The 144,179-nt window shown below is 42.9% G+C and overlaps 2 protein-coding genes across 4 annotated transcripts; both read left to right on the top strand.

The window, feature by feature from the left end:
* The first annotated feature begins 65,654 nt into the window (after window positions 1-65,654).
* Window positions 65,655-141,182, top strand: LOC131898843 (protein FAM156A/FAM156B-like). Its single transcript, XM_059250073.1, has 4 exons — window positions 65,655-65,756; window positions 70,927-71,064; window positions 117,127-117,226; window positions 138,735-141,182. Exon 4 carries the CDS (start codon window positions 138,841-138,843, stop codon window positions 139,453-139,455), a length of 615 nt encoding a protein of 204 aa, XP_059106056.1. The 5' UTR covers window positions 65,655-65,756; window positions 70,927-71,064; window positions 117,127-117,226; window positions 138,735-138,840; the 3' UTR covers window positions 139,456-141,182.
* On the top strand, window positions 102,483-129,170 carry LOC131898845 (protein FAM104A-like). Of its 3 annotated transcripts, none has more exons than XM_059250076.1 (3): window positions 102,483-102,657; window positions 117,127-117,226; window positions 128,150-129,170. In XM_059250076.1, the coding sequence occupies exons 1-3, from the start codon at window positions 102,653-102,655 to the stop codon at window positions 128,381-128,383; spliced, it is 339 nt and encodes a 112-aa protein (XP_059106059.1). In that variant the 5' UTR covers window positions 102,483-102,652; the 3' UTR covers window positions 128,384-129,170. The 3 variants fall into 3 exon arrangements, with proteins under 3 accessions (XP_059106059.1, XP_059106058.1, XP_059106057.1); XM_059250075.1 differs by lacking the exon at window positions 102,483-102,657 and adding an exon at window positions 107,987-108,116; XM_059250074.1 differs by lacking the exon at window positions 102,483-102,657 and adding an exon at window positions 116,654-116,820.
* Window positions 141,183-144,179: the final 2,997 nt, after the last annotated feature.

Below are 144,179 nucleotides of genomic sequence, written 5' to 3'. Positions count from 1 at the left end.
ACAATTTTTATACATTTATTTATGTGTGTACATGCACACGTGCATGCACATGTATGTTATGATACATGTGCGTGGAGGTTCAAGAGGACCTTTTGGAAGTTGGTTTTCTCCTTCAACCACATGGATGCCAGGAATAGAATGCAGGTTTTCAGGCTTGAGGTCATGTGCCTTCGCCCATTGACCCATCTCACTGGCCCTCGCTGTATTGCTACACAATTTTTAAAATACAGTTTATTTTTACTTTTTCTTATTTAAAAATAAAATAAAATTCCTGAAGATGTAAATTAAGCAGAGTATATACTTGGATGCTTCACTTAATTCTGGGGTGTTGTTTTTTTTTTCCCATGATTCAAATTAGTACATAGAGAAAAGTGACTCCTGCAATTTGTCCTACACACACACGCACACACACACACACACACACACACACATACACACACACACACACCAGCTGCCATGCACACGTGAAGTAAATTTAAATGTAGTATTAAAAAGCTTTTCATGTTTATCCCAGGATAATTTAAGGAAAGTTAGTTGTTAGTATCTGTGGGTATGGATGGAGGTTGTTGATGTGGCGTACACTCTGGGGTCTCAGCACCAGAACAGGAATGTGGACGTTGGGGTCTCTGAAAAGCAAAGGAGGGATAGGTTTGCATGAATAGAGGTGCCTGGCTCATTTGGAATTTGGGGGTGGGGAGGAAATTGGGGACACATTGTCAAGCTTTACCCCTAGCCAAGCTTTCTCCTCTCCCCTGCCTCTTCCCTGAGGCCTTATGGATGGTGGAACCAGGAGAACTTGGGGAGCAGAGTACGTAAGAGAGAGGTGACAAAAGATGTGGGAATTCTGAAATCCGGGTCCCCCCAGGAATGAGACGAGAGAGACAGGTTTTCTTTACAGGTGTGGTCTCAGGCTACACGGGAGAAAAGGAGCCTTTTTGTAGTAGTAATTTAGACCAATAAAGAGAGGGCCTGAGGGTTTCCTATGGCAGCTGAGGATTAGATCCCAGAAACGTAGAGCCATGATAACAACACATTTGGGGCTTGCTAGCATTGAGGCATATCCTAATAAGTTAGATTTGTTTTGTGTGTTTTGCTGAGACAAAAGCTTGCTGTGTATCCCAAGTAGACCTGAAGTCATAATCCTCCTTCTACCTTGCAAGTGCTGGCATGAAAGTTATGTACCATCACACCAAGGTTTTAATTTTGTGGTGGTGGGGGGCGCAGTGAGTGGGTGTGGCAAGGTCTCACTGTGTAGTCCAGGATGGTCTTGAACCTGGAATCCCCATGCTTCCATCTCTCCAGTGCTGGGGTTACAGTGGTACACCACTATACCCAGCTAGAAAGTTGGGTTTCTGTGAAAGCCTCAATGGATATCATAAACACCGCAGAGAGGACACTTGTGGGAGGGTGGTGATGGGTCTAGAGGAGTGGAAGGGTAGGGTGGGATGATTTCAAGTGAGAACACATGCTGGGCTGGAGCAGATGGGGGCAGCACTCCAGCAAGAAGGTTCTCTTCAAAGAACAAGGTTGCGGCCGGGCAGCGGTGGCACATGCCTTTAATCCCAGCACTCACGAGGCAGAGGCAGGCGGTTCTCTGTGAGTTCGAGGCCAGCATGGTCTACAGAGCAAGATCCAGGACAGGCACCAAAACTACACAGAGAAACCCTGTCTTGAAAAACAAAACAAAAAGAGAGAGAGAGGAAAAAAAAAAAAAAACAAGGTTGCCTCATAAGATTCTATAATTATGTAAAAATTATGCAGAAGAGTGTGTGTGTGTGTGTGTGTGTGTGTGTGTGTGTGTGTGTGTGTGTGTATTAAAGAAAGTTAAGCCACTTTGCTCTCCACAAGAAGCACGGACTAATAAATATCCCAGTACCAAGTAAGAGAAACCTCCTTTCAAATAGTTAGCCAAAATAGGCCAAGTGACTCCCAAAACAATACAGAATATAGATGTAGCCCTTGATTGCCTCTCGGGGGTTAGAGGGTGCACCCCTGTTGCCAAAGACAGCACACACTTAGGACACAAGACTCAGATGACTTGGGCTGGATGTGACCTGAGAGCCTCTTTCCTGCATCTAGCTGCTGCTGTTCCAGAAATTACTATGCAAGCTGCCAAGGGAGGGAAACAATTAAACAAACCTACCCAGCTGCCCCACCTATGAACCAGGGCAATTCCCAGCATATGAAGGTGTAGTAAGTGGCACTCACATGTCGGTGGCAACCAGTAGCTGTCTAATTGGACTTAAGGTCCACTGAGCAGTAGAGAAACCATGTCTGGTACTGGAAATCTACCCTGCTCCTCCAAGCTAATGAGGTCATGAACCTTAGAAAAGAATCCACTACCACCACTTTGCTAGACCAGCGTAATTCCTTCTACATTGTAAATCTTACCCTTACATCCACAGATTAGTGTAGCTACCACCCCTCACCAAGGAAGCCTCTCTCTACAGCAAATGGAGACCATCACAGCAAACCACAACTGGACACAGTGCAGAGATCAGTGGATTGTGGGGAACCCAGCCCCAATGGATAGATCTGTATCACAGCTCCTGCATTTATGACTCAGGGAGCATCAAGGAAGAGGGGCTGTAAAGAGCCAGGATACTGGTAAGTCTGCTGTAACCTCTCCTAGAAATGACCACATAACCAGAACAATGGCATTATCGGTGGACATGTTAACATGGAAGGGGGAAATTTCGCAGACAATCTTACTCAGATTGATTAGACACCGTGCATGTGTGTATACCCTTCAGCGTTCAATGAGGATGTAGTAGTGGGAGTCCCCAAAGCATGGGTTTTCGAAAGCCACCGCCCAGGGATCCCATGAGTAGTGGCTGCCTCTGTCTCTTCTATGGCTCACGTCTCTTCTCTCCCTCACTTATTTCATTAAGACAGAAAAGGAAGAGGCAGGAGAGGAAACAAAGGTGGAGGATCATGCTTGTGACTAATCATGAGACTAATATATTCCAGAAATAAAGAGAGGCGAGGTGGAGTACAAAGAAAGACACCTGTTTTGTTGAGGATTTGACTAGCTAGGACCAAACTATGAAGGCAAAAATACATACAGGTGGATGTCATCTCACTGGACCCCACCAACAGGCTTTGCTGATTTTTTTTTTTTTTTTGGTGGTGGGGGTGGGGGAGATGACAAAGGCAGAGGAATAGACTGCAGTAAGAAGTGGAGGGCGGGGGTAGAAGAGATGACATTTTCTAGCCTGCTCGCTATAGTCCTGTATTTTTCCTTTTTCTCTCTTATGACCAGAAGTCTAGACAGGAAGCAGAGGTCGGTTACCAAGGAAACTGAAGCTGAGTGTGTTTGATTGGTTAACTTTGAGATAAAGACAAAATTGCTATTCAGAATGCAAGCTCTTGTGGAGGATGGGCATTAAGCATCTAGACATCTATTAATCCTTACAATTATTTTTCACGAGTGAGCGCGCACGCACACACAGACACAGTCACAAATACATAAACGATAAAACCAGATTTTCCTTCGGGGTTAGTTGGGACTCTTCAGAAAGGTCTTGAATTCTACTCCTGGTGTTTTCTATTCTTCCTTCTGGCCCCACACTATTACTCTCTCATTGTGTCCCACGCCTGAGTCTGATGAAATCCTAATAAGACTGTCTCATCATGGAGTCAGCTAGAGGGGAAGGAGCTAAGGGAGGGAGAATTATTTCTTTTAGCTTTAAAAACAACAAAGATATGAATCCCGGCACCAAAACATTTCCAAAAAAATTCCTCTTAAAATGAGGAAATAAAACCAAATTATTGATCTTTCATATGTCTAATTAATAGATCAGCTAGCAGAGTTCTATGCAAACATAATTGAAATGCTTACTTTGCCATTCCTTATACACTGCTGCCCCTAGTGGAACAAATAGTTACTGCAGCCTTGGACTGCTGAAGGCCATTAAAGCTGTTTTTTTCCCCATTTGAATGTTATATACAGAGCTTTAGACTTGTATCTGTGTTTTTCGACGTGGTTGAATATCTCTGTTTATAGTTTTTATTATGAAAGACCAAATAGAGGTATTCATCCAGGGTCTTACAATTCTTCTGATGGGAAAATAATATATGGCAACTACTTTCTGTATGAGAAACAAAGTTCAATTTTGTCAAGCCATCCTTTGTATACTCTGAAATGACATCATACTGATGTCAAATGTGTTCTAATATTGTGATTCCCAGGGAATTTGGAAGTTAATGTGAAGACTGCTTTAAAGTTTTAGGCAAACAAGGTCTGTTCATATCTGACTACAGTGTCTTCTAAGATTGGGAGACTTGCCCTAGTAAACAAAAAGCTTAGATTTAAGTAGGCGTGCGTGCAGGTGCATGTGTGCGTGTGTGTAGAGGATTAGCTTATAGTGATAAGAATGTATTGTGTACCACTAGCTTTGCTAGAACTTGCATTATTTTATGTGAATATTATAATCAGGAAATAAGTTGGGTATCTTAACTAAGTTGGCTCTTACAAAGAAAATTACTTGCTTGTCTGAGGCTAACTTCTTGTGAATGGCAAGGTGAACAGAATTGTTACTGATGCTAAGACCTCTCGGATACTTTTAGTTACCAAAGCCCTTTGTAGTTTGGGGGAAATTCTTGTAGGGAAATTGGTTTTCATGGGTCAAGGTGAATTACTATGCAGTAATTTCCCTACCAATTATCTAATTTAGACATTTATCTTCCTCAATTTGCAGATGAGGTACCACCTGAAAATAGGAGCCCAGCCCAGGTCTTCCCATCTCTGAAGTGTGTGCTTTGAAAGCACACCTTACTGTGTCTGCCCGTCCAGTTCCTCCACTTGCCTCTTGTAATAAGACCTGGAGTGTTAATCTTAAAATATTTTATCGATACTTTTTACAAGGTTTACCTAAAACACTAGGGAGGCCTTCACATGTCTCAGTCCTTTATCAAAAAGACCATTATATAGTGATGGTTAACAATAGGAATATGTTTTGAAAAGTGTGCTGTTTGGTGATTTCATCACTATGGAAACACCCGAGAGTGGACTCTGACATTACCAGATGTTGTACTCTTAAGGAACTACCATCACACATGTGGTCTGTTGTTGAAAGAGATGTCCTTATGCACGGCATGAAACACATATGTAAATTAACGGACCTGGACCCAGCAGTAGCAGGCTCACTTCTTCATTCAACCCTTTCATCACTGGGAGTGGTTATTGAATGCCTATAGGATTCAGAAGTTAATCCGGATGAAAATCTAGGATACTGGTGTAGTTAGTATATTCCTGCTAAGGATGCTGTAACAAAATAGCACACAACAGATGTATGTTAGACTTTTCATCACTGAGAAGTACCAGACAGAAACAGTTCAAAGAGGGATTTAGTTTGGCTCATGATAAGACATAGCACTCAGGGACATTTCCCTTATAGCATACTTTGGATGGAGATATATATATATATATATCTATATATGCATTGAACTTAAGGCCTCACATGTTAGGCAGATGTTCAGCCTGGAGCTATGTCCTCAGACCATTTTGTTGTTTTTGAGACAGTGTCTCACTAAATTATCCAGGCTGGCCGTGAACTTGTGATCTTTCTGCCTTAGCCTCTGAGTATTTAGGATGACAGGCCTGGACTATGGAGTCCAGCTACTTCAAAACTTTTGAGGAAGCCCCACATTGTTTTCCATAATAGCTCTGCTAATTGACATTCCCAGAACTGCTGTGCAAGAGTTCACTTTTTCTAATCCTTCTCAACACTTTTTCTGTCTTTTTGACCATGGCCTTTCTTTTTTGTTTGTTTGTTTTTTGTTTTTGTTTTTGTTTTTTTGTTTTTTTGTTTTTTTGTTTTTTTTTGGTTTTTTGAGACAGGGTTTCTCTGTGTAGCTTTGCGCCTTTCCTGGAACTCACTTGGTAGCCCAGGCTGGCCTCGAACTCACAGAGATCCGCCTGGCTCTGCCTCCCGAGTGCTGGGATTAAAGGCGTGCGCCACCACCGCCCGGCTGACCATGGCCTTTCTAACAAATATGAATCTCTATGTCATGGTGGCTTGAATTTGCATTTCCCCCTCCTGATGAATGATGTTAAGCACATTTTCATACACGTTGACAATGTGGAGGTCTTCGTTTTACTTTTCTCATCGCTGTCAGCAAATCCCTGAGAAGATGAAGAGGCATCTGTCTGCTTTGGCTCACAGTTTGAGAATGTAGTGCGTTACTCAGTGGAAGACATGACCGCCGGAGTGGTGGTGTGGCTGTGGTAGCAAGGGTGCCAGACTGTTTGTCTGCAGCCCAGTGCACCAGGAAGGAAGGGGGACAGGAGAGAGACAGACAGACACACAGACAGAGACAGACAGATGCATAGGGTTGGGCTTATAACCCTCAAGACCTGATCCCCAGTGAACCACTTCCTCCAGCCAGGCTCTGCCTTCTAAAGGTTCCACAACTTTAGTATGAGCACCAGCTGCAGATTCAGTGTGCAAACACGTGAGTCTATGGGCTGTATTTCACATTCAGCCCTAACAGTCTTCTCAGGGAAAATATTGATTCAAATCCGTTGCTTCCGGTTTTTTTTTTTCTGCACTGGGGATTGAACCTAGGCTTCACCCACATGCTAAGTAGGTGAGCTATCACTGAGCTATTAATGTGCCCTTGGGCCCCTCTGCTCACTTTTAATCAGGTTCTTTTATCACTATTGAGTTGTCTAAATCCCTTACATATTTAGGATATTGATGCTGTATGCGTTATATGGTATATGACAGATGTTCTCTAAGAACATTTCTGATGGCCTCTGGGGCAGTGATCAGGTACTGAATGTTCTAAAAACCTAGTCAATAAATAACTGCTGGTTTTATAGTATGGTGGTATTATTAGGAGATGGGCATATTTGGAGGAAGTAGGGTTTTGAGGGATACCCTTCTTCACTGCCCCTGCCCTGCCCCTGCCACCCACCCCTACTCCTGGCTGCTAGGAAGTGAGCAGCTTTGCTCTGCCCCATGTTCTCTTGTAGTGTGGACTGTTCTCACACTGCGTTGATTGTTCATCATTTAGAAACTCTTTGGTTTGGTGCAATTCAGTTTGTATAGTTTTGCTTCTGTTGCCAGTGACTTGGGGGGCGCATCAAAATAATCTGCCAAACCCAATGTCCAAAGGCTTTTCTATAGGTTTTCTTCTATTAGTTCCATGTCCTAAGTCTGAGTCTTTAATCGATTTGAATTGGGTTTTGTATATGGGGTAGGAAGATACTTTAGTTTCATTCTTCTGCATGCTTTCCCAATTTATGGTAGAGATTCTCCCTTTTCTAATCTGTTCTTGGCATCTAGGATGTGCAGATTTATTTCTGTGATTTTTTTATAATGCTGCATTAGTCTGTATGCATGTTTGTACCATGCTGAGACCTTTGAGGGGGAATATTTGGGATTGAACCCAGGACCTTGTGCAGCACTCTCCCACTAAGCTAGATCCTCGGCCCTCCTTGTGATTTATTTTATTTTTTTACTGTGTGTGCCTGTGTGGTAGCTGCCATTTTGCTTTCCACACAGAATTTTAAACTGGTGCTGGACTGTATTCCATACAGGAGGTGCCACTTTGCTATGCAATAAAGGCAGAGCTACCGAAAAGCATCATAGGTTCCTGGGGCTCAGCTATGTCCCAGTGTGAATTATTAATAAACAAAAAGGAAAGAAGCTGTATTTTCTTTCAGGTAAGGCTTGCTTGATAATCCTATATAAATGTGGATTAAAGTAGAACATGGATGTCAAAATGAGTCTTAAAAGGAAATACATGATCTTTTTAAAATTATATTTCTCCCATTTACTGTCTGGTTTCTCTGCTTTTCCTGTGTCACTCTCTCTGACCTTCATTATGTCCTTGTGGTTATGTGTACAGAAAGAATCACTTGTATGTGCACAACAAAACTCTTCAAATGAACACAGAAGAGTCTCAATCTATAATTGTAAGAGGATGAAAATGGACCTACCATCCATTTTGTATTATACTTGACATTTTCTCCCTCATGGCCTTGATAGATTCTGCTTTGGTTTCCCTGGCAACATTCATTATCTTTTTGTTTCAGCCTCTTAGCACTGAACAACAAAGAGGAAGGTAGGCTATTACCTGCTCCTGGATGCCGAACACAATGTCCCTGCCTGGGCTGAATCACTCACTAGAGACGGAAAGCAGAGCTGTTACTAAGACAACAGATCACGGATCCATCTCCTCTGTGAGGCCCCTTTTCTTCCTCTTCTCTCATATCAAGTAAGAAAGGGAGAACTCTGGGATAAAAATACTGGCAGTGAACAATGAAACAATGAAATGATGCTTTTCTACATTTCAGTAATGGAGGGATAACTTTAGAATAACATTTAAATAGAAAAAAACTTTAAAATGAAATTTTCTTTATAAAACATATGATAATTGATGTATACTTGCATGATAACGAATATAATATAAAATCAGACTATGTCAAAAATAATGACAATATAAATGGTGAGAATGCTTTGATCTATCAAGATCTCCAATAGGGCATCATGGAAAAGTGATGTCTGAGCCCCATCCTCTGAGATACCCATTAAGTGCATATGGGATGTGCAGTAAGCACCAGTTTAAAATTCTGTGTGTGGAAAGCCAAAATGGCAGCTAGCATCTAGAAGAAAAACCAGCCTTTAAGAATGTTGTGGGGTATCCACCAGAGAAGCTGCTCGGACATGGGTTTAAGTCAATAGAAAGTCTATTATCCGGTCTGTGACTACACTGAGGTTCAGGATCCCAGTGCACCCCAAACCTTTTTCAGGGGGAGCTTTTAAGCACAAAAACCATGTTCTAGGTTGACATACTTCAGTTAACAAGAACAGTTAGCCAGAAACAGAACTACAGAAGCTAAAAAGCAAGGTTAGTACATTTAGAGACATTGATGGATTAGGTCTTTGTTTTAGTTTGGCAGGTGGTGCTGTCTATGTGCTGAGTTTTAAAGCCTGAAGAGCACTTCCATCATGGAGTCAGTTTTGCTAAAGTCTGGGGGCCTGTTATAAAGAAGATGAATTATATCTGACTTATATTAAGTGTCAGGTTAGGTAGGGCATAGTGGTACACACCTTTAATCCCAGCATTCACAAGGCAGAGAAGCAGGTGAATATCTGTTGAGTTCAAGTCCAGCCTGGTCAATGTGGTGAGTTCCATGTCACCCAGGGCTGGATAGTGAGATTCTATCTCAAATAAATAAATACATATTAGGTTAGGCACACTTGAGAACAATTCCCAGTCTGTTCCCCCTCCCCCAATTATATTGAACTTGATGACCTCTAAGTCCCTAAAACCCAAGATCTGGAAAATACAAATTCATTAGGAATGAAATGTGACACTTTCTTATGTAGGCCTCTTGTACCTGGGTAATTTCAAGGTTTGTCACACGTTGAATAGATAGTTGTGTTCAACCTAAAACACCAATTAGCCTGGAAATTAATGCTCCAAATTATATTACATGATTAAGATGAATTACTATTTATGCTAATGCTTATTAATTCTCTTTTTTGTCTTGAGATGGAGATCTGGCTGTGTAGCCCAAGTGGCCTGTATTAGTCAGGGTTCTCTAGAATAACAGAACTAATATATGTGTGTGTGTGTGTGTGTGTGTGTGTGTGTGTGTGTGTGTGTTTGTGTATGTATACACACACATATATTCATTGTGTATGTGATTTCTTATAGTGGTTTACAATCTATGGTCTGATTATTCCACTAATGGCTGTCTCCTGGTAGAAAGTCCGAGAATGAATATCTTAGCTGGTCTTTGTTGGGGGTAGCCATCAGAGAAGACTGCTTGGACGTGGGTTTAAGCCAATAGAAAATCTCTTAGCCAGCCTGCGACTACATGGAGTGTTTGGGATCCCAACCCCAACCCTATCTCAGGGTGAAATTTTAAGCAAAAAGGCCATGTCCTGGATTGACATACTTCAGGTAATAAGAACAGCTAGCCAGAAGCAGAACCACAGAAGCTAAAAAGTAAAGTTAGTACATTTAGAGACTTTCCTAGAACTATGGACTTTGATGGATTAGGTCTTTGTTTTAGTTTTGGCAGGTGGTGCTGTCTATGTGCTGAGTTTTATCATGGAGTCAGTTGTGCTAAGGTTGGGGGCGGGGGCTTATCAAGGTCTGGGGCCCTGTTAATTCCCTACTGGTCTTAGTGAATGAGTCAAATTGTGGACTCATCCTGCTCTGAAGAGGTGGAATTGGTACTAAGAGCAATTAATTTTATTTAATATATAATTGCCCATATAGTTTAAGATGCAGGACCCACTCTTAATCCAATCAGAATGAGAATTAAAGGCCTCGCCAGTGCTGATAGCAAAGTAGTTAGTCAGGGGACCAAGAGAACACAGACTGGTACCAGTTACATAATTAATTTCTGTGGTAGTTTGAAAGATGGCCCCCAAAGGGAATGGCACTGTTAGGATGTGTGGCCTTGTATGAGAACGTGTGTCTTTGTGAGAGTGGGAGTGGGCTTTGAGGTCTCCTATGCTTAAGCTACACCCAGTATTACAATTCACTTCCTGTTGCGAGCCAATCAAGATGTAGAACTCTCAGCTCCTTCTCCAGCATCGTGTCTGCCTGCATGCCACCCACTATGATGATAATGGGCTAAACCTCTGAACTGTAAGGTAGCCTCAGTTAAATGTTTTCATTTATAAGAGTTGCTGTCATCATAGTGTCTCTTCACAGTAATAGAAAGATACCCTAACTAAGGCAATGTCTTTTTTAGTTTTTTCCAACCATGGCAAGATTTTTCTAATTACTCCTGATTGATTGGCATAGAAACAACAGGTTTTCCCCAAAGCCATGTATAGTCCCCCTTCTCTCATGAGAAGTACGTTTAAACCTCTCTTATTTGTAGGACCATTCTGTAATTAAATCTAATTGTTAGTTTAGAAATGATAACTTTTAGTATTTCTATATATGATCAACCTGTCTGCTTAGTTTAGAAAGTATCAGAAGAGGCACATTTCGTCAAACCATTGGTACATGTAGACACCAAGTAGTCTCAGGGGCTCGGTGATATTGCTGTTGTCCAGATGAGTTAACCCATAAGTCAGAATAGGAGGCATCAGAATAAGGGGAAGTGCCCAGGTTAGAGATTTTGGAGATTAGACAAGTTTCAGCACCTTGTAAGTCCTCTCACATGAATTTGGGCTGCCCCCAGTCACAATGAGTTTTGTCAATCAATGGGCTGACAGTCTGGTTAGTTCCTATCATGTGTAGTACGGGAGGGCTAGGTCCTGGTTGAAGTCAGTTTTCCCAGAGTTCACCAGGGTGTTAGTCTCTCATTTGTATCCCTTCCTGGGTAAGGTCTCTGTTTTGGATTCACTTGAGCACAAACCTGGCATCTGGCTGAGACATCCCACAATAGCCTGTCCGATCGAGGTATAACATACCTTGCTCTGATCAACTCACAAAGTTTTGTGGACTCCAGATGAGTAGCCTGGTGAAGGTCAGTTACCAGAGTCCTGCCACTTGTTTCTGAGGGAGTAATCTTTCCCTCTGGTGTTGTCCATCATCTTGTGGGTTTGAGCTGTCTGTTTTGTCTTTAACATAGAGTCTCAGGCAGCACCGAGTCAGGGGTATGTCACCAGAATATCAGTAGTTTACTGGACAACCAGGTTAGTAGCGGGCATGGAGGACAGCAATTTGGGGAAAGCCAAATAGCCTCTAGGAGGGCCAAGATTTTCTAGTGTTCTTTTTCCCAGCAGTGAGAAACCTTCCTTCTCTACAGATCATATGGACATGCATGGTAGTAAAAGCATAGTGACTGTCCATGTATATGGTGATGGACTTTCCTTTTCCCCAACTGAAAGCCTGGATCAGATCAATCAATTCTCTTTGCACTGTGGTACCTGGCTTGGGCCCAATCAATTCAGTTAAAGTAACTGCTGCAGCTTCTACGTACCTTGTTTCATCTTTCACCTCATGACAGTTAGTGATGAGCACCTGCAGGTTGTCATCAGGCAAGAGGGCAACAGGATTGATGGAGGTGGGTTTCTCAAACCAGACTCGAGGGTGGTGCAGGAGTAGGGCCTGGTACTGCGTCACAGTCATTAGACAGACAGACAGCATTGGTGCTCCTCAGAGGAGGGCCTCAATTGCATGGGGTGCTGCGTGTATAGGATCTTGACTCAGAGTTAGCTTGTTTTTGTTTGCTTGCTTGCTTTTTCATCAGACTAGCAGTAGCTTCCACATCTCTTAGGCAGGTGGGCCATCTGGTGGCTACAGGGTCCAATTGTTTGAACAGGTATATCAGGGCATTTCCATGGCCCCAAAGTTTGGGTTAAAATTCCTTTTGTAATGTCTTTTGTTTCATGGGCAAACCAGTGCAAAAGTTTTGATTCATCTGGAAATTCTAGGACGGGTGCAGAAGTCAGAGCTTCTTTTAAAGCCTCAAATGCCTTTGTTTAGTCTCAGTCCAGATCAAGGGCTTAGTGTCTCCCTCTGTGCTGGTGTATAGAGGCCTTGCTGTTTCCACAAACTCTGGTACCCAGAGGCAGCAATATCCAGCTGCACCTAGGAACTCTGGAACCTGTCTCTTAGTCTTTGGAGTTGGGATCTGAGGATGGCAGCAGTCCTACTTTGAGACAGGCTCCTTTTGCCTCCTTTCAGCTGGTAGCCAAGATAGGTAGCTGCCTACAAAGTTGGGCCTTATTTAGCCGATGTTCTGTAACCCAAGGTCTTTAACTCTTGCAGCAGTCCCTCCGTGGTCCTTTTATAATCTAGTTTCCCAGGAAACCTCTGACAGAAGGGCAGGAAGTCTACATTTAGTGTCTTTAAATCCTGGGGCAACCTGGTCAAGGTATGTTGTCCACTGTAACCTCCCTCTGGGTCTGTCCATTTAAAATCAAAGATGGGTTGAGTCACCTCTGCCAATGGGAGGCTGAAGAACGCATCTTTCAGGTCCAAGACAGTGTACACCTGTTTCTCTGGAAGAATCAGACTCATGGGAATCATGGATCCCAGGTCTTTCCACAGGAGGGAGAGGTGTATACCCGTGAGACTGACAGGACACCAGGCTGCCTGTCTCTTCAAGCCAGGCAACATGGACTGCAATTTCCCTTTTGTGTCCAGGGCCATTGGGTACTGTGTAATCTGGACGGGGTAGCTGGACTGATTAGTTGAACAATTAGAAGAACTTGGTATTGGGCCAGTCCTGGAGTTGGTTTTTGCCCACACCCCAGCAATCTTTATTGTCAATCTGAGAGACAGTCCAACTGTATCGTTTTATTGGAGGCAGAACTTTTCCTCTAGGTGATACCTGTAGCGAGTCTTTCTCTGTCCCGCCAGCCAGCTCCCAAATCACTACATCGAGACTTATTATTAAATATGAAAGCTCGGCTGAGCCAGGTGGTGGTGGTGCACACCATTAATCCCAGCACTCGGGAGGCAGAGTCAGGCAGATCTCTGTGAGTTCAAGGCCAGCTTGGTCTACAGAGCGAGATCCAGGACAGGCACAAAAAAGCTACACAGAGAAACCCTGTCTCAAAAAAAAAAAACCAAAAAACAAAAAAAAGGAAAGCTCAGTTGATAGATTAAGCTTGTTTCTAACTAGTTATTGAAACTTAAATTAACCCACTTCTGTTAATTTACTTTCTGCCCCATAGCTTTATTACCTCATCTCTGTAGTGCCTGTCCTGCTTTTTCTGCATCTCCTGGTGTCTTCTGTTCTTCTTCTCAGCCTCCTCTCTTCCCCAAAAGTCCTGCCTAGCTATTGACCCTTCAGCTTTTTATTAAACCAATCCAAGTGACACATCTTGACAGTGTACAGAAAGAATATGCCACAACAGATATTCGTCTGACAGAAGGAATTTTGTCACCAAAATTTTGCTGGAAATCTGTAAGTCTAACTGCAGCTCTTCATCAGAATGTGAAGTGGTTTCAGTTAGGCAAAATGCCTTGTCCCAATCAGTTCTCACACTCTGTTGTTAAGCAACTGGGATCTACATACACATTTAAAATTTTAAATGTTGTAACTGTTCTAATATCTGGGGCCCAACTGGGTGACAAAGGAAATCTTTTTAGCAGCTGTCTTTAATCATTCTTAAAAGGACCTAGCAAAAGTTGTCTCCTTGGTCTGTATTGGACAGAAGACAAATCTGTTCTGTCCAGGCTGCATTGTCTGGCAGTGATCCCCCTGCTTGGCCTGGGGGTAGTTTCTCTTTTTTTTCTTTTTTCAGAGAATGATGGGTTTTGAATTTTTCAATTATCCAAATTACTGGTTGAAATGGAGATATAAAACATGAAAGAGGAAGGAGTGAAACTTCCTTTTTTCCTTTGAGCTCAGCCCAGGGGAACTGTTACCCTACCTTGGGGCTTCTTAGGAGGGTATGTGTATCTTAGGGATCTATTTCCCCCTCCCTGTGTGCATTCTGCTTAGATGTCAGGGTACTCTCAGAATGACCCTTCTTCACTTTCATCTGGGGACCAAGACCAACCCTGACTATGAGCAAGAGTCAAGTGATGAAACTAGTGAGCACTCTGCAAATGGAGCAAGCAGAGCCTTTTTCCCTTTCTGGGCAACTTGGCAGAGCCAAAAGGATTTGAGTCCCCAACAGGAGGGAGCACAGGTCTTATGCTGGTTGAATGGAGGAGTTTCTCACACTACAGAAAGCCACTGGATACAGGGAAACAGAACTGACAGAAACACATAGAAAGATGTGTAGTGGGGGGTAGCTGTTCCAGCTTTGACCTTGAAACACTGCCCCTAGTGAGGCATCAGGTAACTCCCACACCTGCCTATGACCTGCCCCTGAGGCGTGGCCAAGATGGGACCCCTTAAGACCCGAGATGCATATGTACCAGCTCTCTTGGCTCCTTGTGATCCTGGATGCTTGATTGCAGACTAAGTCAGAGTTCTCCAGAGAACCACGCTGGACTGCACCTCACCTCTCCCAGATCCTGTAACTGGCCCCTTTACTAGTTGTAAGTTATCCTGAAATAAAAGTCTTAACTACCAGATAAACTACGTGGAATTGTCTCATTAATTGCCACTTTATCTGGTGCCCAACGTGGGCGGGAGGTGACAGACCAAGTGACTTCCTAATTTATTTTGGGGTGGAGGTGTCAGACTCCTCCAAAGCATTAGACACCAATTGATCAAAGGGAATCTTAGGGATGTGGAACTCAGGTTGTGCTCCCCCTAGGAGTCCCTAGACCACCATATTCTTCCCTGCTCCAAAGGGCTCTGAGACTCCCTCCCCAGTGTCTCAAGGTTTGGTCTCTGGAGATCTCAGTGGAACCTCTAGAAATGTTGTGGGGTATCCTCCAGGGTAGACTGCTTGGACATGGGTTTAAGCTAACAGAAAGTCTTTATTAGCGGGTCAGTGACAAAACTTCATATTTGGGATCCCAGTGTAGCACTGAGCCTTTCTCAAGGTGAGCTTTTAAGCACAAAAACCATGTTCTGGGTTGACATACTTTAGATAACAAGAACAGTTTTAGCCAGAAGTGAAATTACAGAAGCTAAAAAGGAAGGTTAGTACATTTAGGGATTTTCCCAGAACTATGGATTTTGATGGATTAGGCCTTTGTTTTAGTTTTGGCAGCTAGTGCTGTCCATTTACTTAGTTTTACAGCTTGAATCGCACTTCCATCATGGAGTCAGTTTTGCTAAGGTCTGGGGGCTTACTAAGGTCTGGGGCCAGTAAAGATACTGGTAAGCCACAAGCCGTGTGGCAAGGTATAGATTTATAGAAATGGGTTAATTTAAGATATAAGAACTAGACAGCAAGAAGCCTGCCATGGCCATGCAGTTTATAAGTAATATAAGTCTCTGCGTGTTTACTTGGATCTGAGTGGCTACAGGAGCCGGGTGGACACAGGAAAACTCTAGCTACAAATGGTGCCAGAACATGGGGCAAGAGATTCCACCTAAAACCTGAGAAAACTTAATTTTAAAAAAAGGTTCTAAAATGGAGCTAAAAACAGCTTCCTAGTTGTCTCTTTCAAGTTAGCCACAGCCTGCGGGCTTCAGCTACTCTGTGGTGGGTTCGTGGCATGTGAGCTTGGCCTACAGTATGGTGAGAATGAGGCGTCTGCAAGCCGCACATTACACTGCATGGTGGATTTAGCCTTTTCTAGTACAGACAAAAAAAGAGGTTTCTGGGCTACACTCTGCTTTGACAGAAGCATAGACCCACTGCTTCTGAGAGTTGATGGTACACATGGCTCCAGATCCAGAACTGATGGTAAATGTACCACTGCCATGTTGGGAAACTGAGGTGGGCGGAAAATGCTGCAGTTTAAAGCAATAGATTCACAGTAAGACAGAGTCAGATGGAATAAACCTCTAAACGGTTTACAATGTGTGTAAAAATGTACATAGGCTTGGACGAGAGAAAAAAAGTAATATGTGCAGTTATATAAAAAAATAGTTTTAAAAAATAAAGTCTTTAAAGAGAAAGTAAAAATAGTATAAAGAAGCCAAATAAAGATGGATATCACACAGAGAATCTGGATTGTGTTGTCTTTGGCATTTTTAACTGCAGAGAGACGTTTGATTGTAAAGGCTGCTCAGTTAAATCAATATATGTATTTTGAAGGTACCTTGACTTCAAAATTTGGATCTAAGGATATGTTGCTTTGGAAAGGAGGCTCTGCTTTTGTTCCCACAGAAAGGCAAAGGCTATGGATTTGTTCCAGATTAAGATACATCAGGTTTGACCAGCCAAGACCACCTGAAAGGTCTCCGATGACACCATGGCCCAGATGATCCAACATCCAGAATGGTTTCAAGGCAACTGGCTCAGACAATACAGCCTCACAGACTACCCCATAATCCTAAAATTTTCTTTATGTCCCCATAAGAATACAGCACCCTCATCCAGCAGGAAGTAGTATGAGAAGCTATGCCCAAATTCCCAAATATACCAAGCTGGCTTTGGAGATGGAATTGGCTCACCACTTCTCTAAACCCAAGCATATTTCTAAAAGAAAAGGTTGAGGGATTCTTCTGTCCCATATCAGAAGAGCCCTCTGGTGTGGGACACAGAAAAACCAATATTTTTATTTAAAACAGGTTTATTATAAATACAATCTCTTTCAAAGAAGAAAAGAGGATAGTATAGATTTGATAGGATGAAAGGGTAGATAATGAGCCTACTTTTATAGAACAACTTGTTTAGAAATGTTTTACATTGCTATGGATTTGAGTTTATTGATACAAATTTAAACTTAATTTTGTTATACTGTGTATATATATGTGTGTGTGTGTGTATGTGTATGTGTGTGTGTGTATGTATATACATACACACACACTTTGGTTTGAGGTATTATGTTTATGTAACTCATTTAGATTGTAATGGATAATTAAAAATACAGATTAATAATTAGTCTTCTATGATAGTCAAACTTATAGTCATGTTAGGTTTTCTAGGTATACATAGATATAATTCAATTAGGTAGGTAGTTTTCAAACACTTCAAAGACCTACAGAATATGGCATTTAAAATGTTTTAAAAATTTAGACTTTCTGGACAGTGAGACATGTCTGCTCCTGGCAGCACTGATTTACTTCAGAGAGGAGGATGGGCATTTAAGATACTCTATATGGAGTTAATCATCTTCTTGGCAAAAATAGCCATTTGGGCAAGAAACTGTTCTTGCCTGGACTGCTTTCCAAAATCATGTGTCAACTGGACATGCAGGACCCATAGGAAGGTAACCACTGAACTTTGCTTGGCGAAATGGTCCTTCAGGTTCCTGCTTCACAGAGGAAACTGCCAGACATTCTACAATACACAGAGAGAAGTGACTGAGAGATTCTAGGCCTGTGGGCTGAACACAGATGCCCCAACTTTACAGAGGAACTTGGGATGACTGTCTAGGCTGCCAGCTGTCTCTGTCTACTCTCGCAAGACTCCAGAAAGTTGCTTGTGTCCTTCTCCTATTTCTCAGGTAATATTATATCCTTCTGAGGTCTTTGATGTACTTGAAGACTAGATAGTTATAATTTCCTTAGTTATGATAAAAGATGAGTTAGATATGAAACCTTAGACTCACAAATATAGGATAGATAGTATATCTTCTTTAATTTTGCCAAATACAAATAGACTAGATATTGTAACTGTAACTGTTGCTTGATAATTGTTTTGTTATATGTAATTTTACTATGTTAAAGTTAAAACCTTCCTTTTTGAAAACAAAGAAAGGGGGAAGTGCTGGGGATGTCTTTCTGTATGCTGTGAATGTGTTGCTCTGATTGATAAATAAAATGCTGATTGGCCAGTAGCCAGGCAGGAAGTATAGTATAAGCGGGATAAGCAGAGAGGAGAATTCTGGGAAGTGGAAGGCTGAGTCAGGAGATGCTGCCAGCCACTGCTGCCATGAGAAGTAAGATGTAAAGATACCGGTAAGCCATGAGCCACGTGGCAAGGTATAAATTTATAGAAATGGGTTAATTTAAGATATGAGAACTAGATAGCAAGAAGCCTGTCACAGCCATACAGTTTATAAGTACTATAAGTCTCTGTGTGTTTACTTGGGTCTGAGTGGCTGCAGGAGCTGTTTAGACACAGGAAAACTCCAGCTGCAGGGACCCTGTTACAGTCTTCAGTATATGTCAGAATCCTAAAGAAGTAGGCTCTAATACAAGTGGAGAATTGAGCTTGCCAGTGAGAATGAGGACAAGCAGGCAAAGAGCAAAAGCTTATTTCTTCTATGTCATTTATATAGGCTACCACCTGAAGGTGTGGCCCAGATTTAAGATGGGTCTTCCAACCTCAAATGATCCAATCAAGAAAAACTCCTTACAGTTATACCCAGCAGCTTAGGCTTTAGTTTATTCCAAATATAGTCAAGTTGACAGCCAAGAATAGCCATCACAAATTCACCCCTTGTCAGCTTGACACACAATTATATCTACTTATGTTATGTTTATTTTCTAAGTAAAAATAATAACTAGGTTATAATTATGCCTGATTTGATATAACTGTTCCATGTACAACTGCAAACACATTTTATATTTTAGAATGTTCCTTGAGGGACATTCTTTTAGTATCTCAAAGCTTAAATATGAATATGAACCACTGATATTCTCTTCATTGATGTTATATTATATAATAAACAAAAACACAACTTCACATATATATTCTTAACAAAATATGACAGAAACACTTGTGTCATTTATAATCCTTGTTTCTGCAACTTGTCTCATTGCCTTAGCTGATATTTATAACTGTCTTCCTCTACTACCCATTCTGTATTTCCTCCACCCTTGGCAAGCAAGTACCTCAGCAGCTCTTGGCTCTTTTCCTGGAGTGACCTATACCTTCATTCCTGAGGGGTCTGTATTCTTTGTCATCCTGCCTGGATTAGGCTGTTGTAGTTTCCCATTGACTTTAATCACAGGGCATGGTAGCACCAAGAGACTCCCTAAAAGATCTGCTTACTCCAGACATAGTCCTTCTTACCTCCATTGTGAAGAGGTAGTCCTTTCTTAGCAGGTTGACTTAAGGGCACCAGAAGCCCAAAGTGTCCAAGAGGAAGTCTGAGCATCCAGTTCAATGGAATGTTTGTTGTGGCTCCTGGTAAGAGTGTGCCCCTCTCTGGATACAAAACTTCTAGGCCAGCAGAACTTAAGGTCATGGGAACAGGGAGCAAAAATATTCCTAGTGGGTCACTATGGGTGATAGTGAGTAGAACTATTCCCTTTTTCACCCCTTGGTTCCTAGATCCTGGCTATGGGAGAAAACGTATCATGTATTAGATTCTGATTCAAAGCATATACTGCCATATGGAGAAGCCTGCCCCAGCCCTCCAGGCAGCTGCTACTTAATTGGCACTGTAACTGTGTCTTCAAAGGGTCATTCCATCTTTCTTTCTATCAGGCCAGCTGCTTCAGGACTACATAGTAAACTCCAGGTCAGCCAGGGCTACATAGTGAGATCCTATCTCAAGTAAATAAATACATAAATATATGTCATGTTAGACACATTTGGGATTTGGGAAATGTCTCAGGTTGATAGATTCCCCCCCCCCCAATTATATTGAACTTAATGTCTGCTAAGTCCCTAAAACCTAAAGTCTGGAAAATAAAATTTTTTAACTTTTGGAATGAAAGTGACATTTTCATTTCTTATGTAGACTCCTAGTACCTGCGTAGCTGTCAGGATTTGTTACACATTGAATACACAGTTGCATTTGACCTAAAACATCAATTACCCTGTAAGTTGAAGACTAAAGATGGATTATGTGGTAAAGATGAATTAGTGTTTATGCTAGTTCTTACTAATTCTCTTCTGTTTTGTTTTGTTTTGTTTTGTTTTGTTTTGTTTTGTGGGGGTCTGGCCTGAGTTTCTTGAGTGACTGAGATTCTAGGTATGTGCCATCACACCTGGCTTAATTCTTCTCACTAATCTTACGTTATGTTGTGGAATATTAGTTGAAGATGTATTACATTTGTTTATGCTGTGGAACATTTGTTTAACAATGCAAAAATGTGTTGCATTCTTTTATGTTGCATTTGTTTAACTCAGTGAGGCTGTTACTGTGCCTGTCTAAAATACCTAATGGTCTAATAAAGAGCTGGATGGCCAATAGCAAGGCAGGAGAAGGGATAGGTGGGGCTGGCAGGCAGAGAGAATAAAATAGGAGGAGAAATCTGGGAGAAAAAGATCAAGGAATGAGAAAAGGAGAAGAGGATGCAAGGGACCAGCCACCCAGCTGTACAGCCAGCCATGGAGTGAGAGGGAAAGGTATACAGAAGTAGAGAAAAGTAAAAGCCCAGAAACAAAAGATAGACAGCATAATTTAAGTTAAGAAAAACTGGCTAGAAATAAGCTAAGCTAAGGCCAGGTATTCCTGAGGAAGAATAAGACTCCATGTGGATTTATTTGGGAGCTGGGTGGCAGGTCCCCAAAGAGTAAAAAGAGAAGGGGAAAAAAAAACGAATAACTACACATAACTGATAGGATTAGTAGAGTGAAAACTACCATCCAAACAAAAGCAATCTACAGATTCAATGGAATCTCCATCAAAATTCCCACAAAATTCTTCACAGAAATCTAAACTCACTGGGTAGACCAGGCTGGCGTTGAACTCACAAGGCCCAGCTGCCTTTCAAGTGCTGATATTGAATGTGTGGACCAACATGTTCAGTATGTCCAGCCCACTGTATGTCTTTAGAGTGATTTAGTATGATTGCCTTCCTAGCGGTGGTCCCTCTGTCCTGGTCCCTTGGCCAGATGATTGACATGCTCAGCTGGAATGTAAGTCTACCCAAGCCTGAGATTCTGTTCTCTTGACCAGAACTTTTCCTTTAATGGGCCTTTATTTCTGTTCTAATATTCCTTTTCAGAAGAGATAACCCTAACATCATTTAGGAAGTAGATCAGGGACCAGAGTGACCAAATACTAACTTACATTTTTTACTATTTAAAACAATTTATAAGTTTAAATTTATTTTGATGGCTGGGTGGTGGTGGTGGCACACATCTTTTTTTTTATAAATATTTTTATTTTATAATTAATTTAGTTTCACATATCAGCCACAGATTCCCCTGTCCTCCCTCCTCCCACCCTCCCACCTTCCCCCTCACTCCACCCCCCATTCCCACCTCCTCCAAGGTAAGATCTTCCATGGGGAGTCAGCCCAGCCTGGTAGATTCAGTTGAGACAGGTCCAGTCCCCTCCTCCCTACACCAAGGCTGAGCAAAGTGTCTCAGCATAGGCCCTAGGTTCCAAAAAGCCAGCTCTGCACTAAGGGCAGGTCCCAGTCCCACTGCCTGGGGGCCTCCTAAACAGTTAAAGCTAATCGACTCTCACTTATCCAGAGGGCCTGGTCCAGTTCCATGGAGGCTCCTCAGCTATTGGTTCACAGTTCATGTGTTTCCACTAGTTTGGCTAGTTGTCTCTGTGCTTTTTCCAATCATGGTCTCGATATCTCTTGCTCATAGAATCCCTCCTCTCTCTCGCTGATTGGACTCCTGGAGCTCCACCTGTGGTTTGGCTGTGGATCTCTGCATCTGCTTCCACCAGTCACTGGATGAGAGTTCTATCATAACAGTTAGGGTGTTTGGCCATTCAATCACCAGGGTAGGTCAGCTCAGGCACTCTCTCGACCATTGCCAGTAGTCTATAATGGAGGTATCTTTGTGGATTTCTTGGGACCTCTCTAGCACTCTGCTTCTTCCTATTCCCATACGGTCTTCATTTATCATGGGGTCTCTTTACTTGTTTTCCCACTCTGTTCCTGATCCAGCTGGGACTTCCTGCTCCCCTAAGCTCACTTTCCCCCGACCCTTGCCCTCCTTTACCCCACCCTCACCCCCAGTTTGCTCATGTAGATCTCATTTATTTCTCTGTCATTGGGCCATCCCTATGTCTTTTTTAGGGGCCTCTTTACTAGGTAGCCTCCCAGCATTTAGGAGGCAGAGGCAGGCAGATCTCTGTAAGTACAAGGCCAGCCTGGGCTACAGAGTGAGTTCCAGGACAGCTAGGGCTGTTACACAGAGAAACCCTGTCTTGAAAAACCCAAAAAAGATGTATTTTGATCATATTCTTACCCTCCCCCAAGTCCTTCCAGATCCTCTCTGCCTCCCTAACCACCCAACTTTAAGTTCTTTCTCAGAAAACAAACAAAACCCCCAAACCAAGAAGACAAAATAAAACAACATTCAAAAAGAAAAAAAGCAGACACCTAACTGTAACCAAATATAAGTACACACACACACACACACACACACACACACACACACACACACACACACAATGTGCAGTCCATTATATGTTAATCAACTTCTCCTGAACGTGAATGAACATGAGGCCTGCCCTGGAGTGGTTGCTATACCCAGGTCACTCCATTTGGGAAAATTAATTTTTCCTCTCACAGAAGGTATAAATGACAGTTTGGTTGTTAACTTTTATCCTAGGGGCTAGATTTTCATTCATTTTTTAAAATATGACAAAATAAAATATAATAAGTTAAAGCAAAAGCTCTCACATTAAAGTTGGACAAAAGAAACCAACAGAAGGAACAGAGCCCATGAAAAGGCACAAGGATCAGAGACCCACTCATTTACAGACTCAACAGTCCCATGAAAACACTAAACTGGAAGCCATAATATACACACAGGGGACCTGGTGCCGAACTGTGCAGGCCCTGTGTACACTGCTTCAGTCTCGGTGAGTTCACATGAGCTTTGCTTGTGTTGATTTAGAGGGTCTTGTTTTTTTATTGTCCTCCATCCCCTCTGGCTTTTTCCACTTCCTCTTCCTTGGAGTTCCCTGAACTCTGAGGGAAGGGATATGATGGAGCCATCCCTGCTGTGGGATGTTCTATATGGCAAATGTGTTGCTAATTAGTCAATAAATAAAACACTGATTGGCCATTGGCTAGGCAGGAAGTGTAGGCGGGACAAGGAGGAGAATAAAGCTGGGAAGTGGAAGGCTGAGTCGGAGAGACTGCCAGCCGCCACCATGACAAACAGCATATGAAGATGCTGGTAAGCCACGAGCCATGTGGCAGGGTATAGATTAATGGAAATGGATTAATTTAAGCTGTAAGAACAGTTAGCAAGAAGCCTGCCATGGCCATACAGTTTGTAAGCAATATAAGTCTCTGTGTTTACTTGGTTGGGTCTGAGGCTGTGGGACTGGCGGGTGAGAGAGATTTGTCCTGACTGTGGGCCAGGCAGGAAAACTCTAGCTACACATCCCATTTAGGGCTGAGTGTTCCAAGGCCACTCAGTCTCTGCATAACGACTGGCTGTGTGTCTCTGTATATGTTCCCATCTGCTGCAGGAGGAAGCTTCCCTGATGATGGCTGAACAAGGCACTGACCTATGAGTATAGCAGAATGTCATTAGGAGTCATTTCATTGTTTTTTTAAGAACAGTAGTGTTTGGTTTGACCCTAGGTCCCTGGGCTACATAGTCTCATGTTCTTGGTCACCCAAGCAGTGTAGGGTATGGGTTCCATCTCATGTATTGGGCCTTAAGTCAAATGGGACATTGGCTGGGTAGTCCCATAAGCTTTGTGCCACCATTACACTAGCATATCTTGCAGGTGGTATACCATCATAGATAGAGGGTTTGTGGCTGGCTTGGAGTTTACATTTCTCTTTTGATATCATGCAGAGTACATTCCTGTACCACAGATGCTGGAAAATAGGGGTGATGGCTCTATGTAGGGACCAGCTTGACATCTCCATGTTCAATGAGTTGTGTAGGTGTTGTCTTCAGCAATGGGCCTTGCTGTCAGTTTGTAGAGAGCAATCTATAGTCTTGGCAACAGCCTGGGTTGTTTGGGGAATCCCCATGGGGCCCCTTTGGCCAAGAACTCAATTAGATGTAATCCAATCCCTGTACTGACAAGAGATGTCCAGTTAGGACTCTGTCTTCCCCATTATTTGGCAATTTCATTTAGATCACCTTTGTATAGGTATATATTTTAGTAAGTTTCTTCTGTATTACATTTTTATACTACCCTTTCAAGATGTTCCATGATTATAACTCTCTCTCCCTGTATTTCCCCCCACTCCTCCTTTCCCCTTTTTCACTTGATCCTCCCATTCCAGACCCCCCCCCCCATCCATCTATCCATAGCTATCTATTCTATTTCTCTTTCCTAGCAAGGTCTATTTGTTCCTTCTAATGCCTTACTCTATACTTAAGCTCTGTGGCTGTATGGATTGTAGCTTATTTACCATTGACTTCACAGCTAATATCCACATATAAGTGAGTGTAGCATGAATCTTAAAAGTTCTTATTAATAAGATCAAACCTGAGGCCAGTTATTGGGGTGAATGCTGGAAGATCAGAGAAGCAGAACAAGCAACAGCTACCTCACCTCACCAGTTCCTCAGCTGATCCTGATTCCTCAGACTGGAAGCTTCTGTGTCCTCATCCCAATGGCTCTCAGCTGGTTAAGCCTGAATGCTTAACCAGCCAAAAGCTTCTAGTTTCTGGTCCTCATGCCTTATATACCTTTCTGCTTTCTGCCATCACTGTCTGGGATTAAAGGCTCACTTTCTGGGATTAAAGGCGTGAGTCACCATGCCTGGCTGTTTCCAATGTGGCCTTGAACTCACAGAGATCCAGAGGGATTTCTGTCTCTGGAATACTAGGATTAAAGGCGTGTGCTACCACCTCTATGTTTAATATCATGACTGTTCTCTTCTCTGACCCCAGATAAGTTTATTAGCATGCACAATATTTTGGAGAACACAGTACCACCACATTTCCCCCCATTTTTGTCTAAAATTTAAAAAAGTTTATAACTAATACAAGAAAAATTATATCCAATAAGTATATACAATATACAGTCAAGATTACATTAACAATGTCTAGTCCATTAACATTTGACAGATTCAGACAAAAAACTCCACTAATATATAACAATGTCCATTCCAGTAATATTTGATAAACTCAGACAAAAAAAATTTCATTACTTATCCTATTTAAAACAAGTGGTTCCCTTTTAAAAGTAGATTCCATAATCTCCCTTTTTATCTTGTCATATCCATATTCTCTCTTTTTTCTTTTCATAATAGATTCAATAATCTACCTTTTGTCATTTTTATATCTTCCCCATTTTTCTTTTTAGAGTAGATTCAGTGATCTACCCATTTATCCTATTATTTCTTTATCTTTTTTCTCAGATTAGACTCAATGATCTACCTCATATCTATATTCTCTTTTTCTTTTTTTTAAACAAAACCTCTGAATCTAATCTCCATGTTTAGCTTTTTTCCTGACCATTAACAATTAACAACTTGTAATCAACCATCATAAACAATGACAATATCCAAAACTCATTAAACGACCAAAAACCTCCCATCCCACCTCTTGGGAATGTGGGCGTCGTTTTCTTAAAATTAATTCCTGCTCTCTGGGGGTGAAGACACCTTTAGGGGATCCTGAAAAGAAAATTTTGGGGTTAATTGTCAAGTCCTGTATCATTTGTCCAGTCGCTGCATAATGAGAAAGTGCAGGGCTTGTTTCAAGTCCTTGTTCAAATAGTCTGTCAGGCTGGATCATCTCAGCTAGCCATTTTGAAATTGTCCTGAGTAGTTTGTAGTCCAGACTCGATCTTTCCATGGTGTTAATCAGCTTAATGGCTTTATCATAGTGCATGTGGAATCATCGTTGTGGGATCCTGTCATCTTTTTGAAGATTTCAAAGTCACTGTTAGGTGTGGTCATGATTCCCTGCAGACTTTGTGTGTGTGTGTGTGGGGGGGGTTGGAGCAATCACAGTCTGTCTCTTGGAACCATGAATGTCCTTCCCTAGAAGAGAGTATCTTCACAGCAGTTTCTCCCCACCATTTGTCTTGCCAAACTTTTCCAAACTGACCTTTGCCGATGCTTTCTTGTAACACGATGGTCCTGGCAATTCTTCTCTGAACAAGCAGCAGTAAACCCTTTGTCCCAGGTAGCAGCATCACTGCAGTCACCAACATGATGAGAAGGAGCCGGCAACTCGGAGCAGCAGCCGCTGCCTCCATGGTCTCAATGCCACCCTTTGCAGCTAGTCCCCAGCCGATGCTTCTCATTAGCAAGCCTCCTAGGCCTGCCTTAAGCTCGGGATCCTCCTGCCTCTGCCCCCTTTAATAAATACAACCAGTGTGTGCCACCACAACCGGCCGAGTGTAGCTTGGGTCTGAGCTGGGGCCTGTAAGGCCACAGGCAAGTAGCTTTTTCTTGAATTTGTACCACGAACCTTGGGCACCAGATGTAGCATGAATCTTTTTTTTTTTTTCTTGGTTTTTCGAGACAGGGTTTCTCTGTGTAGCTTTGCGCCTTTCCTGGAACTCACTTGGTAGCCCAGGCTGGCCTTGAACTCACAGAGATCCGCTGGCCTCTGCCTCCCGAGTGCTGGGATTAAAGGCGTGCGCCACCACCGCCCGGCAGCATGAATCTTAAAAGTTCTTATTAATAAGATCAAACCTGAGGCCAGTTATTGGGGTGAATGCTGAAAGATCAGAGAAGCAGAACAAGCAACAGCTACCTCACCTCACCAAGAGTTCCTCAGCTGATCCTGTTTCCTCAGACTGGAAACTCATCTCAATGGATCTCAGCTGAACTGCTGCACCAAAGCCTGAAAGCTTAACTAGCTAAAAGCTTCTAGTTTCTGGTCTTCACGCCTTATATACCTTTCTGTTTTCTGCCATCACTCCCTGGGATTAAAGGCTAAAGGCTCACTTTCTGGGATTAAAGGCGTGAGTCACCATGCCTGGCTGTTTCCAATATGGCCTTGAACATAATACCACCACAAGTGAGTGCATACTGCTCAGGATGATACTTTTTTCTAGTTCCATCCATTTGCCAGCAAATTTCATGAAGTCATTTTTTTAAGGACTGAGTAATACTCAGTTGTGGAAATGTACCACACCACATTTTTATTACCCATTCTTCTATTGATGGACATCTAGGTTGTTTCCAATTTCTGGCTGTTATGAGGAGAGCTGCAATGATCGTGATTGAGCAAGTTTCTTTGGGGAAGGATGAAATGTCCTTTGGATATTTTCCCAAGAGTGGTATAGCTATGTCTTGAGGTAGATTGATTCCTATCTTACTGAGGAACTGCCACACTGATTTCCATAGTAGCTGTACAAGTTTGCACTCCCACCAGGAATGAATGAATGCTCCCCTTACTCCACATCCTTGGCAGCATGAACAGTCACATGTTGTGTTGATCTTAGCCATTCTGACACATGAAATCTCAGAGTATTTTTGACTTGCATTTCCCTGTTGAACATTTCTTAAGTGCTTCTTAGCATTTTGAGATTCCTCTATTAAAATTCTGTTTAGATCTATACCCCATTTTTAACTTGGGTTATTTGTTTTCATGATATCTAGTTTCTTGAATTCTTTATATATTATTGGATGTGACGTTGGTGAAAATCTTTTTCCATTCTATAGGATGCTACTTTGGCCAAATGACAGTGTCCTTTGCCATACAGAAGCTTCTCAGTTTCATAAGGTCCCATGTACTAATCATTGATCTTAGTGCCTGGGCTAATGGTGTTCCTTTCAGAAAGTCTTTTCCTGTGTGACTGAGTTCGAGGCTATCCCCCACTTTCTGTTCTGTCAGGTTCACCATATGTGGTTTTATTTTTATGTTGAGGTCTTTGCAAACTCTTAGACTTGAGTTTTGTGCAGGGTGTTAAGTATGGATCTCTTTGGATTCTTTTACATTCAGACATGCAGGTTGACTAGCACCATTTGTTGAGGAAGCTGTTTTTTGAGTGTGTATTTCTGGATTGATTATAAAAAAAATCAGGTATACATATACTTGTGTGTGTGTGTGTGTGTGTGTGTGTGTGTGTGTGTGTGTGTATTTATGCCTGGGTCTTCAATTTGAATTCCTGTTGGTCTTTGTGCCAATAGCATGCTGTTTTTATTACTATAGCTCTCTAGTACAACTTGAAATCAGGGATGGTGAAACCTCCAGCAGTTCTTTTGCTTGTTTGTTTGTTTGTTTGTTTGTTTGTTTGTTTGTTTTTTGAGACAAGGTTTCTCTGTAGTCTTGGCTGTCCTGGATCTCGCTCTGTAGACCAGGCTAGCCTCAATCTCACAGAGATCCGCCTGGCTCTGCCTCCTGAGTGCTGGGATTAAAGGCATGTGCTACCACCACCCGGCTTCCAGCAGTTCTTTTATTGTTCAGGATTGTTTTAGCTATACTGGGTTTTTGTGTTTCCATATGAAGCTGAAATTTTTCTTTCAAGATCTGTGAATAATTGTGTTGTAACTTTGATGTGAATTTCCCTGAATCTATAGATGGCCATTTTCACTATTAATTCTACCACTCCATGAGCTTTGGAGATCTTTCCATGTTATGATACCTTCAATTTCTTCAGTGACTTGAAGTTTTTATCATACAAGGGTTTCACTTGCTAGGATAGAGATACCCCAAGATATTTTATATTATCTGAGGCTATTGTGAAAGGTAATGTTTCCCTGATACCATTCTCAGTCTGTTTGTCATGTGTATATTTCAGAGAGTTAATCATTTTTTAATTAATTTTTTGTCCAGCTACTTTGCTGAAAGTGATTATCAACTGTGTTTCCTGATGGAATTTAAAGTCACTTATGTATACTATCATATCATCTGCAAATAAAGATACTTTGACTTCTTCCTTTCCAGTTTGTACCCCCTTGATCTCCTTCAGGTGTCTTACAGCTCTAGCTAAGACTTTAGGTACTCTATTGGATAGATATGGAGAGAGTGGACAGCCTGTTTTGTTCCTGATTTTAGTGGAATTGCTTTGAGTTTCTTACCGTTTAATTTGATGTGGGCAGTAGGCTTGCTGTAAATTGCCTTTATTATGTTGAGGATTGTTCCCTGTATCCCTAATCTCTCCATGACTTTTATCATGAAGGGGTGTTTGATTTTGTCAAAGGCCCTTTCTGAATATTTTTGCATCTATGGTCATAAGTGAAATTGTTCTGTAATTTTGTTTTTTGGGGTCTTTATGTGATTTGGGTATCTGGGTAACCATGGCCTTGTAAAATTAATGAATTACCACCGTGGTGGAACATGGCTGTTTGCAGGCAGACATGGTGCTGGAGAAGTAGCTGAGAGTCCTACATCTTGCAAGCAACAGGAGGTGGTCTATAGATTACTCGGAGTGAAGTTAAGCAAAGGAGATCTCAAAGCCCACCCCCACAGTGACACACTTTCTCCAACAAGACCACATCTCCTAATAGTGCCACTCCCTTTTGTAGTTGGATTTTCTTTTTACCACCAGTCCCCAAATAATGACACTGAGACTTATTATTAATTATGAAAGCTTGGCCTTAGTTTAGACTTGTTCCCAACAAGCTCTTATACCTTAAATTAATCCATTTCTATTAATCTATGTTCTGCCATGTGGCTCTTTATCTCATCTTCATTCTCTACATCCAACTCCCTCCGTGTCTGGCTGGTGAAATCCACGCACCTCAGATTATTCCCCAAGTTGCTGTCTCTGCCTGGAAGTCCCGCCTATTCTCTCCTGCCTAGCTATTGGCAATTTAGCTCTTTATTAAACCAATCAGAAGGTACCTTGGCAAAGACACATCTTCACAATGTACAAAAGGATTATCCCACAACACCCTTTGGGGGCCATTTTCTTTCAAAATATGGGATGCAGGGTTTTATTTTGATTTTCTTGTATCTCTTGAGACTTGCTTTGGGTTGGAATATGTGGTCAATTTGGAGATAGTTCCATGAGGTCTGAAGAAGAAGTATATTCTTTTGTGTTTGGGTAAAATGTCCTGTAAATATCTGTTAGATCCATTTGGTTTATAAGTCTGTTAGCTTCAGTATATCTCCGTTTAGTTTTTGTCTGAATATCTTGTCTGTTGATGAGAGTTGCGTTTTGAAGTCTCCCACTTTCACTGTGTAAGGGTCAATGTGTACTCTAGGCTGTAGTAGTGTTTCTTTTACAAACTTGAGTGCCCTTGTGTTTGTCGCATATTTGGTAAGAATTGCAGTGTCCTCTTGGTGGATTTTTCCTTTGATGAATATGTAGAGTCTTTCCCTAACTCTTCTGATTAGTTTTTGTTTGAAGCCTATTTTGTTAGATATTAAAATGGCTATACCAGCTTGCTTCTTAGGTCTTTTTGCTTGGAATATCGTTTTCTCACCCTTTACCCTGAGATGATGTCTATCTTTGATGTTAAGGTGTGTTTCTTGGATATAGCAGAATGATGGTTCCTGTTTTAAAATCCATTCTGGCAGTCTGTCTTTTTATTGGGGAATTGAGACCACTGATTCTGACATATCAATGACCAATGATTTTTTATTTCTGTTCTTTGTTGTTGTTGTTGTTGTTGGTGGTGGTGGTGGTGGTGGTGGTGTGTGTGTGTGTACTTCTTTTCTTTTGATTTTGCTGGTCTGGGATTATTTATTTCCTGTGTTTTCTTAGATGTAGTTAACCGCTTTAGGCTGGAGTTTTCCTTCTACCACCTTCTGTAGGGTTGAATTTGTAGACAGAAGTTGCTTCAATTTGGTTTTGTCATGGAGTGTTATTTTCTCTGTGTATGGTTGTTGAAGGTTTCTCTGGATATAGTAGTCTGGGCTGGCATCTGTGGTCTCTTAGAGTCTGCAGCACATCCGGCCAGGTCCTTCTGGCTTTTAGAGTCCCAATTGGGAAGTCAGGTATAATTCTAGTAGGTCTGCCAAATATGTTATTTGGTCTTTTTCTCTTGCAGTTTTTAATAATCTTTCTTTTCTATACATTTAGTGTTTTGAGTATTATGTGTTACGGGCACTTTCTTTTCTGGTCCAGTGCATTTGGTATTCTCTAAGCTTCTTGAACTTTGATAGGCATCTCCTTCGTTAGGTTAGGGAAGTTTTCTTCCATGATTTTGTTGAAAATATTTTCTGTGCCTTTGACCTGGCTTTCTTTTCTTTTCTCTTTTCCTATTATTTTTAGATTTATTTTCATAGTGTCCCAGATTTCCTGTATATCTTGTTTCAGGAGTTTTTTACATTCAACACTTTCTTTGACTCATGTATCCATTTCTTCTATTGTATCTTCAATGCCTGAGATTCTTTCTTCCATCTCTTGTATTGTGTTGGTGAGTCTTGCCTATGTAGTTCCTGTTTGAATTCCTAAATTTTGAGTTTCAAATTTCCCTCAGGTTTAATTTTCTTGCTAGGTAAGTAGGGTTGCTGGGCTCGAGTGGAGACAGATACATTGTCCTAGCTGTTACTGATTGTGTTTTTATGCTGGTGTCTTGGCATCTGTGTTTGGGAAAATTGTAATTCTAGGTGCTGATATCTGGTCTTGTCTTTGTTGGGTGGGTGTTTTGTTCCTTGGTTTCTGTTTCCTCTCTGGTTTTTAGGAGTATGTGGTGTCTCTGTGTTGGCTGCTAGGAAAATCTTCTGGGGTCCTGATAGGTGTGGGCACCGAGGGTTCCATGTAAAACGTGTTCCTGGGTATTGGTACCTAAGACTTAGGAATGGGGATGGGCTGGGGGTGGGTGAGAGGGTTCACAGGAGTGAGGGAAAGCAGGGTGTTCCACCAGGATCTTGCTGTGGGATGGTCTGTATGTCAAATGTGTTGCTGATTGGTCAATAAATAAATCACTGATTGGCCAGTGGCCAGGCAGGAAGTATAGGCGGGACAAGGAGGAGAATAAAGCTGGGAAGTGGAAGGCTGAGTCAGAGACACTGCCAGCTGCCACGATGACAAACAGCATGTGAAGATGCCGGTAAGCCACGAGCCACGTGGCAAGGTATAGATTTACAGAAATGGATTAATTTAAGATATAAGAACAGTTAGCAAGAAGCCTGGTATGGCCATACAGTTTGTAACCAATATAAGTCTCTGTGTTTACTTGATTGGGTCTGAGCGACTGTGGGACTGGCAGGTGAGAGAGATTTGTCCTGACTGTGGGCCAGGCAGGAAAACTCTAGCTACAAAGAAAAGGGGAAGTGCTGTGGGATGGTCTGTATGTCAAGTGTGTTGCTGATTGGTCAGTAAATAAATCACTGATTGGCCAGTGGCCAGACAGGAAGTATAGGCAGGACAAGGAGGAGAATAAAGCTGGGAAGTGGAAGGCTGAGTCAGAGACACTGCTGGCCGCCGCCATGACAAACAGCATGTGAAGATGCTGGTAAGCCACGAGCCACGTGGCAACTTATAGATTAATAGAAATGGGTTAATTCAAGATAGAAGAAGTAGATAACAAGAAGCCTGCCATGGCCATACAGTTTGTAAGCAATGTAAGTCTCTGTGTTTACTTGGTTGGGTCTGAGCGGCTGTGGGACTGGCAGGTGACTAAGAGGTGAGTCTTTGTCCTCATAGCCAAATACCCCAGCCTCAAGGCTTTGGGCCCACACCACCACCCATTGCTGTCCCAGTTTCAGGCCAGTAGGCAGGTCTCCTGCAGACAGATCGGACTACAACCATCTCCGACTAGATCCTGTAACCCTCAAGCCCTACCTCCTCCAAACCCCACCTTCCCTCAGAGACTGCAACTGCTCCCTGAGACAGAGCCTGCCAGTGCCAGTTGGACTAAGCTGCTCCCTGAGACACAGAGTCCATCAGCACTGATTGGACCAAGAGCCCTAATTAGACCAAGAGCTCCCATTGGACCAAGAGTATCGATTGAACCAAGAGAGCCTCCCCCAGACACAGACACTGCTTGTACCAACTGGAGGAAGAGATGGGTAGACACCAGTGCAAAAATACAGTTAACAACATAAAAACCAATATGGCTCCATCAGAACCTAGTGGTTCTACGTCACCAAGACCTGAACATCCCAATGCAGAAGAAACAGAAGAAATCAACCTTAAAAATTACTTTAAGAACATGATAGAGGTCTTTAAAGAGGAAATGAAAAACTCCCTTAAATCAAAGAAAAGACAATCAAAAAATTGGAAGAAATCAATAAAGAAATTGAGGAAAAGACAAACAAAAATTGGAAGAAATCAATAAACCTCTTAAAGAAAACCAAGAAAAAGCTATTAAACAGGTGAAGGAAACAGTCAAAGATTTGAAAACTGAGATAGAGGCAATAAAGAAGACACAAATTGAGGGAATGCTGGAAACGGAAAATCTGAGTAAATGAAGAGGAACTACAGGTGCAAGTATAACCAACAGAATACAAGAGATAGTAGAGACAAGCTCTGGCATTGAAGATATGATAGAGGAAATAGATTCATCAGTCAAAGAAAACACTAAAGCCTCTAAAGCCACAAAACATTCAGGAAATTTGGGACACCATGAAAAGACCAAACCTAAGAATAATAGGGATAGAAGAAGGAGAATAATACCAACTCAAAAGTACAGAACATATATTCAACAAAATCATAGAAGAAAACTTTCCCAACCTAAAGAAGGAAATGCCTATGAAGATACAAGAAGCTTACAGAACACCAAATAGACTGGATGCAAAAAATAAAGTCCCCTCGCCACATAATAATCAAACCACTAAACATACAGAACAAAGAAAAATATTAAGAGCTGCAAAGGAAAAAGGCCAGGTAAATAAAGGCAGATCCATCAGAATAACACCTGATTTCTCAATGGAGAGTCTGAAGGTCCTGGACAGACATTATATAGACACTAAGAGACCATGGATGCCAACCCAGACTATTATATCCAGCAAAACTCTCAGTCGCCATAGACGGAGTAAACAAAATATTCCATGATAAAACCAGATTTAAACAATACCTATCCACAAATCCAGCCCTACAGAAAGCTCTAGAAGGAAAAATCCAACCTAAGGAACTTAGATGTACCCTTGAAAACACAGGCAATAGATAGTCCCACACCAACAAATACCAGAGAAGAGAAACACACAACACTACCAACAAAAAAAATAATAGGAATTAACAATCACTGGTCATTAATATCCATTAATATCAATGGTCTCAATTTGCCTATAAAAAGACACAGGCTGACAGAATGGATACAAAAACAGGATCCATCCTTCTGCTGCATATAAGAAACACACCTCAACTTTAAAGACAGACACTACCTCAGAGAAAAAAGGCTGGGAAAACACTTTCCAATCAAATGGATTTAAGAAGCAAGCTGGTGTAGCTATATCCTAATACCTAATAAAATAGACTTCAAACTAAAATCAATCGAAAGAGATCAGGAAGGACATTAGATACTTATCACATGGAAAACCCACCAAGATGAAGTCTCAATTCTGAACATTTGTGCCCCAAGTACAGGGGCACCCACATATGTAAAAGAAACATTACTAAAGCTTAAATCACACATCAAACCCCACACACTAGTAGTGGGAGACTTCAACACCCCTCTCTCACCACTGGACAGGTCTGCCAGACAGAAACTTAACAGAGAAATAAGGGATCTAACAGAGGTTATGACTCAAGTGGACTTAATAGATACCTACAGAACATTCCACCCTAACACAAAAGAATACACCTTCTTCTCAGCACCCCATGGAACCTTCTCTAAAATTGACAACATGCTCGGTCAGAAAGCAAATCTCAACAGATACAAAAAAATTGGAATAACCCCAAGGTACTGGACTAGGCCCTCTGGATAGGAGAGACAGTTGTTTAGCTTGAACTGTTTAAGGGGGGGGGGCAGGCAGGCAGTGGGATCAGGACCCATCCCTGGTGCATGAACGGGCTTTTTGGAGCCCAGTGCCTATGGTGAGACACTTTTGCGCAGCCCTGTTGCAGGGAAGAGGGGCTTGGACCTGCCTCAACTGAATGTACCAGGCTCTGCTGACTCCCCATGGGAGACCTTGACTTGGAGGAAGTGGGAATTGGGGGGTGGGTTTGGGAGAAAGGCTGGAGGACAGGAGCAGGGAGGAGAGGGGAATCTGTGGTTGGTATGTAAAATGAATAGAAAATTTCTTAATAATATATAAAAAAGAAAAAGCTTTTTAAAAAATGTCTCCCAGCCAAAGAAAGCCGAGGGCCAGGCAGATTGAATGCAAAATTCTAGTAGAATTTCAAAGAAGAGCTAATAACAATACTTCTCAAATTATTCCACAAAATAGAAACAGAAGGAACATTGCCAATTTTTTATTTTATTGATTGATTGATTGATTGATTGATTGGTTTTTCGAGACAGAGTTTCTCTGTGTTGTTTTGGTGCCTTTCCTGGAACTCGCTCTTGTAGACCAGGCTGGCCTCGAACTCACAGAGATCTGCCTGGTCTGCCTACTGAGTGTTGGGATTAAAGGCGTGCGCCGCCGCTGCCGCCACCGCCGCCACCACCACCACCCCAGGCTTAAACCACACAGATTCAACAAAGAAAGATAATTACAGATCAATTTCCCTCATGAACATTGCTGTAAAAGTACTCAATAAAATACAAACTGAATCCAATAACACATCAAAAAATCATCCACCATGATCAAGAAGGCTTCACCCTAGAGATACAGGGATGGTTCTACATATGAAAATCTGATAGAGCAACTAAAGGAGATCAAATATATACAAATAGTAACAGGAAAAGACAAAAGTATCACTATTTGCAGATGATATGATAGTATACACAAGCAACCCAAAAAATTCTATCAAGGAACTCCTACAGTTGCTAAACACCTTCAGTGAAGTGGCTGGATATAAGATTAACTCAAAACAATCAGTAGCCCTGCTGTATACAAACAATGAATGAAATGGGCTGAGAAAGAAATCAGGAAAACAACACCCTGCACAATAGCCACAGATAATATAAAATAACATAGGGTAACTCTAACAAAGCAAATGAAAGACCTGTATGACAAGAACTTCAAGTCTTTGAAGAAAGAAGTTGGAGAAGATATCAGAAATTGGAGAGATCTCTCATGCTCACCTATGGATGGGATTAACATAGTAAAAATGGTCACCCTACCAAAAGCAATCTACAGATTAAAATAATCCTCATCAAAATTCGAATTCTTTACAGACCTTGAAAGAACAATATTTAACTTTATATGAAAAAATAAAAACCCCAGCTAACACAATCCTGTACAATAAAAGAACTTCCAGAAGTATCACCATCCCTGATGTCAAGATGTACTACAGAGATGTAGTAATAAAAACTGTTTGGTATTGGCGTAAAAGCAGGCAGATTAACCAATAGAATTGAATCAAAGACCCTCAGGTAAATCCAGACACCTATCGACATTTGATTTTTTTTTTTATAAAGAAGCCAGAAATATACAATGGAAAAAAGAATGTGTCTTCAACAAATCATCCTGATCTAACTGGATGTCAGCATGTAGAAGAATTCAAATAGATCCTTATCCATCACCATGCACAAAACTCAAGTACAAGTGGATCAAAGATCTCAACATAAAGCACTGAACCCGATAGAAGAGAAAGTGGGGAATAGCCTTGAATGCATTGGTACAGGAGAAAACTTCCTGAACAGAACAGCAGTAGCATAGGCACTTAGATAAATAAATGGAATCCCACATCTAACAGAGGGCTAACATCTAAAATACATAAGGAACTTAAGAAACTAGACATCAACAAACTAAATTATTCAATTAAAAATGAGGTACAGATCTAAACAACAAGTTAGCAACAGAGGAAACAAATGGCTGAGAAACACTTAAAGAAATGCTCAACATCCTTAGCCATCAGGGAAATGCATACCAAAATGACACTGAGATATCATCTTACACGTGTCAGAATGGCTAAGATCAAAAATGTAAGTGACAGCTCATGCTGGCAAGGATGTGGAGCAAGAGGACCACCACTCCATTGCTAGTGGGAGTGCAAACGTGTTCATCCACTTTGGAAATCAATATAGTGGTTTCTCAGAAAATTGGGAATCAGTCTACCTCAAGACCCAGTTACACCCTCTTGAGCACATACCCAAAGGATGCTACATCATACCACAGGGATACATGCTCAACCATGTTCATAGCAGCAGCATTTGTAATAGCCAGAATCTGGAAACAACTTAGATGCCCCTCAACTGAAGAATGGATAAAGAAAATGTGGTACTTTTACACAATGGAGTATTACTTAGCTATTAAAAAAAAATAACATCATGAAAGTTGCAGGCAAATGAATCGAACTTGAAAAAAAATCATCCTGAGTAAGGTAACCCAGACCCAAAAAGACAAACATGATATGTATTCACTCATAAGTGAATATTAGCTGTAAAGCAAAGGATAACCATGCTACAACCCACAGACCCAGAGAAGCTAAGAAACAAGGAGGGTTCAAGTAGGAATGTATGGATCTCCCTAGGAAGAAAATCTATAAAGATATTGCTGATGAACAGGGGGCAGGTGGGGTTGGGAACAGGAGATATCAACTGGAGGTGGGTGTGGGAGTAAATACTGGGAGAAACTAAAGGAAATGGATGGCATTTTGGGGGTGAGGTAGAAACCCAGTCCAACAAAAACTCTGTGGAATCCGTGAGAGTAACCCTAGCAAAGACTCCTAGTAGTGGGGGACACAGAGCCTGAACCAGCCACCTTCTGTAGCCAGGCAAGGCCTCAAACAAAGGGACTGGGACATCAACCCAGCTACAAAATCTTTGACCTGCAGTCTGTCCTGCCTGCAGAGTGTTCTGTGATCAGAGCCTAGCAGAAGCATCATCAAAGAGATGATAGGGACTTCATCCAACAACTGATGGGAGCAGATGCAGAGTCCCACAGCCAAACATTAGGCAGAGCTCCAAGAGTCCTGTGGAGGAGGAGGAGGAGGAGGAGGAGGAGGCGGAGGCGGAGGAGGAGGAGGAGGAGGAGGAGGAGGAGGAGGAGGAGGAGGAGGGATCAGAGGAACCAGAGGCATAGGGACACCAAGAGAATATGGTCCACAGAATCAATTGGCTGGGACTCATGGGGGTCTGAAGGGGTCTGACCTAGGTCCTCTGCATATATGCTATGGCTGAATAGCTTGGTATTCTTGTGGGACTCCTTGCAGTGTGTGTGGGGTTGTCTCTGACTCTTTTGCCTACTTATGGGACCCTTTTCCTTCTACTGGGTTGCCCGATCTAGCCTTGATGTAATGGTGTGTTCCTGGTCTTATGGTAGCATATTATACCATGTTTGGTTATGTCCCTAAGTGTATGAGCCAGAGGCGCAGGAAGTCAGCTGTGAGACTGCCTTCTATATATGACTGGGAAGCTGCACCCATGGACTCTCAACAATGTGATCACCTATACAAGACCCGAACAAGGACAACACCACGGACATGCCAATGCAGAAGGGGAAAATCTCACAAGGCCCCACATTTTGATGGAGAGCTGCAAGCTATTTGCTGACTGCTGAGAGAAGAATCAGCCTTTCCCAGGGATGAGCTCTCCACCCCAGTTCCTTACCCACTCACTATCAAATGGACATTCTTAAAAATGTACATTTGAGCAGCACTACGTGAACTCACTGATTGTATTTGTGTATGCGTGTGGTGATATATATATATATATATATATATATATATATATATATATATATATATATATATAGTGTGTGTGTGTGTGTATAAAACATGAAAGAAAATAAATAAAATAAAAAAATTAAATCTCTCAGGTCACTGGTATCTCCACCCTAAACTTTTAGATATTTCTTACTTGCCTCTTCCACTGCCCTCCCTTATCCCATCCTCCTCTTGCTGGTCCTCTTTCTCTCTCTAAATAGTGTTCTTTCTGCTCTCGTGTGTGTGTGTGTGTGTGTGTGTGTGTGTGTGTGTGTGTGTATTCCATTATCCACTCCTTCCCTCTCCCCCACCCTTTACACCTGTTCCTCCACTTTCATAGACCCGCATTATACTTTTGTGTCATATACACATGTATGTATGTGTGTACATACGTGTGTATATGTATGTATATTTAAATCAAGTTTCCACATAGGAGAGAAAATGTGGTATTTGTTTTTCTGTGTCTGACTTATTTTGCTTAACATTTATTATCTCCAGTCTGATCCACTTTCCTGAAAATGTCATAATTTCACTTTTCTTCACAGCTGAAATTCCATTTTGTGTATATGTGTGTACCACATTTTCATTGTCTGCTCATTGGTTGGTGAACAGCTAGGCTGATTCCATTTTCTCAGCTCCTGTGAATAGCACAGTGGTAGACGTGGCCAGGCTAGTGTCTCTGTTGCATCCTGACTTGGGTGTGTAAGTATCTCTGTTCGCTGCCTTTGATCCCTTTAGAGTATACAGTTTTCTGTGGTATATCTGGGTCGTGTTGTAGTTGTAGGGTTCTGAGGAACATCCACACTGGTGTCTATGGTGATTAGACTAATTTACATTCTTACAATCAATGCATAAGGCTGCCTTTTCCCCACAGACTTGCCGGCATTGGTGTTCTTTGTCATTCTGGTGGGACAGCCATGATTTACATTTTCCTGCATTTTTTCTCGAAGCTTTGAATGTTGTCCCTTTTGTGTTTTCGACATGTTGACCATAGTAAGTCTTGGAGAGGCTCTTCTCTGTCCGTGCCCGTGTTTCGGTTCCTAACTCTTTCTGTACATTTCATTGAGCATTGAGCGTACTTCAGTCTTTATCTCTGCTGCTTCTGTCTCTTGGGTTCTTAGGCTTCTTCTGTTGATCATATTTTGATGTTTTTAGATGACGTAGTCATGCTTATTCATAGATTGATTGTTATTTTACAGTTCTTGAGAGTGAACCTAGGGCCCCATACATACATACTAGGCAAGCAATTTACTACTGAGCTACGTAGATCCTCCTCATTTCTTTGTTTGGTTTGCGACCCAGTCACACTCTGTAGTCTAAAGTGGCCTGTAACTGTAATAATCCTACCACAGCCACCAGAGTGCTAGGATTACAGGTATGAGCAACCTACCAGACATTTTTTCTACTTCTATCTCTGGACGACTTTCTTGATCAGTGTTGCTTTCCCCTGTAGATTATTTGATTCACTGATTTTTTTTTTCATTTCCATTCACTTTTCATTTTTCAAATTTCAGTTTCCTTGCTGAATTTCTGCTTCATGTTGCTGGCTTTTTTTGTCCATATTACTGACTTTCTCATTCATTCAGTAGGTTTTCTTGTCGGTGTTGATGGCTTCCCTCCTCGAGAGACTTGTCCTCAGCCCTGGTGGGATTCCAGGAGTGCACCATGAAGCCCTCAGCGACGCCTTCTGTGAACACACTCTTGGGTTAAATGACATTCACACTGCAGTAACATTAGCCACAAACCCATATCCATAAACCATAAGCCCATAAATTCAGGACAAGTTTGAAAAAAATAGTACTTACAGAGACATGGAAATAAATGTAGCTGGGGTGCTTAGGTGGGCCCATAAGAAAAATTGCCAATATGAAAAGCAAAGAAGTTTGTATGGAGGCAAATGAGCAGAATGTGCTTTATTCTATCCTCAGTTAGAGGCTGGGCCACACAGAACAGTGGCGGAGAGGGAAAAAAATACTCCAGAGTTTTTTTCAAACACAAAGGGCGGGGGAAGAGGCCGCCGTAGTCGCTGCCTTGTGCAACACTGCCACCTAATGGCCAGAGAAACTGAAAATCGCTTACATCCTAATAAAACTGCCTCTGGCTTTTACAGACAAAGCCCAGGAGAAAAGCTGCAGCAGCAAAGTGGGATGAAAGTTCGGAGCCTAGAAAAGGGTGTCTAGCTCGGAAAGAAAGCGAGAATCGCGCCGCACTCCCACTATCCATTAGTAATGTTTTGTAGTGATTTTCCCATGGGCTTTTTAAATCGATAACGTGCCCCCCCCCCCAAAAAAAAATACAACTCTTCCCTCAAAGCAAATAAAAGAGTTTGTTCTTAAGCAAAATGTAAGCAACTGTTTTATGGGGATGTGGTATTCAGGACATCCTGACTCCAACGTGGAAACACTTCATGAAGTTTCTATAGTTATGAAACAAAAGAAAACCATAAAGCATTTTAGAAATAAGTAGGTGGATTGCAACCGCTTTGGTTTAAGTAAGTGAAACTTTGGGGAAGATGGGGGTCCTGTCCTATTCAGATAAGTCTGGCAACTGTCCACTACTAGACTTCACAGAAAGGTATCTGTGCTGCCCAGGGCGTGACCGCGGGTAGGGAGACCTTTCAGAGAAAGAGCACAAGACCCCTGAGAAGGAAAGGTGAGGTGGCAGCCTTCTCAGCCCCGTGGGCACGGAGTTGGGCTGTTAGGGTCAGTGGACGTGGTGGGGGTGGGGGCTTCGAGGAACGCAGTGATCATGAGCCTGCAGAAGATTGGGTGCACGAATCGAAAGTGGGGCGACGCGGGCGTTAGGTCAGCATGTCACCTGCCCTACCCCCTAGGCTACAAGTAAAAACTCAAAGAGAGGACAATGGCACAAGCAAAAGGCAGGAAAATGCCCAGGATCTCACTGCGGACCTATGCGCCGACCCACCGCCTGCCAATCCAAGGGCTTGCTAACTGTGTCTGTCCTTTGTGTCCCGGCTTCTGGCTGCTATTGTTATAACTCCGAGGGCGGGACTAAGGTAGGCAGCCTGGCCCGGGCTTGTTCCCCGGGCGCACTTAGTGCCTACAAGGCTGTGTTCTGTGTTCACTCTATTTATCCTGTTTAGCTACCTGAGTCCTAGCCTTTCTGGCGGTGACCGGAAGAACTGAAGTAAATGTCGGCTTTCTTTGGGTGTCGGTAAATTTAGGTTTCTCTGACCAGTAGATGGCAGTGTTGCGCCGAACCATTGCCGTGTTCTCGGTGCTCCCCCGCCCTTCCTGTTTGAAAAAAATTGGAAATTGGCTGGAATTTTTTTTTTTTATCCTCTTTCCTCCTCCCTGCCTAGGTAAGGCCTGCTAGACTTAGACAATAAGGTTTTCTCTTTGTGAACTGTTTCCCGCCTAAAATCCAAAGCCTGTACTTTTGAATGTTTTTTTCCACTAGTTGGGTGGTCTAGGCACCCCACCTCCTCGGGTTTAGGCTTCTCTTAAAGGCCTTTGCCAATCTTTCCACAGCTTGGCCTTTGTTCTAGGGTCAGTTATTAATAAATAATTTCATTGTAGGCTTCACTTAATCTCTTCACGTTTCTACAGAAGCATATTGATGAAAATTCTTACAGTCCCATTACTGCATGGTCGTCATTAATTATATCTTATTATAATTGTTTCCCTCTTTTTTTTACTTATACAAGTATATTGAAAATACATAGACGTCAGTATTTGCCCGATTGCTTAATCATATTTTTGAAATCATTACACTGAATCCCATTGATATGTGTAATTGCTATGTGTAACTTTAAATTTTTCACACATATTTTATGTGTTTCCTTGTCTTAGTAATCATTTTGAAAGAGTGGACATTTTTTTCTTCTAATACGACAAAATTGTTTAATAACTGATATGAAAAACAGAGAGAAACCTTAACTCCCTATCTCAATGACAGGTATCTTAAAGTGTTGCTTTGCTTTCTCGCTCATATTTAAAAAAAATTTTTTTCTGCCACACCAACAGAACAGTGCCTAACAATTCTCTCTCCCAATTTCTGTCTCTCTCTCTCCTTAAGAAGCATTGGTGCGGCAGAGATGGCCCATTTGATAAAATTCTTTGTGGGAGCATGAGGACCTGAGCCCAGATTTCCAGCACATAGTCATGTAAAAGACCGGCATTGTAGCATGTGGATAAACTGAGGCCATGACTTTCCACCAAGGTCTGGTTGAAGGGAAGGCTTTCAGTGTGTATATGAGGAAGAAGACAGCCAGAGAAGATTCCAGAGCAAAGAGAGAAAGTCCAAGACTAAACATGGCCAGCAGAATGGACAGGGCCATGAGGGGTTGGGGGAGCAGAGAGGAGGACCCAAAGAGGAGACAAAAAAGACCAAGAGAGAGGGGACCAAGAGAATGGTGGCTAAAATGGCGGGTTATATAGGAATGAGAAGTGGGGGAAGGGAAGCCCTTGAGCTGGAGAAGTTTAGGTAGGAGTCAAGATGTGAAATGCGGAGAAGAGTCATGGTCCCTAGTGAGACTGAGAGTCTGGGGACCAGCAGGCTCTTTGGTATGCTATTGGACACCACAGATAGCCATTTCTGAGTTTCCTTTGGACCTGACAGCATGAATCTGTGGCCCTAGTCCTGGGTGAGTGGAGACAAAACACCCCTGGGTTTTTCTGGCCAGTGACTTCTAGATTCAGTTAGAGACCCTGGGGACTAACCAATCGAAGTAGCCAGTGGTGTGTGCAGGATCTGGCGGCCAGGCAAATGGACAGTGGGCTGTTATGGATGGAGCAGACTCTCCCACGGCCCTCACCCCCACCCCCACCGCCCTCACCCCCACCCCCACCGCCCTCACCCCCACCCCCACCGCCCTCACCCCCAGTATAGCGCGGGGAGGGCCGGCTGTGCACGGTACCAATGATGGTTTTTAGCAGTGCTCTTACCCTGCGAGGAAAAGTCACGGAACATGACAAACCCACTAACAAGAGTTTTATTAAGGGGAGAAGGGATAGATGTGTTCAGGCCTGCTGAAAGGACACACGAGGAAGGGGCGGGGCAGGGGAAACATGGGATTCGACAGTTAAGGTCCACTCCACACATGACCACATGACCACACGTGACCACACAGACTCCACACAAGCCCTTAAATCACATAGTCACGCTGCACGCGATTTACATGACCACTCAGCCCATAGGTTACATAGGATGTATGACCCAGAAGTGTCCAGCCAGGGCATGCACGGACATGGGGGCGTGGCTGGAATTCCTATCATCCTGGACGCTTTGTTTTTATAAAAGATGGAGGATGAGTGGGTATGGGGCATCATTTCGCCCGAAAACTGCTTCCAGCCTACTTGGTAGGCGTTGGTTGGCTCTTGGGAGGATAAGGAAGGGGGCTTCTAAGGTACACAGGGGTCCGGGGATGGTGGGCATCATCTGCTGCACTGGAGGTGCCCATCTTTTCTGTCTTGGAACTCTTTGGCTGCTCATGTCTGACAGGATGCTGGTGGGACACAGAAAAGCTTAGGAAAAAAATCATTATTTTTTTATTTTTTCCTTTGGAGGGTTCCCAGGGTGATAGAAGGGGCCCCAAGACCAGGAAGGTTTGGATTTGGCACTTATCTTGAAGTAGATCTGACCTATCCAGATGGAGTTAAGCCGGTTTCTGGAGCTTGGGAAAAAATTTGAACATATTAAGAAGCAGCCATGAGAAAATTAAAGTCTTGGGCTGGTGACCTTTGTGGTGTTTAGTACTCTGCTTAATTTTTACCTGAGACGAGCTTTATTAGAGACAGTTTATTTTAAGGCAGCTGTTTCCTTTATTAGTTTAGCATTCAGTAAACACAGGTGATCAGTTTCTGAGAGCATTCAACAGTGATAGACTGTTTAATATATTAGAGTCTGGTTTTTTGCAGAGCCCACACACTTTTGGGTCTGGGGGTGTAAATACCTTTTGATTGTTACTGTTTTTTTTTTTTTCCTTACCGTCTGGATATGTCTGATGGTCCTTGGCCTCCAGCTCTGTGGTGGTCCAATAACAATTAGCTGAGTAATTAATTAGGAAAGGAAGAGCTTATGGGGTGATACCTCGTTCCTCTGGAATTGGTGACAAGGCAGTGGATCATTGTGTCCTCTGGAACTTGAGAGAGCAGGGCCCTGTCTCTGTCACTGTGTATGAAGAGACATTTTTCTGGGATGGAGGTGAGATAAAAGGATTCAGATGAGACAGGTGGACCCAGTGAGGAAAGCCCTCGAGCTTAGCAGCTGTGGGGGTTACAAGAATTACCTTGAAGGGTCCCTGCCGTTTAGGGGAAAGGGGTGAGGGGTGCTGGCCTGGAGGGGAAAGAAGAACCTGATCCCCAATGTGGATTGGGGGTGGGCAAGGACTGTCACATGGCTGAGGTAAAGAATGGTCTGTGAAGTTCCACAGGATAGACCTGAGATGACAGAGCAGGGGAGTTAACAGGCTGTCTGGAATTGTTGGAGGATTGGATAGAAGACTTGGATTTGAGCCAGTCTCCCATACATACAGGTTCAAACGGAAAAATTGAAAGAGGCTTTTTAGGAAGAGCCCTGAGCCTGAAAAGAGCTAGAGGCAATAATCTTACCCAGTTGAGGTGAAGTTCCTGTGACATCTTAGTAAGAATAGATTTTAAAGACCGGTTGGTACACTCCACCTTTCCTGAGGGCTGAGGATGTTGTGGGATATGAAAACGCCAAGGAATGTTAAGAGCCTTAGCTAGTGTCTGGGAAACCTGGGAGGTGAACTCTGGACAGTTGTCAGACTGAAGAGAAGCAGAAACCAAAGAATAATTTCTCAGAGAAGGAGGTCTGCAACTGTCTGAGCCCGCTTATTAGAAACCAGATATGCCTCCACCCAAAATGAAAATGAGTCCACCATCACAAGGAGATATTTAATTCTCCTGACAGTGGGCATATGGGTAAAATTGAGCTGCCAGTCAGTCCCTGGAAGGGAACCTCTAGCCTGGTGGGTGGGAAAAGGCTGACTCCTGTACTTGGTATTGGGATCTGTTTTTTGGCAGATCTCACAAGAGGCAGTAATAGTTCTTAAGAACTGTAAGTCCTCAGAGGTGGGCTGCAGGTGGGCTTTTACGAATTGATACAGAGCAAGACTATTAGGGTGAAAGAGCTGCTGTAGATAGGACAGAATTTGCCTAGTGTCAGGAGTTCCCTGTGAGGGTGTGAGCTGCACTGTATGGATTCCCTGAGGTGGGTGGGGTGAGACTTGGCCCTGGAAGGTCACTGTCCTGGCTGCCTGGTCAGCCTGGTTGTTTCCCTTAGAGATGATGGAGCTATTGGTCTGATGAGACCAGCAGTGGACAATTCCTATAGTCTTGGGGAGGTGCAAGCCTCCAGCACGGCCATTATTTGGCCTGAGTTAGATATGGATCCTCCTTTTGCTGTGAGGAGGCCACACTCTCTCCAAATAGCAACATGGGACAGGAAGATATGAAAAGCATATTTGGAGTCTGTGTAAACATTTAGAGATTGCCCCTGTGCCAATTAGAAGGCACGGGTGAGAGCTAACAGCTCAGCCTGTTGGTGAGTGGTGTGTGTGGGTAATGCCTGTGCTTCTATTACCTTAGTATCTATCACTATGGCATAACCCGCTTTACGGGTCCCTTCATATAAAAAGGAACTGCCATCTGTGTACCAGGTACAAGTAGCCTGAGGCAATGTGCCCTCCTGTATGTGTGAAGGGTGAGGTAGCAGTTCCTCTAAGGTTTCAGTGCAGGAGTGAGAAAGAGAATAGTTAGCATTAGGTTGAGGGAGGAGGCTTGAAATATTAAGAGCTGGACAGGTCCAGAAAGTAAGTGTGGCATCCTCTAGTAATGCCACCTGGAGAGAAAGAACCTGGGAAGGAGGTGAAGTTGTAAGCCTTTATAAGCTAAGACATGGGACAGGTTGTGGTGAGAGAAGACAGTAGTAGGTGACCCAAAGCTTAGCTTCTTTGATTCCCAAATAAGGAGCTCTGCAGCTGCTAAGGCACTGATGCAAGGTGCCCAGCCCTGACTGGTAAGGTCTAGCTTCTTTGATAGATATGCTACAGTGCAAAGGAGGGTCCCAGCTGATGCCCTAGGGTTCCCAGGGCAAATCCCTCCTTCTCTGCTACATAGAGGGAGAAGGGACGGGTTTGGTCTGGGAGGTGAAGCACTGGGGCCTGGAGGAGAGCCTGTTGGAGCTTCTGGAAAGGTTTAGTGATAGAGTGAAGGAGGGGATTGTGTGGGGAGTCCTGAGCTGCCTAATATAAGGGGCAAACAAGGAGAGAAAAAGATAGAACCCAAGACCATAGGAAGCCAGCTCTTCCTAGGAAAGACAGGATCTCCTGTTTAGTAGAAGGGATTGCAAGAGACTAGATTAGACACTTTCTACCTACAGTAATAGCCTTGTAGGTTAGACTAATGGTTAGAGCCAAGTAGGTGACCTGGGGAGTGGACAGCTGAACTTTAGAAGGGGATACCCTGTAACTTCGGCTGGATAAGAAATTTAGGAGAGCAGAACAGTTAGCGTGGCTAACCTGTAAGGACAGGCTGCAGAGTGGAATGTCATCTACATACTGTATTAGTTTAGAGCCAGGGAGAGACAGAGAGAGCAGGTCAGAGGCCAAATAGGTGTGGACTGTCCCTGAAACCTTGTGGCAGAACAGTCCAGGTCAGCTGTGTGGACAGGTGAGAGTCAGGGTCAGTCCAGGTGAAAGCAAAGATATTTTGAGACTGAGGGCTGAGACAAATAGAAAAGAAGGCATCTTTGAGATCTAGAAGTGAGAAGTGAGAGGTTCCTGAGGGGATAGTGGACAGGAGAGTATAAGGGTTAGGCACTACAGGACGGAGGGGGACCACTGCAGAGTTAATGAGCCAGAGGTCTTGAACCAGGCGGTAGGTTCCATTAGACTTTTTAACTGCAAGTATGGAGGTGTTAAAAGGTGAAGAGATTGGTCGGAGCGGCTTTTTCCTGAGAAGGTCAGAAATGATAGGCTTAAGTCCTCTTAGGCTCTGGAGTGAGAGAAGGTACTGAGCTTGGGTGATATATTTGGTAGGGTCCTGTACTGGACAGTAATAGGCAGATGGTGCCTAGCAATAGAAGGGTTCTGGGTGTCCCAGACTTTTGGGTCTACCTGAGAGGCTGGCAAGGGATATGAACTGTTAGAGTTAGTAGGGTGGGTGGCTAGGAGAAGAAAGAGAGGAGCTGCTGGCGAGTCTGTGGTGAGGTAAATGTGGGGAGCAAATGAAGTAGTTCCTCCTACCTTAGCTAGAAGATCCCTTCCCATTAGAGGCACAGGGCAGGTTGGCACCACTAAGAATGTGTGTGTAAGAGGAACACCACTGAAAATACAATTAAGTGGTGGTGTCTGGTGAGATACGTAAGGCTGTCCCCCTACCCTGACAATAGAGAGACAAGAAGGAGAGGTAGGGCTCCAGTACTCTCTCAGGACAGAGTAGGTAGCTCCAGTCCAGAAGGAAGGAGATCGGTCACACAGATATTATCTCTAGCCTGGGTTCCCTGTGTGAGATGGGAGTGGCCAGGACATAATCCGGTCAGCGTCAGTCATCATTGAAAGCCAAGCCTAGAATGTCAGCTGGAGGGTGGTCCTTATCTGGCATTCCTATGCTGCTAGTGTATTAGGACAGTCAGCTGACCAGTGGCCCTTTTGGCAGCATTTTGGGCAAGGCCCTGTGGGTGCCACCTGTGGGGCAGTGGTGCAAGCCCAGGCCCAATGGCTGTCTTTCCCACACTTGAAACAGGGACCCGGCGGCTTTCCAGGAACCGGTCAGACAGCATGTGCCAGCATCTGGCAGTTTCTTTTTTGGGTTTTTTTCATCTCTTCCATGGTACACCTTAAATGCCACAGCTAACACTTCTGCCTGTGGGGTCAGAGGTCCTTTCTTCAAGCATTTAAGTTTTGCCCTTATGTCGGGGAAGCTCTATGAGACAAAGTCGGTCATAAGAAGCTGCCTGCCCTCTGGGCTTTCAGGATCTAGGCTAGTATATATAAGGAGGGCGTTAGTGAGCTGTTCTAAGAAATGAGATGGATTTTCATCCTTATCTTGAATTATCATTTTCAGTTTTTCATAGTTTGCTGGCTGCCATACGGAGGCCTGCCAGGAGGCAGGTAATAAACCTATCCCTGGCTAGAGACCCACCCTGAGTGTTATAATCCCAGTGTGGATCCTGATCAGGAACCGCCTCAGCCCCTGGAGGGTGTGCAGGGTTAGTTTGGTAAACCTCATCTGCATGCATCCTAGCCTGCTCCCAAACCCACCTGTGTTCCTCAGAAAGTAGATTATTAGCAAGTATCATATATGTGTCATGAAAGGTGAGACTATAAGATTGGGTAATATATTGCAATTATTTAATAAAGGAAGCAGAATTAGAGGTATAAGAACCCAGTTTCTTTTCTATGTGAAAGAGTTCTTCAAGAGAAAATGGGACATGGAACTTAACCAGTCCATCCACTCCAGCCACCTCTTGCAAAAGCAGAATTGCTGGCGGGTTTGAATGGCTGAGGTCAGACCCTTTAGCTGTCTGAGAGTAGATAGTAGGAGGTGTGAAGGTTGGAGCCAGAGCTGGGCCTTTGGAAATGCCTTCTGTTGAAGAGGAGGAGGAAGCCAGAGAAGGAGCCAAAGGGACAGGTGCCCTGAGAGCAGGAGTGGGTGCAGAAAGTCGGATTGGTGGAGGTTCATTTCCAGGATCTAGAGGTTCCAGAGTCAGAGATTCATCCAGTTCAGGCATAGCTAAGAGCATATGGGCAGGAGAGAAAGAATCCAGAATAGAAGGTTTAGAAATTAAATAGAAAAAAGCTATAATATAGGGCAACTCTTTCCATTTGCCTGTTCGCTGGCAGAAGTTAGACAATTCCCATAAAATATCGGGGTCTAAGGAACTGCTCAGCGGCCATTTTTTGTTGTTTTCTAAGGCATATTTGGGCCATCTCTTAGTACAGAGATGGCCAAGCTTAGGAATTTTTAAGCAAGGCATTTAGCTGAGAGGTTTTAAAGCTTCCAGAAGGCATCCTAAGGGAGAGATGGGACTGACGGAATTGGAAGCCTTATTTCCCATGTCTGCAGCAGAGAGGCAAAAAATAAAAAAACAAACGTGATAGCAAGCCAAGGCCCCAGGCGTCCCTAAGGCCAAGGATGGATCTGTACCAGGCACAGGCCACCAGGCATCTCATTAGATGTAAGGTGTGTGCCTAAGGCGTGTGAAGGCAAGGACTCCTGGGGAGTCCAACATCATTTACTGCTTCTTCAAGCCAGAAAAATGTGTCGGCCTTACACAGCCTGAAGATGCACCCGAAGACGGGGATCTGACTGTGAGAATTATATCTCAAACTGCAGACGTGGGAGATGACTAGAAATTTTAGCCTGCAATAAGGACCAACCGTAGCCAGTGAAGACCGTGGCCAAGGGTACCCCCAGTCTCAGGGACACCAGAAGGGTACTCGACACTCGACAGTCATTCCCATGGGTCCAGGAGACTGTTTACTCTGGCAGAAAAGTAGGGGACTCACCAACCGAAGTAGCCAGTGGTGTGTGCAGGATCCGGCGGCCAGGCAAATGGACAGTGGGCTGTTGTGGATGGAGCAGACTCCCCCCCCCCCCCACACACACCCATTATAGGTTCCTGGGCACAAAGTGCCAGGAGGGCCTGCTGTGCACAGTACCAATAATGGTTTTTAGTGGTGCTCTTACCCTGCCAGGAAAAGTCATGGAACATGACAAACCTACTAACAAGAGTTTTATTAAGGAAAGGAGAAAGGGATAGATGTGATCAGGCTTGCTGAAGGACATGTGTGGGAGAAGGGGGCAGGGGGACATGGGGCCTGCCTTTTTAAGGGTCAGCTTGCACCTGTGCACACAGGCCCACGTGGCTACTCCTCACATGCACATAGATCATGTGGTCATGCTGCGTGATTACGTGACCACGCAGCACATGGGGCATGGGTTACACAGGACATATGACCTGGAAATGACTTGGTGGAAATGACTAAGTGTCCTGCCTGGGCATGCGCAACCATGGGGCGTGGTTGGAATTCCTATCAGAGATAGCCTAGTGTAATGTGCTTTATCTCTAGTATTAGCTATTACATGGATAGTATACGTGTATGGGGATGGTGAGGGTGGTATGTGTGGTCATGTCCATAACTGTGTGTGCATGTGAAGGTTAGAAGAGAACACTGGGTATCCTACTCTATCTCCCTCTACCTTATTCCCTTGAAAGAGCGTCTCTCACTGGACCAGCAGCCAGGTGGGCAGCCGAAAACCCCAGCAATTCTCCTCCCTCTGTGCTCGCCCTTAGAGCTGCGGTTACTGGTGTTCTTTGTAGGGCTGGGGAATTTTTTTTATAAAAAAGATTTATTTATTTATTATATATACAGAAGAGGGTGCCAGATCCCATTACAGATGGTTGTGAGCCACCATGTGGGTGCTGGGAATTGAACTCAGGACCTCTGGAAGAGCAGTTGGTGCTCTTAACCTCTGAGCCATCTCTCCAGCCCTTTTATTTATTTATTTATTTATTTATTTATTTATTTATTTATTTATTTATTTATTTATTTATTTTCCTGGAGCTGGGGACCAAACCCAGGGCCTTGCACTTGCTAGGCAAGCGCTCTACCACTGAGCTAAATCCCCAACCCTTTTTTTTTAAATGCCGAATGCCATTTATTGAAGGAGAGAGGAGGTCTTACATACAGTCTTACAGCACAATGGGAGAACCCCGGAGGGCAGAAGTTCGCTACTGATGTTTTACAATCTTGCATCTAAGCTGTTAACGCCCATTATGCAGGATACACAGACAAGGAACTTCCCTTAAATATTCAGGAGGATGGAATCTGGCAGGGAATTTGCATAGGGAGAATATCAAGGTCAAGGTCAGCAAGCAAGGCAACAGTTACCCAAAATGGGGGCCAGGGTCCTACAGGTCCCCTTTTACTAAAACATGAGCTTCTGACTTAGGTTGCATGGGACATCAGCAGGTCACCCTACCCGTCATGGAGACACCTGCCCAGGCCACACAGGCGCTCTGTCTTAGGTTGGTGAGCGCCCCCCAGGCGTTACCCATCTCTGAATACTCATTATCATACAGGCTCAATCATGTGTGAGCTGCAGAGTTAACTGCTGCCAAAGATCTCAAAGTGGCACTGGGCTTGCAATCTGTGTGTTTAACACAGAAAAGACCAACAGAAGTCCTAACCCACCCATAGCCAGTAGGCTAAAGGTAACGGAGCCATTCCCTTCCTTAACGAGCCTTACTGCAAATTGGAGTCCTTGTAAGATGGTATCCCAAAAACAAATGGAACTTGAGTTTATAAATTTATAATTTCAAAGCCAATCGAAATATATATAACTATTGAATTAAATTTATCATGCCCAATAGAATGAAAGATTAACTAACTGTGGTAGCTACTTTTGCTGCCAGGGTCTCCACTGTGCTAATTGTAGTAACCAATTATGAAATGGTAATCCCAGAAACAGTAGCCGCGGTGGCTGTCACTGCTATAACAGCAACAATGGCAGCAGCAATGTCAAATTCTCTTCTGGAGCGTGTGGACATCCACTGGCACAGATACAACTCCAGGAACACAAACCGCCAAGGCCCATTTTTCTTGATCCCAGCATGACTTAAGCTGGCAGCTCTGCAAAAGAACAACTAAGAACCATAAAGAAAAAACAGGCAGCTCACAAGGAGCAGAACTAATGGTCTCATAATGGCTACATTCAGGCTCATGAATTTTAAGGTATCTTCAAAAGAGGCTAGATGAATTTCAGGAGGCCAATAAATGTTGCATAGAGCCACTCCTGAAAAGTAGGTACTACACCAGCTTGAAGAGGATTGTGAAAATGAAAAGGCTAAGCTCGCATGCTACTGTTAACAAATGGAGGTCAGTGACCTTCAGGGTTAATCTTAATCTCCAAGGTGTCTGGGTGACACGTTCTCAAACATACTTGAAAAAGCAGTTACCATACATTACCTTCTGGAGAATCCAACCTCATGGCTACAGTTCCTAGGCTTATGTTAATGCTTGCCAAAGCTGGCCATATTGGGCTCTCAATCCCCATTGGCATCAGAAGGGGAGAGTTTTTCACAAAGGCCCAATAGGTCTCTGCCATGTTGGGCTTCAGCAGCAGCCACAGGGCACACACAGTGCTCAGGAACCCAAAGAGGAACCTTATTGTCCTGAGGAAAGACATAAACAGAACCCCAGGCCCACACCAACACCAGATCGGGTCTCCTCCAAGTGCCAGTAGAAATATCCTTCCATCACTCCAGAGGGTGATTTGCAACAGGAGCCCTCCAGTGCTTATCTGCAGCGGATACTCCAGCAGAATCCACCGATAAAAAATTTAAAATATATAAAAGAAGGGATGCTGGGGATTTTATCTCAGTTCCTTGTACTTGCACAGAAAGCTCTCTTGCCCTCTGAATGTAAAGATTTGTAAGCCTGTTTTGTTTTAGAGTGAATGTTGATGCAATTTATTCTTTAAAAACAGTCACAGCAGAAGGGGAAGAAGAGATAACTCAATGTTTAAGAGCACTGGCTGCTCTTCCAGAGGACCCAGGTTCAATTCCCAGCACACATGTGGTGGCTCATAGCCATCTATAAGACCAACCAGTCCCAGGAGACCCAATGTCTTCTTCTGGACTCCATGGGCACCACTATGCACATGGTACACAGATATATATGCAGACAAAGCCCTCAACAGAAAATTAAAAATAAAATAAATTTAACAAATAGTCACAACAGATATGCCCTCGCTTCCAGTTTCCGTCTTCCTTCTAGAAAGGCATCACTCCACTTCTAGTGAGATTAGTCAAGAAACTGTGAAAAACTGCTCAAAGACAACTCCTCTTTAAAATGAAAAGAACATGTATTTAAAAATCAAAACCACAAACAACAAACAGACATCCTCCAGTTACTCAGATTTCTAGAAACAGAGATACTGGATTCAAATGCCAAATACTTTTCACTGTGGATGGACACTCGAAAATACAAAACACATTAGTGTTGCAGTGATGTCCTATGTGTTTTCTTGTTTTCACAGCCTCACCATTATTGAATGTCATGGAATACTTACGTTATTTTTTTATGTTTTAAAATATTTTACTTATTTTTATTTAATCTGCATTGGTGGTTTTGTCTGCATGAATGTCTGTGTGAGCATGTGGGATCCTCCGGAACTGGAATTACAGACAATTGTGAGTTGTCATGTGGGTGCTGAGAATTGAACCTAGGTCCTCTGGGAAGAGCAGCCCATGCTCTTAACCACTGAGTCACCTCTCTGGCCCCTTTGTTGTTTAGTTTGTTGTTTTTGTTTTTGTTTGAGACAGGAGTTTTCTGTGTCCTCTTGGCTGTCCTGGAACTGGCTCTGTAGACCAGGCTGGCCTTGAACTCACAGAGATCCACCTGCCTCTGCCTCCAAAGTGCTGGGACTAAAGGCCTGCACCACCGCCACCTGCAACACTTATATTGTTAATGACAGCAGTTGTATATGTCAAAATTAACCATGTGCTGCCAGAAATTGCAAATACTTTTTTTTTTTTTTTTTTTTTTTTTGGTTTTTCGAGACAGGGTTTCTCTGTGTAGCTTCGTGCCTTTCCTGGAACTCGCTTGGTAGCCCAGGCTGGCCTCGAACTCACAGAGATCCTCCTGGCTCTGCTTCCTGAGTGCTGGGATTAAAGGTGGGCGCCACCGCCACTCAGCAGAAGTTATCTATTTATAGCCACATATTGCTTGCAAATTTATAGGAAACTTGTTTTTTCTTTTCTTTTCTTTTCTTTTCTTTTCTTTCTTTCTTTCTTTCTTTCTTTCTTTTTTTCTTTTTTCTTTTTTTTTTTTTTTTGAGACAGGGTTTCTCTGTGTAGCCCTGGCTGTCCTGGAACTGACTCTGTCCTGGAACTCAGGCTGGCCTCGAATTCAGAGATCTGCCTGCCTCTGCCTCCCAAGTGCTGGGATTAAAGGCGTGGGCCACCACCGCCCGGTTGATACTTGCTTTCTTTAAGGTTGCTTTCAACTTGTTAGCTGTTTTCAGCAAATGGTTACCATCATTACCACCACCACCACCACCACCACCACCACCACCACGACCACCACCCCTCACCCCTCACCCCCACACACACACACAAACACACTCTGAGTCTGGAACACATAAGAGTATATGGTTTAAGGTTAGATCTGTGCATTGAACATAGATGTTTAAAAGCTGATGACATAGGAAGACCAAGGCACAGTAGGGTTGCTTACATTGTTCTCTTAAAGGCTGGCTAAACTTAAGTGAGCACATAGTAGGACAGCAGACGGAGTACCTAGTTTTAAATGACCTAAAGACATATTAGTCACTTGGTTGCAAGGTGTGGGAGGAGCCCAGTTTCTGAAAGCTGTCTGCATACTGCCTTACTGTGGATTTTCATCTGATGTCCCCACAGCAGTTTGGTGAGGAGGTTAACGGACACAGGAAACACAAGGGAAGATTAGGATAAACATGAATGATGAGAGGAGGTAGCTCAGGAGAAAGCATTTCAAATGCATGGCGACTGTGAAACCATAGAAACAAGGATGTATGGCTCAGTGGTAGAGGGCTCACTTGGCCTGCGCCGTGTCCAGGGCTTCCTCCCAAGTGCATAGAAAATGAAAAGGGCCATCGACTTGAGTACAGAAAAATAAAATCATATGAACATTGGACAACCCAAAACCCAAAACCCAAACCATTTAAAAAGTATTTGCGCCGGGTGGTGGAGCATGCCTTTAATCCCAGCACTCAGGAGGCAGAGCCAGGGGGATCTCTGTGAGTTCGAGGCCAGCCTGGTCTACAGAGTGAGATCCAGGACAGGCACCAAAACTACACAGAGAAACCCTGTCTCGAAAAACAAACAAACAAACAAACAAATAAATAACTGATAATTTCTGACTAAGATTTTGAATGCCATTCTGGGTCCGTTGGAGTCAATAAAGTAACCGCTAACCTTGGGAAACTGTAAAGTTTTCTGTAAGGTATTCCTCATCTCTTTCCCACACCATGTCTTCTGTGCCATTCAATAAATACAGAGAAAAGCCCTTTGTTCCAGAGAGATAAACAACAGGACAGACATCAGATACACACCACAGACAGACAACAGACAGACAGAAGACACAGAAAGAGAAGTGGAGAATTCAGTTTTGGACTTACTCTTGGTTTAAACTACTCCAGGAGGAAGACTCTGGATTCTTCTTTTTTTAAATTTAACATAATTTCTTTATTGATTCTTTGGGAATTTCACACCATGCACAGGCAGTTAGAAAGTGCTTTTCTCGCCGGGCGGTGGTGGCGCATGCCTTTAATCCCAGCACTCGGGAGGCAGAGCCAGGCGGATCTCTGTGAGTTCGAGGCCAGCCTAGGCTACCAAGTGAGTTCCAGGAAAGGCGCAAAGCTACACAGAGAAACCCTGTCTCGAAAAACCAAAAAAAAAAAAAAAAAAAAAAAAGAAAGAAAGAAAGAAAGAAAGTGCTTTTCTCACCGACTACTTGGGAAAAATCTGAGGGCTTCCCATTACTTCCAAGGCTTTCTAACTTTCCAGGATTCTAATATATGTTTCTTTATGTCCATGCACGTGTACTAATTTAGAACACTTAAACGTTCCTCTGTTACTCTCACTCCATTTTGGCCTTAGCCTTCTCATCTAAAACATATGAGACCCCACACATGCTGATTTAGTAAGCCACCCAGACAAGAACATTCTTTCAGTCTTCGGTTATGAGATGAGTGGGACAGCAGCTGTGAGAACAGACCTCTTCTTCAGAAGAGATGGAGGGACCAAGAGTTGCTGGTGGTGGTACGGCAGACATGGCATGGTAGAGGCAAGCAAGGGATGGTGTTGCTCTTGAAGGAAGAGATGAGATGTGGGTGGGGGGAGTGGGGATGCTAGGCTGGAAGAAAGGGCAATGAAAAGGACCATTCTGCTCTCAGCTGCTTCCCAGATGCCATTTGGGACACATGAATATCTTTGTCATCATCGCCGTCTGTTGCACACGACACAATCCATGGCCGATACCATCAGACTGTAGACAGGTGGGTGCCCTTCCTGGTCAGGCTCTTTTCCTTTTAATATTTTAATTTTTTATTTTATGTACATTGGTATTTTGCCTGCAGGTACATCTGTGTGAGGGCATCGGATCCCCTGGAACTGGAACAGTTGTGAGTTCTCATGTGGGTACTGAGAATTGAACCCAGGTCCTCTGGAAGAGCAGCCAGTGCTCTTAACCACTGAGCCATCTCTCCAGCTCCCTCTTTGGAAACATGTGAATGGTTAATAGTCAGTAACCACCTATACTAATGGCTTGGTCAAATGACTTATGATAAAAACAGCAGGTATTTCCCTTGTCCAAATGGCCACAGAGATTTCTTGAGCTAAGGAGAAAATCTTGTTTTATAACCCAAAGAAGACCAACCTAAAGGCAGAGCGTGAAAGAAATATGATACACCCAAAGGTAAGTTAAGAAAATAGAAGGGAAATTGTCTCCTTCATTAGCTATTGTGCTGGGTTTTTGTTTGTTTTGTTTTGTTTGTTTTGTTTTGTTTTTTTGTAAACTTAATACCATGGAGTTTTCTGGGAAGAGGGAATCTTAATTAAGAAAACCTGTACCAGATTGGACTATGAGAGAACCCAGCCCGTGGTATAAAAAGCAAACTGAGCAAGCCACAGGAACAAGCTATGGGAGCAAGCCATGGGAACAAGCCACAGGAACAAGCCACGGGAGCAAGCCATGGGAACAAGCTATGAGAGCAAGCCATGGGAACAAGCCACAGGAACAAGCCATGGGAACAAGCCACAGGAACAAGCTATGGGAGCAAGCCATGGGAACAAGCCACAGGAACAAGCTATGGGAGCAAGCCATGGGAACAAGCTATGAGAGCAAGCCATGGGAACAAGCCACAGGAACAAGCCACGGGAACAAGCCACAGGAACAAGCCACGGGAGCAAGCCACGGGAACAAGCCACAGGAACAAGCCATGGGAGGAGCATCCCTTTGTATTCTCTGCTTCAGTTGCTGCCTTGAGTTCTTGCCTTGGCTTTCCTCAATAATGTACTATAGATTGTAAGCTGAAATAACCCCCTTCCTCCCTGAATTGCTTTTGGTCATGGAGTTCGATCATAGCAATAGAAAGGCAAACTAAGACAGCCATGAAATGATATACCCCAGAAGTCCCTCCCTCCATTCAGTTGCTTACATACCCTCACTGCTAAGCCAGTATGCTTTCTGAATTTAAACCTTCTCCCTCCTGCTCCCTTCTGTCTCCCTTCTCCAGACACTGGTCCAAAGCCTGCTCCTGCTTGCTCCAGAGGCACCCACCTCAAGCTGTCACTAAACCTCCCTGCTTCCATAATTTCTAAATTAGAAAGTGTAAGCTCCTTTTTTCCCTCTTTCTATCTCTCAATTCTGGAGATCCCCAGCTTGGCTGTCTGTGGTTTTCTCTGTCAGCCTCCAATGACATTATCCTGGATTTTCCTTCTGGGTTTGTTCCTAATTTGTTTAAGATAGGGTCTCATGTGGCCCCGGGTTGTTCTCCAACTTGCTTTACAGTCAAGGCCTGCCTGACTTGAACTGGGGATCTTCTTGCCACTGTCTTCTGAGTGCTGGCATTCCAGGCATGTGCCACCACACTTTTTGTTGTTGTTTTTCTTTCTTTCTTTCTTTCTTTCTTTCTTTCTTTCTTTCTTTCTTTCTTTCTTTCTTTCTTTCTTTCTTTCTTTTTTTTTTTTTTTTCGAGACAGGGTTTCTCTGTGTAACAACTCTGGCTGTCCTGGAACTCTCTCGGTAGACCACACTGTCCTTGAACTCACCGAGATCTGCGTCCTTTGCCTCCTAAGTGCTAGGATTAAAGGTGTGTGGTTTTTAAATTCTTTCAGCTGAGGCCAAGAATCTGCAAAAGGCATCCTGGGTCCCCCAGTAGCAGTAGTGGCTTCATTAACTGCAGTCTTTCTACTATTCCCATAGGAAAAAGTAAGTCAATTTTGCTTGAATACCTAGGTGATTTTTACTTGCTTTTTCTGTCCTTTGACAAACCAACTTCATTGTCCTGTGAAGAGGGCTCCCTTGATTCTGTCCAGAGGGCCTGGAGACTTCCATGGCAAGGTGAGAACTCTTTTCAGACTTTCACTGTATTATTTATCATGTACTCTAGAAAGGCAACTCATTTTGTACCTGTTTTGTTTGGGAGTGGTTCTGTTTAGTTTAGTTCTGTTCAGTTAAGAAAGTGTCTCGCCAGTAGCTTGATATGCTTAAGGGGCCCCCTGGCAGTAGGATCAGGATCCATCCCTAGTGCATGAGCTGGCTTTTTGGAACCCACTATCTATGGTGGGACACCTCACACAGCCTTGAGGCAGGGGGAGGGGCTTGGACCTGCCTCTACTGAACTCCACCAGTTAATGGGAGACTGTGAAATGGATGGCCGCTCATCATCCACTGTACGAACTCTGTGCTTCAAGGACATGAAATACACAGACAAAAAGTCTTGAAAACATGTAAATTAAGGAAGAATAAGTTGCATGCAGTTTATACGTTGTTGTGTGCAGTGTATCCATGTGAATTAGAGTGTATTGGATTTGTATAGGATTTGAAATGGGTGATGCAGAGTTTATAACTTCCCCTCATCATATCCTACACCAGTGACTCAAAGGAACAACTCTGCCATTTTCTGTGGTGTGAGGCATGCTGGATTAATGCAATGCACAGGTAGAGTAGCAGCCACCCTGCATTGTGGAGGCTGACGTCTCTTGGCAAAGGCTCTATATAATCATGATTTTAAAATAAAGCTACTTCAAAGGTAAAATAATTTAATTTTCTCTATTTAGACATTTAACAAACATGAACTTGTACTCCCATTGCAAGGCACACTTTTTTTCCTTTCACATTTAAGTATTATGCTTTATCTTTCCAGCAGTTGCTATAAGGTATGCTGACTTTTTAAATGACATATAATCCTAAGAATTTAATATACTAGATCATGGTTGATGTTACATACAATCCTGTTTATAAACAAGGATGGTCTAAATTTATACGTGCTTGGATTAAATGGACAAGGGTCCTTCTGTGTAAAGGCAGGATTTGTGTGTACACGAACAGAAGCTTGGACCATAAGTAGGCAGGATATTTGCTTATTCCTTCAGCTTGGTTCAGTGTGAGGACTCCTGCGTTTGTCTTCTGTGCTGGGAGACTGCATGCCAGAGCCTACAGAGGACACCACCGCTGCAAAACAGGAGTTTCCATAAGAAAAGCAAGCATTTGATCTACAGGATTACATTTGCCACCTACTCTTTCCAATATAATCTCTAACTTATTCAAATGTGTTGTCTTTGTCTGGACCTGGTGCCATAGGAGTGTTGGTGGCTCTGTGTAGAGGTGTGTGCATTTTAAACAAGAGTGAAAAGATAATTTCATTAAGATCGGAGGAAGCTACCAGCATTTTGTTTTTGTACTTCATTTAAAAATATTCACTAAGACCTGTTATTCAAACCATTTGGAAGCTCTTACCGTAGTCTGAGGCATCTTAGGTCTTCCTTAGTAATGTTGTTGAGAATATCAGAAAGTGTATAATCCTCTTCAACAATCTGAAACAATGATTCAGTGTATGAGATAAGCAGCTTTTCAGCAGTATCGTAGGAATACTTTGATTTAGAAATTTACCTTTTCTATTGTATTTGCATCCACTCCTTGTAGTTGCAACCAGTCTATAAGTTCTCTGTCTGTCCCCAGTTCATCAGGGGTGTTGGATTCTCCGTACCACCTAGAATGATTCCAGTTTTGTTTTATTGTATAGTAATGTATAACCATAAACTGCTTCAAAAGTAATGAAGTGGATGTAAAGACATATCCAAATAGAAAGTAAATGTGATGTGAAAAGGAAATGAATTAAACTTTTTTGATTAAAAAAAAAAAAAAGCCCATGCCAGGCCCAGTGTCTCTAGTTCTCTCTGCCTGTGGATCAGGCTGCAGGTACTGCTGCAGCCCCATGTGTGCGGCCAGTCTTCCCACTATGATAATAATGGACTAAACCTCTGACACTGGAAGCCAGCCCCAGTTAAATGCTTTCTTTATAAGAGTTGCATTTGGCCATTGTGTTTCTTCACAGCAATAGAACAGTGACTAGGACATAGACATCGATCTTCTGCATCATGTTTAAGTATTCTTACATTGTTTCTAAAATATAAAAAAAACAATACTACAACTCTTTTTTTTTTTCTTTCCTTCTTTTTAGACCAAGACTCTCTATGTAGTCCTGGCTATCCTGGAGCTTGCTATGCACACCAGGCTGGCTTTTGCCTCTTGAGTGCTGGTAATAAAGGTGTGGGCCACCATGCCTGGTACTCTAGAACACTCTTAGCAAACCATCCCCATACTTTGGATAACCTGCCTTATGTGGAGAGGTTAGGTTACAGAGCCTCTAGCTGCTCTCCCCTCCAAACTGGGCCACACTCCCTACAGCCTTTCTCTCAGCACAGCTACAGAGAGTGGATGTGACCTTGCACCTCTGGTGGAGTCATTTCCTTCCCCCAGACAGCTGCAAACTAAACAGAAAAACGAGGCCTCTGTGGAGTCTTACCTAGTGCCCATTTCACCAATAATTCCCAGGCTCAAAGTGGCCTTGAACTAAAGCCCTAGTTCTTATCAGGTGCTTTGCTTGTCTTCATATCTTATGGCATGTATGTTAAGTCACATGGCATGGGATATCCTTTCCCCAACCCTAAACCAACAAGAGGAAGACATTCCCTTTTTTTCTTTGGAACTGAAGGCTTTTCCTTCAGTACCCCATCAAGGTTGCCCATGGCTTGATGCTTTTAACTCTCCAAATAAAACTCTTTTAAAGGGTGGTGAATCATCTTGGTTTTCTTTCTTCCAAACCTAAAACATATTTTTCTTTTTCTTTCTTTCTTTCTTTCTTTCTTTCTTTCTTTCTTTCTTTCTTTCTTTCTTTCTTTCTTTCTTTCTTTCTTCCTTCCTTCCTTCCTTCCTTCCTTCCTTCCTTCCTTCCTTCCTCTCTCTCTCTCTCTCTCTCTCTCTCTCTCTCTCTCTCTCTCTCTTTCTTTTTTTTTGAGACAAGGTTTCTCTGTGTAACATCCCTGGTTGTCCTGGAACTTGCTTTGTAAACCAGGCTGGCCTTGCACTCACAGAGATCCCCCTGCCTCTGCCTCACAAGTGCTGGGATTAAAAGCATACACCAACTACCTCCTGGCTTTTTTTTTTTTTTTTTAGTTTTTTCCAGACAGGGTTTCTCTGTGTTGTTTTGGTGACCGTCCTGGACCTTGCTCTGTAGACCAGGCTGGCCTCGAACTCACAGAGATCCTCCTGGCTCTGCCTCTCGAGTGCTGGGATTAAAGGCATGTGGCACCACTGCCCAGCCTGGCTTTTTTTTTTTTTTTAATGTTATCTTTTCAATGTTTCATGGTAGCAAAGTACCTTCAACAGTGTTAGGTCAAACCCTAACAAGAGGATCTAGAAGGCTGCTGTACTGCAGAAGTGAGCTGAGAAGACAGGCCACAGTGGACAAGCATCAGTTTTCTCACAGTGACAGATTCGTCTAACGCGTGTAGTTTGCATGCGCCTGCCCGACTTTTCAGCCAAGGCAATTTTTAAAAAAGATTATATTTATTAAAATTCCCTGGAACTGGAGTTACAGACATTTGTGAGCTGTCGTGTGGGTGCTGGGAATTGAACCCTGGGTCCTCTGGAAGAGCAGCCCATGTTCTTAACCGCTGAGCCCTCTCTCCAACCGCTAAAACATTTTTTTAAAAATTATTGTCTAACAGAACTATAGACACAAATTCCAAGTTCTTTGAGAACATTTTCCATTGTCCGTATCATTGTAACATATACCTATCTATGAGTTTGTAAAGGTTGCTAAACTGAGAAGGGATTGTTGTTGTTTTTTTTTGATATAACATCATTTAAATTGTTTTTTAGGTTTACTATCATTTAATACCTTTAATACCCACTTTTATATTCTCTCTGTGTACAATGAATTTATAAGGTTCATATATTATTAGTTTTAAAAAATGTATTCTGTGGGAGTGCAATTGCAATTACATATGAGACTATGGGTTTGACCATTGGCACCATCAAAAATAAGTATATAAATGAATGAACATCAGTAAAGAAAAACATCTCTCAAAGGACAATTCTAACCATCATAAACTCCCAATGTTTCCCATCATAGATTTTGGAAGCTGGGACAAACCAATGCCACAGTCTACTCCTCGTCGCATGGGAACGCCAATGCTGCTTCAGTTGTACAGTTATCTGACCTCACCATCCCTGAGGGGTCAGCGGGAGGGAGAGCATGAAAGGCCATCTCAAAAGTGCAAGTCTTGTTTTGCCTTTGGCACTGTGGTACCTTGTCTGGGATAGGTCTGAACCACCTGTCAACTCTAAGATTTCACGAAAGGACTCAGCAGACTGATGCCCCTTTTGGAAACCACTGAGAGATGGAAAGGGTGAATTCTCCTCCTGCCCATGTGTTCCTGTGTTTCTTTCACTTCAGAAGCTGGTTAGCTTTGATGCTTAGACGCACATGCTCAGTCTTAGCCACGTGATTTTTTTATTAAGAAATTTTTTTCATTCATTTTACACATCAATCAAAGATCCTGCCATGTGATTTTTTTTTAATAGAAAAGAACACAAACTCTGGAATCCAGATTTTAGGGTGAGTTAGGAGTTCCCTCCAGCTTCTAATGCTATAACAAAGCAATATAATCTAAGGTACCAGTGGGAATTACATATAGACAAAAGCCCAAGATGCTATTTAGTAAAGTTAGGTCTTCAAAATCCATTCACTTGAAGGTAAATACAAGGACTCAAATATTTCCAGAAGTCAGTTTTCAGTGAGTCTTTATGGAGTCCATATGCTTCTATATGGGTTACACTATGTAATAAGGTGGTAGCAATAAATTAGCTTTATATTTTATTCGTTTATTTATTTATTTATTTATTTATTTATTTATTTATTTATTTATTTATTTATTTTTAGTTTTGAGACAAGGTCTCACTATGTAGTTCTGGCTGGCTTGAAACTTGCTGTGTAGACCAACCTGGCCTGAAATTCACAGAAATCCACCTGCCCCTGCTTCCTGGGTACTATGGTTAAAGGCATGTGCCATCACACTCAACTAATAAATTAGTTTTAAAAAGATGAATTTTGTTGACAAATAATGTCTTAAGGTTTGCTTTAGTAGCTTACAACGTTGCAGACCTAACTGTGTTTACATATGTTACTTTTGGGTGCATGATACTCCTAAGGAAGACCAAGTTTACTCATTTTCTAACTTCCTTTTCCTCCCATTCTACTTTCCTGTCTGGGACACCAAGTAGAGGAAAGTCTAGAGAGCACGTAGAACAGTGGATTTCGTACAGTTGACATAAAACCCACAGCTCTCATCCTAAAGGGAACAGGAGATAGTTTCTTCTGGAGCCATTCTAAGTAACCTTGGCCCAGGAGCACAGATTTAGGTTACCCCAATTCAATTTTCCAAAGTGGAAGCAGTTTCGCAGAATTTTTTTTAAAATAGTTTTACAAAACAAAGAAAGTCATAAATCAAGGCAAGTTTAAAATGTGTTGATGGGTATACCAGAGAGGTGTGTGCAACAAGATAGACCTGTTCTATAGGCCTAAGATGCTATTTCATGACATTCTTAGCTCTGGGATTGGCAGAAGGCAGTGCTCTGCTAAGTTAATGGCTTCTAAGAGGTTTTTATTTATTATCGTAAGATACTAGTTCTAAGTTAATAGTTTCTAAGAGATTTTTATTTATTATTACAGAATGTTAGTGCCAAGTTAATAGCTTTTAAGAGGTTTTTATTTATTATCACAAGATGTTATTTCAGATACAGATTGGGGCAAGGAAGCCTAAAACTACCCCATGATAAAGCAATTAGCCTCTGAACCGGCAAAGTTCTAATCTCTCCATAATACTGAAATTCCAATTGCTCCACCAGTCTCTGCAGACATAAACACAACCAGACACAGCTTCTTTTCATGGATTTTCACCACAATACTCTTTGTTTAAATAAAAGAAACTTCGGAGAACAAAAGTATAGTGCAAGGAAGAGTTACTAGGCCCGGCATGGATCTCTGCTGCCTGGATGCTACTCCATCTGGCTTCTAGTCATTACTGTTAAGGAAACAGCCTGCTCAGAGAACAAAGGGACTTTACTCCAGGAAAATAACAAAGGCAGGAATAGTAATGACTGGAAGAAAAGTTCTCCTGAGCCCAGACCTTAAGGTTGGCTTCTCCATTATAAAACCCTATGAGAAGTAAAAACTAATAAACTGCACATCCAAACAAAAGTCCTGATGCTAAAGCAACTGTCAGTAAGAATTCATTCCCATTGCCAAACTTGGTGCTGCACTGCCTGTAATCCCAGCATTCTGGAGGTGAAAGCATGAGGATCAGGAGTTCAAATCTGGCCTTGGTGAAATAGCAAGTTTGGGACCAGCTGGGATTACAGGAGACCCTGGCTCAAACACGCACAAAAAACATACAAACAAAAACGAAAGAAAAAGAAAAAAATTCAGATCATTTGTGTACAAATATACTTTCTTTTGGTATAGGATGTGATTTTTTTTTTCAGTGTTTTTAGGGTACAGGTAAAATCATCCCAAAAGACTATGCACAGAAGGGTGAGGGCTGCGAGGAAGACAGTTATTCAAAGCAAGGCTGAGTGGGAGAAGCGCGTCCTGGAGACCGGGATCTGGGCTTGAACATGGGGCGACCCCGGCTGTCTCTAGCGCTATGCTTTGTCCTATAGGTAAAAGATTCAAAGAAACATCCGGGCAACTCTTAGGGAGACTGGCAGCGACCTCACTGGCATCACTGCGCAAGCTCGGAATCAGCCAATCCTAGACCACGCCTGACAGCTTCCTTCCGGTGAGGGAGGGACTTCTGCTGACGTTTCGCTAGGGCGAGGATGGGCGTACAGGCTTTCGTCGCGGAGACGGTTCGCCGCTCTCTCTTAGGTAAGTACGAGAGACTTCGGTGGTCTTCCCCATTCCGCTTACCTTCCCCAGCCTTCATTTCTACAGCTCTTGACTGAAAAACAGCGGAAAAATTTCAGTCCTGTGTGGGTGAGTCTCAGTTTCGGAGGCCGCTAGATGGCAGTGTAAACGCGATATTGTAACCCTTCCTGCTCCACCCCGCCCTTTGTGCTTAAAAAAAAAAAAGGTTTTCTAAATTATGCTTCCTCTACTAGGTCCTTTTTTTTTTGACTTGCTTTTTGCTTGCCAGTGGAGGAATCTTTGCTGTTCAAATTGGCGCCTTTTTTTTTTTTTTTTTTTCTGTTGGCAGCCTAGACACCCAAGCTACTTGTATTTTGGCTTCTCCAAAATTCGTTCTCTTTAACTTGTCATATTTAAGGATCTTTGTAAGCATCCTTGTTCTTTCATTTAACTGTTTGTATTGAGTATTAATGATAACAGTTCTTACTCACTGTCACCCAGTGCTTACTATTTATAGTTTATGATTGCTGATTCAGGTTTTTTTTTTCTTTTAATCCATATGGGTATATTTTAAACACGCAGAGATGAGTATTCGCGTTATTGCTTTTAACAACTTTAAAAAAATCACATTGAACCCCTCTGACATGTATAATTACTATGTGTTATTTAAAGATTTGAAAAAGACAGAGAGGGTAGAGAGACAACTCAGCAGTTAGAAGCTAGTACTGCTCTTACAGAAGACCCTTTGCAGCACCTGCCTTGGCTCTAGGGGATCAGACACCTCTGGTCTCACTGAGCATCTGGACCCACATACACAGACAGACACATATAATTAAAAAGTGATAAAAATGAATCATTTTAAGACTTGAACACTTTTTCCAAATGTGACAAAATCATCTAATAACCAATTTCCCACTTATATCAGTGGCATGCATCATAAAGTATTGTACCTAAGGGTTGTACCATAGTTGCTTTCCTTTCTGCTTGCTCACCATTATAGTTCAGCTCACCATCATCAGAACAGTGGCTAGCTGTATATTCTCAACATTGGTATCTCTTGAACAGATGACTAAGTAAGTGCCTGAGTTCTTCAGGGCACCATTTTCTTTTTCTTTTTTTCTTTTTGTTTTTTTGAGACAGGGTTTCTCTGTGTAGTTTTGGTGCCTGTCCTGGATCTTGCTCTGTAAGCCAGGTTGGCCTCAAACTCATAGAGATCCATCTGGCTCTGCCTCTCGAGTGCTGGGATTAAAGGCATGCACCACCACTGCCTGGCCAGGGTACCATTTTCTATACACACAACATGACTGAGTAGGAGCAGGCCTGGTGGTTCAGGCTTGGTAGTACAGGCCTGTAATATAGCTACTGGGAAGCCTGAGGTAGGAAGGGTTGCAATTCAAAGTCTGCCTGTGCTACAGAATGAGTTGAAGGCTAGCTAGGACTGTTTAGTGAGACTCTGTCCTGAAATTAAAAAAAAAAAAAAAAAAATCAGGAGAGTTGAAGATACTGCTCCATAGTAGGCTGCTTGCCTAGCATGTCTATTATCATCCTTGTATTTAATCAGCAAAGCATTTTACAAAGCAGGCAAGTGATTAGACAGTGATGGACCAGGTATGTTGGCAAATATTGGTACTCTTTACTCATCTTGATACCCTTGGTTACCATCTCTATACCTGTGTACCACAGTTTCCATAAACTAAGAGTGGTGACAGAGCCTGCTTCAGGGGGTGGTCGCCCGCATAGGCCAACAGGTTTTTAGCCTGTGCCCTAGTAGTCATGGATACTGTTTTGATTTTGACTTTTTTTTCTTTGAGCAGGTTCTTTAGCCCAGAGTAGCGTTGAAATGGCTAGTCTAGCTGAGGATGACCTTAGCTCCTGATCCTCCTGTCTCCACATCCTCAAGTGCTATGATTAGGGGTGTAGTGTCAGGGGAAAACATATCAGTATATTTCTTAAAGATAATTCCTCCAGAAAGTGAAAAGAATATTTTTGTACTGACATATTATTCCAACATCTCCCAATTATCCAGAATTTGCATTTTTGGAAGTAGATTTATTAGTTCATTCACTCTTGGAAGAAAGTTTCAATACTCATTCTATGAGGATTCTTGTTTACCATGCCTTTACTATGATTTATAATAGCAAATTATTATAAATATTATATATAATAAATTATTATAAATATTATAAACTAACATTTAAATAGTAGCCATTATCTTGTATAATTATGTTAAATATTAATTTATTAGATATTTATTAAATTATTTTGACTTTAAAATATTGGATATTTATGCTTATATGTGACTAATAAAATTTAGTTTAGTAGCATTTAATTATTAAATATAAATATTATATATTAATAATAATTGTTATTGTTGTGGTACTGTGCATTGAACCTAGGACCTCATACATGCTAGGCAAATGCTCTACCACTAAGCTATAGCCCAAACCCTAATTTTTAAAGGTAGTTATTTTATTGATTTTAATAGTTGCAGGTATAGAAATTAGTTACCATCTGTCATCTGCATTGCAAATTCTTCTCTCTTTTTTTTTTTTTAAATGTGAACTATGTCAATTTAAACAAGCTTTTTCCCCAGGTGGTAAGGTTGATTTAAAAAAAAATATAGGATGTTGCACAAATTTGGATGTCTTCTTATGCATAGGGACCATCCATGTGTTTCTGGATTACTCTGGTTTTAAGATAGGTGCTGCTGAAGCGAACACTGAACTGTAAATCCTTGACTTTTTTTAAACTTTGCAGTTATGTTTGTCATTTTCAGATGTATAATTTTTTTTTCTGTAACCAAATTTATTGATTTTTGCCCCAATGCTGGGATAAATTCAGTGTTTAGACTTTGTAAGCAGAGCGCCACTGATCACTTAGCATTCACTCATGCCTTGTTTTCAAGGATTTAGTCTTTGGTAGAAAGCTGAAAACATCCCCTCTGATTTACCTCTCTTGTCACTTATTTTTGTCTTTTTTCTTCTTTTGAGTTTCTACTTACTCTGCCTAATCCCCCCACTAAAAAGAAAACCCACAGTAATTGTATAGGAATGCCCACCCATAAGTACTTGTTGAATTTTGAGAGGATGTCCCAATTAGATGTTCTTAAATAATCTCCTTACTTTTGTCTTTCTCTTTCCCTTCTCCAAAGTGTCAGACCTGTCCAATTCTGGTTCAGTAACTCGCCCAAGCATGCACATTGTTTTTAGCTCCCTACCAGCAGAGGTGGCCACTGTGGAATAGGCCTCTTCCTCAGAGTAGATGGAAGGGCCAAATTAGCTGTTGGAGAGGCCTGTGGGGGGTGATTGAGGGATGCTTTTGCTATTAAAGGGAGAGCTGAGAGGATATGCAGATGAGAGTAGTGACTTCATTAGTCAGTGTTGTTCTCCAATTCCCCAGGGCTTCAGGGTTCCACCTGCTTTCTCTGTCCTTTGACAAGGTGACTTCATTGCTTCTTCAAAAGAGAACCCTGACTAAAAGCAACTTAGGGAAGAAGGGACTTATTTGGTTAACAATTTTAGGTTACAGTTCATTATTGTAGGGAAGTCCAAGGAGGAAGTTAAAACATCCACAGTCAAATACATGGAGAACAAACATGGATCCTTGCTTGCTCTGGCTAGGGAATGGTGCTGCTTACAGTGGGCTGGGTCTTCCCATGTCAATTAACAGTCAAGACAATTTCCTATAGATGTGTTCACTCAACCTGATCTAGATAATCCCTCATTGAGAGTCTCTTCCCAGGTGATTGATTGTAGACTATGGTAAGTTGACAGTTAAAACTAACCATCACAGTACTAGAAACTGAGTTTAAAGTTTTAATTTTCTTGTTTGTTACTAATATATAAAAGCTGTTGAGTATAACAAGTACTATGTAACTTGTTAAATCCACTTAAGTTCTAGTATTTTTTCTTAGATTTTAAAAAATTATTTGGTTTTATTTTATGCGCATTGGTGTTTTCCTTACATGTCTGTCTGTCTGTCTATTTGTGTGTGTGAGGGTATTGGATCCTCTGGAAGTAGAGATACAGACAGTTGTGAGCTGCTGTGTGGGTGCTGGGAATTGAACCCAGGTCCTCTTGAAGAGCAGCCAGTGCTCTTAACTGCTGAGCCATCTCTCCAGCCCCTTTCTTAGATTTTTGTATGTCAATAGTCATGACATTTTAAATAGAGACTCATTTACTTCTTTACAAAGATTACATATCCAAATATTTTAAAATGAGTACACTGAACATGCAAAGGCATGGGTTCATCTCAAAAAACCAAACCCTACAGCATAAGTAAATACATAGCAGTAAAGAAGAGGGTTCTTTCCCCAGGATCATTCTGGAAACCATAGCTGTCTAACTCACCTGTTGGTATTTGGAGCTTAGTGTTACTGGTGTTAGGGTCACAGCCTGGACCCTGACAGCCATAACAAGCTATGCTTAGTAGGCTAATGAAAGAGACAAGTAAATAGTGAAAAGCAGAGAAAAGACATTTAGTCTATGTGGGCACACTGGGAAGAGGGACAGCTCTGTTGACACCCTTCCTCCCAAGTCCATCTTCTGGGTGCTGGCATGAGATTTAGGTTTATAAAGAGGGCAAGAGGTATATGTGTTAACTGCAGTCCTGGTTAAGAGGTGGTCTCACTCATCTTTGGCACATCATCAGCTTAGATTCCATCTCTCTTCCAGGGCAGTCTGTTGTCAGAACCATGTGAAATCCATCCCTGGGAGACAAGTTCCTCCTCTGGCTGGCATCAGGCCTTTCAGCCTTTACTTTGTTTGAGCATAAGATTCTTGAGTAAAGTCCAATTTCTCTGGGGCTGACCACACTCATGTGGACTTCTCCTTGCTCCAAAGCAGTGGTTCTCAACCCCTGGGTTTGAGTGACCCTTTCGCAGGGGTTGCCTATCTGATATCCTGCATATCAGACAGATATTTACATTAGGATTCATAGCAGTAGCGAAAATGCAGTTATGAAATAGCAATGAAAATAATTTTGTGGTTGGGGTCACCACAGCATGAGGAACTGTATTAAAGGTTTGCAGCATTAGGAAGGCTGAGAACCACTGCTCCAGAGGAATTCCAATCCGCTTTAGCTGTGGAGTTAGCGGTCTCACCATCATCATTGGTGTGCTTCAGCTGAATAAACTAAGTAGAAATCAATTATTATTTTTCTCATTAATATTGTGGTACCTTGGCTTGGACAGGTTGAGCATCCCTTCGAAACTAAGATTTCAGACAAGCACAGAGAACACAAGGTCTTGAGCACCACTGTGAAAAGGAAAGTTCAGCTATGTGGTCTGGTGTTTCTGTATCCTGCAGTTTGAAGGCTTTGATTCCTCCAAGTAAGTACTCAGTCTTAGCCATGTGGTTTTATAATATCTAAGACCATCAATTCTAGAGTCATGATTTTAGGGGGAATACAGAGTTCCTTTGATTCTTCAAAGTGGAAACCAAGGGTTGTTAGTTTTTAAAAATGAGTAACAGGTTTTATTATGGCATTTTGTACTACTTTGTGTTGATCCTTGGCCCACTCCCTTCACCATTGCCTTCCTCTTCCTGCTGGTCTCTGTCTTCACCCCAGCTAGCAGCCTTTCTGCTTTCAACAAGGGTCTGTAACAAAACAACACAACTTCATATGCCAGTGCTAGTTAAGTATAGGGGAAGGTATGATGTGCTATTTGGTAAAGTTTTGTCATGAAAATCTTACTACTTTGAAATAAAAACTCAAGTTTCTATAGTTTTTCGTGTTGCTGATAGACCATGCCAGGCAGGAAGAAAGAATGAAAGGGCCCTATGCAGCCAATGAGACACTGGGTTATCAATGTCAGCTTCCTTGGAGACAAATGGCATCTTCAGTTCCTGGCCTGAAGTACCAGGTCTCCCCCTGCAGGTTGCTCACTCCAGTTTTTCTCTTTTTTAAAACCGAGGGCAAACTGGCTTAGAGACAGACAGACAGATGGGATGGAAAGGAAATTCTCTGGGGTCCAAGACCTGCCTTTCAGAAAACCATGTCTGCCTATGATAGTGCTTAAAATGGAAGCTTGTTTTGGTACAAGCTTTTTTTTCCTGTTATGCAGGGAATAGAGGTAAATAATTCAGAAAGAGCATGGTTTTCTTATCTCTGTCCAGGAGCTCAGGTACATCCAGAGCACCTGTCCATTATTGTCTGTGACAGAAAGGCAAAAGCTTTCTTGCCGCCTAGGGCATGCTAAAGGATGGGCATAGTAAGGAGAAGCCAGAAGGCTTTTGAGGAGGAGAGTCCAGTGGCCGCCTGTTCTGTGTCCTTGGCTCTGTGGTGGGTAGTTAGTGTGAGGATTAAGAGAAAGTCGGTGAGTGCTCCTCCAGAGGAATGAGTTCCAAGGCTGGCTGGAGTGGGTGTAGTGTCCAAAGGACAGGTGTTTGTTGGTGGGTAGGGCAGCTGTTTTGGAGATGAGCAGTCCCATCCATTAGTCTAGAGGCAGCTATGATGTTGGGAAGGTATGTCTTGGTGGGCCCCAAGAGGGAGAGTTGTGGAGATCTCACTGGCTATCTCCACAGAGACTCAGAGCCTGCTGGAGACCTCACTGACTGTTTCTGCACAGGCTCAGAGCCTGCTCATTCTTGGGTAGGGACAGCTGAGTTCTTCTGGGGAGGGGAATCAAGAACTTCCTGTTTCTTTGGTTCTGAGGGCCGCAGCAGAGAAGGTTTTCGTGCTGGGGGTCATTTTCTGGGTCCACCTGGCAAAATGAGAGCGTTTTTGGAAAGGTTTCGGTCATCCTGCCATTTTCTTGCCACGTCATTTTCAGTGATTCCAGCTGGAAGCCAGTTTAAGGGAAGCATTTCTTCTTAAGCGTGCGAATTGGGTGTTTTGATCAATAGGTGCCAGTATTGCTCTAGGATGTGAGCCTGCACATAGTTTCCCCTGCCCTTCGTGCTTGAAAAAAATGGATTTGGAATTTTTGTCTGCTGGGATTATGGGATTGATTTGCTGAGTTCTGGAGGTTCCCCCCAACAGTTCAGGGTCTGTGAATTTGGAATGCTCTGATTTTTAAGTTGCAGTTTCTCCTGTGGGGCATTCTAGGCACCCAGGCTTCTTAGTGTTTCTTCTCCTCTGAAAGGTCTGGTCAGTTTCTCTTACTGACCCTGGGACTTATGGACTTTTTTGGGTACGTTTTTGCAATAAAGACTAAATTCAATTTTTGGTCTTAAAAGTTCTGTAAAGTATAATAAAAATAGTTCTTACCACAGTCTTATCACCCTGTGGTCATCATTACTTATATTTATGATAATTGCCTTGTGGGTTTTATCCTCCATAAAGGTACATTTTAAACATACTGTGATCCATGTCTGCCTTGGTGTGTTTAACATCTTCTTACATATATCTATGTCAACTCAAAAAACCATAGCTCTCCATCTTAAAGGAAATAAGAGATAGTTTATTTTGGAGCCATTTGAATGACCATGGCCCAGGGACCCAGATTTAGGTTACTCCAAATTCCATGTTCCCACGTGGAAGCAGTTTCATGGAGTTTTATAGTTTTAGAGAATAAAGAAAGTCGTGAATCAGGGCAAGTTTAAAATCCATTGGAGGATACATCAAAGAGACAGGTACGCTGAGATGAGAGAAGTTTTCCTATAGGCCCAAGATGCTAGCTGACAGGCTTTTGGGTAGCTGGAAGCTAGTGCTCTGCTAAGTTAATAGATTCCAAAGGCTTCTATGAGTCACAAGGTATTCTAACATAGACGTGGGCAAGGAATGGCTATTCCTCCTTAGGGCTGGAACTAACCAAAGATAAGGTAAGTAGCCTCTGGACCTGCAACATCCCAATCTCTCCACAGTTCTTTAGCAATGAGTCTCTGCAGACACAGCTTCTTTGCAGTTTTCTTTCATACACACATATGCAGGATCATCACAGTAAACTTCATATACATGTTTTAAGCTAGGGGCTCAGTAAAGAAACCACCAAGTTGGCTACTCATGGTTAGTGGGGAAGGTTTGGTTATAGATAAGAGTGACTAGCCAAAGGCATCTGGGGGAAATCTGCCATGGCTACCTCTCTTAGACAGAGATGAGCAGACTGGCAATTGCCAGGGCTCTGAGAGCAGAGGAGATCGCAAAACTGGTGGGAGAGGCCTGCCAGTTCTAAGGGGTTATATTGTTTGGGAGAATGGCAGGTTAGCTGAGACAGCCTGCGGACCAGCTTGGGGCTCTGGTCTGTTGGAGGCTTGTTTGACTTAATGGAGAACTAGATGTCCTTTTCAGAGGTTGGGGAACTGGAGGAGCAGATAAGAAAGCAGTGGATTTTCCTGGCAAGCACAAACTCACTTTACAAGGTTTCTGAAGATGCTGAGCCCAGATTGCCATTATTGGGGGTTGGGACCTGACACATGTATTACCCAATCTCTTATTTAACATAAATCACCTTTTTTTTTTTTTTTTTTTGGTTTTTCGAGACAGGGTTTCTCTGTGTAGATTTGCGCCTTTCCTGGAACTCGCTCTGTAGACCAGGCTGGCCTCGAACTCACAAAGATCCGCCTGCCTCTGCCTCCCAAGTGCTGGGATTAAAGGCGTGCGCCACCACCGCCCGGCAACATAAATCACCTTAACCAAATAATCGTTTGAAAAGGTATGAATATTTTTCTACATAAAACATTGCTCCAGCTGGGCGTGGTGGCGCATGCCTTTAATCCCAGCACTTAGAAGGCCGAGGCAGGGGATCTCTGAGTTTGAGGCCAGCCTGGTCTACAGAGCGAGTTCTAGGACAGCCAAGGCTGTTGTTACACAGAGAAACCCTTTCTCAGAAAACCAAAAGAAAAGACAACCCAAAAACAAAACATGATTCCTATTCTATTTGCTTTCTTTTTGCTCACCATTGTTTTCCCAGCACAGCAAAAAAGTGCCCAGAACTGTGCTCTCACAAAATATGTATATTTTCTTTAATATGTATAGAAGTGACGATTTCTTCAGAGTAACCTTTAGAAGACTACATTTTAAAGATTTATTTTTAATTGTATGTGTGCATGTATGTGTGAGTGCATGTGTATATGCACATGAGTGCAAGTGTCCACAGAGGTAAGAGGCATTTGATCCCCTGGGGCTGGAGTAACAGGCTGTTGTAAGCCACCAAACATAGGTGCTAGGAACTGAACTCGGGTCCTCTGAAAGAACATTACTTGCTCTTAACTGCTAAGTCATCATGCCAATTTTTTTTTTTTTGGTAATTTTGTTTATAAATATAAAATATTTCATAGTAGTCTAGTATTTGAACATTTACCTAATGTGACTTTTCTTTCTACTTAACACCTTATTCTAAGCCATCAAGATGTTGTTATAATTAAACTAAATCTTTTGTGGCTAGAGAGATGACTCGGTGTTTAACAGCACTTGTTGCTTGCTCTTGAAGAGTATCCAGGTTCAAGTTCTAGTACCTGCATGGTGGCTCACAACCATCTATAACTCTAATCTAAGGGGATTCTCCCTTGCCTTCTTCTCACCTCCATGGGCACCAGACACACACATGGCACATAGAAATAGATTCAGGCAAAATGTTCACATACAAATACATCTTTAAAAATGTAAAAGGAAAATTCTTCACCTATGTATTTAGCAACAGGAAAGCATTTTGCAAAGCCACAGACAGTGTAGAGTGGAAGAGATCAGGGGCATTGATGAACATGCCTCTTTTCCTTGCTGTGTCCTGAGACTCTTGATGCTTGGCTCCATATCTATATGGCATCTTTCCCTCAAAGAGAATTCATCAGTAGATGGTAGAAGGACCTGCTTTAGGAAGTGATGGCCTACATAGTAGCCTAACGGGCTCTTAGTGTATGTCTTGCTAATGTTACATGGCATGCTATTGTTATTTCTCATATTTGTTAAAATGTGGAGTAGACACTTCTTAGAAAATTGAAACTGTGATAAAATGTACCTTAATAAAAAAGATAGCCAGGCAGTGGTGGCACACACCTTTAATCCCAGCACTCAGGGGGCAGAGGCAGGTGGATCTCTATGGGTTCAAGGCCAGCCTGGTCTACAGGGCTGTTACACAGAGAAACTCTGTCTCAAAAAAACGAGAGAGAGAGAGAGAGAGAGACAGACAGACAGACAGACAGACTCAGAGAGAGAGACTCAGACTCTTATGCAGCTCAAGCTAACTGTAGCTGAGAATGATCTGATCTTCCTGTCTCCACTTCTTAAGTGCTGGGATCACAGCTCTGAACCTCCATACTCAGTCCATATGTGGTTTGGAATCAAGCCTAGAGCTTTGTGTATGCCAGGTAAGCATCCTACTAACTGTGCTCGATGATCCTCAGCCCCAAATACACTCTTTAAATGTCACAGCTCATGTATGTTATATATGTTGAGCTTTCTGCTTTCTAATACAAAAAGAAGTGTCATCTGTAGGGAAATCCATGAAAGAAATGTGAATCAGGAAAGCACATTTATACATTTCTCAAAGATGTCCTTTCTATAAAATGAATTTTTATGTATTATTTTTTACTGTATTGAATTGTTTGTAATATATTTCTTGAAGTAGACTTACTGTATTAAAAACCTAGACTCTTTATACTTTGGGTGTATACTGAAGGAAAGGTAATACCCAGTATATACCCTCACTATCATTTATGAATTTTAAAATATCACGGTATTACATAATTAATAGCTGCAAGTATAGAAATGAATCCCAGGTGTCACAAATGTTGTGACTACTTTCCTTGAGATTTGCTCTTTAATTGTGCTTCTGGTTTGAAGATGAATATACAATTTTATTTTTCTGTAGCTAAGTCCATGACAGTTTCTACTGCCCATGAAACCCAGTCCATGGAGAATGTTAAGTGAGCATTTTATCATTGAGACATACCCACAACACTGTCCCTTTTTTGCAAGGCTTCATACTGAAAATGTCATCCTGATCTGACCTTTTCTGTCACTAGATTTTCCCCCTATTTTTCCTTTCTGTTTCCCACTGTAGTGATAAAGTCTCCCTGAACTACCGAGAAAGACTCCAAACAGAATTCACACTTGTGATTTCTCTAACTCCCAGCTGTTAGCATTTAGGCATCTGTGCTGACCTGCCCTTAGGGTCCTGACAGGATAGACCTCAGCTGCAGTCACTAAGAGCACCCTCTTTGTGTATTTGCTACATTTCCTTACAAAAGGCGGGCCTTGCCCACCTCCAGTCCCTTTCTCTTTCCCTTCCTTGTCCCCAGGGACCGATCCCTGCCCCCTTCTCTCCCCCTTCTCTCCCTTCCATTCAGTAAACCTCCTATGTGGGCCCTGTTGTATGGTGTGACTCCTTCCTGTGCCGTTTTTAAAATACAACGTTGGTTCCCTGACCAGGAAGGCTCTCCCAGCAGTCTGAAACATGCTGGGACCCTGGAACCTGGTCTGCCCGCCACAGCCCTACTTTCCCACCTAATGGATCGCTGGGACTCTCCATCTAACACCGATGATTGGTAAGCCACCCCTTCTCCACCTCTGGCCATTTCCCACGAATGAGGCGTCATTTCTCCAGCACAGTCCTCACCTTCTGGTTTTTCTCCAACTCCTGGTACCAGGCGACTGACTGTGTCTCACTCGGGCTCCTAGTCCATCGGCCTCTGCTTTTTTGGATGAGGGTCCACTGAGCAGCTTGTGCCTTCTTGTGGGTCCTCGCTGAATCTCGTAGAGATTCCAGCCCTTGGACCTTTTCTACCTCACTCACGGAAAATGTGCCTACCACCATAAGGGCTTAATTTATCTGCCTTTGTAGTCAGACTGGGTAAATGACCACTTACCAGCACTCCATATCCTGCCTGGTATTTTCCAGGACCTTTGTAACTTCTGCTGGTGATCTGATAGATGGAAGGGGGTACCCTGCTTTCAAGCTTTCTCTTATTCAGTCCCTACTCCAATGCAGCTTTTCACTCTTTCACTCTTTTGCGCTCCCCCTCCCTCACACCTGCAACAAATCTGCTTTCTCATTCACCAACAGCTTTGCCTCCCATTCAGTACCAGCAATTGGATCTCTGGTGGGGCCACCCGCCTCACCATTTTCCTAGATGTGAGGCTTCGTTTCCCGAGCACAGTCCTCCCCTCGCCTTCTGGCTTTTCTCGAGGTCCTGGTACCAGGCGACTGTGTCTCTCTCGGGCTCTTAGCCCTCGGCTCGTGTTCTTGCATGACAGCGTACTGAGCAGCTTGTGCCCACTTAATCTGATCCTCCCTGGATCCCTGGGATGCCAGAACATTCAGGGGTTTGGACCTTCTCTCTGCCTCATCCTTGGGAACTGTGTCATACACCTCCTCCCTCCCATTGGGATGTCTTTTGGTGACCCAGTGACCATTCTTCGGACCAGGCAGTTGGGGAACTGAGAAAAAATTCTCCACTTTCTTCCCCTTTTTTGCTCCAAGACCTGCTTGTGTCTGTCTGCTCTCCCGCTCTAAATGTTCTGTTTGCTGCAACGTGTGAATCAGATGGAGAACCCAGCTTCGTCTTGCACAGCACACATCGGTTCTCCCTTTCTGTTCACTCAACTCCTGTTTAATTCTGTGCGTATGTTCATGTAACTCTTAACAGCAACCACGTGGCTCTCCTCCATCTTGGCTGTGACCTCATCATGATTTCTTGTGAGCTCCAGGGAGTCAACTTGGATCCATCTGAACAGCATCTTTCCAGGTCCAAGTGGTGCTGGACGATTCTACAGAGCCTGGACAGTGAAGTAAAACAGCCAGCTCCCCCAGGACATGGCCAGCACTTTAGTTTTCTCAGGTCCCCAGAGATGATCTACCTCCCCCAGGCCAGCAGGAAGCAGTCTTGAGCATATGGTGCCCTTATTCCCACCTCACCTGCTACCCCTTTCTAACTCCTCACTTTCTATAATAAACAAAAGGGAGGAATGTTAGCATTTAGGCATCTGTACTGGCCTACCCTTAGGGTCCTGACAGGATAGACCTCAGCTGCAGCCACTAAGAGCACCCCCTGTGCGCATTTGCTACATTTCCTTATAAAAGGCCAGCCTTGCCCACCTCTTGTCTTTTTTCTCTTTCTTTTCCTTGTCTCCAAGGATCAGTCCTTGCCACCTTCTCTGCCCCTTCTCTGCCCCTTCTCTCCCCGCTTCCCCTCAATAAACCTCCCACGTAGGCCCTGTTGTATGGTGTGACTCCTTCCTGCTGTTTTTAAAATACAACATTGGTGTGAACAGCAGTTGAACATGGGTCAGTCGATCCTGAGAGATGGGGGCTCCAGTCTCTTGTAACTGCTTCCAGATGACTTGGTGGGCATTGGTTAATTTCTTGGGGTTTGAGAGAGGGGCTTTTCTTGAGGTAGTGGGACATTCTGAGGTAGCTGATTGTCTTCGTGCTGTTTTGAGCCCTGTGGAATCATCTAGCGCCGCTTGGATCTGACAGCTTGGACCCCACACACTGAAGTGGATCTGACCTTTCTGGGTGGGTTCAAGCCAACTCCCTGGAGCTCAGAAGAATTTTTAAGTTCACAAAGGAGACAAATTTTAGACATAAGAAGCAACTGAAGAGAATTTCAAATCCTTAGCTGATAGCTATGATACTATGGTGTTTAGCACTCTGCTATCAGAATTTTATTGGTTAGTGCTAAAGTTACGGAGTCATATAGCGAAAGAAGGAGAGGGAGAGGTGCACGCTACCTCTGGTGGGTGAGAGAGAGAGAGAGGGAGAGGAGTGGGTAGAGCCTGTTTTAATAGGTCACCTTGCACATGCATATGTGGGCTCATGTAGCTACTTATGCATGTGCATAGATTACGTGATAAGTTTTAGGCCTCCTGAAGGCCTCTCCACCTTGCAACAAACCGAATCAGACCAAATTGGAAAGCCCAGGTTTAGTGGGTGAAGCGTTCCCAGGTGATTCCCCAGCCCCGCAGAGAGAAGAAGGGGACGAGACTGGAAGAACCACAGAGTATGTTTTCTGGGATGCCACTTATGTATCCCCTGTGGGAGCTCCTGAGCCTCTCTGGGGGAGGAGCTATGTCTGGTGGGCTTTGAAGGGGCGGGTTTGGGGAGGACCTGTGTTTGGCGGGCTTTGAAGGGGCAAGATTCGGGAGGAGCTGTGTTTGGCGGGCTTTGAAAGGGTGGGTTTGGGGAGGAGCTGTGTGAGGTGGAGCTCCTACCCAAACATTCCAGACTCTTTGGGTATAGGGACACCAGTTCAAGTCTGACTACTTCCTACAGGCATGGGGCAACGTGGGGAAGAGGAGTCGGGAATTGGTGAGCTCACATTCAGCAGGAGGTGTGAGTGGAAGAACATCTGGTTACTTGTCATCCTGGGGACCTCAGGCATCTGTTTCCGAGTTCAATGAAGAGCTTGATGAGTGGTCGTTTGATGAGTCCATTGGCCTTCTCAACCTCCTGGCTGGTGTCCTTGAAGCTGGTGCAGAGGCTGACATATCTGGAGGGCCTCCTGTGAATGGACCTGTGAAATACTCAGTAGAGTGTGGGGGCCAAGGTGAGTATGGCCCTAAAAAGGCTGAGAACATTACAACCAAGCAGAGGTGCAGGGCAAGCAAGTATGACCAGAAAAAAAGAGTGTGAGAAGAATCGCCCTGCAAGAATGCAGGGAAGTGTCAGGGTCTTAAGTAGGAAGGAAGAAATCCCGTCCACTCCCATGACAGAAATTGGTGAGGGAACTGTAAGACCTAAGTGAGATGTCAAAACAGAGCAGGTAGCTCCCATGTCCAAAAGAAAGTCAACGGACTTACCTGTTACCTGCAGCGTCACCCTAGTCTCGGGGAGAGCAATGGGAGTCAGCAGGTCTAGGCTGCGTCAGTTCTCCACCAGGCTTAGGAGTTCTCAGTTGCAGCCCTCTGCACTGGACCTCCATGGCATGGCATGGAGGATGAGCCTGCATGGGGGCATTCAGATTTCAAGTGCCCAGGCTGTCGGCAAACAGGGCATGGTCTCCCGGGTGGCTGGGGGCCAGGGCAATACCTTGACCAGTGGCCCTGCTTTCCGCATTTGAAGCAAGTTTTTGGTGGAGTTGACTTGGGCTGAGCTCCGGCAGGATGGAGCCTTGTGGCCGACTTCCCTTGTCCCCCTTGTGGGGACCCTGGTGGCCTCAGAGCAGCTGCTAAAGCTTGGGCTTGGAGCGTATTCTGTTGCAGCCTTGTCTGTCGGGTTGACTCGGCTGTCATTCTAGAGCATTAAAACTTTAAAAGCCATTTTCACCATTCCTGTAGGGGAGTTTGGGGATCACCTCAGCCTTTGCAGTTTTATTTTTTTTTGTAATTTCTGGTGCTGACTGAGAAATGAAATGGGTGGGAAGGCAGGAGTCTGGTGACACCAAGTATGAGAAAGAAACTGGGGAAGATTTGAGGGCGTTAGGCCAGTGTGTAGGTTGAGGCATTGGGAGATGGGGAAACAGTGTGGGGAGAGGAAGACAAAAAGTAGTATGAGGAGGAATTTGGTCCTAGATTCATAGCCCGGGAGGAGGGGGTTGGGTAGGTAGAGTTTGGGGGAAGTAGGGGAGGGGTCAGTGTCTCCATCAGTGAATAGGTCAGTGCTATAAGACACTGTAGGGAGGGCAGGAACACAGAACCCAAAAACCATGGACATGGGGCAGTTTTGTAGCCCCAGTTAGAATAAATTTTGTAAAAGACCCAGCAGGGTGTTTGGGGATCAGGCTTTGAATGGCAAGTGCCCTTTCTCAAGTCTATGCCTGGACCCGAAGCCTAACACAATGCATCCACTGTGGTAAGTCTTGGGTCAAAAAAACTCAGGGGTGTGTGTGAAATTCCCTTCAACAGAACATCTTCTGGAGAAGGGGTCCCGTGAAACAAAGGCAGCCCTTTGCTCTGGAACTGGTCGGGTGAGGTGAAGGCAGCCCTCCGCACTGGAACAGGTCGGGTGGAGTGGAGGCAGCCCTCTGCAGCACCAGAACGGGTCGGGGTAGAGCGGAGGCAGCCTGCCACAGCACCAGAAAGGGTCGGGTGGAGCGCAGGCATCCATCTGTACCGGAAAGAGTCAGGTGGAGCGCAGGCAGCCCTCCGCACTGGAAAGGGTCAGGTGGAGTGGAGACAGCCCTCTGCACTGGAAAGGGTCAGGTGGAGTGGAGACAGCCCTCTGCACTGGAAAGGGTCAGGTGGAGTGGTGGCAGCCCTCTGCACCGGAAAGGGTCAGGTGGAGTGGAGGCAGCCCTCTGCACCGGAAAAGGTCAGGTGGAGTGGAGGCAGCCCTCTGCACTGGAAAGGGTTGGGGGCCTGGCATGGCCACATTTCTGGCAAGACACCCCGAAAACAAAGAGGCCCTGAGCCTCCTAGGGCAACTTACCCTCCTAGGGGCAACTTACCCAACCAAGAGCCGATCTAAGTCTGGCGGAGAGGTCTGTTTTTCCACCAAGTAGCCCTGGGCCAGTGGGGAAAAATCAACCCCCCCCCTCGGTGGAACCTCGAAATGATAAGTTGTAGGCTTGTGGAAGGCCTCTCTACCTTTGCAAAAAACCAAATCAGACCGAGTTGGAAAGCCCAGGTTTAATGGGTGAAGTGTTCCCTGGTGATTCACTGGCCCTGCAGAGAGGAGAAAGGGACGAGACTGGAAGAACCCTGAGTCCGCTTATATATCCCCTGTGGGTGTCATCCTTAGCCTCAATGGGGGAGGAGCTATGTTTGGTGGGCTTTGAAGGGGCGGGATTGGGGAGGAGCTATGTTTGGCAGGCTCTGAAGGGGCGGGTTTGGGGAGGAGCTGTGTGGTGGAGCTCCCACCCAAACAGCTCTGTGCAGATTACATGACCACATTGTGCACAGATTATATAAGATGAGTGATTAAGCATTTTGCCTGACTGCTGACAGCGCATGCGCAGACATGTGACTCTAGAAGTGCTTTTCTCTTTCTCTTGTTTTTTTTTTTAAACAGCTTTGCTCAGTTCTGGCTGTCAAGGAACTTGCTTTGTAGACCAGGCTGGCCTCGAACTCACAGAGATCCACCTGCCAAAGCCTCCAAGAGCTGAGACTAAAGCTGTGTGCCACCATTGCCTGGCTCCCAGTTGTTTTTCTTTTTCTTTTTTTTTTTTCAAGACAGGGTTTCTCTGTGTAATAGCCCTGGCTATCCTGGAACTCACTGTGTAGACCATGTTGGCCTTGAACTCTCAGAGATCCTCCTGCCTCTGCCTCCCGAGTGCTGGGATTACAGGCATGCCCCACTGTAGCTGGAGTTTTCCTGTGTCCACCCAGCTCCTGCAGCCACTCAGGCCCAAGTAAACACACAGAGACTTTATATTACTTATAAACTATATGGCCGTGGCAGGCTTCTTGTTATCTAGGTTTTTTTTTTTTTTTTTTTTTTTTTTTTTTTTTTTTTTTTTTTTTGGTTTTTCGAGACAGGGTTTCTCTGTGTAGCTTTGCGCCTTTCCTGGGACTCACTTGGTAGGCTGACCTCGAACTCACAGAGATCCGCCTGGCTCTGCCTCCCGAGTGCTGGGATTAAAGGCGTGTGCCACCACCGCCTGACTGTTATCTAGTTCTTATATCTTAAATTAACCCATTTCTATTAATCTGTAAGTTGCCACATGGCCCGTGGCTTACTGATACTTTTACATCTTGCTTCCTCTGTGACTGGCTGGTATCTCCTGACTCAGCCTTCTTGTTCCCAAATTTCTCCTCTCTCTTTGTGCTGCCTGTATTTCCTGCCTGGCTACTGGCCAATCAGTACTTTATTTATTAGCCAATCAGAGCAACACATTCACAGCATACAAAGCAATATCCACAGCACTTCCCCTTCTCTCTTTTTTTCAAAAAGGAAGGTTTTAACTTTAACATAGTAAAATTACATATAACAAAACAATTATCAAACAAGAATTATAATTACAATATCTAGTCTTTATAATATCTAGTCTATTTGTATTTGGCAAAATTAAAGAAGATATCCTTTCTATCCTATATTTGTGAGTCTAAGGTTTCATATCTAACTCATCTTTTATCATAACTAAGGAAATTATAACTATCTAGTCTTCAACTACATCAAAGACCTCAGAAGGATATAATATTACCTGAGAAATGGGAGAAGGACACAAGCAACATTCGGGAGTCTTGTGAGAGTAGACAGAGACAGACAGCTGGCAGCCTAGACAATCATCCACAGTTCCTCTGTAAAGTTCATGCATCTGTCTTTAGCCCACAGGTCTAGAATCTTTCAGTCACTTCTTTCTGTGTCCTGTAGAATGGCTGGCAGTTTCCTCTGCGAAGCAGGAACCTGAAGGACCATTTTGCAAAGCAAAGTTTAGTGGTCACCTTCCTATGGGTCCTGCATGTCCAGTCGATCAGGTAGTCCAGGCAAGAACAGTTTCTTTCCCAAAGGATATTTTTTCCAAGAAGAAGATAAACTCCATATGGAGTGTCTTCGATGCCCATCCTCCTCTCTGAAGTAAATCAGTGCTGCCAGGAGCAGACATGTCTCACTGTCCAGAAAGTCTAAATTTTTAAAACATTTTAAATGCTGTATTCTGTAGGTCTTTGAAGTGTTTGAAGATTACCTACTTAATTGAATTATATCTATGTATACCTAGAAAAATTAACATGACTATAAGTTTGACTGTCATAGAAGACTAATTATTAATCTGTATTTTTTAATTATCCATACAATCTAAATAAGTTACACATAAACATAATACCTCCAACGAGAGTAGAAATATATATACAGTATAACAAAATTAAGTTTAAACTTGTATCAGTAAACTCAAATCCATAGCAATGTAAAACATTTCTAAACAAGTTGTTCTATAAAAGTAGGCTCATTATCTACCCTTTCATCCTATCACATCTATACTATTCTCTTTTCTTCTTTGAAAGAGATTGTATTTATAATAAACCTGTTTTAAATAAAAATATTGGTTTTTCTGTGTCCCACACCAGAAGGTTCTTCTGATATGGGACAGAAGAATCCTTCAACCTTTTCTTTTAGAAATATGCTTGGGTTTAGAGAAGTGGTGAGCCAATTCCATCTCCAAAGCCAGCTTGGTATTTTTGGAAATTTGGGCATAGCTTCTCATACTACTTCCTGCTGGATGAGGGTGCTGTATTCTTATGGGGACATAAAGAAAATTTTAGGATTATGGGGTAGTCCATGAGACTGTATTGTCTGGGCCAATTGCCTTGAAACAGTTTTGGATATTGGATCATTTGGGCCATCGTGTCGTCGGAGACCATTCGGGGATCTTGGCTGGTCAAACCTGACGTATCTTAATCTTGAACAAATCCACAGCCTCTTGCTTTCTGTGGAAACAAAAGCAGAGCCTCCTTTCCAAAGCAACATATTCTTAGATCAAAATTTTGAAGTCAAGGTACCTTTAAAATATACATATTGGTTTAACTGAGCAGCCTTTACAATCAAACGTCTCTCTGCAGTTAAAAATGCCAAAGACAACACAATCCAGATTCTCTGTGTGATATCCATCTTTATGTGGCTTATTTTTTTATATTACTTTTACTTTCTCTTTAAAGACTTTATTTTTTAAAACTTACCTATTTCTTTATATAACTGAATATATTACATTTTTTCTCTCTTCCAAGCCTACATACATTTTTACACACATTGTAAACGGTTTAGAGGTTTATCCCATCTGAATCTGTCTTATTGTGATCTATTGCTTTAAACTGCAGCATTTTCTGCCTACCTCAGCTTCCCAACATGGCGGTGGTATGTTTACCACCAGCTCTGGGTCTGGTAGTCATGTGTACCATCGACTCTCAGAAACAGTGGTCTATGCTTCTGTCAAAGCAGCGTGTAGCCCAGAAACCTTTTTTTTTTTGGGGGGGGCTCTGTACTAGCAAAGGCTAAATCCACCAAGCAATGTAATGTGTGGCTTGCAGATGCCTTATTCCCGCCATACTGCAGGTGAAGTGCGCATGCCAGGAACCTGCCATATAGTAGCTCAAGCATGCAGGCTGTGGCTAACTTGAGAGAGACAACTAGGAAGCTGTTTTTAGCTCTGGTTTAGAATCTTTTTCTTTTAAGCTTTCTCAGGTTTTAGGTGGAAACTCTTGCCCCACGTTCTGGCGCCATTTGTGGCTGGAGTTTTCCTGTGTCCATCCGGCTCCTGCAGCCACTCAGGCCCAAGTAAACACACAGAGACTTTATATTACTTATAAACTGTATGGCCATGGCAGGCTTCTTGCTATCTAGTTCTTATATCTTAAATTAACCAATTTCTATTAATCTCTATGTTGCCACATGGCTTGTGGCTTACTGGTACTTTTACATCTTGCTTCCTCTGTGTCTGGCTGTTGACTCCTGACTCAGCCTTCTTATTCCCAGAATTCTCCTCTCTCCTCTTTGTGCCATCTATATTTCCTGCCTGGCTACTGGCCAAACAGTACTTTATTTACCAATCAGAGCAACACATTCACAGCATACAAAGTGATATCCACAGCACCATACCACTGCACAGACCAACTATTTTTCTAAACTCTCTACCTGTGAAGGTGAATACTTCTGGTACTCTTACAAAATGCGTATTATGCCGGGTGGCAGTAGCACACGCCTTTAGTCCCAGCACTCGGGAGGCAGAGCCAGATGGATCTCTGTGAGTTTGAGGCCAGCCTGGTCTACAGTGTGAGATCCAGGACAGGCCCTAAAGTTACACAGAGAAACCCTGTCTTGAGAAAAAATATGTATTATTTATGTGTGTATGTTTGTGCCTGAATGTATGTGCACTTGTGTATGCAGTTCCTCTAGGAGCTAGAAGAGGATATTGACTCTCCTAGACCTGGTGTTATGAACAGTTGTAGGGCACTTGCTGTGGGTGTTAGGTACTGAAACTGGGTCCTCTGGAAGACTAGCAAGTGCTTTTAACCACTGAGCCATCTCTATAGCCCTGGACTCTTAATATCTATTTTCCTTATAATCATTGAACTTGTGCTAATGTAGCTCAATTAGACCCTGTCCTATAATCTCAATAGAAATGTTGGACCCCACGTATTCTGATTTAGTAAGCTTCTTGAACATGTACATTGTTTTAAATTCCACCCAGAGGAAGGCAGAGTGACAGCTGTGGAAATTGGCCTCTTTATTGGAATAAGTGGAAAGGCCTAGAGCTGCTGGGGGTGGGATGCTGAGAGCAAGGAAGAGATTCTGCTGCCATCAGGGAGAGGGAGAGGGAGGAGAGGGAGAGGGAGAGGGAGAGGGAGAGGGAGAGGGAGAGAGAGAGAGAGAGAGAGAGAGAGAGAGAGAGAGAGAGCGAGAGCGCTAGAGAGAGCTAGCTGACCTTTACTTTCAGGGCAGACTCCTGTATTAATGTTCCTTCAAGGTGTTCTTTCATTTATTTTCAGCTAGAACTTTATGGTATAAACTGAGCCTGCCCAGAGAAAAGCATTCCTGCTCATCACTTTAATCTCCTTAGACATGTGCTCTCTGACCTTAAGCTGAACATTCTTAGGAATGGGTCCACCCCTTATGAATATGTATAGATCCCTGAATAAAATGCCCATGCTTCTTTGTTCCCAGGAGAGCTTTGCTTTGAAAATAGCCCTTGTGCTCTCCTTGCATGTTGCAGATAATAAGTCTTTCTTCACTTTTATGTTTTGGTTTTGCTTATTTTAGCAATTGTGAATCCTTTTGTATTTGTTAACAACGGGATCCTTGGCTTCATTCACCACAGTTGTCCTATCATTTCCACATTAAAGGGGTTATCAGTTTTGCAGAGAAGACCAGCATAAATTATACCTCTTTTATATGGCCACTGACAAGCTGACTTCATTGTCATCATGAAGAGGCCTAACTGCTCCCTTGAGTCTGTCCAGTGGGTTGTAGTTTACAAAGTCTGGTGAAGCCATGTTTTCATACCCTCACTCCATCATTAATCCCTTACTCTAAAATGGCATTTCATATCTTTTGGTATATTATTTTGAGAGGTCTGGTTATGCAGTCCAGTTGGCCTGGAAGTCTGATTATCCTGATAGTCTTTTTTTGAGCTTGTGTCATCATGTCCAGCCTAACAGTTTATTTCTATTGTAGTCATTTTGGAATACATAGACAAGAAAGAAGGGGAAAAAATAACTGTGGCTCAGCTACTCACATACATCCCTTTTAACAGGTCCCCACTTACAACACATTTTGTATGTCACATGTATTTTTCTGTATTTGAGATAATATATTGCCCCATGCTGAATTCTGAAGTTGTTTAGTTTATTATTAGGTAATTAGTATATTTTGTTTAAACCCAGATCTCAATAATTCAGCATAAATATCTGCCATAAAATGCTTAAAATTTCCTCCATTGTCTCTGAAATAGAAAATATATGCTACTGATGCAGGAGAAACTTGAAGTAGTAAAATTGATGCTATAAAGGATTTATTTTATTAATTAAACTTATTTATTTTACATCCCAACCATAGTTTCTGCTCCCTCCTCTCCTCTCATTCCCTCCCACCACCTCCCCTCTGCTCCCTCCATCTACTCCTCCATTTCTGTTCAGGAAAGGGCATGCCTCCCATGAATAGCAACAAAGAATGCCATATCAAGTTGACGTAAGACTAGGCACCTTCTGTTGTATTAAGGCTGGGCAAGGTGACCCAGTATGAGGAATAGGTTCCCAAAAGGCAGAAAAAGAGCCAGAGGGACAGCCCCTGCTCCCACTGTTTGGAGTCCCACAAGTAGACCAAGCTAGACAACTGTCACATATATGTAGAAGGCCTAGGTCGGTCCCATTCAGGCTCCCTGCTTGTTGGTTCAGACTCTCTGAGCTCCTATGAGCCCAGGTTAGATGATTCTTTGGGTTTTCTTGTGATATCCTTGAGCCCTCTGGCTTGTACAATCCTTTCACCCTCTCTTCAGGATTCCCCAAGCTCAGCCTAATGTTTGGCTGTAACATGAATCTTAAAAGTCTTATTAATAAACTCAGAGCCAATTATGGGGATGAAAGCTGAAAGATTAGAGAAGCAGAACAAGCCAGCCACAATCTCTTACCTCTAGGAAATCCTCAGTCTCTAGCCAGTGAGTTCCTGTTTCCTCACACTTTATATACCTTTTTATGCCCTGCCATCTTCCTTCCTGGGATTAAAGGCGTGTGTGCCATCACTGTCTGGCCTCTATGTCCAATCTAGTGGCTGGCTCTGTCTTCTGATCCCCAGATAAGTTTTATTGGGGTGCACAATATATCACCACATTTCCCCCTTTTTGTCTAAAATAATAAAAGGTTATAACTAATGTAAGAAAAACTATATACAATAAGTACAATAAGGATATGCAATATATATAGTCAAGAATTACATTAACAATCTCCAGTCCATTAACATTTGACAGATTCAGATAAAAAAAACTCCATTATTTAGCCTATTTTGGTGAGTCCAAAGTGTTGTACCTAATTCACTTTCTATCCTAACTTGTTTTGCCAACTGAAAACTACCTTTTGATGTCTTTCAAATTTATACACTTATACACCTTAGTGAGTTTCTTTTCTGAATTTGTTAACGAAAAACTATAACTATCTAATCTTCAACTCCCTCAGAGACCTGAGAAGGGAATAATATTTACTGAGTAAGCAGGAAGCGACTACCAAAAAATGTGAGAAATGACAGAAACAGCTGACTGCCTGGACATGCACTCAAGATTTCTCTACACATTGGAACATCCATCTTCAGCCTATAGGCCTAGCATGTCTGACAGACTCATCTGTGAAGCAGGATTTTCTAAAGGGTCTCCCTGCCTTGTCTTGGCAAGGATCAGCAGTCCTTTGTTTTGTGTCCTGCTTGTCCATTTTGGACAACATATTGTCAGCAGTCGATGTACATTTTCTTGCCCAGTGGCTAATTTGCAACAAAAAAAAAATGTAAACTCCATAAGGAGTTTCTTCAATGCCCAACATCTTCTCTGAAGTAGATTGGTGCTGTCAGGAGCAGACATGTCTCATAGTAATAAAAAATAGAACCTATTTTACTAAAACATCTTAAATGCCATATTCTATAGATCTCTGAAGTGTTTCAGAATGACCTGTCTATCTAAAATATATTTCTGTTTAACCTTGAAAACATACCTAATAAGACTACAAGTTTGATTGTAATGACTGTTAACTTGCATTTCTTTATATCCTAATTAGTTGGTAATAATAACTTTCAAGGACTAGCAATTTGCATTATATTGTTAAATGAACTGTATATGTACAATACCTTGAACAAGATTAGAAATATATGTACAGTATTTTCTATCAAAATCAATCTCAAATTTGTATCAATATACATAATTTGTATATAATATATAAAAATCCAGTCCAGTGTAAAATATTTAAAACTAGTAGTTGCTTTTAAAAAGTAGATTCCTTAATTTATCTTTTTGTCTTATCATGTCCATATTCTCTTTTTTCAGAGTAGATTCAATAATCTACCTTTTATCTTACATCTGTATCCTCTTTTTTTCTTTTCAACATAGATTCAATAATCTACCCTTTATCCTGTCATTTCTATATCCTACATTTCTATATCATATCCCCCTTTCTTTTAGAGATTGACTATGACCAATAACAATTTGTAACCAACAACCTAAACAAACACAAACATCAGTAATCCTTTTTTTGGGAATGTGGGCATAGTGTTCTAGGCTACTTCCTTCTGATTGGGCCACTGGCAATCTTATTGGGATCCTGAGAAAATTCGAGGTAATAGTCAAGTCCTAGGAAGACCGACTATAACCTTTGTTGATAGGTACCATTTGTTAAGTTTCAGGAGGTCTCGCTTGATCAAATCTAATACATCTTAACCTGGAAAAAACCCATAGCATCTTGCTTCCTTTGGAAACAAAAGCAGAGCCTACTTTCCAAAACAGCATAACCTTAGATCCAAGTTTTAAAGTCAAGATACCTTTAAAATATGTATATTGGTTTAATTTAGCCTTTACAATCAAATGTCTTTTTGTAGTTAAAAATCCCAAAGACAGTAAAATCCAGACTCTCTGTAACATCTATCTTTATGTGGCTTATTTTTTATATTACTTTTACTTTCTCTTTGAAGACTTTATTTTTTAAAAATTATCTATTTCTTTATATAACTGTCTATCTTCCTTTCCTCTCCCAAGTCTGTGTACATTTTTACATATAATGTAAACCATTTAGAGGTTTATTCCATCTGAATCTGTCTTTTGTGTATCTATAAGCCTTTTATGATCATTATAAACTGCAGCGTGGCTAAGATTGAAGTGGCAGCCCTGGCTGCTGACTCCACCAACTTTAGCCTCCCAATATGGTGGAGGTACCCAGGAGAGTCACATTTACCCTGCCAACTCTGGGGTCCATTGTAGATGTAACCAACCATCTTATTAAATAAGAAACACAGAACCAATGCAAAGAAGAAAGCCAAGAGGTCAGAGCTAAGAGCAAAAACCTTACCCTTCCTCCTGCGATGGTCCTACCTCTGCGAAAGAGAGCTACTTCCTGTGTTAAAGTCTTTATTATATAGAGTTTCTGTTCCGCCTTCTCATTGGTTGTAAACCCAACCACATGACCGCCTCATCACTGCCTGTCTGTACAGACCTCCAGGTCTTCTGTGGTTGGTATTGAGATTAAAGACATGTATATCCAATGCTGGCTGTATCTTGAACACACAGAGACTTACCTAGCTCTGCCTACCAAGTGCTGGGATTACAAGCGTACGCCACCACCGCCCAGCTTTCCTATGGCTTGCTAATAGCTCTGACCCCCGGGCAACTTTATTAACATACAAATAACATTTTAATACAAATAAAATATCACCATATTTCCCCTTTTCTTTTTTAATAAAAAGAAAGGAAAAAGCTTATAACTAACATAAGAAAAACTATATACAAAAGTACAATAACTATATACAATATATACAAGTAATAAATACCTAAACAATGTCTAGTCCATTTGTGTTTGACAAATTCAGAGAAAATAATTTCATTATCTGTCCTATTGTATCTAATTCACTTTCTATCCTAATTAATCTTCAACTATAACTAATCTTCAACTCCCTCAGAGACCCAAGAAGGAAATAATATTAGCTAACAAAAATAAAAACAGGAAGTACATACAAGCAACTTCCAAAAAATTGTGAGTTGACAGAAACAGCCAGCTGCTTGGACAGTCATCTGAGGTTTCTCCGCAGTGTTAGGGCATCATCTTCAGCCTATAGGCTTAACGTATCTGACAGACTCATTTGTGAAGTAGGATATACACAAGGTCAACAGTTCAACCTCACATTTGGTGAGAGCAGTCTATATACCAGAAACACCTGAATTCCACTAGTGTCATGTCATGATTCAGGATTTTAAATTCTGGAAATTGTTGATGTTTTTGGAATTCAGCTGTCAATTCTTCTTGGCTATGTGTGTATGTGGCTCCATCTCAGCATCCCATTCTTCTCCACATCCCTCTATTAAATGCCATTTTACTATTGAGAGACGTGAGCTTAATTGCTCTTCAAGAATAACTGTTTAAGATGCTGTTCCATTGCACATCAGAAGCCATCGGCCCACTGCCTATTAAGCTGCCTTTTCCGGATTGCGAAGGCCCCTTCAGGGATGGTGCCATATTGTCCTAGCCTCAGAAGATACCTTTTGATAAAGCCATAACCACACTTGTTTTGGCAAGAATCAGCAGTCCTTTGTTTCGTGTCCTGTCTGTCCTGTTTGTCAGCAGTTGATTCGAGGATACTTTCTTGTCCAGTGGCTAACTTTTGCCACAATGAAAGTTAACTCCAATTGCAGTTTTTTCAATGCCCATACTTTCTCTGAAGTAGATTGGTACGGCCAGCAGCCGACATGTCTCATAGTCATAACAAAAAAGAAAAATTTTCTAAGTTATTAAAACATTTTAAATGCCATATTCTATAGATCTCTGAAGGGTTTGAAGATGACCTGTCTATCTAAAATATATCTGCTCAAATTTGAGAACATACCTAATATAACTATAAGTTCTATTATAATGTCTAACTACTAACTTTCATTTCTTTATATCCTAATAGTTGGTAATAACAACATTCAAGGATCAAAAAATTGTATTACATTGTTAAATGAACAGTATAAATACAGTTAGAAATATACATATAGCATTTTCTAACGATATCAATTTCAATATATATATTTTGTATACAATATAAAACAATCCAATCCAATGTAAAGTATTTAAAACTAGTAATTGTCTTTTTCTTTTCTTTTCTTTTCTTTTTTTTAAACAAGAACCTTAAATCTAATCTCCTTTGCTTAGCCCTTTTCCTAACCCTTGACAACAACTTGTAACCAACCCCCCTAATCAATGAAAATTATCCCAGACCCAAAACCCATTAAAAGACCAAAAAACCATCTGCCCCACACCACCTCTTTGGGAATGTGGGTGTCGTATTCTTAAAATTGCTTCCTGCTAGATATGGGTGAAGTTATCTTTATCCTGAAAAGAAAAATTTTAGGTTAATTGTCAAATTCCAGGAAAGGTAACTATATCCTTCATTATCCAGTCTGTGTATAATGCCAAAGTTCAGGGTTTATCTCAAATCCTTATTCAAGTAGTCTTTGAGACTGAATCATTTCGGCTAGCCCTCTCAAAATTGCTCTGAGCACTTTGTAGTTCAAAGCTGATGTGTAGATGATGTTTGTCAGCTTAGTGATGTTATTATTGTCCACATGGAATTGTTATTGTGGGGCCCCATCTTCTTCCTGGAGACTTCAGTTGATGTTAGGCCTGGCCGTGATTTCCTGCAGAAAACTGATAAAGAGACTTGAACACAAAGACATACATATGCAGCTAATTGAAGCCTTTTTTCTTTCTAGAATTAGTTAGTACTCTATATGACCATTCATATCTTAACAAAGTTTAAAATGTATATATATATAAATCTTGTAAATTTTGATATAAAATTCATACTTTAAGAAAAGTTTAAAGAATCAGAATAGAATCAAAGAGTTGAGATTAGTAATAGAATAGTCCCTTAATTAATTTGGCTTTTCTCCTGTCCCATAGCAGAAGATGGCTCTTTTCTTCTGGCATGATACAGGGAGTTTGCATTTTCCTTTTAACAACATGCTTGAGTTTAAAGAAGGAGAGAGCCATTCTCCAACTCCAAAGTCAGCTTTAAATTTTAATTGAACTGGGACTATTAGAAGACCAATAGTGTTAAATCTTTAGAGAAAAGCAGAAACAAACATTTAGGAAGACATAAATTTTTTTAGATGATATACCCATACGCCATTTCACTCTGTTTCCTGGGATAGATGGTTTGTCCCTTTTCTTCAGTTGTCCCATTTGTCCAGTGTTCTTCAGATTCCTTAACCTTCATTCTTCTAAAAGACAAAACCAAAAACCTTTCCCCAAGATTTTTTGGGGATGTTCCTTTTTGGCAAGTTATTATCTGATTAAATGAAAAGGCATGTGTTATTGGTATAAGTTAGTTTAAATTGGATGTTCATGCTGGTTGATGAACTATCACCTCCTCTAATTAAGAGGTTTCTCTTGTTCAAATCGAACCTTTATCAATTTTGATGGTACCCACAGCTTATCTTCTCCTGTAGAAACAAGCAAAACCACGTCCCCAATGTAACACATATCCTGGTTTCCATTCTGAGGTCAGCACATCCTTAAAGTATATAGGCTGATTTAATTCTGTAGTTTTTTCTATTATCCAATGTCTCTCTGCAGCTGTTGTTCCTTTCTCATTGGCATTAAGAAAATTCAAAGTTAATAGAGCATTATGTAGTCTATTTCTGGAGGGTTTTGTTACCCCTTTCTGTTTATTTAGCATATCCTTTAGAGTTCTGTTTGATCTTTCTATAACTGCATGACCTGTAGGATTATGTGGTATACCTGTAATATGCTTTATATTGTAATAAGCAAAAAACTGTTTCATTTTAACAGAGACATGTGATGGAGCATTGTCAGTTTTAATTTGGGCAGGTATGCCCATGATGGCCATAACTTCTAGCAAATGAGTGATTACAGAATCAGCTTTTTCAGAACTCAAAGCAGTTGCTCATTGAAATCCTGAATAAGTATTGATGGTGTGGTGTACATATTTCAATTTTGTCCATGTTGCCATCAGGTAGCATGCAGCTGGCCCATAAACCCTTTTGTCTGTATGAGTGAAAAGTAAATCCACCATGCAGTGTACTACGCACTGGGAGCCAGCTCTATGTACCCATGCAGGAATCCACTATGCTGCACTCAAGCCCGAATGCTGTGATGTCTCACGACCCACATGAGACATGAAGTAGGAAGCTGTTTTTGGCTCCATTTTAGAATCTCTTATTAAGTTCTCTCAGGCTTTACGTGGAAACTCAAGCCAACATGCTAGGCAGCCAAATGTAGTCGTAAGTTTTTTTAGGTCCTGCCCAGTCCCACGGTCCCTCAGATACTTATAAAAATAATCATTCAGCCCCATGTTGGGCACCAAATGTAACATGAATCTTATTAATAAAAAAATTCAGAGCCAAATAATGGGGTGAAAGCTGAAAGATCAGAGAAGCATAACAAGCCTCTATGAAGTCCTCAGTCTCAAGACAGTGAGTTCCTGTTTCCTCACACTTTATATACCTTTTTATGCCCTGCCATCTTCCTTCCTGGGATTAAAGGTGTGTGTGCTTTCCAAGCAAAGGCATGAGATCTCAAGTGTTGGGATTAAAGGTGTGTGCCACCAAACCTGGCTCTGTTCCCAGTGTGGCCTTGAACTCAGTGATACGATTAAGGGTGTGTGCTATCACTGTCCTCTGATCACCAGATAAGTTTTATTGGGGTGCACAGTATATCACCACATTTGGCTATGGTCTACATCTGTTTCCATCAGTTGCTTGGTGAAGATTATCTGATGAAAACTGGGCTAGACACCAGTCTATGAAATATTGTTAGGCATCATTTCATAGACCTTTTATTTTTTTTGCCAATTATCATAGGTCACTTGGCTATATGCTTCTGGGCCCTTGCACTCGAGACAGTGTCAGAGGTTGGCTCCCCTTGTGGCATGGGTCTCAGGCCGGACCACTCACCACTGGTTGGCCGTTCCCACAATCTCTGTGCCATCCTTACCTCAGCACATCCCATAGGCAGGACAGACTGTAGGTTGAAGGTTTTGTGGCTGGGTGTTGGTGTCCCAATCCCTCCACTGGAAGTTTTGCATGGTCACAGGAGATGGCCAGTTCAGGCTACATATCTGCTATTGCTAGGAGTCTTACCTGTGGTCATCCTTGTAGATTCCTGGGAGTTTCCCTTGCACCAGGTTTCTATCTGACTGTGAAATGCACCCCCTTTCCAGTCATCTCTTTTAGTACTCTCCCCCTCCAACCCACCCAATCTGGTTCCCTATGTTCCCACCCCAGTCTACCCAGGAGATCTCTTCTATTTTCCCTTCCCAGGGAGATACTAGAGTCCCCCTTTGGGTCCTCCTTGTTACTTAGCCTCTCTGGGTCTGTGGATTGTAGCCTGGTTATCCTTTGCTTTAGCGCTAATATCCACTTATGTGTGAGTACATACCATGTTTGTGTTTCTAGGTCTGGGTTACCTCACTCAGGATGATTTTTTTTCTAGTTCCATCCATTTGCCTGCAAATTTCATTATATTGTTTTTAATAGCTGAGTAGTACTCCATTGTGTAAATGTACCACATTTTCTTTATCCATTCTTCAGTTGAAGGACATCTAGATTGTTTGCAGGTTCTGGCTATTATGAATAAAACTGCTGTGAACATAGTTGAGTCCTTGTGGTATGATTGAGCATTCCTTGGGTATATGTCCAAGATTGGTATAGCTGTGTCTTGAGGTAGTTTTATTCCCAAATTTCTGAGAAACAGCCATACTGATTTACAAAGTGGATGTACAAGTTTGCACTCCTACCAACAGTGGAGGAGTGTTCCTCTTGCTCCACATCTTCTCCAACGTAAGCTGTCTTCAATGTTTTTGATCGTAGCCATTTTGACATGTGTAAGATGGTATCTCAAAGTTGTTTTGATTTGCATTTCCCTGATGGATAAGGATGTTGACCAATTCCTTAAATGTCTTTCAGCCATTTGAGATTCTTCTGTTGAGAATTCTCTGTTTAGATCTGTATTCCATTTTAATTGGATTATTTATTTATTTATTGGTTTTGGAGACAGGGTCTTTTTATGTAGCTCTGGCTGTCCTGGAACTCGCTCTGTAGACCAAGCTGACCTCTAACTCAGAGATGTGCCTGCTTCTGCCTCCTGAGTGCTGGGATTAAAGGCATGCACCACCACCGCCTATCTGATTATTTGGTTTTTTGATGTCTAGTTTCTTGAGTCCTTTATGTATTTTGGAGATTAGCCCTCTGTCAGATATGGGGTTGATCAAGATCTTTTTCCATTCTGTAGGCTGCTGTTTTATCTTATTGACAGTGACCTTTGCGTTAACAGAAACTTTTCAGTTTCATGAGGTCTTATTTATTAATTGTTGATCTTAGTTTCTGTGCTACTGGTGTTTTATTCGGGAAGTTTTCTCCTGTGCCGATGCGTTCAAGGCTATTTCCCACTTTCTCTTCTATCAGGTTCAGTGTATCTGGATTTATGTTGAGGTCTTTGATCGACTTGGACTTGAGTTTTGTGCATGGTGATAGATATGAATTTATTTGCATTCTTCTACATGACGACGTTTTGCAAGCACCATTTGTTGATGATGCTTTATTTCCATTGTATAATTTTGGCTTCCTTGTCAAAAATATAAAGGATTTTTAAATAAGCTTGCTTAGAAACCATTCAATTGTACAAAGTAGAATTTAGCTAAAGGATTGCTGCCTACAAGAGGGCTGGAAGATAAGACTGGATGTTGGTGGTACATGCCTTTAATTCCAGCCTTGAGTGGCAGAGGCAGATGAATCTCTGAGTTCGAGGCCAGCCTGGACTACATAGTGCATTTCAGGACAGCCAGAGCTTCACAGGGAAACCCCGTCTCTACCCTCTCCCTAAAAAAGAAAGACTGGAAGAGAAGTAGTGCACTAACAAGACTTGTTAGAAACCGTGAAAGCCAAGTCTCTGCCACAATTGAAGTTTAAGGTTGTTGGGGAAGTTTCTGCTAATGTTTACTCAGCAAGATTATCCTCCAATTAGGCTCCATCCTGTAACAAAAGGAGATAACCCTGACTTACAACCAGCCAGTATCAAAGAACATGCCTCTAAGGGGCAATGCTAGGGGGCAGTGCAGGGTCCCAAGCACCATTAAGTCCTGGTCTGCCATTAACTCCCCTTGCTCTTCTCAGTAAAAACATAGTTCTGACAGGTGGGCAAAATGAACCCAGGTAACAACTAAGTGAAAAGAACAACACAGGTGTACTTAAGAAAAAATTCTGGCGATTTCTCTGCTGTGTAACTCCCATCTGCCCAAGTGGCCAGACATGAGTCTGCTGCCTGTTTACATTGCTCAAAGTGTAACCTGGGGCTGAGATCTAAAAGAGATTTACAGATGACCACATGTGTGGAGTGTGTAAGCCTGAAGTGTACTTAAGCTAGTGAAATCTTCTGTTTTTGGCCATCTCCTCTTTGAGCATTAGCCAGAGCTAGACAAGTGTTAGAAAGAGTTTTTTTCTTCATTAATCTCTTAATTATGTAGTATTCATAATTAAAATGTTCAGTGTGCAGAGCAATTTCTCACTGGGAAGGCGTATTATTTCTATTACAACAAATATTGTTAATAAATCCTTGTCGACATTTGAGAGGATAATTGTCCTGTTGATTTCTACAAGTTGACATGATTCTGGAGTTGCTGGGTTTCAGCAGCCTGGTCCTGGCAGTCCTCACAAGACAGGCTCTGCCATTCATTCATCATCAATAAGCCAGTTAGAGAGATGGTTAATAGTGAAGAGCAGAAGAAGGAGATTTCAGTGTATCCACACTGGGAAGAGGAACCGATAAAGAGGGCCAGCCACCTCCATTTTGGGTCCCGACGTCTGGTTTAGGATTCAGCAGGGGGTGACACTTAGGTATGACTAAGCAGTCCTGGTCAGGATGTGATCTTCCCAGCAGCTGACACTTGCCTGTCAGCCCTGCAGGGTCAGCCATAGAGTTGTCAGCAGTCTGTGAACTCTCTTTCCAGGAGACAAGCTCCCCTCTGACTGACACCTGGGCCCAGCCTTTTCCTTCCCACAATGGGACTCCTGGGATAAATCCTATTTCTTAGGATCCATTGTCTCTCAATAATTTGATAGCCCAAGGCAGAGGCACAAGTGTTTCTCTTTAGAATATCTTGGCTCCTGCTGAGACTGCTAGAGATACATTTTGCAAAATTCCTTTGAGAACATTTATCAAGTGTCTGCATTACTGTACCTTGAGATTGTTGCTGACCTTTTAAATGTTACTAAATTCAGACATTGCTATATTGTTTTTGTTTTAAAATAAGTTCTCCTAAATTGCATCAAAGGTCTACGTTTTCAGTTAAGACCTATACATTTGTTTCTCATACTTGTTGTATAAAAATGAGCTTACAAGATTTCATATAAGATACTGTTCATTTAAAATGAGTACTTTGGGGCTGGAGAGATGCTCTTCCAGAGGTCCTGAATTCAATTCCCAGCAACCACATAGTAGCTCACAAACATCTATAATAGGATCTGATGCCCTCTTCTGGCGGCATGCAGGTATACATGCAGAGAACTCATACATAAAGTATAAATTAAATAAAAATTAAAAAAAATAATTAAAAAAAGTTAAATGAGTACTTTGTGGTCAGGACTATACATTCAGTATTAGAGCATTTGCTTAGCACTTGCAAGGCTTTGAGTTCAATCCCCAGTTCAGCAAAAAGTAAAAACCAAAGAGTAATAACAAAAGAAAAAGAACTTCATAAATACATGTTTAAAAGGGGTGGAAAACAGCTCACAGAAACCACAAGTTTTGGAACCTGAGGTGGAACACAGTCACCAACCACAAACTCTATTCCCTGTCCTAGATGTCCTAGATGTTATCTTTGTGTATATCAGTTGAATAGACATTTATATTTGAGTCAGAGCTGGGCATGGTCATGCATATTTGTAATCCCAGAATTTAGGAGGTAGAGGCAGGCCGATCAGGAGCTCAAGATAGCCTCATTTATATAGCTAGTTGGAGGTCAGCTTGGTCTCCTTAAGACCCTGATTCACAAAAGTTACTAAATTTAAGTCATGTGTTTATTTTTTACCTTATGATACCTTGCCTTGGATATATTTGAACAATCTCTCCACACTAAGATTACATTACAGACAAGGATAGAGCACATAGGCTTTCCTCTGGGAAATAGCAAGTCCTGTTCTTGACTGTGTAATCTGCTGTTTCCTTGTGTAAGTGTCCAGGCAGGAATGAAGATGTCCTAAAGAGATACTTAAATATTTTTTCCTTTGGCTATCTGTTCAACAGTGGACCTCAAGGAATTGGAAATTTCCCCAGGAATTTCACTTTGGGGAACTAAAATACTGAAACCTGTGCCAGGCACAGGGAGAAGCTGCTCTTGAAGAGATTGCACATAGTTCTGATACCTTGGCATACCTTGTAAGATACTGGAGTCTAAAATATGATGGCTAGGACTGCACCTTGAGCAAGACAGCTTAGTTCTGCATACTTTATTCTGCCCTCTGTTTAATACTAAAAGTCATCAGATGCAGAGATCCATGGCCAGGCCGAGCCCCAGGAGTCCAATCGATGAGAGAGAGGAAGAATCCCCACCCCCAACAAGGTTTCTCAGTGTAGTTTTGGTGCCTTTCCTGAATCTCACTGTGTAGACCAGGCTGGCCTCGAACTCACAGAGATCTGCCTGGCTCTGCCTCCCGAGTGCTGGGATTAAAGGCATGTGCCACCGCCCGGCTGAGAGGAGGGATTCTGTGAGCAAGGGACATCCAGATCATGATGGGAAAATGTACAGAGATGACCAGCCAAACTATTGGAAACACATGAACTGTGGACCAATAGCTGAGGAGCCCCCATGGTACTGGACTAGGCCCTCTGGATAGGCAAGACAGTTGTTTAGCTTGAATTGTTTAGGGGGAGGGGCCCAGGCAGTGGGATTGGGACCCATCCCTGGTGCATGAGCTTAGTGCCTATGGTGGGACATTTTGTGCAGCCTTGGTGCAGGGAGGAGGGGCTTGGACCTGCCTCAACTGAATGTACCAGGCTCTGCTGACTCCCCATGGGAGACCTTGCCTTGGAGGAGGTGGGAATGGGGGGAGGGGGAGGCTGGGGGACAGGAGGAGGGAGAGGAGGGGAATCTGTGGTTGGTAGTGTAAAATGAATAGAAAAATCTCTTAATTAAACAAACAAAAAAACTAAGTCGGGCGGTGGTGGTACACGCTTTTAATCTCAGCACTTGGGAGGCAGAGGCCGGTGGATCTCTGTGAGTTCGAGGCCAGCCTGGTCTACAGAGTGAGTTCCAGGAAAGGCGCAAAGCTACACAGAGAAACCCTATCTCAAAAAACAAAAAACAAAAAAAACCCAAAAAACAAAAAACAAACAAACAAACAACAACAAAACCATAAAAACTAAAAGTCACTTCTGTATAGTGGAAAATAGGCTTTGGGGCAGATCACTGGAGTGCTATGCTCCTCTGCCCACTGTGGCTGCAGTAAACAAATTTTTCCACTTTTTACCATTACTTTGTTTAATTGGCTTATTGAGGATAGGTGGTCTGCCAGGGCCTAGGCTCTGGCTGTAGTAACACTTGTAACCTGAAGTTTATAGGCTTTGATTCTTAAGTGTATACTCAAATCGTACATGATTTTCTAACAGCCCACAAGCTCTGGAGTCACGACTTTAGAAGTAAAGGGTTCCTCATGCACCTTCAAATCAGAAAAGGTGCTGTAACAGAACAACACAACCTACATTGTCACTAGGAACTACATACTGGCAAAAATATGATGAGCTTACTATTTGAAAAAGTTTGTTTAAAAAAAAAAAAACCTCACCTGAAATAGAAGGACTCAAATGGAGTTTAGTAGTTGCTATTGTTGTCCATGCACCTCCATACTGTTTAGGTAGGACACAGTTGGGCACTAAAAAATATCTTAAGAATGAAAATTTCTCTTAATTCAAAAGCTTGTCGTTCATGTAGCCCTAAGCTTAGAGGTTACTTTTGGGTGTCTGGGTACTCTTCAGGGTGACAAAGTTTACTCATTCTTGTAATTTCTTATTTCTCATCTTATTTTTCTGTCTGTATGGGATACTGAGTAGAAAGGAAGATTTAGAGATCATGTAGACCAATGGATTTTAAATTCTAAGAGATAGAAACTCCCGGGAGGGGAAAGTGCTGTGCATGGCGGAGCTATAGCAGAAGCGGGGCCTTTCTTCTCAGCTCCTTGCCTGAATACGGAATTCTCTGGCTTCTTATCCTTACAGTTGAGGAAACAGCATGCCCAGAAAATAAGGGACTATACTTCAGGGAAATAGTGGAACTCAGATGAAAGGGAGTTCTTTTAGTCTCTGGCCCACCGGGAGACCCTGTGAAAAGTAAAGAACTGCCTGTCTGTCTTTATGGCAAACCTACTGTCATTAAAACGATGGTGTACAGTTCCATTAAAAAATCAAACCTGTTTTTGTTATAAAATATGATTTTTTAGTTATGTTTGGATAGAGCTAAAAATAATTCAGAAGGCTTTTGCGATTTTTCTTGTCATTGCCTGGGAGCTCAGTAACAGCTAGGGCATCTATGCATTATTGGACCAATAGGCACATTGTTCCTTGATGCTCAGGTATGACCTAAGAGGGGAAGAAGGCCCCAAAGGATAAGAGGCCCCAGTGGCGGCTTGCTTGGCTTGCTGCTGTGAGCAGTTAAATTCAGATTAGGTGAGGGCCTGGAGGACAGTGAGTGCGTCAGAAGTGGGTTCGAGGCTGGGGTGAGTGGGAGGAGCGTGTCCTTGTACACGTCTTGAGCGTGAGGCGCAGGGGGCTGTCGGGAGCAGGTTCTGGACATCACCAACCACGTCTCTTAGGCAACAGGCAGCTACAGCGTTGGAAGGAAAGTGCAGGAGCCTCCCAGCCAGACTAGCAGCAACCTCGCCAGCATATGCTTGCAGACTCTGAACCAGCCAATCCTACACTAAGAAGAGCTCATCTTTCCAATGTGGTAGGGACTTCCTGTTGCTGTTGCCATGGTTCCGCGGGCGGGACTTAAGAGAGGCTTCCTTTGTTTGAATGGTTCTCTAGTCCCCTTGCTCAGGTTTGAGTGCGTTGTGTGTTGTTCATCCCACCTGTCTTTCCTAGCCTTCATCTTATGGGCTGTGGGCAGAAAAGCAGCGGAAAAGATGGATGATCCTCCGAAGATGGACGATCCTCCGATGTGGGTGCCTGTCTGTTTCTTTAAAGTCTTAGATGGCAGTGTTGCGCCATACAGCCCCTTCTCCTCAGCCCTATGTGTTTGAAAAAATACTGTGAGTCTTTTTAAACTAAAAAGGCTTTTTTCCCTTTCCTTGTCCCCTTTTCTTCCCTTTCTCCTCCCCTCCCCTTCCTTTTCCTCTAGTAGGATTTGTGCCTGCCTGGAACTGGCAATTGAGTTAATAAATTCTAGACTTACCTTGTTAATATCACAGCCTTAGAACAAATCCCTTTATTTTTCAAGTTGGCTTTACTGTTGTAGGGCAGCCTAGACACTACAGCTACTTGTATTTTGGCTTCCCTGAAAGGCCTTATTATTCTACCCCCTGCTTGTCCTGGGGTTTGTGTTCTTTCAATGTAGAATTTGTTTCACTTCCGTCTGGAAAATTTCTGTAAAGTGTTAATGAAAACAAGTTTTTTCCTGCAGTCCCATCACCTCATGGTCACCATTAATTACATTTTATGGTAATTGCCTTAGAGATTTTCTAATCCATACGGGTCTTTTAAACATACTAGGATGCATATTTGTGCCTTTGCTTTAGCATCTTAAAAACCCTTTTATAGAATCAGACCAAATTCCATTGATAGATGTAATTGCTATATGTCACATTAAAAATTTTATATATTTAGCTTGAGTTATTTGTCACTTGAACATTTTCTTCAGTGTGACAAAATTATTTAAAAACTGATATGAAAAGTACAAACAACCCATAACCCCATCTCATTATCAAATATTTTAAAAGTATTGTTGCTGAGGACAAGATTTGTACTAGTTTGCTTCCTTTTTGCTCACCATTTATATTTAAGCACATAAAAAAGTGGCTACCAGTGTGTTCTGAATAAATATGTTGTGTGTAAGAATTAGTGTTTGATTTCGGCGGGGTAATTTTGTTTACAAATATGGTGTGACATTTTGTAATATCCTGTAGTGTTTAGTTTCCTACATGCTTTTTCTTTCCATTTAAACAGTGGGAGTAATAAGTATATTATTAGAACGTAAAACCACCTTTTGTTTCCAGGTTTACATTCCTTTCCAGAGTGTCTTGTTTTTTTCTTGTATTTAGCACAAAAAGGTGTTCTACAAGAGTGTATAATTTAGAATGTGATTCCACATCTGTGTGCCACAGTTGCCATGAATATAAAAGGTGGTGACTGCAGTATCTGCTTCAGTGTTGATAGCCTGCATACATAGCTCAACAGGTTCTTAACTTGGGTCCTCACTGCTAGATGTCACATTATTGCTGTCTGTCCTGGTGGCCATGACATGTGTAGTAGGGAGAGAGTTTTAAACCAACTTTTTATTTATTTGTATTTGAGTCTGGGTGTGATAAAATCTCTTTAAATGTAACCTCCTGAGATTCCCATTTCTACCTTCTAGTAGGAAAAGCATTATGTAATTTTGAGTGAACTGAGTCAAGGAGGAAAATATTAATACATTACTCAATGACATTGCTTTAATTTACAAAGAATATTTTCATACATTCTTATTGTATTTCTACAAGTAGATTCATTGACTTTACAAGTCCAAACTTTTTTATTAATGAAATTTGTTTTTGACAATATTATATGTAAGTCCAAACTTTTATTCTATGGGTACATGCATGAAAGTTAATTCCCATTCTATGTGAACTTTGAGTTTTTGTGCGCTCATAATCATTTATAAATTTTAAAAAATAGTATTGATTTTATGTTGCAAATGTAGAAATTAACCCCACTGTAACATATTTATTATAAATGTTTCCTTTTTAATGATGTTTGTGGTCTTTAGCTATATAATTATTAGTACCCCCCCACCCCCACCTCTCTGTCGGGGGTGGAACTTAGAGCTTGGAGACTTGATGAACACACTACCACTGAACTACTGCTCTGCCTTCCTCCAAGCGCTGAATCCGATTGTCTACCGCTTTATTCTTTAGAACGGAGCTGAAAGTCTCATCTGGTCCTACCTCCCCTGCCACTTATTTTTAGTCTAATCTGTTTAGTTTTCCACTGTCCTGATGAAGTCCCCATCAAAATGCTTTGAAAACCTCAAATAAGTAAAAATTCCAAGTGACTACATGTTTAAGGTTTTCCCTAACAACTTGCTAAAATCACTACCCTCTAGGACTCCAATATATGTCTATTCTGTATATCCCTGAACTTGTAGTCATTTAGCACAATTACATGCTTTTTAAACTCTCACTAGAAGTACTAGATCCCACAGCTTCTGAGTCATTAAAGCTGCCCATGCGTGTACCTAAATTTAACCTTCACCGATGAGGGCAGAGCTGGTAGTTGTGGAAGCAATTATCTCCCTCCTTCAGTGTAGCTGAAAGGCAAAGAATTGCTGGTAGTGAGAGTAAGCAATGATGGTGTTGTCAAAGGAAGAGATGAGTGTGGCTGGGAGTGGTAGATTCACTAACCATGACTCTTCTACCATTTCCACCCTAAAAGGAATGTCAGCGTTGAGAGAAGACCTACAGGAACTCCACTTGCTTTCTCTGTCCTCTGGCAGTCTTACTTTATTGTTTCCATGGAGAAGGCTGACTACTCCTTTGATCCTGTCCAGTGGGTGTGGGAGTTTACAAACCTGCTAAAGAAATTGTTTCACACATTCACTATTAGTCTATCACTAATTCCATATGATGACATGGCAGTCTCTTTTGTTTGCTTGTTTTGTTGGTTATTTTTGAGATAGGGTATGTATGCCTATGCAGTCCAATGTGTTTCTGTTCTTCTGCCTCAGCCTTCCATGTTCTGGGATAACAAGTGTGTTGCAAGCCTGACTTTCTGATTCATTTCTATTGTAGTCGCCTTGGAATATATGGAAGAGAATAAATGAAAAAGTGTGATCTTTTCTTAATGTGTTTTACAAATATGTAATAACATTCATTTTTTTCCGTAATTGTGGTAATATATTGTTCAATATTAGATCATGAAATAGTTTTTTCTTACTAGGTAATAAGAATATTTTCTTAAAATTCAAATTTCCCAATAGTCTATCATATATATCTTCTACAATATGATTAGCAGTTCCTTCATTATTTCTGAAAAAGAAAAAATAATGCTACAATAAACATTGTTAGTACGTCATTGCCCTCATTTAAACAATGTGCCTACTGTGGTTTCTGCCAAGTGGATACATACTGCAAAACTCCTCTGACCAAGAAAACTTGCCAGTATCTGCACCATTGCGTTTTGAGATTACTGTTAACCTTCAGAATGTTACTATGCTGAGATTTGAGTTTGCTGTCTTAGTTTTTAAAAAATATCTTTTATATTATTTGTGATTCAGTGCTCGCTCTTTCATACATTTTTATATACTCTGTGAAAATGACTTTAAGATTTCATATGTGATATTGGTTTTAAAGGGAACACATTGCGGCATGGGAGTATGTCTCAGTGGTACTGAGCTTTCCTAGCAAGTGGGCAAGTAAATCCAATTACACAAAAAAAGAACCAAAACAACAAACAAACAGTAAATAAATGAACATTAAACCAATCCAAACATTTCTCAAGGAACATCCTGTCAGCCATGCACCCCAAACATTTCCAAATGCGGATTTATAATCTGAGAAAGATCATAGTCACAGACTGCCTGCCCTATATAAACTGTCATCATGGTTCAGTTCTAGAGTTGGTCCATCTTAGGATTCTCCCTGGTGTCTATCAGTTAAACAGGGTAACATGTATGACTTTCCTCTCATTTCACACCCCAGTACCTTGAGCTAGCTATTTCTGAGTGATCCCGCCACACTAAGATTGCAGAGGACAGAACATATAGATCTTCCTTCGTGGGAACCACTGGTCATGTTATAAGACAGGACCCAATCCTAACCATATGTTGTGGTGTCTTGTTGCAGCAGAAGCTTTCGGGCTTTGATTCTCAGAAGCTTACATGTATAGTCTTAGCCATAAGACCACAAACTCTGGAGGCACAAATTTTAAGGGGTTGGTTGGGGACACAAAATTTCCTTACATCTTCAAAATGGCAGACAGAGTTCTGCTACAAAGTGTTAAAACCTGTGATACTAGATAATTAAATTTAGGAAAAAGTATCTTGTGCTATTTGGAAAAGAAATGATGCACACAGTCACATGAAGAAATAGGACCCAACTCTGTAGAGAGGTTTTCAATGATGGATGTGGCTAGGGCACAAGAAGGTAGCAAAGATACACTACCTTGGAAAAAAGTTTTGTTTGTTTTTTTATGTCATTTGATTAGTTTATACCTGGCTAACAGCTTACCAGTGTTGCAGACCTAAGCATAGGGGCTACTTCTGGGTGCCTGGTATTAAGGATGGTTAAGTTTACTCATTTTCTTACTTTCCTTTGTCACATCCTTTGACACTAGGAGGAAAGCTTAGAGAGCTTGAGACTAGTAGATTTCCAACTTTGTTAGGGGAGGGGTGTAGATGAAGAGGTTCTTCTCTTACACTCTCCTGCCTGATTGCTGCTACCCTCAGCTTCTGGTTCTTTTTTCTTAAAGTTAAAGAAACAGCCTGCCCAGAGAACAAAAAGTTTTCCTGTCGGGTTACTTTTTTTTCCCCCCAGTAAAGCAGGAGAGGCTGATGGCTCTTGGACTGGAAGGGGTGATCTCTTGAGCCCTGGCCAAGGCCTGTCTTACCCTGCTCACAGGACTGTTTAACTCCCTCTCCCCTTTTGAGTAAATATGTGTTTTTCCCCACCTTTGACTTCTCTGAGGATTGAGTTAAAATATAAGACAGGAGCAGAGTGGTGCAAGCAGGGTAAGGTAGAACATCACAGAAGGGCATAGTCTTCTATGCTGCCCAGGGCATGACCATGAGTAGGAGACTTTGGAGGGGAAGAGAAGGGTCCCCAAGAAGAAAGAAAGGCTCCATTGGCTGCCCGCTGTGTGTCATGGGGCCATGAGGTAGGGAGTTAGGATTAGAGGGGATGAGTGCTGCAAGGAAGCCAGTGAGTGCAGCCACTTGAGAAGCCGGATCAAAGGCGGGGAGGAGTGGGAGGAGTGTGTCCAGGGACTGGCGTCCATCTCACGTGGTGCGCGGTGCACAGGGCCAGAGGTCCTCCTTATCAGCAGCAGTCCCATTCTACATCAGCGAGCTCATCCCTTGGTCAGCAGAGAATCACAGCACTGGAGGGAAGTGCAGGCCTGCCTCAGGACAGTGCTGCCGCCAAGGCCCCTCAGGACACTTGTGCTCAGGCTGCAGTTCACCACCACTACTACAAGGAGCAGCATCTTTGCAATGTGGTAGGGATTTCCTCTTGCTGTTGCTATGGTCCAAGAGCAGAACTAAGGGAGGCTTCCTTTGTTGGTATAGACTGATTAGCTACTTGGGCAAGTGTGAGTTGTGAGTTTCCTGTATCATCTGTCTGGTCAGTCGTCTCAGTAGGTTGGCTTTTTTTCATCTTCATTTAATGGGCTGGAGGCAGAAAATTCTCAGAAAAGATGACCTTTTCTCTGATATTGGTGCTTTACGGCTCTCTGACCCTTAGATGGCAGTATTTCTCAGTGCAGCGGGCCGCTCTGCACCATCCCCCCTCCCTTCTTGTGTCGAAAAAAAAATCCCCTGCTGTGGAGCATTTTTTCTAATGTAGAGGCTTAAAAAAAAAAGTCTTGGAGCAGGAGATTAAGTTACCAGCTTCCTCTGAGGTTCCCTCCCAACTCTCTACCTCTTGGACAAAGCCCTTTTCTTTTCTAGTTGGCCTTGCTTTATTGGGGCAGCCTAGGAACTCATTTTTCCCTCTTCTGGCCTTGGAGTTTATGCACCTTTGCAAATATTTTCTTGCAGTATAGATTGTACTTCACTGCATTCTGGACATTTTCTGGGAGTATTAATGAAAACAATTTTTACTCACAGTCCTATCACCCAGTGATCACCATTAATTCCACTTTGTGATCCTTGCTTCAGAGGTTTTCCATACAGGTGCATTTAAAGCATACTGAGATCCATATTTGCACATTACAAAAACCCTGTGGAATTATTGCTGTGAGTCTCATTACCTGTACAGTTACTGTGAGTTACCTTCAAAGCCCACATATCTAGCTAGCCTATGGTAGCTTTATCCTAGTAATGAGCTGCAGCTATGACACAGTTCTTTCAGAGCTCACATGAAAAACAAAAGGAGCCCTTGAATCCCTATGTAAATGTTAAACAACAAAGGACTTTTCCCTGGGATAGGAGCTTTACTAGTTATACCCATCCCCAACCAGGACACCAACAGAACAGGTCTAATAGCCTGCCCTCCACACCAGCATCTGTTGAACACAGGAGCATCTCTTCTGGTTAATTGATTTTGTTTATGCATGTGTCATTTCATAAAACTGTAATGTCTACAGTTTCTTTTTTCTTCTTTTTTGGGGGAGATGTTTGAAGACACAGTTTCTATGTGTACCAGCCCTGGCTGTCCAGGAACTCACAGAGATCCACCTGCCTCTGCCTCCCTAGTGCTAGGATTAAAGGAGTGCGCCACCACTGCCTGGCATATTTGCAGTTTCTTAAATGATCTTTCCTTCCACTTTCTTGTGGGGATGTGTTTGTTATCACAATTACCAAAATAGTCTTTGTTTGCTGTTTGACATTCTTACTTGGTGTGTCTTTTACTCGTTTTTGGATTACAGGACAGAAAAGCATCTTCTAAGCCACTGTGTTGGCTAGAGACTTGATAGAGGAGGGCCATTGGTAAACCTTTATGCTTGCCTTCAAGTTTCCTGATGTGTTGATAACTGACTCCACGTGTATTGTGCTGTGTCTGGAAGCATGCATTAAAAGTAGTAAATAATTACCTGTTTCAGGGAGATGGTGCTTTGCATAATAGTCAAGAGATGTTTTTACCTTGTCTCCTGGCAAGGGTAGATTCACTATTATTCTTGTTATCTACTGTATTTACTACAGTATGTAGTAACGACCCTTTATTTTTTATGAGACATGTCTTGCTATGTATATATAGCCTTGACTAATCTGATACTTGCTATACAGCCCAGGCTAACCTTGAACTCTTGGGAATCCTCAGTCTCCCCAAGTGCTGAGATTACATGCACCTGTGATATCAGAAGATATTGGGGTTTTGTGGACATCTATTGAGATTTCTGGGTTCTTATGTCCCAGAACAAGGAGCTAGACAAAGAAATGTAGATAATAGCAGAAATAGACACAATTTATCAGAAAGGAAAACACTTCCAAGGGAGAAAGTGGGGTGGAGTTGGGAGGTTAGAAGCATAGAGGACTGACCCATTTATAGGTCATTTGCATAGTGCAGGCTTTTTTGCTCATACTCTGTTTTTTAACATGTAGGCCTTGGTAGTATGTATAGTGCATATTGTTCTCGTCTTCCTCTCTGCCAGCTCATTTATTCTGGATGAGAGAGAGCAATGGCTTCACTAATCACAGTTGTTCTAACATTTCCACACTTAAAGAGGGTGTCCATTTTTGCATGGTGAAACTGTTTTGAATCTGCTTCCTTTCTTTGATGTATGCCAACCTGACTTCATTGTTTGGATGAAGAGGGCTGGCTGCTCCCTGCTTAATCTGCCAAGGAGATCTCTTCATGCATACACTCTTACTTTAAAAATGAAATTCATTTCTATAAATTTTTATTTAATGGACTGGAGAGATGGCTTATTGGTTAAGAGCACTGGTTGCTCTTCCAAAGGACCCAGGTTTGATTCCTAGCTCCCCACAGGATAGCTCACAACTGTCTGTAACTCCAGTTCTGAGATATCCAGTACCATCTTCTGGATGCCATACAGTGGATATGCATACAGTGAATAAACTATATGCTGGGAAAGCATCCATACGCATAAAATAAATTTTTAAAATATTTAAAAATTAAAAGTGTGTGTGTGTGTGTGTGTGTGTGTGTGTGTGAGAGAGAGAGAGAGAGAGAGAGAGAGAGAGAGAGAGAGAGAGAGAGAGAGAGAAAGAGAGAGAGAGATGTGATACACATATGGAATTCAGAGGACAGCTTTTGGGAATTGGTTCTTTCCTTCCATCATGTGGGTCCTGGAAATGGAATTCAGGTCCACAGGCTTGGAGGCAGACAACTTACCTGCTGAGTCATCTTGCTGGCCTGACAATTCATTTCTATTGTAATTTTGGAACACACAGATAATAATAAAGGAAATAATCATTACTGAAGATCTCATAAACATCTTATTTCAATGTGTTTTGTGTATCACATTAATTTTTCCACATTTTCAAACACTATAAATATACTCTCTCAAAGTATGTTATCCAATACTGAATTCTAAAGTTTTCATATTAAATAATACATTTTTGGAAATTCAAATTTCTCAGTATTCTAGCACATGTATCTTCCATAATGTATTTTGAAATTCCTATATTTTTTCTGAATTAGAAAAATTGTACAACAAATACCATTAATATGTCATTTCTCTAATTTCAGACAATGTGCCTTTTGTGGATTGCTAAAGTAGAGATGAAAATAATATCTTTTAAATTATTTTGAGATTTGGTATCTTTTCATGCCTTTAATATCCATGCATGTGGGGTTTTTGTTTTACTTTTTACTTTTTTTTTCCAGTTCTGGGGAGCGAACCAAAGATTGATGCATTTAGGCAAGCACCTGACCACTGAGCCCAGGCCCTCTTTTAAAAATATTTGTATATTTGATGTAATTGATGATTGTCTTGCAGATATCTTCTCAGTGTCTGAGAAATGTAACACTTATTAATTTCACAGTGAGTACCTGACAGACACAGTGCATTTAAAACATTCAGAACATCTCCTGCAATTATGTATTTTTGGGAGCCTTGTGTGAAAATTGCTTTGTATCAAGCACGTCCTATTACTTGTATTTGTGCTACTCCACTACATAAGGAATTTGCCCAGGTTTCTGACATTGTTACAGATGACAGATTTATCTTGCACTTATATGGTTTTGATCCATTGTGTATTCATTCTCTATTGGTAAACTAATAATTTTTGTGTATCTCTTCTAACCAAGATTTCTCACCAAGATGTTATTTTATATTTACTAATTGAACTGACATGACCAAAGATGCTCCCAGGTGTTTAACATTGATGAGTTTTCTTTATTATGTGCTGCCATCTTGGGATAATGGAGCCTTCTCATATTCTGTCTCTCTTCTGTGAACTTATATATTTTCACAGGGAACCAGAACAGCTGAAGACTTTCCCATTTTGTATATTTTCAGTTTCTGTATAATGTGAATTCTTACATTGAGAAGAAGCGAAGGCATGTCCATGTTCTTTACATTCACCCTATTTTTCTGTTCCTAATACTAGTTTGTTTCCTTTCTGAGATGTGATGTGAACATTTGGGGATGAATGAACATCTCCACACACCTGCTTTTCATATGATTTGACTCTACAAGGATTTTCTTGTTCACAGTGGGATCTAGAATCCAGCTGAGTTTTTTGCCACATGGATTATCTTTATTATGTTCAAAGTCTCTCTGTGACTTGATGTCTTAAGATTTCTCCTGGAATTTCTGTAGTCATCTTCAAAGTTCTGGTCTTTCTGTTGTTACCATGTTCCTGAAGGTTTCCTGCATCACATATCCATGGAGCTTATATGGGGGGGGGGGGGGGAAATCCTGCAAAACACATTCCTCTAAGAGGAAGTTCACAGCTACATCTTCACAGGTCACACACTTCATATCTGCTTCCCAACTTTGCTGCTCCCATCACAACAGCTTCTGGGGTCAGTTGTCACAAAGTGACAGAAATTGGGTCACCTGAATCCTCTCTTAGCAATCAAGATAATGCCCTTTCAGACTACTTTTTTTCTTTTCAGATACTGTCTTCTTTTGTTTCTTGCTGCCCAGGCCCTCACTAGGCTGGCGAGGCTGAACTTGAATACTGTAGCCCAGGCAGGCCTTGACCTTGAGATCTACTGCTTCTTACTTGCTCTCCACTTTATTTATTTATTTGTTTGTTTGTTTGTTTGTTTGTTTATTATTTTTGAGATAGGGTCTCTCAATGAACCTGGAGCTGAACATCTATCTGGCTAAACTGGCTGGCCAGTAAGTTCCAGGAATCTGGCTGTCTCCCCTATTACCCTCTCTGGGTTACAAAGTATGCTTACTGGGTGCTAAGGATACAAACCCAGGTCCTCATGCTTAGTAGGGCAAGCAACTGAACCATTTAGCTAGACCCTAGTCAAGGAATGATTGGTGAACGGCATGAGAAGAGTTGGTGTTGGTGCTCTTGGAAGGCTACTGTAAACCAAGGAGCGAGAACATAGACATTGTCTAGGATTGGAGCATTTGCAGATTAAAGAGGAGGAAAGAAGGAGCATAGGAAATAGTTTTGAGGGGTTCATAGCTACAGGTCTTGTATATGGTAAGGAACAGTGTGGCCAGTAGAGTGGGGTCTCCAGGAAGTTGAAGGCTGTGGATCTGATGTGGAACCATTAGGAGTTGGAAGGTCAGGAGATGGGACTGCTGGTGATGAGAGAGGAGAATGAAAGAACAGGACACCATGGAAAGGCATAGTCTGCCCATGGCTGCCCATGGCATGGCCACAGGCAGGGAGGCTTAGCAAGAGAAAATGAGAATGTCCCCAGGGAGAGGACCCACTGGTGGCCTTCTCAGTGTTGTGGACACCAAGGTGAGCAGTTACTTTTAAAGGTTGAGGGCTGCACAGAAGACAGCGCAAGCACCGGAGTGGGAGGAGTATGTCCAGGGAATTGGCACTTGTCTCAGTTCTGGCACAGCAGGAATAATTAGGCAGTGTGTTTCTTGTATCAGTGCTCTAAACTCTTAGCCTGCAATTCACAACAGCTTTAGAAGGAATATTTAGGCAAACCCCAGGCTGGAGACTAGAGGTCACCTCTGGGTTCCTATACAGTCCTAGAACCTGCCAGTCTTAGGGTAGACTTCCTCTCCTGTCTCTCCCACTTCATTCATGCTTCCTGTGGCTCATATACTCCCTGTTGCTGTTGCCGTGGTTCTGAAGGCAGGACTAACGTTTCTGTGCTGGAGTCTTTGCTGGTACTAGTTCATTCATTATCTTCCCTTTCATCCTACTTGGTCTCCTCAGCCAAGTCTCTGAGTTTTCCACAGAAAAGTAGCTGGAAAGATGGATTTTCCTCTGGTTTAGGGATGGCAGTGATGTGCCTTGCCACAGCTACTCCACCTTTTGCACTGCCCTTCACCTTGGAAAAAGCCATGCCTTTTGCTGGAGAAGCCCTTCCTATTGTGGTGGGGCTGCTGCCTTCTGGACAAAACGTCATCATTTAGTAATAGAAATAGAACCCTTTAGAGTTTCAGACATTCGGTTCTCCCATGGAATTGCATAGATACCTTAGCAACTTGGCATTTCTGCTTCTCTGAAAGATCTTTCTGATTTCTTGGACCCATTGATGTCCTGGGATTTACAGGCCTTTCTCAACATATTCATCCTGTATAGTAACTATTCTTTCTCACTGTAGAAAATTCAGAAGGCTGATATTATACAATACAGAAAGCTAATCTTATGCATAGTCCCCTTGCTGAAAGATTAAGCTTTCATAATGAACTGCGATAATTTTCCTAGATATTTTCATTCATGAAGTATATTTAACTGAACTGGGGGCATGGGATTTTTGTTGTTGTTGTTGTTTGTTTGTTTGTTTGTTTGTTTTCGAGACAGGGTTTCTCTATGTAGTTTTTGGTTCCTATCCTGGATCTCACTCTGTAGACCAGGCTGGCCTCGAACTCACAGAGACCTTCCGGGCTCTGCCTCCCGAGTGCTGGGATTAAAGGCGTGTGCCACCACCGCCCAGCTCGTGTTTTATTATAACTTAAACATACTGCTTTTTAGAGCTCAGTTTTAGATTTTTGAAAAATACCCTTTTTTACATTATACACATTTTTGTTTAAGAACTAAAATGTAAAGTAGTGAAAGCTTCAGTTAAATAGGAGATCAGAGTATAGTAACTCATGGTTCAAGGACAGTCATCAGCATGCAGTCTTGTGAGGGTAGGAGCTGAGATTTATGCTTAATCCGAACGCAGCACCTGGAGGAATGTCTTTACTGTAGTCTGTGCTCAGTGAGTGTGGCGAAATAAAACATTTGCATTTTTCATTGTGTATATATGTGCCATTGTACTCATAGCATTGTGTTGTAAAGACTTTTCTACATCATTTTTTCTATTTATTATTTTGTTTTGAAAATCAATTTTATTAGCTTCAGCCTGGTTAGTTCACTCAAGGGGAAACCTTTTAGCTAGCTGGTAACGAACAGAGCCCTGATCTTTCTAAGTTCAAAGTGCTTTCCTTTATTCTGTGAGGTTTAACTACATGCTATGTATCACAGAATTTCTCTGGGTAATGTGATGGACCTGTTATTGTTGCTCCATGAGTTGATTTGATTGGCTCTCACTATATTTCCTGTATTTCAAGGACACTGTTCTGTATCATAGGCAAGTCATAGCAACTAAGATTTTGGAAATTTTCTCAAGGTTAACTGAGAAAGAGTTAAAAATCTGTAATTAGCTTAAATTGTTACATTGGATTTTTTATTTGGATCATGTATGAAGTAGGGGGGCTCAGAAGAATATAGAATTTAGAAATACGAATTTAGGGAACAAACTACCAATGTACTCTTGTAATTAAGAACACAATTTTTTCACAGGAAACAATGTGTTTGAAGGAAAACTAGTCTTATTGAAATATTTTTTATTCTCTAAGATCAGCTACTGGTTTTGATGTTTCTTTGGCATGCCTGACATACCTGGAAAAAAAATCTTGTATTTGCTACTGAGAATTTTCTTTTTAAATACCACTCTATACAAATAATATAACTTTAACTACACTGTCAAATTCTTTGCCGTAAAAACAAAAACAAACAAACAAACAAACAAAAAACCGAAAAAATGTTTGAATAGCTATCCAATTATGCACTAATTTTTTCCCTTCCTGTAGAAGAGGGGAAGGGGTGATTGATTACTCAAGAAAATTTGTCTCCAGTCACTTTTGCCCTTCTTCCTTATTTTATTATCTAGTCTCTTCATTTCTCTAGGATGTTTCCCCAATTTTGAGAGGATAGCACTTGACAAAGGAAAGTAGATCCAAGGAGGGATGTCCTTAAACATCCATGTTCTCAGTAGTCCCCATTTTTCTATTACGTACTGCTTATGGAAACAGGAAAGAGGGGGAAGGTGTTTGAAAAAGAGTCTGATAGCACTTCAAGTCTCTTAGAGATGAATGGAAGATTGAAGATGAAAGAAATAATGGACATTGTTAGAATTAACAGTACTACGGAATGCCAAACTGTTCAAACTGGTTTTTAATTAAGTGGTTAAAAAGAATGTCTGGTTAATTAATTCTAGGATTTCTGCGAGAATTTTAAGACCAGGCAAGGCTTCCAGCACTCTTGAAGCAGAAGCAGGAAAATTACAGCAAGTTAAAGAAGAGCCAAGCCATGATAGTGGGTTTCATGACAGATTGGGCTATAGAGTGAGAGCCTGAACAATAAAAGAAAACAGAACGATATGAATTATAATGGAAAACACCACAACAAAATTGGTGATTAAATGGTGGGGTATATACTTTTTTTCCCCCTCTGAAACAGTGTCTTACCGTATATCTTATATAAAGCTCAGGCTGGCTTGAAACTCATACTGTAGCCCAAGTAGCAATGGAACTAGAGATCTTTATGCCCCAGCATCCCTGGGGCTTGGAGTACAGGCATACATCACTATATATAGTTTCATTAAAACACTTCTTTCTAGACTCAGTTTCAGGGAAGTAATCAGCCACAGTGTCATGATGGCAGTGAAGTAGCTACAGTGACATAATAGTTGTTGCTATAGCAACAGGAATAATCTGACAGTACATAGGAAGTGTCTGTTCCTAGCCACTGGCTGAAGAGACATAAGAGCAAACAGACGATAGAAGCCGCACCTACCTTGAGAGCTGCCCTACGGCAGAGCCGAAAATCATACAATCTGGAACGGTTATTTCAGTGGACAATGGGGCTGGTCAGGTAGAGTTTTAACATCTGATCATAAAATCTTTATGTTTTTGGTCCCAAGCAGTGGTTCACATTAAGATTCTGATTGGGAACTTGAACTTGGGCTTTGGGTATACATAGAATTCCTGTTTGACATGTTTCCTCCACTGCCTAGTGCCATCTGCCTGCAGAATCTGAATCCATCAGAGCAGCTCTGACTGGTGCATCCCCAGACAAGGCTGCGGATTTGGGTATTAGCACAGGGCTGAAAGTTAAGCACCCAAAAGATCAGTTGCTGAATGATGACAGATGCTCCTCTCCCTTTAAAACTCTTTGCAGGAAAAGGAGAAGAGATGACAATGAGGAAGACCCCCACCTTCCCCGTCATTCGAAGAGGAATAAGAAGGACCAGGCCTTCCAGGACCCGCAGGCTATAGAGGTAGGAACTATGGCCACCCAAGCTTCTCCACTTGACTCATTGCCCGCTCTGTGGTGTTCATTTCCATCTCCACGAGGCAAGAGAACTCTCCCAGATGCCCTCGGGAAAGTCTTCTCCTTGGCTGCAATGGCTTTGGGGCAGAGCAGGATTTTAAGTATTGCCATAAGCGTGATTTTACTGTGCATCAGAACAAAGACAGGACTGACAGAGAGGCTTTCCCAAGCACAACCAGGAGGAATGGGGTTCCAGAAATTCCTCCACCTTGCAAATGGGGAGGGAGAATCGAACCCCTTCTACAGTTAGGACAGAAGTAAATTGCAAGAACAGAGAGGCATGCTACTGGCTACAGTGCACTTCTGGCTTTCTCCCTGAAAACCTAAGAGCCAAGTGGGGTTGTGTGAAGGGATTTGGGAAAGCTTTAGGGATGCTTGTGCTGAAGAGCTGGCATTTCAACTTCAACAGACTTCACTTTAACAACCAGTAAGTGGTAATGCAGCATGGTTTGGATGGAAGCATAAGTTAGTGAGGAGGGAGCGTTGTAAAGGGTTTCTGGACAAGTCTCATCAGGTAATGAGTAAGTATGGCTCAATGTTTGCTTTCTCAAACAAGAGATAAAAGGCTTATCAACATGTGCCTTCCTCTGGGACACAAACACAGGTAGGTTTTGGATAAAATGTACCCAGACCTACCCGAGTCAAGCAAGGAGTGTTGTTGACCCACTGAGTTTTCTGTTGCATATGGTCAGCTAAATATGAATACTGGCCTTTTTTTCCAAGGTTAGCATCCTTAGACCTCCGTGTAAATCTGCTCCCTGGAACAAAGGTGCGAGATATGGTAGTGCAAACATAAGACCGAAAGCCTTGGTACATGTCTGTCTTCCTGATAAAGAACAATGGCTTCACAGTGTTGTCCTGATGGCTGAGTAAAAGAAGAAATGGACAGTGTGGGGTGAGCTGTGGGTCACTAGTACTGATCCCAGACCTCTACTCTGCTATTGATCACATGGGAACTAATGCTCAAGTTCCAAGGAAACAGCAGTAAGACAAATGGGAAAAATACATTAAGGGCCTCACACTTATTCCAGTTAGACTTCTGTGCATCCTTGATTTTCCCCAACTGTTGGGACTACAGCTCTTTGTGACACCACTGTTTTAGGCTGGGTTAGTTAGGCTGTCTGCTGGAATGTTTGGTAGCCTCTTACATTTCTTTCTGGTGTTAGCAGTTTGTGGTCCATGCTGGTTAGTTTAACTGCCAGCCTCACAGGACATGGAACCCCCTGAGAGGAGGATCTCTTTTTAATACTCTTCTGTATTCTTTGAAATGTCATGCATGGATATGATTTTCTTGATCATCTTCACCTACAGTCTCTCCCTGCAGCTCTACCTTAGACTCCTCCAACCAATATCGGTCTAAATGTCAGAGCCTCCTTTTCACTGTGTATCCATGTACCTGTTTAACTCACTCTGTCCAGCTAGTGCTTCTGAAGTGCACAGAGCCTCGGGGTCATCCACTGAGTCCCAGGTAACTGACCAGGGGCCATCTACCCAGAGAGAAGTGACTCTTCCTTCTCCAGCAGCCATCAGTGGCCAATAGCTCCTTAGCTAGAGGTCCAGCCACAAGAGCACCTCCCAGGGGATTAACCTGGCTTCATCATGTTCAGGTAACCACAACTACCATGAGTTCCCGTGTGCAAGAGCCATACCATAACCAGGGGACAGTGTTTCACAGCACTCCTCCCTGTAATCTGGCTCTTACATTCCTTCTGCCTCCTCATCTACAATATTCCCTGAGCCCAAGGGCAAGGGCAGGTGGTGTATATGTCCCCTCTGTGGCTGAGCACTCACAGTTGCTTAGTGTCAGCACTTTGAACAGTTATGTGTTTCTACGTTGACCACTACTCATTGCAACTAGAAGCTTCTGAAACCAGTGTTGAGAGCAGTGCAGACCTATACATGCAAACATAAATATTTAGAAGGCAGTTTAACAACATAACCATTTAGCAGAACAACAGTAAGTCCACCCCCAGCACTTTGGAGGAACTATGGGCTCACTAATAATAGGTTTTGACTATGTTTACAGTGCCAGGCATACACTCATTCATGTGGAGCAGGCCTCAGACCCAATCAGGAGAAGAATTGGTTAGCCCCAGACACAGAACTGCAACTATTCCACCAGTGGATTCATCATGCCTGGCGGGCTAGTATTATACCATGCAGGGTCCAGCAATAGGTAAGATCACTTATGTCTTTTCCCTTATGACAGCCAGCATTTATATATACCTTCTCGGTACTGTGGACATTGGCCAGCTGGGAGAGTTTCTTGGTGAGTTGAAGACTGATTTCCCTGTGACCTGCAACAGAAGTGTATAGTGTCTCGGCTACACGGTCCTACCATCTTGTTCTGTTGGGCAACCAAGAGCAATGGCAATAGCCTTTATTATTTGGTCACCTCTAAGGCTGGCCAGACAATAGGGAGGTAATTTATGTGCCATGCTGAGATTTTACTTAATGACCTATGGCTTCTGGGAATACCATTGTTCACCCACATGCAGTATCCTTATTCAGAATAGTGTGTATGGGGCATGGAGAGATGGCTCAGTCATTAGGAGTATTGTCTGCTCTTCCAGGAGACCTGGGTTCAATTCCCAGAACCACATGGCACACTTGTCTGTAACTCAAGTTCCAGGGGATCTGACACCTTTACAGACATACATGCAGGCAAAACACCAATGCACAGAGGATAAACGAATCATTAAAAAATAACGTGTATGACCTCATTTACCATCTAGTGTATTTCCTTAAAGCTTGTTCATACATCCTTAGTTTTCCTTAGCATGTCCACATCCTGCCTTCTATTCTCCACTCCTTTCCCCCTATTCTCACTTAAACTTTAACCCCCAGAATTTCCCTCACATTCTTTCATATCACATGCCTTCCACCACCTCCTCTTGTTTTATATGTTTTACCTGGGGTCTAAGGCCATGGGTTCTCATGTAGCTTCTCTCTGCACACTTCATTTTGGTTAGCCCTTACCCCAACTCCTGGTTTTCCAATTCCCATCACTCCAGAAACTGCAAGAACCCTTCAGACAGCAGGATTTCTGCTCTCTATGTTCATTTTACCAGTATTCTACTATTTCCCTTCTCTTCAACCAGACGTCCCCCAACCCAATGGCCTGTTCTAGTTTCTTGGGTTCCAAATGGACTTTAGGATAAGCACACAAAACAAAATATTTGAGGCCTGGACCCACATTTGAGTGAAAAGTTGTGGTGTTTTTCCTCTTGGGGATTGGGTAACCTTACACGGTGTAATTTTTTCCAAGGTTGTTCATTGACTTTCAAATAGTCTTACTGAGGAATTATTTCTGTCAGTTTGGGGTATGTGTGTGGGGTATGTCTTGATTTTTGGTGAATGTAGAAAGAGCCAACCCATTGTAGGTGGTGCCACTCCCTGGGCAAGGCATCCAGAATGTATAGGAGAAAAGGAAAGCCAGCTATAAGCAAACCATCAATCAAGCAAGGATCCCTGTGCTTTCTCTTTCTGCTCATGACTGAAGGTGAGATGCTGCTCTTAAATTCCTGCTTTGACTTCCCTGAAGTAAGGGATGAAAACCTGGATCTGTAAGCCAAAGAAAAACTTTCAACCCTGAGTTGCTTTGGGTCAGGGTGTTTTATCACCGCAACAGAAATGAACTGAGTAGGGGGCCATTTCCATCACTCTTGATTTCTTTGTATGATCTGGAAGACAGAGCAATTGAGGGCTCTGAGTCTCTTACTGAGCCAAAGAGACGTCATTTGTTGTGTTGTCAAAGCCTAAGCAAAGTGGGTACCCCTGAAATGACCTTCTTGGGAGATACATTCATTGGATGGGTGTGCATGGGGTGGGGGAGCTTGGCCAAAGATGGCCTAATAGCTTGTAGACACTTTAAGGACCCTTGTCCATGGAGCATGCCCAAGTATGGCAAGCACTCTCATGTGCAAGTTCACGTTAGAAGCTGAGTTGTGGACTGAGGACAATCATGTCCACGTGTTTTGTGCAGGTCAGGCTTTCCTAGTCATCTTTGATTTGCTTTGTTGAAATCCATTCCCTTCTTTCACACAGATGAGGCGACATAGCTTGTATCACAGGTTGAATTTTTCAGTTGAAATACAGGTTAGAACTCAAGGTCTGGCCCAATTTTACCTTCTGGTCTTCAGAGAGCCTGGATCAGGCCCCCTACCTGCCCACAGAACTTCAGATATGAATGTCCTTCATTCCCTTGCTCATTAACAAAGTAGTAGTGATTCAACAGTCTTCTGACTCAAGAGAGTGTGCATCGTTCTGGACAGATCATAGAAGGTGGGCCTCCAGTGCAAATGTGGGGAGCCTTTGGGAGTTCTTAGTCTAGAGACTGCAGTGGGCATGCTTGGGCTTGTCAGTTTCAGTTAGTAAAAAACAGCATGTAATTCCAGGGGTACAGCGGGTTTAAGGGTGAATTTGTTACACTATTGGGGTTCAGAAACAAATGTCTCTCAGGTATATAGGAATAGAATTGCACAGAAAGCTGGGGTTGAAGGTAGAAAAATCGTGGATCCACTCGCTTTTCACTTTAGGAAGCATTATCCAGTTCTATATCACGAATATACATGAATTTCCATTCAGTGTTTGTGATGCTATTCCATGATAACATGTTCCCTATGGCTTCCGTTTCCATATTCCCGTCATTACTGTCTTTAGCCAATTGAAGGTCTCTTTCTACCTCCTGTGAAGCCTGGAGACTGGCTATCCTTCTTCCAGGTGCTGTCTTCCTTCTCTCCTGTGATTCTAAGCTGCTGTCTGCATCCCTGCCACCATCTGTCTGGCAGTTCCTTTTCTACAGCTGCTCACTGCACCCCACTTTCTGCAGCTGCCCCTTCCTTGGCCATAGCTTACACTGGAGAACTCAACCTGGGGAGCCTGCTAACCTCAATCCCGGGAATGTATGTTTACCCTGCCAGGAGTCCTCTGCAGTGGCTGGGATGTTCTCCTGTGTATGTACAGAGCTCTCAGCGACTCTTTCCTCCTCCACTCTCTGGGTATCACTGCATGTTCCTTTGTGTTTCTGCCAACATCATCAAGATGAGCACAGCCTGTTTGGGGATACTTTGCAAAACTGTGAGGGTGGCTTCTGAGTTCTTTGTCCTCCTTTCCCATCCGTCGATTAGAATATCTGTCTGCTCAGCTCAATGGAGTTCTCAGCATGAAACCCCGGGCATCCACATGTTCTTGCCATGACGGTTCTTGTGCTTTCTATGGCTGGAGAAATTCCCTAGGGACCACAAACCCTCATCTTATCATGTGTCTGCCTCTCAAAATCATCCTCACACTCTTCAGCTCCTGTTCTGCCTGTTAGTATTCTGCCTGTCCTACACTGGCTGGTGCAGGTGCCTTTCATTCTTTCTTTTAGTCATTTATTTTATTCTTTAAGATCATAATATTATTATATCGTCTCCCCCTTCCCTTTGTCCCTTGAGACCCTTTCATATGCCCCTCCTTCTTGCTCAATGTCAAATTTTTGGCCTCTTTTTCTTTAATGTGATCACACACACACACACACACACACACACACACACACACACACAGTGACTCAAAAATACAACCTGCCGAGTCTGCATGATCTTATTTTATGCATGTGTTCTGGACTGAGCATTTGGTATTGGATAACCAGCTGGTGTGCTCTTTTCTCCCACTATCCCTTTAGTTGGCTATTGGTGTTATTTTTGTTTTCTTTTGTTTTGTTTTTGTAGCATTGAGTGACTCAGGCCTTCCCTGTCCACTTTGGCATGTCTGTTATGGTTGTTCTTCTGTTCATGCTTAGGCCCTCTTGGTGGTGAGACTTTATGGGTGCAGTTTCTCTCATTCCCAGAAGACAGTCTCACTGCAGACTCCATGATCCTCTGGTTCTAACAATCTTTCTGCCCCCCCTCTTCCACTGTTTTCGTTGTGTCTGTTGTGACGGGGCTCCACAATTCTGCATTTTCATTAGTTGTGCTTTTCTTTATTGATTCTGTCTGTTGTATAAGGAAGTTTCCATGATGATGCATGGAGACCACACTTCTCTGTGGGTATAAGGTAAATATTTAGAATGTACTTAGGGAATATGCTGTCTTGGTAAAGTGGCAGTTACTGGTTCTCCAGATTCCATTACTACATCTACCCTTGGGTAGTTGGCTAAGTTTCCTGTACCAGGTGTGATTTCCCTCCTACTGATCAGGGCTTAAGGCTGATTAAGGGTCTGCAGGTTACCATTGATGTTTGTGCCACTATCGCACCCTTAGGGTTTTCTAACCGTGTTGGTCGTTGTAGTCCACGGGCATCATTGCTGGGTAGGACTGCTGGTTGCATCCCTCTTTTGCAAGCTTTTACTCATGAAAGGTAGTCAGCCATGATAGCTAGTCCTCAGGGAGGAGGCTTTCAGGTCAGTTCCAGCTCAGGGGCCTCTGGGGACAGGATGAGATCCCTTCTCCATTAGTAAATACACAAGCATGTGTTTGGGTAGATTGGGCATCGAAAGGGCATGTGCCTACCCAGGCATTCTCTCACAAGTACAGCCCAAGTGAGTATGGCTCTGAGCCTACTGAGACAAAAGCACCACAGGTGGTTCTCTGTCCTGTCCTCAAATAGAACTACACCTGTTCTCTGCTGGCCACACAGCTTCTCTGGCTCTGAGGAAAACATGCAGACTTTATTAAGGCCTTGAACAAAGTATAACCTTGCCAATGCACATGCAGCTGGGCCACATCATCATTGTTTAGCACACCTCGAATTTTTAAATGGTGAGGTGTTCTTCCCCAGATACTTCTTAAATATGCTTTTATTTTATAGAGTGTGTGGATCTGCAAGGGTGTGCCCAAAACAAGTGCTAAACTGTGTTGAGAGTGCAGATAAACAAGAGTGGGCTTTGTGTGAATGAAGAGATGGCTGAGCAGCTGGGAACAGTAGCCTCTCTTTTAGAGGACATGGACATCCATTCTGAGGGTTTCCATCCACCTGTAACTCCAATTGGAGAGCATGCATCCCCCTGTTCTGACCTGCACAGGCACCTAAGTACTCATTGTGCACATAGCATATACTCAAGAACACATAAATCAATCAATCTTTTTTGTTTGTTTGTTTGTTTTCAGACAGGGTTTTTCTGTGTAGGCCTGGCTGTCCCGAAACTCATTCTGTAGACCAATATTGCTTTGAACTCACAGAAATCCAACTTTCTCACTCTCCAGGTGCTGGGATTAAAGGCATGTGCCACTACCATCCAGCCAATAAACATTCTTTTTTCCCGAAAGGATTGGGTTTCCTACTTGAGTGGGCATTCTGAAGAGACGTTTCTGGGACCAGTCAGGACATGCTAAGAAGCATTCATGTGTCAATAAAATTTTGGACAGTCTTGAAGCATATCAGGTCTTTTATGTTCTGGGAAAAGAACTCACCTCTGAAACTTAGGTGTAGGAAGATGAAAGTATTTCTGTTATGAAGAGAAGTTTGGGCTGTAAAAGGGCAAGCCCATCAAGCAGTAAACCAATTCACAGTTGGTCCTGCATCATAAATATTTCTTTAATTCAAAGATTCCTGCTCAAGGTCATTCTCATGGCAGGCATGTTACATTGTCCAGGCTTTGTAAGTGGGAGGACTGTTGATTAGATGAATAGCCACTGTGGATGGAGAAAGCACTGCTGGGGAGTAGAAGGTTAGTCTGTCTTCGCCACAATGGAGCACACTGAGCACTCTTCCCAAGGTCTCTTCTCCAGCACTACACTTCATTTCTCTAATCTCTTGTTGGAAGTCAGGAGGAACTGAGTCTCACTTAGATTTTCATTGGCATTGTGGTAGCATTCTGTGATTCAGTTACTTACCAAGTGAATCTTTGTCTATAAACCTCTTGCTATAGATGAGACAGAAAGTAAAGATATCACAAAAAGAGAAATAATGGTTTCCTGTCTCAAGCTGTATAAGTGTGTGGTGGTTTGAGTAAGAATAGCTCCAATAGCTCATATATTTAAATGTTGATCCTCAGTAGATGAATCTGTTTTGGAAGGATTGGGAAGTACGGCCTTGTTTGAGAAGGTGTGTCACTATGAGGGTGGGCTTTGAGGTTTCAAACCCCCATGCCATGCCATTCCCAGTTTGCTCCCCTGATTCTCTCTGTGCCTCATGGTTGTGTGTCCAGTTATAAGTTCTCAGCACCTGTTCCAGCCAATGCCTGCCTTCCTGCTCCATGCAGCCTCCATGTGGTCACAGACTCTAACTACCCTCTGAAACAGTAGGTCTCCAATAGCTCTTCTGTAAGCCACCTTAGTCATGGTGTCTTCACAACAATAGAAAGTCACTAAGACAACATTAGTCTGTTTCCGACCTATTATTAGTGTTGACATTTATTAACTACCCTTCAAAGTTTTCAAACGACATATGATAAGAAATCAGGAACATCATTCTTATCATCAAAAACACAACTGTACCCTCCTTGTTACCAGAAATGGGCCGGAAGACTCTATTTAATTAATAGAAGTAATATCGTTTAGATGAATTTCATTTATTTCAGACTTCTTTCTGTTGTTCATTCTTTTTACCTGTCTCCCTGCCTATCTACCTGATGGCTCACTGTTTGGGCAGATTCTCAATACACAGCTAGGACTGGCCTGGAACTCACTATGTAATCCAGACTGACCTCCAGATCCTCCTACCTCTGCCTCCCAAGTGGTGGTATATCAGGTATGTGCTAATATGCCCTGGCAGTTACTTCCTTTATAAAAATTGTTTAGTGATATCTAGTTGTTAATATTTGAGACACTGAAGTTGTAAAACCCATCAGTGACCATTATTGTAATAATGATGCTCTACATAAGTGAGTAAAAATTTTATGTCAACTAGAAATGAGAGGCTGGTCTTCTATTGTTTTCTTCTCAATGGCTCTGAAGAATTCCATTCAGGGCTGTGAGTTTTTCTGTAAGTTCTCATAGGCAGGGTCTCAGGTGGTTCAAGTTCACCTCAACATGACTATTTTGCCCAAGATGATCATAACCTTGACATTCTGATCCTCCAAACTCTACCTGGTTCTACACCAGTGCTTCTCGGCACCTGGTGTTCTAAACTGGGCTTCAACCCAGTATTTCCTATGTGCTAGGTGAGCTCTCTATCCATGTCACCATATCCTCAGCCCCTTAATGTACTATATCCCCTCTTCATATGATACTATAATCTTCATGACACAAGAGTGTAAACCTAATATTCTCCCATTTCTGATGGTTCCCCTACTTGCCATATTGTTCAGAATATAGTCCAGCAGGAATAAAAAAAAGAAAGAAAAAAGAAGAAAGAGAGAAAGACACATACAGAAAAGGGAAACCAGATTGTGTACTGTGTGATTTTATTCAATGTGATAGGTTACCTCGCTTTTGAGTGTTTATAAGCAAAACATACAGTAAAATTGCTACATCTAGATTTTTCCACTGGAGGCCTTTAAGAGGTATAGTTTGTCTGGGTTCCTCTGAGACCTCTTTCACAAGCATAGTCCTTAGATCCATGGAAAGCTATTTGACAGTTACACACAGATTCATTTGCCTTCTGTGTCTCTCACGGACAGTCTTGGAATGCATGAATCTCATTGCATATATGCTGCCATATGATACCTGTGGGTGATGTAGTGAGATGAGGCGATCCACATGACCTGAGATTGATGACACATCTTGATTTCTGTCACTGTTACAGCTACAAACATGAAAAATGTCCTTATAAGACATAGAATACTGCTGGGCGGTAGTGGATCATGCCTTTAATCCCAGCACTCAGGAGGCAGAGGCAGGCCGATCTCTGTGAGGACAGCCTGGTCTACAAAGAGAATTCTAGGATAGGCTCCAAAGCTAGACAAAGAAACCCTGTCCAAAAAAAAAAAAAAACAAAAAAGACATACAATACTAATATTGTTCACCATTTCAATTCAGAAAAGGGTCACTGTGATCACCTCCTCCCCCTTTGAAAGTATTAAGATTAAAGACAAGAAGTCCATGGGTGTGTCACAAGTGTGTGTTCCTGTACCCAAGGAGCTGTAATTCAAGGTTCTGTGCATGTGAGGAAAGTACTCTACCACTGAGTTGCGTCCCTAGTCTATGGAATTCCAAAATAACACACTTTTTGTGTGGGAAGGGAACCCCACATAGTATCACCAGTAAGAAAGAGTGAAGTTCTATCCAGGAAAGACAGTATTAGGAGCAAACACGCAGTACAGAAAGCACACTGAACCACAAACAGGAGACCAAGGGGTGTTAGTCATTAGAAATGCTGAGTATTGGCATACAGCTGTCATTTAAAACTATCAAAGGCATTTGGAGATATGAGTGGAGCTGTGAATTGCTATAGGAAGAACACTTATGTCCACTCTTGGGGACAGGTATGGAAAGATCCTGTTATTTTTGTGTGTACCTGTGCATGTATATATATATGTAAATGGAGCTTTCCCCATCATTTCTTTGCCACATTGGAACGTGGACCTGCATTCCATCTTACTTGTTTCATCAAATCCCTATCACAGTCTGCAGCATTGATTGTTGCTTTCTCCTGGAGGTTGGGAGCATACTTCCCTGGTGCAGGTAATTGGGATGCACGGTACAAACAGGGCCAGAGGATATGTGGAGGCATTTGGAGTGAGAAAGCCTGTGTTTGAACCCTCTCCCTGACATTCCCAGAGACTGGCCTTTGGGCCTGTGGGACATCTCTTTCCTGGTCTGTCAAATGGGTACCATTAACCCCAGCTTGAGCGATGGTGCTGCTGTGAGAAACGAATGAGCTACCCAAGTGATTGCACTTTATAGACTGTGAAGCCTTTTGTAGAGTGTGATGCCAGTATTCTTCAAGCTGAACAGGAAATGATGACAGTATCATAATAGCCATCCTCCTTCTGTCTTTCTCCTTCCAGTCGTCAAGCAGTGATAATGAAAGGATCCACAGCAGCATCAATAACCCCAACAGAGAAAGTGTACCAGAGAGCAGCTTAAACCAGAACATTGCCGAACTTAACTCCAATATCCCCGAGTTCTCCCACGAGGACTATGCATTGTTCCAAGGTCATGGTCCTTACTCCCACATTAACCAGATCTTGAAGGAGGCTCACTTCTACAGCCTACAGCAGAGAGGACAATCTCCGACATGATCACCTAGGCGCTCCTCCCTTGTTTATAAAAAGCAATGGCATTCACATAAAGCAGTCTTGGCTTTTGTCTGTATTTTCAGTAAGAGGTCAATGGGCATTTGTAATCTTTTGCTGTTTTGCTCCACCACTGCGATTTCAAAAGGTCCTTCATGACAGTTTGATATGTTTTCTGTCAAGTCTGGTGTCCAGTTCATGTTAAAATAGCAACATGAGGACTTCTCCTGATACTGAATGACTTATATGTTCAATTCGGGTTGGGTTCCAAGTCACTCATCTAGGGTCTCTGTGTTAAATGTCGTTTTAAAATGTGACTCCTTCTGAAAAGCTAAGTGGCCCAAAAAAGAATGTGCGGTTTTCATTAAAACTTGAAAGAAGAAACAACAACAAGAAACGAGCCAACACCAACCGGTAATGAGCATTGGGTAGGAGGGAGAATGTGACTGGTTCTCATTCTGCAATGAATGACAGGGCTGCTCCTCAGAAGGGAGATGTTCTTCAGAAATCAATCTCTATTTACAATGGTGCCAATGTCAGCCCATGCAGTTGTAAATGTGAAGCCTGTGTCTAGTAACTGCACTCTTTGTATTCCAAGGGAGAAGCCTTCTTCCTTGAATGCTCCCGTGTGTGCCCTTCAGACCTTGTGCAAAGCACTTGTAATTCTGTCAGAGAAGTGCATAGCAATGCCGTGGCTTAAGTACAAACCCTACTTGTGAACCGCTTATGTATTGTTCCTTACAGTTCCATCTATTATGTCTAATGTTGATAAAGTCTAAGCTACTGGACGTGATATCTGACTCAAGAGGTCTTGTAAAGCTGGGTGGGATGACTGTCCGTTGTCTAACAAGTCATTCACGGGGAAGAGGGCATCTCACATCATCAAAATCCATACAGTTGTTTGGGGCAGGGTGGGCTAGTGGAACAGTGCCTGTTTTCCCTGTGGCAGACCCCAGTAAAGGTCTAACTATCAGCACAATTCCTGTGGCTTGTGATGTGTGAACTGAGGCACCATTAGAAGAAACAGGCAATGCCCCTTTGTAATGGATCTGTCCCTGAGTTCATTCACATCTAGCAACCAATCCAACCTGTGCAGGGACTCACTTCTTTAATGCTTACACTTTTTCAGTGGTCAGGTAGGTGATCAAGGAACCAGAAGGCATCATACTTTCTGCCCTTTAGCTGTGAGCACTACAACTTGTTTTAACATTTAATGGGAATAGCCTTAGTCTCTTTGCTAAGCAAGCTCTCTATAAAGGGAACTACATGCCATGTGAAGGACATTTTTGTTTCTCATGAAATCTTTTATTCATTTAACATACCAATCCCAGATCCCCCTCTTCTCTGCTCCTGCCCCTCCAGCCTTCTCACCTCCAACCCACCCCACATTCCCTCCTATAAGAAGGTAAGGTCTTCCCCAGGGGAGTCAGCAGAGCCTGGTACATTCAGTAGAGGCAAGTCCAAGCCCCTTCCCCTGCCTCAAGGCTCTAAAGGTGTCCCACCATAGGGAGTGGGCTCCAAAATTCAGCCCATGCACCAGGGATGGATTCTGATCTTCCTGCCAGGGGGCCCCTCAAACAGATCAAGCAAAGGACATTTTTTTTAATGGCTCCTGTTTCCAAAGTTGGAGAAGCAGGTCTTCAGGAGAAGATGCTAGTGTTTTTGGCAGGCGACAGTTAACAGACACTTGGTTAACATTTTCTCTGTAAGAGTAAAGCAAACAATCAAATAATAAAGAGTCGAAGGAATCTGAAATCTGAAGCGGCATACGTGCAACACAGTTCCAGAACAGCTAAGGAGAATTCTGCATGGTGAAATCTACAGCAGGCTGCTCTCCATGAGTATGCAGCTGTAACCATCATGCAGCTGAGATCTCTTGGGGGATAAAGGTGCTTTTAACCTAGCCTGACACCCTGAGTACAATGCCTCGCAGCCACTTGATGTGTAGAGAATGGACTCCAGAAAGTGGTCCTCTGCCCTCTTGAAAGCAGAAAGGCAATTTCTCTCTCTCTCTCTCTCTCTCTCTCTCTCTCTCTCTCTCTCTCTCTCTCTCTCTCTCTCCCTTCTTCTTTCTGTCTTCCTCTCTCCCTCTCTTCCTCTCTCCCTTTCTTCTCTCTTCCTCTTCTCGTCTCACATTTCACCAGGGTTAGCTCGGAACTCTCCATGTTAACCAGGCTGTCATGGAACAGAGGTGGACAGCCTGCCTCTGCTTCCAGTGCGCTAGGATTCACTGTTTGTGCCATCATGTCTGATCTTTCTAAAACGTTTATTTGTGTTTGTTTTTAAAGTCGGGCTCTGACCATGTGACCAAGCTGGAACTGGAATGACTGTGTACCTCCAGCTGGACTCAAACTCCTGGAAATCTGCCTGCTTCATCTCTTGTCCTGTGTCAACACCTTACTGTCTTTTGCAAGTTATTTAACTGGTTATCACCAGCCTATGTCCTAACAGATCCCAAGTCCTTATTGGAATGGTGGAATCTCACCCTCCACAAATGTCCCTCGTGTAAAGTACAAGTATTTTGTAAGTAACCAGCAGTCAAGAGAAGGGATCCTTTTCCACTGAAGAATCAAGTAGCTGAACAAGGAAAGAAGGTTTCGCCAAGGGTGATATGAGGCTTGTTTTTAGGGAGTAAGAACCTAACTGGCCTCTAGGAACAATCTAGTATGGGCTACACCCCAGTGAGTTCCTCCCAACACCCCTTGAGACAGAAGTAGAGTGAGCTTTAGAAGTCAGAGGCAGGGAGGGAACCTTGACATAAGTCATCCACCTGTCCATCAGATCCTGAAGAAAGTGACAGGAGTCCATGAGCAGCTTAAGGCACACAACTGCAGAGAAAGAACACCAGAGTTGAAAAGTGGGTCTTTTCAACTTAGTACAAGCTCCCTTTCCTCTAACGTAGGTGGGCTGTTTTAGGCAAGGCCTGTTGATTCTAGACACTTCAGCAGGAGATGTCCACTCATTGACTTGTGCAACTAGACAGTATTTAAGCCTAGTGATGCCGTCCATGATGCTTACAGTGGACCAGAGACTGAGAACAGTCTTCTTTCTTCTGCTCTGTGCTTCTCTGTCTGCTCCACCTGCCTCTCTCTCTCACACACTCTGTCTCCCTCCATCTCTAACCTTCACTCTCTCTCTAGCTCTCCCTCCCTCTCTCCCTGACTTTACTCCCTCCATCTCCAAATCAAGAACTTTGACCTGATACCCACATCCTCCTGGTGCTTTTTCATACACAACTACTACTTGATGCATGGAGCAATTCAATGTCTTTAGTCAGGATGGGCTTGTCTACTCATGGCCACAGACAAGAGGGATATCTTGACTCAAGTTACGCAAGAAGGAATTTGAGGGACAAACTTTATGGTGGACTTGTTTGTACCCGTTGAATGACCCCTGGACAAGTCCTAATGAGCAGAGGAGTTTCTTATGTATTCCTTCCTGGATGTCTTATCAGCAGCATTATTGTGAAGTTCCTCAGTTGGGCCACGGGCAGATGGCACTGGTTTCACTTTGTGATTTTTCACTTGAGAGACATGACAGTCACCTGCATGATATCACAATCCTCATGCTATCCTTTCTACTTACTCGCACATGGTCCCTGCTGCAGATTAACATGATCATTAGATCATTTCCTCTGGGGAATCCTTTTCTGTCTACTTGACCACAACACAGAACAGACTGAGACAAAGGTCACTTCCAGCTCTCCATCAAACTCTAACTGTTGAAGGATTTTCTGAAGTCTTGTGTCAATCTCTTCATCATTATTTGTTTCATATCATATGAGGTCTAAGTAATAAGATCACTTGTGTCCCCACCAATTGAGGCAGACTTACAAGCTGATAACAACTCTTACCTCATCCTTTGCTGCTTGGGATCAATTGTGAGGGATTATGCCCAGTATTATGATTTCTGCAAAGAAGAAATGGTTTGTTATGAACTAAGACTACTGAGTGGTAAACAAGCATTCTTCACAAGGTGGACCTCACAGTCTGGGTTTCTTTATGTGTGTGTGTGTCTGTGTCTGTGTGTCTGTGTCTGTGTCTGTGTGTCTGTGTTTCTTTAATAGTATTTGACAGGGACCAGGCGCTTAAACATGGCACACATTCTTGACCTTTGTAAGAAGTTTAATATTGTTATAACCCTCATTCACAGGCCTTTGTCACACTTGCGGCCACTATATTTTTATATGCTGAGATTTCGTGTTACAGCAAAATAATTTAGTTGTCAATTTTCAAAATACCATAGCACATACAAGATAAATGAAGCTAAAAAGGAAGAGCTGATAATTGACGACCCTCTGGGGATAAACTGTACTGGTCATTTCTTCTTGTGGAAGAGGAAAGTTGTCCAAGGACTTGCCTTCAAATAGAAATGAAAACACATGTCTGCTGGTGGATGCCTGTAATCCCCGCTAGCTGGGAGGCTGAGGCAGGAGGATGACAGGCTCTAAGGCAGAGAGCTACAGACTGTGTTCAAGGATAGCCTGTATAGGGACTGTGAGACTTTGTGTCAAAAGAGAATTTCAAAAGAGAAGGCTCTAAGTGTAGCCCAGTTTTAGCTTGTGCCTACTCTATATCAGGCTCTAGGTTCAATACCATGTACAGACAAAAGTAAACATACACAAATAAATAAAAACCCAGTAAAGTGTCCACAAGTTTTATGGAATGTATTTCCCATGTAGGCATCTCTCAGGAGTCAATGTAAGTATGAGATCAGACTGGATCTTCTTTCCTGCTAGTGGAAAGTTGTAAAGAGGTGATGTAGCACACAGCGACAACATGCTGGTAAGTTACTCAACCAATAGGACTGGACGGATGCAATCATAACCTTCATTACCACTAACTTTTACAATGCTTGATCTGGTGGTATCCCTGTGACCCAGGACTGGACATTGACTTCCTACTGCTCATCTTAAGCATGGTCAGTTAAGTCTCCTTTATGTTCTGAGCGCCTTCATTGTTGACGTTGACTTGACACATGCTTGGTGATTTCTCAACTCTCTGAGTGGCCTCATTTACTCAAATGCTAACAGTCTTGTATTGACTGGCAGCATCCAGTCATGAACAGGATGATGTTTTCTTTGATACTGTTGTGGTCATGTGATGATCGTTGGGTATGCTCTACAGCATGCTGCAGTTAGGCCCATGTTCATTATGTGATATGCTTCCCTAATGCCTCAGACTGATTACATGGCATTTTATACAGAGTCCATGCCTCTAGGCATGTCAAAGTCAGAGACTGAATCTCCACAGTGAGAACCTACGTAAGTCTGTGGGCCTCATCAGAGGGAAGATGAATCAGAAAGGCATTAGTCCAGTTTAACCTACAATTGAAACTCTAATTTCCAAAGGCAGTTGACCCACAAGGTCTGAAGCTGAAACACTGCCTGGGGAGCCACTATTGGCAAATGGACCATGGCACATTAATAGGAGGCAAGTGGTGAAGGTTCTCAATCTGGATGGAGAGTGACATGCTTGATCTGTTTGCTAGGATCTGGTCATCTGGAGGGGACCGGCTGCTGCTGAGAACCTACAAGGGTAAAACTCGGGAGCCCATTGTGTGGAACTACTGGAGATCAGTTTTTGGAATCTTTTATCCAGAGTTTAAAGAAGAATGCTCAAGTCAAGTGTAGTAAGGGCAGGCTTTTCCCCATCAGTCATAATGTCCCCATCCTCACTGAGAAACGTGTAATTTAGGCAGAGAACTAAGAATCCAGTAGTGAGCAATGGGGATTTATTTCCCTACACTGGGGAGCCATGTTCTCCATTTTCAGCTTAAGAACCTAGATGCCTTGATATGTGTTAGAGATAGGCAGATGGGTGTCAGCAAGTCTCTCAGGCAGGATCTTGGGAGGCAGAGGCAAAAGCATCAGGAGTTGGAGGCAAGCCTTGGCTGCCTAATGAGATCCAGGCCAAGTGGCAAACATTGCACACATGTAGCTTGCACACATGTGAGAGCAGGTTTATAAGTGTGGAAGACACAGACACATCCACACACATTCAGTAAGCGTAGTGGCCAATTCCTATAATCCCAGAGAGGGCAGAGCAAGAAGATGGCCAGAAATTTGAGATCATTCTGTGCCACATAGTGAGTTTCTGGCCAAACTACACTACAAGTGAGACCTGAAATAAAAAATTAAAAATAAAGAATAAATTCATAAAAGGGTTTAAATGAATGCCTAAATCTGTATGTTCTGAACATGGAACTTTAGTAAGTTAATAAGGACATATTAGGCTTTCGAGATGGATCAGCTGCAGTGGGTGGTAGAGCAGTTGTCCCAGTCTCATTGCTTTCAGGTAAAGGACGCCCGCATACACCCCAGGGCCACCGAAATCCTGTTATCTGACTTGAGATGATCATCTACCAGCACTGAGCTTCCAGGACAGGGTAGCTATTGTTGTAGGTAAGGACACTAGGGTGACTTGAGGTGATACTTCATTTGTATGTTAATAAATAAAGTTTGCCTGGAGATCAAAGGGAATAGCAAGGCATTTTAAGGTAATCACAGAAGTCAGGCAGTGGTAGAACACGCCCTTTATCTGATCACATGGCGGGAAGGGTCCTTGTGTGTTGAAGGACACACTAGGGAACAGCCAAGCATGGTGACACACGCCTTTAATCCCAGTACCAACCACAGAGACCTGGAGGTCTGTACAGACATGCAGTAACAGGAAGTGAGGTAGCTGGGCTAAGAGCCAATGAGATGGCAGAACAGCAAGGCAATAAAAGCCTGAGTAGACAGGAAGTAGCTCTCTTGGGAAGCTAAGGTGCCATAGTGAGTTAAGGTTTGCTGGTGGCTCTCACTATTTCCCTAATTTCTAAGGCTTTCACCCTATATTTGCCTCTGTGTTTCTTATTTAATAAGACCATTTAGAAATTCGTCTAGAGAGACTCAGTCATCAGGACGTGTTTCCTTAAATAAGGGGGACAACAGGACTGACATGAGACTATGCTGCCACATTGCTGTTCTTAAACAATGGTGTGGCTATGTCACCCATTGTATTTCATTTCCGTTTGCCCTGTTCTTCTTAGTTTAGCAAACTGGCAAACCTGACATTTGCATTGTGGCATTTTCAAGGCCTAGTTTTTGGTGATCTCCTCTCACTAGGGCTGTCCACTAGCCCTGAGTGAAGCCAAGAGGCTTCAAATGCACATGCCTGGCTGGCCTGGAACTTCTCTTCTTCCACATCATTAACATCCCCTCCCAACAGGTAGAGACCTTGTCGGTTTGAGAGCTTGCCAGTCGAGAGCATCTCCCACTTGCCAGTTTCAAACAGATCTTACTGTCCCAATAGGTATAGAGCTCTCAGGCTTGCTCTTTCCTTTCATCCAACCTCAACACCAGAACCCCAACAAGTCCTCTCTTCAGTCCTCCACCTAGAATTTGTCCAGTAAGCTGCAGCTTCACTAGTGTCCCATCAGCCTGTCTCAGCTGGACTTGGAAAGATTCCCACCCTGGCTGTTGGCGTCACTTCTAACCCCATCACGAGATATTGAGGTCCCATTGAATTCTTAAACGAGTAATTTAAGGGCGTTATTCTCCTGTTCAAATCCATAGAATTCTCTGTATGATTGGGTGCATCTATAGAAATACTTCTTTGAACACAATTGAGGAATGGTGCAAAATATCCATGGAAGAGCAGGGATATAGTGAGGGAACTGGCATTCTGTCCGCAGCCACAGCAACCTAGGCCCTGCTTTAAAGGTACTGTGCCCAAACCCTTGCCCTTGCCCCACAATGTTTGCTTCATGGAGCAGTGTGAGCGGCTACCACTTTAGACTCATCTTATGACACCCTGCTTCCCACTTCAAAACCCTCAACCACACTGTTCTTGTACCCAGAATCTGCTCCAACCCCCACACCAGCCCTCCACATTATCCCAGAGGATTCCTAGTCCTCCCATAACTGGCAATGCAAAGGTTGTTACATGCTCGGATATCCTGGGGTGGCTTTGTTTGGTTTGGTTTCTGTGCTACCTGATCCTGAGATAGATCGTCGTTTTGTTCACGCATCAAGACCAAAGCCAAATAAATATTTATTTTTTGAGCGTTATATCTGCAACCCCCAAATACTCTGCCTCCCAAATAAAAGGATCCATATGAGTTCACAGCTCAGCTCCTAGAGCACCTGTAAGTTCCCCATGAATATCACTTACTGAGCAGTAGACAGAATGTGAGCGCCCTCACCAGAAACCTGGTCTCCAGTATAGACTAGAGCTAGTCACACTGCAGGGATGGAGGTGTCAGCAGCCTTCGGCAAAGATGAGCCTTCACCTGGCTGCCCACACAAAGACATGGCCTCCCTCCTCCAGTTTCTTGTGGGATAGCTAAATGAGAGCAGTGTGCACTCTGCATCCCTCATTCCCACCCAGCCAAGCCTGCCTCTTCCTCTGTTGGAGGTGGAAACATGAGAGACCCTGAAAACACATGGTGTGTCAGGTTGAGTTGTGGAATGGTTATCTTTCTGAAGGGTGGGCCCTCATCGGCCTGGTAAGGAGGGCTCCTCTGCAGTAGGGACATAATGCATGTGGAGAGATCCATGCCTTGGGGAAGTGCAAGTTGGCGATTGAAGAGTAACTTGGTTTCCTATGAAACCATTGTCTCCAGGGAAGAACCAGGAACGGACATTTTGGGTGAGAAAGGTACGCAAAGCATTCTGCATATCTTGAGAGGAGGACCTTGATCATCAAGAGGGAAGACATAGTCCAGAAAACCATTGTGCTGAAGATGGGCTGTCTGTCACCAGGTATCATTAAGCTAACCATGTTCTCAGTGATGATGGCTGCCGTTCGTAGTTGGATGAGCAGAGGGAAGTGGAGTGGAAAGGACAATGACCTTGTAGTTGTGCCAGGGACTTTCTTCAGTGACTGCATAGAAGAGCAAAAACCAAGTCCAGAGGAGGTGAAAAAGCAGTGGCATATTTTCTGATGACTTCGATGAACAATGCGGGACTAGTTTCTCTCTCAAAGTCTCTCCCTCACTTCCGTTCCTTCTCCTGCACCCCTCCGTTCTTGACATCCCTGGCTGTCTTGGAATTTCCTGAAGCTCGTGCTCAGGACGCTGCAAGATTGAATGGCAGCTGACTAGCAGTGCTGCCCAGTGACATTATTTAGTATCTCCTTCCTGGAATCAGTTTCTTTACTTCCATGCAGTAGCAAGCTTAACTTGATCACCCCCCCACACACACACACACACACAGGTGAACAAATGTGCAGAATGTCTTTCTTCAGTTATCCCCCATGCCTTAACATAGGGAGCCGTCCTGAAGGCTGCCTTCCTCAGCCTCCACAGTTCTCTGTCTTTCAAGTGTGCAGAACATGCAGTCACTTGGGACAGAGCATGGCCAACTCATGTGATTCCCATGTCCGAATCTATGAACAACTAAGCAGACTTTGCTCTCTTTCACTGAAGCCACCTTTACCCAGATTGTTCAATACCCCTTTGGTTTTACTTCCTGCCTTTCATGGTCCTTGCTTTTCCCTTGGGTGAGGAGACTTCTGTGTAACACAACAGTTTGCAGCTGTCAGACCTGCTTCAGGGATGCAGTTTGCATGCCCAAGTGAAAGGACAAAAACCCTGGCATTGCAGAGTGCAAGAATGGAGTTTGGCTACGGTCTTCACAGGTCAGTTGATGAGTAGGTGTAGGAATACAGGAGGTAAAGGCAAGACCATATTCAAGCAGTTGAGCAGTAGTTGGCTCTGAGCGCTACATCAGGACATCTGTGGCTGAAACTTAATGGCAGGCAACGTTTACTTTTAGGCTTTTGTCTAAGGTCACATGTTCCTACACAGGAAAGGGCCACCTCAGAGTCAATGAAAGCCCCTTGCCCAGATTCTATCATTCTCATCACAAGGAGGGAATTTGGTTATGATCTCAGTACATGTCATGGAAGTGTTCACATAGGCAACTGAGCAGGTTCTAGGAGAGCATGGCAAGCCAATGATCAGTGGGGTGAAAATCAGAGACGGGTGAGGTACTAGGTTTCCAATCCTTGTAAGCTCATAAACAGTTCTGCCCTACGAATTCATGTAGACACCTCTGTGAAGAATGGCGATCACTGTCCATTCATTGCAGTTGAGTTGCGTTTGAGAGAGGGGCGGGGAGTGAGGCAAGAATCGATGTGGTTCGCCATATGCTCCCTTGCTCATGAGCTGTCAGGCATGAGAAAGAGTTCCAGCTGCCATCCAGGAATGCTGTTGATGTACCATGCCCTGTGCTAAGCTCTCTGGACATGTATCATCTCGTGTAACCCTCGGAAGAAGCCTGGGAGGTGGCCCCATGTTGAAGATGAGGGACAGACAAAGTGAGATGAATAATCATGGGCTTTCTTTCTTCTCTTCTCACCTCTTGTTACAGTCTGGATTTTCCCGGCTGCACACATTCCTCCTGGCTATCGCCTAGTTATTCCACAAGTCTCCACCTTCACTTTTCCTCCTGGAACCAGGGCTCAGACTAGAGCCCCATGGATCCGCTGCAGAAATGGGATCCAATGTCGATTTCCATGCCCTCCTGCATGGCCACTGTGACAAGCTCCCAAGAGGCCTCAGCAGGCTCTCAGCCTTCTTCCTCAGAAAAGCTAAGGATGGGTCTCAGTGGCCTGAGCCTCTGCCGCAGCCCTGGCTCAGTTGCCCCTGCTCCTCTGTCAGAGGGACTGCTCCAGCAACAGGCCCGAGAGAAGAAGGCCCTGTGGCAGCAATACTGGGAAAAGCAGGGCTTTCCTCAGAGGAAGAAAGTCTTCCTGAGACACTCGAGACGCTGGCACCGGGATCACATGGCACCTTACCTGCTTGAAAGGGATGTCAGAGGCTCTCCCTCAGGTGACAGAGCTCAGAATCAGCTCCGGTGCCAGGGCCACGTGCCGAGCATTGCTGGGGTGAGTGGAGACGGGAACAAGGCTCCCAACCCTCCCTCCTGGGAAACGCTGGTACAGGGCCTCAGTGGCCTCACCCTCAGCCTGGGAGCCAACAGACCGAGCCCCCTGCCTGAGGGGCCTGGGGAGCAGCAGGAGCCAGAGCAGATGCTCCAGCTGGAGAGGCAGCAGGAAAGCATGAGGATGTTCCAGAGGATGCTCAAGTAGAGGATGGAAGAAGGCTGCGGAGCTGGCCCCCAGAGGATGGAGGTGAAAACGGATTCAGACAGTGTGGCCCGGCCAGCTCAGGGGCCCAGACCCTTCTGAGATCAAGGCAGTCAGCTGCCTTTGGATGAGTCCCAACACTTGTGCTATGATGGGAGCTGTCCTAGGAAAGGCTTCAACTTCCCTGCTTATGTCTTTAAGCATGCCTTTGTGGGTATGGTGGTGTGTGTTAGCCGATACAAAAGGAAACTAGGGCCAGGGATCACTGAATTCCCATGTTGTGATTCACACACAGAGAGTTTTCACTCATTTTTCTGGGAACTCAATGCCCCCATCTTCCAGTTAAGAAGAACCAACATCGTCTCTGTGTGTATATGTATATATGTATATGTATATATGATGTATATATAAGACATACATATGTCTTCTATATGCCTTCTTGATGTCAGTTTATTGAGTGCCCCAGAAAAGGGCTTACAGATATGATGGGATGCATGTTCTGGATAGCAGACACAGATCGACTTGCAGCTTCTAGAAGTTGAAGCAAGGGAATGCAGGCTTAAAGCAGCTAGCTACCGAATGCACTGTATTGGGTAAAAACCCAGGGTTTGAACCTACATGGAGCAAGAGAAGAGTCCCTCCTTAGCCATACCAAATCCTGGATCTCTGCAGGAATTACCTATGGTTCACTCTGCCATAGCAGAGGCTGACTTGGAATTTCAGAACTGCATCACAACCAACCCCCTTCCTCTTCATCTGCTCAATGAAATCATTTAAAGACATGCAGCCAGGTCAAGAGAGGCATAATCTCATGTAGACGAGGAGACAAAGAGACGAGAAGCTCAAGTGTGCATGCTGCGGTCAGCATGGACAGTCTGGGGAATGGGCAAGGACTGTACTGAAGGAAGATTTGGGTGGCATCATTATAGTGCCGGACAGTGGTGTACATATTGTTATCACCAGAAATTGGTGCTAAGGGGCGAATGTTCATAAGGACTGTCTTCACGAGTCCCATGTTTTCCAGTAATGACAGTATAAATAACCGTGGCCTGGGTATACACGTATTATGGAGTGGAAGCTGGGGAGGTCAGTTTGCCCTTAAGTTTGCTCTTACAGGTCAAGGGCCAGCAGTGGAAAGTATTCCATAGGTTTGTTAGTGGTAGTATTGGGGATCTGTGCATGCTCTGAGTCTCTTAGCTGCTAAAAGACTCTGATGATTCAAGAGAGCAGATGGGAGGGCAGAATGCACCCCTCGTTGAATTGACAAGAGGACCAGCCTTTGACCTGCCTATATGCCACACAGGTGGGGTGGGCTGGGGCCTTATTCAAATGAGGGAGTTGGCCATTGCTCCAGGTTGCTGCTTAGCAACCGCTGTGCAGTGCTCAGTGTATGACTTCTCAATGCTAGAGGGAGCTGGTGGAGGCTCGGAAACACATCCCTGCCAGCCATTACGGGGTGCCTTGATAGCTCTGAGTGTGAAGGCATCCTGTTCGGATAAACCTTGTCTTCTAGGCAACAAGGGGAGACGGTGAGACGTGTCCCTTGCTGTGCTCTCTGTAGTCCTAACTTCTCACATGCCCCCTGACCTGCAGTCACTGGACAGGGCACCTGTACCTCTGTCTGATCAGTTGTTTCAGGGCGTACAAGTGGGTTTTACCTTCCCCAGCATTGAAATGATTTGCTCTTTTCAAGTCTGTAGTGTCCTGTGCTTGTACCAGACACCGTGAAATGCCCCGTTCCAAATGTGAAAACATCTTCTCTTCTGTGACCAACTGCCTCCTCCTGTTGTTAATGTGGACTGGAATGTCATCATGCCGTTTTGTCAGAGATTTGGGAAGGTGAAAAAACTGTGTAGTGATCTCCACCCTAATCCAGGAGTCAACTTGTTTGTTCAACACGTTGTGAGTTTCGTAACACATGGTCTAAGCCACACTACTGATATGTGACAAGTTAAATTTCCACTACAGTTAAGTTTTCTTGGTTACTTCACGATATTCCTTCCTTGATACGGCAATGCTTACTTTTGTCCTTTTCAACAGTGGATCTCTTGTAGTAGGTGGCTTCTTCCTGTCACATCTCCCCCTACCCGATACTTCACCTGCCTGACAGTCTTCCTGATGGCGCCTCTTCATGCAGTATGACCACGTGCCCCTCGTCAGAATACACACTGGTAACGTTTCAGAGAGAGATGACAGAGTAGGTGGAGGTCACTGAACCATGTGGTCTAAGGTCCACCTCCCTGGATAGTCAAGTGAGCCACCTCAACCCACAACAGGATCTGCTGTGATTCTGTTGGCATGGTGGATGCAGGAACTTTTGGCAGGATGGTCCAGGCTCAGCTGCCAGCTCCTCCGCCCCACCCCCTGGAAACTCCATGCCTTCTATGGATAACAACACTGAGGGCTTGGCCAAGATCTCCGCCCCAGGCATCTTAGTGGTCACTGGAGCCCTCAGCCATGCTCCCTGCTTCCCCTACCGGGTGGTCTTCTGTCCGGACGAGGTAGTCGCCTTACTTTGTCCCTGGTTGTTTGTGTCCCATTGACGTTCTCACTTGACCATGACTACTGACTCATCGTCTTTACCTCCTTTGATTTCATTTCTTAGTCCCGCTCCAGGGGTGGAGCTGTACAATTACATATGTGTGTTGTATGATTGAGTGCCTGCAGGAGTGTGCAAGTGTGGGCCCTCATGGCTGTGTGACTGGCGGTCTGAGGTTGACTCTGGGTGTGTTCCTCTATTCCTCTCCATCATGTGTTCTGAGACAGATCTCTTCCAAGATCCAGGAAGTCACCAGTGTGGCTTGATCAGGTAGACAGTGAGTCCCAGGAATCCTCTTCTCTCTGCCTAGCAGCCCTAGGATTAGGGGTGTTCCTGCCAGGCCTGGGTTTTGAGTGAGTTCTTGGGAATTCTACCTCAGGCTCTCTTGCCTATGAGCCAGACACTTTCCCAGCCACCTGGCTCCCCAGCCCTGAGCTGTACACTTGGAATCAATTGCAATCTCCCTTCAAACACCACCAGCTCTTTCCTGACTCGTAAAGCCCCCAGGCACAGTGTGCTCCCACTTCCTGCCTCACAGTCTTTGGTGGGGTGTTTCGCAGATGAGAAGACCAGGATGTGTTCCTCACACTCACAGGACAGCAGGCAGCATCTTCCCGAGCACTTTCCAGTGCCTTAGGTGTGTTGCTGCTGCTCTCAAAACCTCAAGCACGTTTCAAAAGCTGGTGCTGCAAGAGAGACTCTAATTATGCCTTGATTGGAGTTGTCATGGTGATGCCATTGGAATACCTTTCATCGTGCAACATCATTTACCTCTATGACTGTGTCGTGCCAACCCCTCCCAGCCCTTTTGAAATAGACAGACATTCCCCCGCTGCCCCATTCTGATTTTCTCTCATGAGAGGTTGGAGATACGTACGTGTTCCTTAAATGTCGTGACTCAGTGTGAGGCCCTGTGAGGACTCTGGACTGGAGGCGGTGGCAGAGGTGTAGGTTGGTAATCTCATCCCGAAACCGCTGTGCCAGAGGAAATCAATAACCTGGGAGAAAAAGAGATTTTTCTGAACGGATGGAGTGTGGGTGGTTGCCTAGGTTACCAGGAGAGAGCCAGGGCTCATGGAGACTGCCACGTGACCAGCCTCTTTCTGCAGGACCCAGACCTGAAGCAAGAGTGTGGGGGAGCATGCTCAGTATTTCAGAGCCTTCTCAACATTAGGAGTTCCCTGAAGGTGCTCTGAGCCTGTTTGTGAGAAGCAAAGTCAGAGAGGACAAGGACAGGGACTCGGCCACTAGCTATAGGACCCATTGGATTCTCAGTGAGAGTGTCCAGATGGGGCAGTTCCTTTCCTCCTGCTGGCAACCCGGAGTGGGTCTGTGAGCATGTGTGCAGCCCTGTCCCAGTGCCACAGATGCTCTGTTTCTGTGCCGACTGCCCTGTTGTGCTGCTTGTGCGGGTGCTTTCACACAAGGGCTAAAATGAACAGGCTCAGAATCCATGGTCTGATGGTTGCACAAAGGAATTCTCAAGACTGCAGAAAGAACCTCTCCCTCACCCTTCCCCACTCCCATCTCTCCCTCTCTCTCAGTCTCTCTGTTAGGACACAGAACAGAGGAAATCGTCATACGTTACACACCATATATTCACCCACAGGGTGTAATTGTGAGTTAAATGAGCTTGACTATGTGTATGCATGTATACTGCATGACCTCACTGTGTGTGGAGCCAAAAATGGTCATATTGTTTTCACAATGATGAAATAAGTTGTTCGTCATGGTGAGGCGCATGTTGGTGATTTTTGCAGAGCTGCATGCCAAGTAAAATCGTTCACACATGTGCCCTGAGACTTAACTTCAAAAGCATCAACAACAGATTCCAAGCAGAATCCCCCCATGGACTTTGAGGATAACAATTCCCGTTCATGTTTGTCCCCAAAATCAAGGGGGAAAAAAGAAACTATAAGAAATGAGCTGCCATTGCTATATCTCACTGACTCAGGTGGAAGTGAAGACTGGGATGGACAGACATTGTGCAGGTGCCTCTCAAGGAAAGGATCGAAAACATGATGAATGCCCCTAAGGTGCAATGTTTATTCCTGCCTGTCTAGTACCATGAGCCAAATCCCACCGCATTCATATGTCTGATCTACTCAGCCTTACAGAAATGCGCTGCTAGTGGGTACCATCACAGTTTACATGTGACCCAGTGTGAATATCCAGCTCTGAGGGAAAA

This window comes from Peromyscus eremicus, chromosome X (genome assembly GCF_949786415.1).
Source record: "Peromyscus eremicus chromosome X, PerEre_H2_v1, whole genome shotgun sequence".
In the NCBI taxonomy this organism is placed as follows: Eukaryota; Metazoa; Chordata; class Mammalia; order Rodentia; family Cricetidae; genus Peromyscus; species Peromyscus eremicus.
Note: the sequence above shows the minus strand (reverse complement) of the source record. Positions and strands in the feature narration are given on the sequence as shown.

Coding starts and splice junctions, on each gene's coding strand:
- LOC131898845 (XM_059250074.1), top strand. Junction 117,227..128,149: donor AGGACCCGCAGGCTATAGAG/GTAGGAACTATG, acceptor TTCTCCTTCCAG/TCGTCAAGCAGTGATAATGA.
- LOC131898843 (XM_059250073.1), top strand. CDS start 138,841: ATGGATCCGCTGCAGAAATGGGATCCAATGTCGATTTCCATGCCCTCC.